We start from the raw sequence: 139,691 nt of genomic DNA, 5'->3' as shown, positions 1-139,691 counted from the left end.
CAGCAACAGGGGTGGGAGCATGGAGGTCATCCAGTGATGGGGATGTGCTGGGCATCGATGAGCTGACATGTGTGAAGAGCTTAGGACAGCACCCGGCAGAGAGCGCTGATATTATGTGTGCGTGCACATGCTTAAAAAACGTTTTATTATTAAAACCTCAAACATATGCACCAGTGAAGACTTCCTGCCCATCACCAGCACCTAAGTTATCAGTTCATGGCCCGTCTTGTTTCTTCTTTGTCCCTCTATTCGGCATCATTGGATGCAAATTCCAGACATCATATGACTTCACCAGGAAATAGTTTGTTGTGCATTTCTAAAAGAAAGGACCGCCTCTGCCTCTCTCTCCTTAACATAACCTACGATCAGTCTTGACCACAATTCCCGTAGCATTCAGAGCTACCATCAATAGGCGTGCTCGCGTCTCCAGCTGCCCCACGCATTCTACTTTCTGCAGCTGGTTTGTTTGAACTAGGATCCAAATGAGGCCGCTGTGCTGTGATAGATGGCTCTGATCCTTGTATGTGTCAGTGGCCCTGAGTCTACACATCACCCAGTGGGGGAGGGCACCTGATCACTCCCCGTTACGAATCAGGACACAGGTGGGTTACGCACTCCGAAGGGGGAGGGGGGAAGGGTGTCTGCAGGAGGTGAGGGCAGGCCCAACCCCACTCCCCACCAGAGGGGCTGTGGGGTCCAGCGCCCAGCCCGCCTCACACCTTCAAGCCTCACCCCAGGTGAGCCGTCAGGAGTCCGACACAACTGCTCACACCTGTCAGTTTCTAGGACACCAGCTTGCCAGTTCTCCCCAGGCCTTGGGGACAGCCTCCCTCCTCCATTACGGAGGAGCCCTGTGTCTGCACACGGGGGGACATCCCAGCTCCCTTACCGGAGCTGCAGATGCGCCCAGGCCAAGGTGCTGGCCCAATTCCGTCCTCCTTCGGTTTCCGCGGGGTCTCAAGGACCAGTCTGAAGCCCCACTCCCGAGCTCCTTAGCACTCAGCTACCCAGCCCTTCTGCACCTGGAGCGGGTCCTCCCTCCTCTCTGACAGCCAGACCCAACCCGCCGAGGGCTCTTGTCAGCTCTACTCACACACCTCGCCCCCGTCCGGCGCCTTCCAGCTGGCCTCTCAGAGGGGTCTCCTGGCCTTCACCATTGCCCCGAGCTGCTCCCCCCCACCCCCCTCAAAGCCTCTCCTCTGACTCTGGGTACAAGTCAAAGACCTTCCTGCGGCCAGAGGGCCTCACTCTCTCACCCTCCCCTGCTCACCCTGTGCTGGCCACACAGGTCCTTGCTTTTCCTGGCCCCGCGAGACCCCTCACCCGGAGCTCCGCGAGGTCACTGCTCAGACATCCTCCGTTCAGTGAGCCGTCGTGGGCCCTCCTCACCTAGGACTGCAGCCCCCTCCCCTACTCCGGCCACAGACACACACACACACACACACACACACACACACACACACACACACACACACACACACACACACACACAGCCTCCCTCCGCCTCTCCGCCACAGACACACACACACACACACACACACACACACACACACACACACACACACACACAGCCTCCCTCCGCCTCTCCGCCTCGGGTTCGGTCCGCGGCGCTCAGTGCTCCTCACCGTTGTTCCAGCTACCTGACGCCGTGTACCAAGCGGCCCCGGAGCTGAGTGGCTATAGCAGCGGTGATAATTCTCCATGTCGCATCAGCTAGAGTCCCATGTGCAATGGTGGTCAGCGGCAAGCCGGAGGCACACTCCATCCTCCGGTCCCCTGGCCTCTCGTCGCTCCAGGGCCAGCCCACCAGCCCATGATCCTCTCCATGGCAGCTGTCTTCCAAGCAGGAAGACATGGAAGCCACAAGCCGTCTTCAGACAAAACCCAGAGGTCCCACAGTATCACTCCTGCTGCATTCTGTTGGTCAGAGCAAGTCCCAGGGCAGCCCTGAATCAGAGGGGACTAGACCCTGCCTCCTGCCAGGGAGAGAGCTTCCAGGTCATGCTGGGAAAGGGCGAGCAGGTGGGAGGGCTCCATGCAGCCATGCTGCCGATCCCCACCGCACCATCTGGCATCTGGCCCAGTACCTGCCGTCACTTCATCGTTGTCCCTCTTGCTTCCACTCAAATGCAATGAAGGCAGAGATTTCTGTGTGTCTAGTACCCTGCGCCCTCCGTGCGCAGACCAGAGCATGGTGCACAGCATGATTCTGCTGAGACGATGTCTCAAAAGTCAAAGGCCAGCCCTCAGTCATAGCTCTGCCTCTGTGACCTTGGAAATAGCACCTCAGCTCCAAGCGTCAGTTTCTCCATCTGTAAGATGGGAACATGACAGTAGGACCAATTCCACACAACTGAGAACAGAAATACAATGTAACAAATAAGGAGCACAGCACTTGGCCTCCAGGAGCCTTCCGTAAATGTCAGCAGTGTGGTTATGAGAACACCAGGGCTGTGGCACCGAGACTCCACCCCTTTCCAGCCGCACGGGGCCCTGACCTGGACGCCCCCCGAGCTGCAACCCCACTGCCAGTCTTCTTCTGGCGAAAGATGGACTCTGACCTTGACCTGCCCCGCACCCTGGGGCAACCTGCTGCCTCCCTGTCTGACTTCTCAAGACCCTCCACCCTGTGGGCCACAATCCAGGGCCACCTTGGCCATTCGGCCAAACTTACCAGCCCAGGGCTGTCCCTGAAGCCAATAAACTGGAATTCCCCGTCATATCTGTTTTATTTCAAGGATAACAGTAGTAAATGGGAAAATACCTAAATAAAGGAAGCTGGGAGGGGGGGTGGCGGCTTCTTGGCGGTGGCGGAGCTGTGGCCCCAGACAAGGAAAGCGTCTGTCCCTCCTGCGGGGGCCACAGCCTCAGGCAAGGTCCTGTCCAGGTGAGGGCAGGGCAGGCTCTTCCTGTCCGGTCAGCGATGGACCTCGTGGGAGGGCTGCGAGCGCCCCCTGCCGGAGCTTCCAACCCCGGTACTGATGTGCAGTCACGTTCATTCAAGAACGTAGTGGGGTTATATTCTGTCGTGATACAAATGGGATAAATTGTGGTGGGAAGAGTAGACAATTTTGCCAATTTGGGATGGAGTTTGGGTCAGCGAACATCCCTCTTCTCATAGGCCTTGGGACCCCTTAGGTCCCCACTACTGGCAACCACACAGGGGTTGGCCAAATGAACCCAAAGAACTCAGGTGAATGACATGCCTCTACTCCATCGCTCTCAGGCCAAGCTCCCGTGGCGAGGGGAGTCAGGGGCTGTCCTTCACCCTCTGGCCCTGACTCCCCACTCCAGATCCTCACACGCACGCACCCCGCCCCCCCACTGGGGCCTCTTTCTTATACAGAACCTGTTTGTATAAACACCCAGGGTGCTGGATTTAGGAAGTGGGCTTTGAGATATAATTGGGTCATGAGAGTGGGGCCCTCCCGGAGGGGAGCAGGGCCCTTGTGAAAGAGGTGCCATATCTCACCCTTGCACCCCATGGGGACATGGTGAGCCATGTGCAACTCTCCCCAACACGGAATCTGCAGTTCCAGCCTCCTGAACTGTGAGAAGTAAATCTCTGTGGTTTAGCCACCGGCGCCTGTATTTATTGTAGCTGCCCAAACGGGCCAAGGCACCATCCAATCAGCAGCCCACCTCCTCCTCAAAAGGCAGTATGGTTTCCCAATAGTAGAGCAAGTCCGTGTTATATCACCTTCCAGGCCCTTGGCAAGCTGCAGCCCCTAACACCAGCACAACTATTCTTGTCAGAAACTAAATCCTGTGGCTCTGATAGATCTTTGCAGATCAGGGAAGGCTGGCCACAGAGCTCATCAGCAGAGTCCAGAGCTGCACACTAGGGTGGCAGGGTGAACGGCGGTGCCCCCAATTCATGTCCACCTGGAACTTCAGAATGTGACCTTATTTGGAATAAGGGTCTTTGCAGATGTCATCAAGATAGGAAATTTCAAGGGGCACCTGGGTGGCCCAGTGGGTTAAGTGTCTGCCTTCGGCCCAGGTCATGATCCCAGGGTCCTGGGATCGAGTCCCGCATCGGGCTCCCTGCCCTGTGCAGAGTCTGCTTCTCCCTCTGCCTCTGCTGCTCCCCCTGCTCGTGGTCTCTCACTCATTCTCTCCTTCTCTCTCTCAGATAAACAAATAAAAAATCTTAAAAAAAAAAGATCAGAAATTTCAAGATGAGGTCATCCTGGATTAGGGTGGCCCTTAAACCCAATGACTGGGGCCTTCGTAAGAAGAGAGGAAGGGATGGGGCGCCTGAGTGGCTTAGTCAATTAAGCGGCTGCCTTCGGCTCAGGTCATGATCCCAGGGTCCTGGGATCGAGCCCCACATTGGGCTCCCTGCTCGGCGGAGAGCCTGCTTCTCCTTCTCCCTCTGTCTGCCGCTCTGCCTACTTGTGCTCTCTATCTCTGTTAAATAAATAAATAAAAATCTTTAAAAAAAAGAAAAGAGGAAGGGACAGGGCGAGGCAGCCACCATCCTGGGCCTGCCAGGAGCCCCCCTGGAAGCTGGAAAAAGCAGGAAGTGCCCTCCCTGGAGCCTCCAGAGGAAGCATGGCCTTGCTCACCCCTTGATCTTAGAACTCTGGCCTCCAGAACTGGGAGAGAATAAATTCCTGTTGTGTTAAGCCACTCGGTTTGCTGGGGACCTGAAAATGCCAGGTGCTACGGGCTGAATTGTGTCTCCCGCCATCCCTCAAATTCATACATTGCAACCCTAACCCCCAATGTGACTGTATTTGGAGATAGGGCTTTTAGGAAGTAATACGGTTAAATGGGGTCGTAAGCGTAGAGTCCTGATTCAGTGGGATTAGTGGCAGGTGGTGAGGCAGAGATTTCTCTCTGTCTCTCTCCACAGATCACCAACAGGCTCTGGGAGCTAGGAGAGGAGGCCTCGGAACAAAGTCTACCTGCCTGCACCTTGACGCTGGCCTTCCGGCGTCCAGACTGTGAGAAGTGTCTGTCACTCAAGCTTCCGGGGTGGTATTTTGTGACGGCCTGAGCTGAGTGACGCAGCAGCTACCCCGCACCCACAGTGGCCTGGAGGGAAAGCTCAGGGAGGCCCAGGGCCAGCAGCATCAGCAGCCTGACCACGTGCCCTCCGGAATGTTGCTGGCAAGCAGCCCGAAAAGACAGGAACCCAGAGCAGGGGTGGACCCCAGAGCCAGGGCAGAGTCCTGGCCCCAGAGACCAAGGGCAGGTGCAAATAGCACCGAAGGGAACTTTTGAGAAGGTGGTCCGTAGGGAGGTTTTGTGCAGGTCACGAGGACTCTGAAAGATCACCCCCAAGGACCTCTCTGAGCCGGAAATGGAAACAGGAAATAGCCAGACGGGGTTCATCTTGGAAAAATGCAAACTCACATATCTGGGCAAGGCTAATCCACACCACAGTGTGAGACAGCTCCAGCGCAGAGCAGGGGGGAGGCCTGCAGCCCCCAGGGCAGCTGCAAGGGCCCAGGCAAGAGGCCATCGGTGTAGCCTCTCTGACTCTTTGCGGGGTGGTCTCAGCATGGGGACAGTCCCCGAGGCTGGGGACCGGGGTGTCTGGGAACCCCAAAGCAGGTTTAGTGGAAGAGGGCTAAGGCTTCTAATTCCCAGTGGGCCAGACGATGACCTACCTAATGGTCCAGGGAGTGGCAAAGAGAGCACCCTGCCCAGCAGTGCTGTGGCCTTGCCCACTGGTGCCCAGGCCTCCCCTCAGTGGGCACGGGGCTCCTCCTCCCCCTCACAGAACCTCCCTGGGCCTGAAGAAAGCCCCACGTTCCTCAGTTTTGCAAGCCGCCCAGCGTTTGAAGCATGCGGATGTGATGGGTCATTAGAAGTTGCCTCTGCCTCTTCATCAAGATAAAAAGCTTTTGCACAGCAAAAGAAACAGTCCACAAAACCAAAAGACAACCGACAGAATGGGAGAAAATATTTGCAAATGACCTGTCAGATAAAGGGCTAGTATCCAAAGTCTATAAAGAACTTATCAAACTCAACACCCAAAGAACAAATGATCCAATCAAGAAATGGGCAGAAGACATGAACAGACAGTTTTCCAAAGAAGACATCCAAATGGCCAACAGACACATGAAAAAGTGCTCAACATCGCTCGGCATCAGGGAAATCCAAATCAAAACCTCCATGAGATACCACCTCACACCCGTCAGAACGGCTAAAATTAACAAGTCAGGGAACGACAGATGTTGGCGGGGATGCGGAGAAAGGGGAACCCTCCTACGCTGTTGGTGGGAATGCAAGCTGGTGCAGCCACTCTGGAAAACAGTATGGAGGTTCCTCAAACAGTTGAAAATAGAGCTACCATAGGATCCAGCAATTGCACTTCTGGGTATTTACCCCAAAGATACAAATGTAGGGACCCGAAGGGGTACGTGCACCCCAATGTTTATAGCAGCAATGTCCACAATAGCCAAACTGTGGAAAGAGCCAAGATGTCCATCGACAGACGAATGGATAAAGAAGAAGTGGTATATATACACAATGGAATATTATGCAGCCATCAAAAGGAATGAGATCTTGCCATTTGCAAGGACGTGGATGGACCTGGAGGGTGTTATGCTGAGTGAAATAAGTCAATCAGAGAAAGACATGTATCATATGACCTCACTGATATGAGGAATTCTTAATCTCAGGAAACAAACTGAGGGTTGCTGGAGTGGTCGGGGGTGGGAGGGATGGGGTGGCTGGGTGATAGACATTGGGGAGGGTATGTGCTATGGTGAGCGCTGTGAATTGTGTAAGACTGTTGAATCACAGATCTGTACTTCTGAAACAAATAACGCAACATATTTTAAGTAAAAAGAAAAAGAAGAAGATAGCAGGAGAGGAAGAATGAAGGGGAGTAAGTCAGAGGGGGAGATGAACCAGGAGAGATGATGGACTCTGAAAAACTGAGGTTTCTGGAGGGGAGGAGGGTGGGGGGATGGGTTAGCCTGGTGATGGGTATTGAGGAGGGCACATTCTGCATGGAGCACTGGGTGTATGAACAAACAATGAATCATGGAACAGTACACCAAAACAAATTATGTAATATATGGTGATTAACATAACAATAAAAAAGTCTAAAAAAAAAAAAAAGAAGAAGTTGCCTCTGCCTCTGGGAGAGTACCCAGCTGCCCTGGCCAGAGACAGAGGGCATTAAAAGAGAAGCAAACGAGGCCTGGCTGAGGCACCTCCCTCCCTCAGCCCTGCACCCACCAGCTGTGACAGGAGGCCTCCTGGAAGAGAAGATCAAGGACAGGTGTGGGAACAGGGATACACCTGGCCTGTCGCACCTGTTCATCTGACCATGGGCTAAACCAGCTGCAGCAGAAGGAATCCAACATGCAGTGCCTGAAAATGAGAGGAACACTCCGTACTGCCAAGATGTCCACTTTCCCAAACTGATCTAGACAATCAAAACAATCCCGTGTTGGAAAAGGAATGGCTGGGTGTGATTTTTGTTTTCATTTTGTTGGATATGGTTACCAAATCGGCTTCCAAAAACTCCTTCCTACAGATTGCTGACTCCCTCACACCTGACAAGTGCGCAGGTCGGGCAATCTGGTTCAAGTTTACAGTAGGATTCTTCTGTGAAATTCCTACCGGTGTTCTTGACAATTTTTCATTAGACCGTTGACTTTTTCTTATTTATCTGTGGTAATTCACAATTACAGGAATTAGACAATTTCAAAATACATCAGACACACTTTCTCCTCTGGTCTGCCTTTTAATTTTAATTCTTGTCACATTTTCAATTTGAATATGGATCAAGTTTACTATTCTTTTTCTTCCCCTTCTCCAGGTTTATCGTGATAGACATTCGTCGACTTTTCAGGACCTTTTTTGTTTGCTTTTTAGATTTGGATGTTTTATGCATCTGGATTTCATTTTGGCGTTAAGGAGTGACAGAGAAAGCCAATTTCTACTTTTCCAAATGGCCGGCCAGTGGTACCAACGCCGCTGGACGGAAACGCCTTCCGGGCTTTGAAGCCCCTCGACCAGCACTTTCCAACCTCACGCGTCCGCCCCCTCCCCTCCCGCCCCCGTCCCTCCCCCGCGCTGCCGGTCCCCCCAGCTCCCCGCGTCCTGCCCCAGCCGCGCTCTCCACCCCGCCCCCCACCCCCCGCACCCTCGCCCCCGGACCCCCACCCCGCTCTCCCCGCCCCCAGGGCCCCCGCCCCGGGCTCTCCTGCTAGTCCCCCCGCACACCGCGGGTCCCGCCCGCGCCGCGCTCCCCGGCCCCGCCCCCGCCGGGCCCCCCACACCCCGTTCGTACCGGACCCTCCCGCCGGGCCCCCGCCCTGCGCGCGCCGCCCCGCCCCCAGCGCTCTCCCGCCCCGCCCCGCCCCCATTGCTCTCCCTCGCCCCGCCCCCAGCGCTCTCCCGCCCCGCCCCCAGCGCTCCCCCGCCCCGCCCCCATCACTCCGCCCCGCCTCCGCGCTCGCCCTGCGTTCACCGACCACCCCGCGCACGCCCCGCCCGCGCGCTCACTGGTCCCACCCCCGCCCCGCCCCCGTTCTCCCCGGCTTCGCCCCACACGCCCGCGCTGTTCCACTTAGCTCCGCGAGTTATTTACATAAAGGGCGTGTCCTCTGGTGCTATTTGCATGGAGAAGGGGCCGGAGGCGCGAACTCAATCCCGCGGGAGCCCCCGACCTCTCCGAGTGGCCCAATTTGCATGGGGCGGGGCCTGCTCGCACGTACCGCCAGGTGCCGCTTCCTCTTCCAGCCTGCTTCTGCCGCCTTTCCTCCGATTTCCGCGCTCCCTTTTCCGGCGCCGCCCGCGGCCAGAGACGGGATGCTCCCGAAGAGGCGACGAGCGCGGGTCCTGTCCCCCGGCGGCCCTGCCTCCTCCTCTCCGCCGCACTTCCCGGGCGTCGCCATCTACCTGGCCGAGCCGCGCATGGGCCGCAGCCGCCGGGCCTTCCTCACGCGCCTGGCGGTCTCCAAGGGCTTCAGGGTCCTGGACGCCTACAGGTGCGCGGTCGTGGAGAAGCTTGCGGCCCGGGGTGGGGCCCTTGCCCGCGGCGCTTTGGGGGGGTGGCACCTGTCCGGGGCTCCTGTCGGGCGCCTTGGCGGGGGGGGGCACCTGTCTGGGGCTCCTGCCGGGGCGCCTTGGTGGGGGCACCTGTGTGGGGGTTCCTGCCGGGGTGACTTCAGGGGGGTCACCTGCCCGGGGGCTCCGGCCCGGGGCGTGGTTTCTGCCTGGGACCCCTTCAGGGGGTCACCTGCCGGGGACTCCTGCCCGGGGCGCCTTCATGGTTGGGGGGGCGCCTGCACGAGGGGCGCGGGGCGGGTGCTGCGCCCACAGGGGACCAAGGGACGCCTGTGTGGGATCGCCATGCCGTCACGCCCCAACGACACTGCTGCGTGGTGTGAGCGCCTAAGCACAACATGCCGGTGCTCAGAACTTTGCAAGTGACCAGCCACACTCACAAGCGGTGTTTCTTTTCAGCTGAGGATATTGAGATCTAAAACGACTCACCTGGCAGTGGAGGGGCACCTGAGGTTTTGGATTCCAAGTTAACCCTGGCACTTCATGCTCATGTGGCTTTTCTCTCAATATCCTCTTGTATAAAAGGGTGCTTGCAGTTAGGGCCAGGAGTGTTCTGTAGGACAAGGAGAGAACTATACCAGAGGCTCTGTAAAGAGCTATAGGGCCCTGTGGGGTGGTTAAGGATATCACTGGCTAATGGCCTTGTGCCCTCCGTAAGTTCATCTTACCCCGTTAGCCAAAATGACGCCTCCCCTCTGGGCTGAGACAATGACTTGAGTGAGGCTCCAAGATCAGCAAAAATTATGGGCTACAGAGATCCTGCTGAGATTAAGGAAATGGGTTCCGGTAGGTTTAAAGTTGGAAGAGCAAGCAAACCAGGGGCCAGTCCCCCAGCAGATTTTTTGTTTGTTTGTTTGTTTGTTTAAGTGATTTAACCATTCCCAGTGGTTAGACCCGCTCAGAGAGGAGTTTAGTGTGCTGGGTGCTAAGCCTCTAAGCCTTTTGCTTATGAGTTTGTTTAATCTGTGTAACAACCCTACACAGTAGATAGGTTGTTACCTACTTTAAAGAGGAAGAAATCAGGGGACAGAGAAGTTAAGCGAGATGCCCAAGGCCACCCAGCAAGTATGTGCCAGAGCTGGGGTTCACACCCAAGCAGTCTGGGTGCAGCAGACGAAGAGCCTCTGGTTCTGCCCCCTAAGGACCTCCATTCTCAGAGACTGGGGGAGAGAAGGGCAGACGAGTTGACAGAGACGTGGGCTGGGCTGCAGCTCTGCAGGTGCTGGGGTGGCAGATGTGTTCCTCTTTGAGAAGGGGCTTTCTGAGGAGGTGGCATGGAAGAATGAATGGGTGCTCACCAGGCAGAGGGGACAGGAAGCAAAGGCCTGGAGGCACAGAGCGAGGCAGGAGGGACCTCTGGATGTGAGCTGTGCCCCCTCTCTCTACCCAGCTCCGAGGTGACGCATGTGGTGATGGAACAGACCTCAGTGGAGGAGGCCGGCTGCTGGCAGGGGCACAGGGCGGCAGCAGCCTCACCCCAAGGATGCACCCGCCCAGCACTGCTGGACATAAGTTGGTTCACAGAAAGCATGGCAGCTGGGCAGCCCGTGCCCGTGGAGAGCCGGCACCGCCTGGAGGTGAGCTGGGTGGCCTGGCGTGGGGCCCGCAGAGAATGCCCCAGTGCAGGCTGTGGCTCGGAGGGCACAGGTGGCCTGTCAGCAGCACCGCGGTGCCTACAGATGTGGGGGGGCAGTGGGGCTCAGCTCAGACCACCGGGGGCCCTGGGAGGCCAGGCCATCCTGGCTTCTGCTCTCATTGGTATGACCTCTTGAGGTCCACTTATTTCTAGCATCTTCAGGCCTTTCGTGCTCAAGTAGTGAGATAGCAACTCCTGCTGAGATGACCCAAGGACCAGCAGGAAGCTGTCCTCACGGTGCTGTGGGTGTGTGGCTTCTGCCCCCATTCAGTGCTTCCTGGGGGGATGCAGGTGTGGGCTCAGAGTCCCAAGGTCAGCTCTGCCTGTGGGCCACGAGCCGGTGTCCCTGTCTGCGAGGCGGGCATGACAGGCACTGCTAGCCCACGCGATTGAGACCGTTGCGGGAGGGAGAGCACACACGTCGTGTGCAGTGACAGGAACGGTCCTCCCTGAGAGTCCGCGGGTGCTGGGCCTGCTGATGCTCTGGGTGAGGAGACCCTCCTCCGCCTGCTTCGCCCCTCCTGTCCTTGTCAGGGGCAGGGCTCTGGGGGCTGCCGGGCCCTGCCAGCCTTCAGCCACCAGGTGGCCTCTGTATTGCCCGTCCCCAGGTGGCTATGCCGGGGAAGGAGCTGCCCAGCCCAGTGAGGATGCCGCCCTATGCTTGCCAGCGCCCCACGCCGCTCACACACCACAACACCGGCCTCTCGGTGAGCCTTGGGTTCCCAGCCTCCCTGGGGTGGGGCCGGGCCTGTTGCCAGCAGCCCTGCCACTCTGCCCTGTCCCAGCCTGGGGACAGGTGGGTGGGAGCTGGAGGGCGTGGAGTCAGGCACCGTCCCCCCTCACCAAGGGCCTCTCCTTGCAGGAGGCTCTAGAGGTGCTGGCGGAGGCCGCAGGCTTTGAGGGCAGCGAGGGCCGCTTCCTCTCCTTCCATAGAGCGGCCGCGGTGCTCAAGGCCCTTCCGAGCCGGGTCACAGCCCTGAGCCAGCTGCAGGGGCTGCCGCACTTTGGAGAACACTCCTGCAGGGTTGTCCAGGTAGGTGCTCCTGGGTGGAGTCGTGAGTGCAGGCAGGTGGATGAGGCGGCCTGGGGATCGTGAGCATGGGGGGGTCAGGGGCTCAGTGCAGCCATGGAGGCCGGCTTCAGGGCCAGGGCAAGCCACCCTCTGCTCGGATTCCTCAGCTGTAAATGGGGGCCACACCATGTGGCTGGGAGGGCCCGGGCAGGACTGGTACCTGGATCGTTGGCATCGGCCCCGCTGTCTGGGATGGTGGACGGGAACCCTGGACTTGGAGCACATCTTTTTCAAAATACAAAGTACGTAAGGACCCAAAATGTCAGGTGCTTCACATGCCATGTTGAGCGTACCATCTAAGGGGTTCCCTTGCCACTGGGAGACTGTGTAGGGGGACCAGACATACTTCTGAACTCCAGCTTTTAAGCAAAGTCCCATTGAATACATCACCCGTGTTTGGAAAAGCCACGGTTTCCATATTCTGGGACTTGTCATTCGTCTAAAAGGTGGCCCGTGTTCCCTGGGCCCAGGGCCGTGAGGCCAGAAGCGTTGGTGCCTCCCCAGGCATGGTCTCTATTTCTAAGCGCCCCTGGGTGCTGATCGGACGAAGCTGCCCTGCTGAGTGTGGGGGTTCCGCCTGGTCCTCAGGCCCCAGACCTTGTGTCCAGTCAGGCTGAGCCTTCTGCTTGGTCCCCTAGGAGCTGCTGGAACATGGGGTGTGTGAGGAGGTGGAGAGGATCCAGCTGTCAGAGCGGTACCAGACCATGAAGGTACGTGCAGGGCGGACCCCAGCAGGGGCTCGGAGCCTCCCCCGGATGGCAGCCCGGTTCCAGCCACGGACGGGAGGCAAGCAGGGCGCCCAGGAATCAGAGAAGGTCTCGCTGAGGAGGTAGCAGCGAGCTGACACCAGAGATGCATGAGGCAGCCAAACAGAGTGGGGCGAGGAGAAGCTGGCGTTTAGCACAGGGGGGTTTGCACATCCACTCAGCACCATCACTGGAATGTTCTCCACTGTGTTGTGTCCCCCAGCATCTTAAACAGAGCGTACTAGACAAAATGTAACTTCCTCCCTCTTTATGATCTCGAGCCCCGCTTGTCGCCCTTTGTCCACAGCGCACCTTCTCCTGTTCCTACTGCCCCTGATCTGACGCGCCAGAGCTCTGGTGGCCGCCTCTGTCCCGCGGCTCAGACACCTGTCCCATCAGCGACCTGTTGGGGGCGGGGGGCTTCCCTGGCAGGGTGGGCCGTCAGTGCTCTGGGAGGTGGCCCGGAATGTGGTGAGGGCCAGCGGGGGGCTTCGGAGAGGGAGAGGAGCCACGGGTGAAGGACAGAGGGTCCCAGGTGGGCGCCCAGGCCAGCAGAGAGGTGGGTCAATGATTAGAAGTTCATTGTTGAAGCAACATGGTTGGGCTGTTCTGAGCATTTTTTCTGTCAGGACCCAGGCTCTTGGTTCAGGGGATTGAGGGAAGGGCGGCCAGCATAGCCCAAGATGGGCAGGGCTGTAGCCAGAGGAAGCAGGGCCCAGGCTCTTGGTTCAGGGGATCGAGGGAAGGGCGGCCAGCATAGCCCAAGATGGGCAGGGCTGTAGCCAGAGGAAGCAGGGCTCGGGGAGCCGAGTGCCACAAGGGTCCTCCCCCTTTCTGTGCGTCGGCCCCCTCACCAGCTGAGACCCAGCCACGGGAGGCTCCCCGTCTGTGGGTTATGGCCTCCACCACCGCACAGGCCTGACATTCTGTTTCACTTCCAAAAATTGCTGGAGCGGATGCCTACCTTGGACCAACAAGCTGTGGTCGGGGAGGAAAGAGTGACTTGCTGGGGCTGGGGGCTGCCTATCCCCCGCCCCATGTGGGAGACCCGTGTGGGGCCGGCCGCCCCTGATGGGAGGTTGGCTCCCATGCTGCAGCTCCTCTAGAATGACCCTCTGGTTTGCTAAGGAGAAGAACCCTGGTGCGAAACCCCAGCTGCTACTAGGTGGGAGCGGCGTGGTTCCCAGTGGACAGGAGGCTGTGGGGGTGACTGGTGTGCGGTGCTGGACTCACAGGCTGGAGCTGCACAGGCTCTGGGGGAGAGACTTTTCCGGAGCAGGGGGTCGAGGCCCTCAGAGGGAGGTACACCGGGGTCTGTCCGGGCCGTCTTCCGCACAGGCTAGCCTTGGGGTTTGAATCCTGCCTGTGTGAGCCCCATGTGGCCTCGGGCGACCTGCTTGACCCAGACAGCCGTGAGCGGCCACGGGGCGGCCTGGGACAGCACCGCCCTCGCGGATGGTGGTGGCCATCTGCGTCTTCTGTCAGGACTTTATTCCTGATCACACTGTGCTCGTCCCCCAAACAGCTTTTCACCGGGATCTTTGGGGTTGGGGTCAAGACTGCTGACCGGTGGTACCGGGATGGGCTGCGGACCCTGGACAGCCTCCACGAGCAGCCCGAGAGGCTGACCCAGCAGCAGAGAGCAGGTGAGCCTCGGAGAAGGACGGGGCCCCGGGCCCCCCACACCACGGAGCCCTCAGCCCTGACACGCGGTGCGTGCTGGGGGGCTGCCTGGACGGGAGGGCGTGGGGTCAGTGCACAGAGGTCCCGGAGGCAGGCAGGCCTCTGTCTGGATCTGCTGGAGCCCTTCTGCAGTGAACAGTGATGGTGTGACGTTCACACCTCCCGGTTGGACCAGGAAGGGAAGGCCGTGTCTCAGCGGCCCGTGCCCCGCGCACGGCTTGGCAGCATGGGGCTGGTGTCCTGGCACACTGGCAGATGGCATGGGGACCTGTGTGGCAGGAGAGGCTCAGGACAGGGCCTGCTCATGGCAGGGGGCCCCATGCAGTGGAACGAACGGGAGCTTGAGAGTGTGTCAGGCCTGGGCTGGAGTCCTGTCTCGGCCACGTACTAGGTAGGTGACCACGGCCCTGAGACTTAACTTCTCTGAGCCTGCGTTCCGTTGTCTGTGAGCCGCTCCGTGTGAGGCCAGCAGGTAGCAGGTGTTAGATGGGCCTCCCCGCGTGGCCACGGTTGGGGTCCCCACCAGAGTGGTTCCGCAGCCCGGCACCCACCGCGTCTTTGAACATCTTCCCTCGGGCTGTGGGAGGGGAGGCCCTGTGGGGGTCTGCAGGCGGTGCGACCCATGGAGTCACGTGTCTGAGGGAACATGAGGTGCTGTCAGCCACATGTCCCCGTGACGCGGTCAGGAACCGCCTACCGAGAACCCGTGCCCCCAAGCGCCGTTGCTCCCCCTCTGAAACCTCTCCTGACTGTGCGGGAGGCAGCGGTCCCCCCGCAGGTGCGGAGCTGGGCCAGGGCTCCGGTGAAGGGGTTCCCGAGCGGCAGACCAATCTCCTTCATGTCCTTATCTTTTTCCGGCCCATTTTATGGAGGGGAGAATCGAGGCCTTCAAAGGGGTAGTCTGCGTCGTGACTGCATCCACACCAGCACCCTGATGGCACGGATGGTAGTTCTGCTAGACGTTGCCGTTGAGGGGACTGGGCAGGGGGGCACGGGGGGCTTCCGCCCTTCCATGCAGCTGCCCGCGGATCTACGGTTTCCTCTGCTTCAAAGGGAGGAGGGACAGTGGAGAGCGCGAGCTGGTGGGGCCGGGAAGGTCAGGAGACTGTGCTTCCGCAGGACTCCAGCACTACCGCGACCTGAGCGTCCCGGTCCAGCGGCCGGAGGCAGAGGCCCTGCAGCAGGTGGTGGAAGCCGCTGCGGCGCATGTCCTGCCCGGGGCCACCGTGACGCTGGTGGGTGGCTTCCGGAGGTGAGGGGGTCTGCCAGCCCTCCAGGGTAGGCCCCTGAGGTGGGCCCTCCCTCACTAGCGGGACCTGGGAGCGGCCACAGCCCCGTGTGGACCCCGGAGTCAGATGGCGCCCCCTCAGGGGGAAGTTGCAGGGCCACGACGTGGACTTGCTTGTCAGCCACTCCCAGGAGGGCCAGGAGGCCGGGCTGCTGCCCAGCATGATGCGCCGCCTGGAGAAGCAGGTGAGGGGCTCGGGCTGCCTGCCTGGGCCAGGCGGACGGCAGGGAGGACTGCCCGGACCTGGCTCCTGCCCCGGCCCCGCCCCGCTGTGGCCTGCCACGTCTGCTCTGCCCGCAGGGGCTTGTCCTATACCACCAGCACCACCGTGGCCGCCCTGAGGACGCCACCCACCCGACCCCGCGGAGCCACACCATGGATGCCTTCGAGATCATTTTCTGCATTTTCTGCCTACCACAACCCCCAGGGGCCGCGGTGGGGGGCGCCCAGAGGAGGGCCGTGCGGGTGGACCTGGTGGCTGTCCCCATCAGCCAGCTCCCTTTTGCCCTGCTAGGCTGGACTGGCTCTAAGGTAGGCGTGGGCTTTGGGGGCCGGGCCTGGGGCTGTTGGGGGGTAAGTGGCCCTGACACGACCCCGCTCTCCCCAGCATTTCCAGCGGGAGCTGCGCCGCTTCAGCTGGAAGGAGAGAGGGCTGCGGCTGAACAGCCATGGGCTGTTTGACCCGGAGCGGGTATGTTGCTGGGGGGGGGGGGTTGCCTGGGGGAAGAAACTGCTGCCCCTCCCCACGCCTCCACACGCCCTTCTCCAGGAAGCCAGCACCGTGGGGGGCAGCGCCCAGGCCTTAACACCCCCACTCCTGTTGCAGAAGATGCTTTTCCACGTGGCCTCCGAGGAAGACATATTCAGGCACCTGGGCCTTGAGTACCTTCCCCCAGAGCAGAGAAATGCCTGAGCCTGCCGGCCCCACCCCACTCTGGCGAGCCAGCCCTGTGGGCTCCAGGGAGAGGATGTGCTGTGGCCCCAGGTCCTCACCCCTCCTGACCCCCGACCCCCGACCCGGAGCCCCACCCACCCTTCAGTCCAGGATCTAATGAAATGTGCACCTGCACCAAACCAAGCTCTGTGTTCTGAATGCGCTGCTATGATGGGGAGTGCAGGGCACCTGGCCCCCATCAGCTATGGGGTGATAGTTGGGGGCACTGTGGCGGAGTGCTTCTGGGCCAGTGTGGATGTGAATGGCGCCGTCTCCGTGGTGGGGTGCTTGCAGAGCCTGAGGTGGCGGATGGCGGTGTCCCAGGGCTCTGAGCTGGGGGGTGGAGGCCTGGAGCCGCTTCCCACCAGGAGTACGCAGTTGGGGCGCTAAAGGGCGGCCAGCATCTGGAGAGGGACAGGGTGCAGAGGCAGGAGCTGGGGTTGGGGGAGAACTTCCGGTGCTGGCCCCCACCTTCCAACCAGGTTTGTGGTCTCCGGTCTCTGCCTTTGGTTTTCCAAGCTCTGTTCTCGGAAGGCCTTTAACAGTCACGTAGCGTCCCCCCCCCCCCCCGCTTGCTCCCTGTGCCCCGCAGCTCCCCACCCTGTTAAGTAATTCCAGAGTCCTCACCGTGGCCCCTAGGGGCCTGGCATTCCTATGTCCCCCTGACCCCCGGCCTCCTCTGCACTCCCACTGCGAGCCGCAGATGCCCGCAGGGCTGGTGGGGGTCCCAGCATCTCATGGAGGGGCACTGGCCACGCAGTGTCCTCTGCTCTGGCACCTTCGCTGCTGGACCGTCCACCTGGACACTGTCCGGACTCACAGGTCTCTGTCAGGTGAGGACCCCCCTGACCACCTTCTGCAATAAAAAATATTGTTCAAAGGAACTTGAAGTAACGTTGACTCTTTTTGGCGTAGTGTTTTACGAATTGTAACGTGTGTAGACGCGTCCACTTCCACTGGGCCAACCTTGAAAATAAAGCAGCCAGTTACTGTACCAGCAAAATGGGTTCGCTTGGGAACAGCGCAGGGACTGCGGTCAGGGTTAGGGCCAGGAGGAAGAGGCTGGGCGGGACTGCCCTGCAGGTCCGATGGAGGAAGCCAGGGGCTCGGGTGGTGCCCGGCGGCAGGGCAGGCTTCTTCCTGAGCTGGTGCTCCGTCCGAGCCCCTCTCCGGCCTCCAGACTCTTCCCAGGGAGGTTGTGTTCGCTCAGTGTGCCCGCTCCGCATCAGGACGCCCGCGCACTGGCCGGTCACGGCCACGTGCTCTCCTAGCGCTTCGGGTCTCTGCGGTTCTCCTGCGGCAGGGCCTGTGTGCGCGGGCGGACTCCGTGTAAGCTTCCGAGACTGGCCCCTCCGCATGGGGTCTCCGACAGTCCTCCGGGTGCCCGCGGGTCCTCCTTCCAGCGTGGGGCATCATCTGGCGTCGACGCGTCCACCTGTCAAGAACTTGTGTCCAGGCTCCGGTGACCACGAAGAGAACCGCTGCAGACCTGGACAGGTGTCTGTGTGAACACAGGTTCTCCTTTCTCGGGGCACACGGTGAGACCCGGGGTCTCCAGGGCTTACGGGGCGAGGGTGTGCCACTTTCCAAGACCGCCACACGGACAAGCGTCCCCGGAGCCCGGCGCTTGGTCTGCGCGCACCCTCGCTGTGGGTGTCCCGAGGGCGTGCCCCCGCCGTCTGCAAGGCTGAGCACTGTCACCGCTCTACCATCGCCGACTCCGCTCTGCGTGCGGGTCCCCTGTCCTCTGTAACCGTTCTGTGTGTAGGCTGTGTGTTCATTTCTTACAAGGGCGCCTCTCAGAGCAGAGGAAGTCTGGTTTTAGGAAGTCTGGTTTGCCAATCTATCAGTGTACCTTTTTTTTTTTCCTTGCTTCTGGGTCATGTCTCTGACTCCGAATTACAATAAACGTTTTCTCTGTTTTCTTGTGGAGCGTACAATTTACATGGAGATGTAGGATTCATTTTGAGTGAATTTTAAGTATGAGGCTGAGGATTCGGTATCTGCAGGAGGAGGCCGGTGGTTCCAGCACCATCTGTCAACAAAACCGTCTTTTCGCTCCTGGATTGTCCTCAAACCTTCCTGGGATGTCCGTTGGCCAATTTTGTGCGGGGCTATTTCTGGGTTCTCTTCTGTTCCATCTCTTTCTGTGCCCATCGCTTCAAAAACACCCTCCTAACTCAACTAACCTGAATTGGAGAGGACTGCCTAGTATCAGCTGGTGTGAGTCCTCTAATTTTGTTCTTTCCAGATTGTTTTGCCTGCTCTTCTTTTGACTTTCCATATAGATTTTAGAATCAGTTTGTCTGTCTACGAAGGAATACTTTGGGATTTGTGAACACAGGATGTCTCTGCCCGAGGTTGCTCGTCTTTGATTCCTTCTATCAATGTTTTATGGTGTTTCAACATAGAGACCCAGCCCCTGCTCTGTTAGGTTTATGCCTAATTCTCTCTCTCCCTTGGAGCTGTTACAGATTGTTTCAATTTCCAGTTGTTCTTTGCGAGCACTCAGAAACCCCCCGATTCTCATGCATAGGTGTATCCTGAAACCTGACAGAACTCACTGTTAGTTTAGATTCCCGGTGGTTCTGTCTGTCCGTCCACATAAACAGCCCTCCTGTCTGTGACTGGGAACAATTTCAGGTCCCCTGTTATTTGCTTGTGTGGCCTCACTGGTCTGGCTGGAGCTTCTGGGACTCCGCGGGTGGATGTGGGCCTCTTTGTCCTGCACCCGATCTTGGGTTCAGCGTTTCCCCATTAAGATGATGTTAGGGGTCCAGCGTCTGTAGGTGCCCTTTATCAGATGAAGGAAGTTCGGTTTTATTCCTAGTTTTCTGAGTGTTTTTATCAGGAAGGGGTGTTGGATTTTGTCAAATGCTTTTTTTTTTTCATTCATTGAGATGATCATGTGTCATTTTTGTCAAAAAACAAAACATTCTACTGATTGGGTATATTAATTGGCTTTCAGATTTAAACCTCCCCACATAAATTTCGTGGTGTAGAATCCATTTTATTTGTTGCTAGATTCTGTGCTGAAGTTTGTATGTAATAGATCCTCGGCAGCTGTCTCTGCTGTCTTTTTTTTTTTTTTTTTTAAAGATTTTATGTATTTATTTGAGAGAGACAGAATGAGAGACAGAGAGCACAAGATGGGGGAGGGTCAGAGGGAGAAGCAGACTCCCCGCTGAGCACGGAGCCCGATGTGGGACTCGATCCCAGGACTCCAGGATCATGACCTGAGCCGAAGGCAGTCGCTTCACCAACTGAGCCACCCAGGCGCCCGCTGTCTCTGCTGTCTTTGATGAGTGATGGTATCAGGGTGATTGATACCACGGAACGCAAGGTTACTGTTCACTTTAACCAACGTGCATTATTATATTCAGGGCGAGTTCCTCGAAGCCAGCATGGAATTGGGTGATTTTTAAAAGTCCAAACTATAAGTTGTCTTTAACTCAATGTGTTTGGCTGCGATATTATGATACAATAAGAAATGCGTAAAGGCATCTGGGTGGCTCAGTCAGTTAGGCGTCCGACTCTTGATTTCGGCTCAGGTCATGATCTCAGGGTCGTGGGACTGAGCCCTGTGTCAGGCTCCCTGCTCATTGGGGACCCTGCTTCTCCTTTTCCTCCCCGCTCATGCTCTCTCTCTCTCAAATAAATAAATAAAATCTTTTTAAAAAATAGAGAAATCCATATCTTGGTCTTCCCGTCCACCTCCTGGCCAGAGCTCCTAAATCCCACGAAATGTCTTGGGTGAAAGGAGTGTCTTTTTTCCAGTGAGGCACTCACTCGGTGGGCTCTGGGATGGCTTTGGGATGGGGCTGGGCACCAGAAAGATCAGGCTGTGATTAGAAGCCCAGCCCCATCCTTGAGGGAGGGGAGAGGCCCTGGAGATGGTTCATAATCAGTCACGCCATAAAAATCCCTAAAGTACAGGTTTGGGGAGCTTCTGGGTTGGTGAACACATCCTGCGTCGCAGAGTGATGCACCCCAGCTCCACAAGGTTGAAGAGCAGAAGCTGCTACACTCAGGAGCCTTCAAGACCACACCCTATGCACCTCGTCATCTGTTTGTACATATCTTTTATCATATTCTTTATTGTATAATAAACTGGTAGTGAAAGAGTTTCCCTGCGTTCTGGGGGGAGTTGTTCTAGTAAATTATCAAACGCAAAGAGGGGCTTGTGGGAAGCCCGATCGATAGCCGATCTGTCAGAAGTACAGGTGAGCACCTGGGGCTTGCGACTGGCTTCTGAAGCGGGGGCAGTTTTGGGGCACTGAGCCCTTCCGCTGTGGGGTTGATGCAGTCTCCAGGGAGATGGTGTTAGAGCTGAGTTAGATGGTAGGACGCCCAGTTCTCCTTCTCTGTGGGGAAAATTCACAGCGTGAGTGTTAGCGGTGGTGTGAGGAGTAGAGTCCAAGAGCAGAAACAGCCTCGTTTTCTTTAGTTGCTGGGCAGAGAGTGCCCGTGTCCAAGGCCAGGCCCTTCCTGTCTAATGAGACTATTGCATGGTTTGGGGTTAGGCAAACAGTTGTTCTATTTCTTCTTTCCTGCCCTGCTGCTCTCTTCCTGATTATATTTCTTTGTATATATAATATTGATGGGGGTGCCTGGGCTGCTCAGTCGGTGAAGCATCTGCCTTCGCCTCAGGTCATGGTCCCAGGGTCCTGGGATTGAGCCCCGCATCGGGCTCCCTGCTCAGTGAGGAGCCTGCTTCTCCCTCTGCCCCTCCCCCCTGCTTGTGCGTACTCTCTCTCTCAAATAAAATCTTTAAAGAAAAATATTTAGTGGTTCTAGAAATTATATACACACTTTTCATAGCCTGCTTAGAATTAATATTTTACCACTTCCTGTGGAATGGAGAACCCTACCACCCTACAGGTCCCTTTACCCTTCATGTTGTAGTTTGATTCCCTCTGCATATGTTGGAACCCCCAGCAGACAGTGTTAGAATGACAAATTCTAAATTTATAATGTATATGTAGCTATATATATTAAGTTTATATTTTATGTGTGTGTGTGTGTATATATCTTAAGGGTAGCTATATATACATATGTATATAGCTAAACTTAAGAATAAAAACTGCCAGTTATTTCACCAGGAACAGATGGATTTATTCAGGAATAAAAGGGAATTTCAGTCCCGGACAAACAAGCTGGGCAAGACCTTAGGCAAGTCTGGGGAACGAAGGAGAAAAGGGGTGAATTGGGAGGGGCTGTTATGAACTCAAAGTGCATTGGAGGAAGCTAGGAGGGGGGCGCGGTGGCTTTTCGGTGGCAGAGCTGTGGCCCTGGATGAGCGAAGCATCTGTCCCTCCTGCGGGGGGTCACAGCCTCGGGCAAGATCCCATCCAGGTGAGGGCAGGGAGGGCTCTCCCTGTTGGGTCAGCGATGGACCCCGTGGGAGGGCTGTGAGAGCCCCCTGCCAGAGCTTCCAACCCCATCTCTGGGAGGTTTCCCAGTACTGATTTTCACTATATATGGGGTATATCCTCCCCATTTTTAAAAAGATTTATTTACTTTAGAGAGAGAGGGAGAAAGCAAGAATGCAAGCAGGAGAGACAGAGGGAGAAGGAGAGAGAATCCCAAGCCTGATGTGGGGCTCGATCTCACGACCCCGAGATCACGACCTGAGTCGAAACCGAGAGTTGGGTGCTTAACCAACTGAGCCACCCAGGCGCCCCTATATATGTATTTTTACAATTTATGTTGCTCTTCCTGTATTCTTGATGTTCTCACTTTCCCTATGATACCATTTCTCTTCTGTCTGAAGAACTTCATTAATATTTTCTTCTAGAGCAGCTGCTCTACGTATGAATTCTCTTACTTTTTCTTCATCTGGGAATGTCTTTATTTCACCTTCGTGCCCCAGGGGCATTTTTGCTGGGTATAGAATTGTCAGGCTACAGTTCTTGCATTTCAACAGTTTAAAAATATTGTTCTGCTTTCTTCTGGCCTGCTTGGTTTCTGGTGAGAAACCCAGAGCCTTGCAAAGAATTGCTCCCTACATGAAGTGAATCATTTTCCTCTGGCTGATTTTAGAATTTTTTTTCTTGGTCTTTAGTTTTTGTACATCTATCTCATTATGATGTGTCTGTACAAATTTCAATTCTACAATCCAGGGTTATCATTTGTAATCACCATGCTTTACATTAGATCCTTAGGCTTTATTCATTTTACAGACCTCTCCCTATTTCCCCCACCCCCATCTCCTGACAATCACTTTTCTACTGTTTTTTATGGATTGGACCTTTATCGTTTTCTTTTTTTTAAAGATCCCCATATAGAACCCTCCTACACTGTTGCTGGGAATGCAAGCTGGTGCAGCCACTCTGGAGAACAGTATGGAAGTTCCTCAAAAAGTTGAAAATAGAGCTACTCTACAACCCAGCAATTGCACTGCTGGGTATTTACCCCAAAGATACAGATGTAGTAATCTGAAGGGGCTCCTGCACCCCAATGTTTATAGCAGCAATGTCCACAATAGCCAAACTATGGAAGGAGCCTAGATGTCCATCGACAGATGAATGGATAAAGAAGATGTGGTCCATATACACAATGGAATATTATGCAGCCATTGAAAAAATGAAATCTTGCCATTTGCAATGATGTGGATGGAAGTAGAGGGTATTATGCTGAGCAAAATAAGTCAATCAGAGAAGGACAAGTATGTCACTGATATGAGGAATTTGAGAAACAAGAGAGAGGATGATACGGGAAGGGGGGGAAAATGAAAGAAGATGTGACCAGAGACAGAGACAAACCATAAGAGACTCTTAGTCTCAGGAAACCAACTGAGGGTTGCTGGAGTGGGGGGTGGGAGGGATGGGGTGGCTGGGTGATGGACTTTGGGGAGGGTATGTGCTATGGTGAGCGCTGGGAATTGTGTAAGACTGATGAATCACAGACCTGTACCTCTGAAACAAATAGCACATTGTATGTTAATAAAAAAAGAAAAATGAATTCTTGAATTAACAACAACAAAAAGATCCCCATATAAGTCATACCATGCAGTATTCGTCTTTATCTGGCTAATTTCACCTAGCATGATGCCCTCAAAGTCCATCCATGTTGTGACAAGTGGCAGGATTTTCCTTCTCATGACTGAATATTTCATTGCGTGTGTGTATTAGACATGTATGTGTATATAGATGATGATATGTGTATCACATCTTTATCCCTTCATCCACTGATGGCTGCTCAGCTTAGCCTTCTACAACCTGGCTGTCAAGAATGCTGCAGGGAACATGGGGTGCTGATATCTCTTTGAGATTCTGTTCTCATTTCCTTCAGCCACATGCTCAGGAGTAAGATTGCTGGATCATATGGTAGTTCTGTATTTTTAGTTTTCTGAGGAAACTCCATACTGTTTTCCAGAGTGACTGCACCCGTTGGCATTCCCACCACAGTGCATGGGGATTGTGGATAATCTCAGCAACACTTGTCGTCTTTTGTCTTTTTGGTGATGGCCATTTTAACAGGTATGAAGTGACATCTCATTATGGTTTTGATTTTCAGTTCCCTGGTGATGACTGATGTGGAGCGTCTTTTCAGCACCTTCCAGGAATTCCTTCCCTACAGTCAGCACTGAGCCTTGGCTTCCACAGACTCGTGGCTGCAGCACCTTACAACTTCTAGGCCCTTCTGTGATACCCTTGGCATTTCCCAGGCCCAAGTTCAGGTCTAAACTAGTGATATGGGAGGCTCCCGAACTCACTTCCTTCTCTGGATACACCAAATCCACAGGTACAGAGAAACAATTCCTCTAAAAAGAAATCCAGAAACTAGGTGAACAATTCCTACATATCGGGCAAACGTGAAAATACCCACAGCAAACTGGGTCACCAGTGTCTCCCTGGAAGGAGTTTGTGCGTGTGTTGCTGCCCTGGCTTTGGCGGCTGCCATCCACAGGCCATGCCCCTTGATCACCTATTTCTGGTGGCCAGTGGGGCTTGCATTTGCAGGGCCCCCCAGGACTGTTCAAGGAAAGACACTGTTCTTAAACAGCTATCTGCCCAGGGCTCAGCACAGAGTATGCAGACTGAAATCCTATCTCCCGGGCTTTCCAAGAACGAGGACTTTGCTTACTTTAAAAGCTGCGGCCTGAGGGTCAGGCTTCTAATTTAGCACACATCTATGGCTGAGCCTCCCCTTTGGGACACTAATGGGCCTTGGCACACTTTCAACCACTGGGGGCCACTAAGAAGAAAGAAGGTGGCTTGGGCAATCACAAAGGTTTGAGAGAACCGAGAGTGTGGGCTGGGCTGGAGGATAAGGTTCATCCTTATCACCTTCATGAGAACACTCCATCAAGATTCAGAGAAGTGGCTGTTTTATCAAAGACACAAACCAACACAGAGAGTCCAGGAAAATGAACAGAGGAATATGTTCCAAACACAAGAGCAAAACTCCAGAAACAGACCTTCATGAAATGGAGATTAGTGACTTACCTGATAAAAAGTTCAAAATAATGGTCGTAAAGATGCCCACTGAGCTCAGGAGAATTATGCATGAACAAATGAAAATTTCAACAAAGACGTGGAAACTAAAAGAAAATACCAAACATAAACCACAGAGATGAAGAATACAGAAATGGAACTGAAATTCAGCAGAAGGGTTCAGCTCAGACTACACGAAGCGGACTTGAAGACAGTACAGTGGAACTCATCTGATCAGAGGAGCAAAAAGGAAAAATGAGAAAGAAGATAGCTTAAGGGGCTTACAGGACACTATCCAAGGAGAAAATGTGCATTATAGGATCCCAGAAGGAAAGAGAATGAAGCCTATTCAAAGAAATACCAGCTGAAAACTCCCCTAACCTGGGGAAAGAACTGGGTATCCAATCAGGAAGCCCATAGAGTTCCAAATAAGATGAATTCAAAGAGACCCACACCAAGACACATTTTAATTAAGTTGTCAAAAGTTAAAGACAAGGAGAGACTCTTAAAAGCAGTAAGAGAAAAACACCTTTTGACATGGGAACCCTCACCCCCATAAGACTAACAGCAGATTTTTTCAGCAGAATCTTTGCAGCCCACATGGGAATGTCATGATATTTTCAAAGTGCTAAAAAAAAAAAAAAAGCTGCCAGCCAAGAATATGCTACCTGGCAAGCTGTCCTTCAGGATTGAAGGAGAGATAAAGAATTTTCCAGAAAAGCAAAAGCTCATGGAGTTCATCACTAGACCAGCCTTATAAGAAATATTAAAGGGGGGGGTGTCTGGGTGGCTCAGTCAGTTAAGCACTTGCCTTCAGCTCAGGTCATGGTCTCAGGGTCCTGGGATCGAGTCCTGCATCAGGCTCCCTGCTCAGCAGGAAGCCTGCTTCTCCCTCTCCCACTCCCCCTGTTTGTGTTCCCCCTCTCTCTGTGTCTCTGTCTGTCAAATAAATAAATAAAATCTAAAAAAAAAGATTTTATTAGAATGAGCAGGGGGAGGGGCAGGCAGAGGGAGAAGTAGACCCCCCTGAGTAGGGAGCTTGATTCAGGACTCAATCCCAGGACCCTGAGACCATGACCTGAGCTGAAGGCAGATGCTTAACGACTGAGCCACCCAGGTTCCCCCAAGAGCTGGGTTTTTTGTTTTTTGTTTTTTTTTTAAGATAAACAAAATAGACATACCTTTCACTACTTTTACTAATAAAGAAGGGGACTCAAAATTTTAAATGAAATAAAAGACATTACAACTAATACCACACAAAGGATCATAAGGGACGACCAATGCCAGCAAATTGGATAATCCAGAAGAAACGGGTAAATTCTGAGAAATACACAACCTACCAAGACTGAGTCATGAAGGAACAGAAAATCTGAACTGCTCTGTAACTAATAAGGAGATTGAATAAATAATCAACAACCTCCCAACAAAGGAAAGTCCGGGACCAGATGGCTTCACTGGTGATCCTACCAAACATTTAAAGAAAAATTAGCACCAGTTCTTCTCCAGCTCTTCCAAAACATAGAAGAGGAGGGAACACTTCAAAACTTATAAAGTCAGCTTTACCCTGATACCAAAACCAGACAAAAACACCACAAGGAAAGAAAAATTACAGGTCACTATCCTTGATGAACACATATGCAAAAATCCTCAACAAAATACTAGCAAACTGAATTTAGCAATGCACTAAAAGGATCAATTGAGTGGGATTTATTGCAGGAATGCAAGGATGACTCAACATCTACAAATCAATATGATAACGCCACATTAACAAAATGAAGGATAAAAGTCATATGATCATCTCAATAAAGGCAGAAAAAGGATGTGACAAAATTCAACATCCACTTAGGATTAAAAAACCCTCAAAGTGGGTACAGAGGGACCATACCTCAACATAGTAAAGGCCATGTATGATAAGCCTACCTCTAATCATACTCAACAGTGAAAAGCTTTTCCTTTAAGGTCAGGAACAAGACAAGAATGCCCACTCTCACCGCTTCTACCTGACGTAGTACTGGAAGTCCCAGCCACAGCAGTAAGACAAGAAAAGGAATTAAAAGGCATCCAAATTGGAAAGGAAAAAGTAAAACTGTCTCTATTTGGAGATGACATGATCTTATATATGGAAAACATTAAAGGGTCCACAAAAAGCCTGTTAGAACCAATAAGTGAATTCAATAAAGTTGCAGGAGGCAAAATCAATATAAAAAAATCAGTTGTGTTGCTACGGGCTAACAATGAACTTTCAGAGAAATTAAGAAGACAATCCCATGTATAATGTCACCAAAAAATAATAGAATACCTAGGAATAAACTTAACCAAGGAGCTGAAAGATCTGTACACTGAAAACTAAGATATTGACGAAAGAAACTGAAGACACACATAAGTGGAAAGATATTCCATGCTCATGGCTTGGAAGAATTAATAGTGTTAAAATGTCTACATCATCAGGGGCGCCTGGGGGCTCAGTCAGTTAAGCGTCTGCCTTCAGCTCAGGTCATGATCTCAGGGTCCTCAGGATCGAGCCCCACGTCGGCCTCCTTGCTCAGTGGGGAGCCTGCTTCTCCTTCTCCCTCTGCCACGCTCATGCTCTCTCACTCTCTCTGTCAAATAAATAAATGAAATCTTAAAAAAAATAAGATAAAATTCTTGAAGCCATGCTTCAAGCTCTCCAGTGATCTGCATCAGGACGCAGAGCCCAGCCCCTCGTGCCCTGTGCCACCCACATATCTGCTCTCCTGTGGGGACTGGTTCTTTGTTGCCCCTCTGCCTGGAGTGCTCTCCCCCAGAACTCGTCCTGGTGAGTCCTTTGCTTTCTGCTGCACCTCCAAGGGGCTGTCTCTACCCCTCCTCCTGCTCTCTCATCTCTCCCTAACCCCTTTTACTTGTTCCTACCAGCTGGGATGAAGGAGAACAGCTGTTGGGTTGTCATCTTTGTCCCCCACTGAACACGAGCTTCCTGCCTGGCTGTCTGCTGGGCCCCCAGGGCCTGATTAGCGGTCAAGGGAACAAAAAGTAGACCTTATATAGGAGGTGTGGCTCTAACAAGGGCAGAGCTGGAGCAGCAAGGCCTGCGTGTGGTGCTGCTAGGAGGGTGGCCTTGGGGTGTGGAGCCTCCGCCTGAGGGGCCCAGAACTGGGAGGCTGTCCCCTGGGTGGATAGCAAGGCTGGAGGGAGAGAGGTCAGGGCTTCACACACTCATGTCCAGGTCTCAGTGTAGTAGCTGACCCCTCTGCTGGCCTCCCGCCCACCCTTTTCCATTCTCAGGAGCGTGAGACGGTAAGGGTGTGGTCGCTAGGGCAGTGGGGTGGGAGGAGCTGTAGGGACCCTGGGCAGCCCCCCTCGTGAGAGCGCAGCTTCTGCCCCAGTGGACTTCATCCCCCCAAATCTGAATGCAGAGGTCTGGTCCCCCAGAATCAACCTCGGCCCACTTGTGGGTGCTCCTGCTGAGCTGGGCACGAACCCAACAACCAGTCCCTCTGGGGGGGGGGGCACGACTCTTGGATTTCTCTTTCTCTGAAAGGTGGTTTCAGTGGGGAGGGGCAAGCCTGGCTTGGGTGAGGACGGGGCGGGTGGAGAGTGGCAGCACCCTGTGCTCTCCCCTTCGGCCCAACCCCTCCACCTCCCCCGGCTGTCTTGGAAACAGCTCTGCCCGCCTCAGCCCAGGCCCCGGCCCACCCTACTGCCTGGCGCCCTCTCCTGCGGGGCCGGACCCCCACCCCAGGGCTACGGCCCCCACCTGCCCCCTGGCCACAGCAAACTGACCTTTCACTCCTTTCTGTCCTTGTGGGGACTAGCGGAGATGACGTCACAGTCCCAGCCTGGCCATGGGCCACAGGCTCCCTCAAGACTCATCCTGCGGGCAGGGCAGAGGCAGCTGGGGAGGGAAGCCCCCATGCAGCCCCCACGGCCGGCTGAGCAGAGCAGAGCCCCCGGGGGAACCTCCTGGCAGCTCACAGGCATGCGCATATGCACGCGCAACAAGTGACAGACATGGACACGCGTGTATACACGTAACACACCAGACACGCACGCATGTGCCCGCACATGGGCGCACACATGCATGTGTACGTGGGCAGACACGGGTGCCTGCGCACACACATCCCCGGGCTCCCCTTCACATACGCCAGCTCCCTCAGGGGAATGCAGGCTCGCCCCCAGGTGTGTGGACAAGGACCCGCAGAAAGGCCCTGGGAATGTGCCTCTGGCCTGAGGCCGCAGCGGCAGCCCTCCCGCGCGGACAGAGGAGTCCCGCTCGAGATCCGCACTGCTCCTGGCAGCCCCACCTCTCAGGCGGGTCTCAGACTCCTGCGCTTCCTGCCCAGTCCCGCGCGCAGCCCCACCCGGCCCGGGCGCTGCTGGCTGCTGGGGCTATTTTAAGGCCGGCTCTGGGCCTGCCCTCCCCCAAGCTTTGCTACTGGCCACCTGCCGCCGCCCGTCCCGCCTGGAATGCTGACTGGCAGTTGGCCAGGGTGGGGGCTGGGGACAGACGGTTATAAAACTGGGCGCACCTGGGAGGCCGCCGTCCCCCTCTGCAGCCCGCCGCGGTCGCCAGTGCCACCATGTCCGCTCACCGCCTCGTGATGGTCCGGCATGGCGAGAGCACCTGGAACCAGGAGAACCGCTTCTGTGGCTGGTTCGACGCGGAGCTGAGCGAGAAGGGGGCCCAGGAGGCCAAGAGGGGCGCCCAGGCCATCAAGGACGCCAAGATGGAGTTTGACATCTGCTACACGTCGGTGCTGAAGCGAGCCATCCACACCCTCTGGACCATCCTGGATGGCACGGACCAGATGTGGCTGCCCGTGGTGCGCAGCTGGCGCCTCAACGAGAGGCACTACGGGGGCCTCACGGGCCTCAACAAGGCCGAGACAGCCGCCAAGCACGGGGAGGAGCAGGTGAAGATCTGGAGGCGCTCCTTCGACATCCCGCCGCCCCCCATGGATGAGAAGCACCCCTACTACAACTCCATCAGCAAGGTGGGCTGCTTGGCGCATCAGGGGAGGGTCTAGGGGCAGGGCCTTGGGGATGGCAGCCCGGGTGGGTTGGGGGGCTGGCTTCCTGGGCAGGGAACAGCAGTGTGGATGCCCCCAGGAGCGGCGGTATGCAGGTCTGAAGCCTGGGGAACTGCCCACTTGTGAGAGCCTCAAGGACACCATCGCCCGGGCCCTACCCTTCTGGAACGAGGAGATCGCCCCCCAGATCAAGGCTGGCAAGAGAGTGCTCATCGCGGCCCACGGGAACAGCCTGCGGGGCATCGTCAAGCACCTGGAAGGTGAGGCCCATCCTTGCAGGGGGTGTAGGCGGAGGCAGGTTGGGGGGCAGACGGGGCACATGCCCTTGAACCAGTTGGGCCCCAAATGATCATCTCAGCTACAAGCCCCCAGCCCAGGCAGCTCTGCACACATAAGCACTCGGGGTCGGGGTTCAAACTGTGAATTGGGAGGACTGAGAAACCACTTTAAAAAGCCACTTTGCAAAATTTTTGTTTCACTCGTTTATGTACTGGGACACTATATACGAGCTTCCTTCTGGAGGTTGTGGGTGGAAACCGCTGCTCCAACCCGGGGCCCAGAGGCCTGGGGCTGGCCTGGCCTTCTGGCCAGAAGCCTGGGAAAGATGGGAAGGCCGTGCCCAAGGCCGCCCGGGGCCAAGGCAGGGCCGCCTGGCTCCAGATCCATTTGCTATGTGGCCCTGGTCAAGTCACACCACTTGCTGGGTCTCAACCACCCTCTCCGGGGTCGGGGTCGGGGTCGGGGGCGGGCTCATGAGGCCCAGGGCAGGGGACCCCAGCTCACACCCACACAAGGAAAAGGTAAGCCCAGTTAAGAGGGTGCTGGGGTGGAGCAGTCCTCGACCCCAGCCTGTAGCTGGGTTCCCACTAAGGAGCTCGGGGCGTGCATCTCCACCGGGCTCCCTTAGACATACAGATCCTTGGGAGTCTGAGACTCGGAACGGCCTTCAAGCTTGCCGGGACTGTGGAAAGGGGAAGAAGGCTAGTAGGTGGGGAGCCCCAAACCCCCTGCTCGGGGGGTCAGTGGGTAGCCGGCCAGAGCACAGACAGGCTGGTCCCCGAGGCCTGCCCAGTTTCAGTCCACCCTCCCCAACATCACCTCGTGCCCCTCCCTTCCAGGGGCCGGGTCTGGGAGAGAAGCGCAGAGGCCACCGTCACTGCAGTCTCCCACTGCCTGGAGAACCGGGCGGGGGGGGGGGGGGGTGTCGGAGCTGCAAAGGTCAAGCTGCTATTCCAGGCCAGGGGCTGCGAAGGCCGGCAGGGTCAGGTTTCCCTGGGAAACCTTGCCCTTTCCACCCACAGGACCTCCCCTCCACCCTGGTCACAGGAGGCCCTTCTCGCTGTCCAAGCACCCCTGCTCCTGATGGCTAGAATTTAGAATGCTCTAGAAACCAAACAGAAAAGACCCAATGGCGTGGCCCCAGGTCCCAGTGGCTCCCGGTTGGGGGCACAGGGTCCCGGTTTGCCACGGCTATTTCTGCAGGCCACTCGGTCTCTCACTACTGGCTCGACCTCCAGGGGCATCTGTGCGGGGGGCTCGCTGTGGGGGGCGGGCGGGCTGCTGCCTGGCTGGCCCGGCTCTGTGGCCCATAAAGGTCACGGGGCCTGCTGAACAGGAGGGCGGGAAACTGCCTGGCGGACTGGCCAAGGCGACTAAGGGTCCTGTTCCCTCGGCCCAGGGATGTCGGACCAGGCCATCATGGAGCTGAACCTGCCCACGGGGATCCCCATCGTGTATGAGCTGGACCAGGCATTGAAGCCCATCAAGCCCATGCGGTTCCTGGGTGATGAAGAAACCGTACGGAAGGCCATGGAGGCTGTGGCCGCCCAGGGCAAGGCCAAGTGAAGGGTGGGCTTCTGGCAATAAAGGCACCTCCACCTACCACCTTGAGTCCAGTGTGGCCCCGGCATGCCCGGCTCCAAGTCCTTGAGCTAGGGGTTCCACAAACCCTGCCCCAGGGCATGTGGCCCCTGCTGCCCACCCCCATTAGGTGAGAGGACCCCAGGAACCAAGGGCAGGAGCCTGGTCCCCAAGCCAGGCTATCAGGTAACTTCTAACAGGCCCCCTATGGTGACACCAAGAACCGAACCACCACCTGGTAACCCCGCTCTACAATCGGGGTGCTATCCCCAGTGAGCAGGGACTGCAGTGAGGACACCACCTCACAGCTGCTTCCCTCAGATGGGCTGTCCTCTGCCGTCCCTGCAGCCCCAGGGTGGGCCGGGTGAGGTGGTACCAAGCCCCACACCCCGGGCATCCTCACATCTGAGGACAAGCCCACCACTGGCTTCAGAGCCTGCAGTAGGGGACTCCTGGATCCTCCGCAGCTCGGGGGTGGAGAATCAGGGCTGGCGGGGCCTGCCTTTGCAGCCTAGGGTACAAGAGGGGCCATCTGCCACCACCCGGGGCCAGCGGTCTCCTTGGTGCAGCCGCCACCCCAGGCTGCTACCTGGCACCTGCCAGAGCACAAGAGGAACAGTTACGTCCCAGCATACAGTGGGCTCCATGGGGCACCTCACTCGACACACGTGCACACGCCCTGCATGGGCAGGGCGGGCGGCCCAAGCCCCTCCCAGAACACGGACATGCAACAGGCTGACTCGAGTCACATCTTTATGTTTATGCCTCTCCCAGGGCCCACCGTCGGCCCGAGGTCTGAGGGTGCGTGCGTGTGCACACACACCTGCACACACACCCCACGCACACCCGGGAAGGGGCGGGTTTCCACACGGAGGCGTTCAGGCCACAACAGGGCAGTTCTCTCTGAAAGCAGACACGGGTGGGCCGGGACAAACAGGGTGAGACAGCAGGTAGTGGACGCTCCGGTCCCTCTTCCGGAACCAGGGTCCGGTGCGAGCACACACAGGGGCCGGCGGAACAGGGCGCACCACACGGAAGGACACGGGTTTGCTGATCATACGCTCAGACGGGGGCTCGGTCATCCCCGTGCCCACTGCCCACAGGCAGCCCAGGCAGAGGGACAGGGAACCGGGAGCACAGGGCGGGATCCAGAAAGGTGACCTACTGCTGCCCAAACTGTCACGACCCAGACTTTGGTCCTAAACGCTAAGGCCACTGTTCCTGAGGATCACTACCAGCTGGAGCCACCACCCTTTACAGCCAAGAGGAAAGGGGAAAAAAAGGCAAAGGCCCCGGCTCAGACTGCCCGGCGGGGCAGCACCACCCTCCTCAGGCAGAGGCCACGGAGGGCCCGGCCATGGGCAGGGCTTGGCTCCATGTCCTCTGTGGGGGTCAAAGGCCAGGCTGGCTGGGAGGGCCTGCAGCTGCCGGAGCACGTTTGGGAATCATGGGGTATTGCTGCATCTAGGGTGACAGGCTGCGCACCCCAGGCTGAGGGAGCCCAAGGGCTTGTCTTCTTTGGGGGGGTCCCATTCCTGGAGGAGTGCCGTGGGGCTCTTGCACCACGCACGCCACGTCCCCGGGAGTAAGGAAAGCACGTGTGGGAGGGGAGGGGAAGGACGGCCTCGGCGCAGCCAGCAGCGGAGGGTCCTCACTCGATGAGCTCCACGTAGTTGGCAGGAAACATGCCAAAGTGGCCGTCTGGCCCGTAGCCACGCCACCAGCCCTCGTCGATCACCTCGATGCCCGTGATGAGATTCTCGGGGTCGAAGGAGATCTCCGTGTCGTCAGCTGCGGGAGGCGGCACTGGGGCTGGGGGCCTATCCCGACGCCACTCCAGCGGCCAACCCCCCGCCCCAACCGACACACTTTCCAGCACAACCTGACCCTGGGCACCCCCCTCTGCACAGCAGCCTGCTTCCAGCGCCTCCAGCCAGGCCACTGGGGGCCCGGCGTGCAGGTCCGCCCACCCCTCTGGTCACACTTTCGGGCTCTAGCACAACGCTGGCAACTGGGGTTCCTGCCCACAGACGCTGCCCAGAGTGCATGGGAAGGCCTGGGCTGTGCAGGGCGTCCACCCCATCGTCCCCTCACCCTTCCGTCCCCCCACTGCCCCAAGGGAGCCCCCGAAGTCTGCCTCCTGACGTGGGGCCCCACAGCGTGAGTGGCCGGGCCACCGCACATTACCTGCCTGGTAGTCGTACAGGGCCCGGGCACAGAGCCCTTTACCGCTCAACTCCGGGTAGTGGTCAACGGGCTCAGAGCTGGCATCCTGCTGCTGCACCTGACCCGTGTGGAAAGTAGAGAAATCTGGGGTCCTTGTTATGGGCTCATACCAGGCTTGCGGGGAGGGGCACAGCACACAGAGGGCAAGGGCTGTGGCCATGCCACTGCCCCCACGATGTCCCTCCCCCAGACCTCCCGCGGAGCAGGGGAGTGCCAGACCACGTGTTCCACACGCCTGCTCCAACATTAAACGAGACTCCACATGTAGCGAGCTGTCGGGAGTCAGGCATCCCACGGATGGCGTGGTGAGGAGGGTGTTTCTGGGCCTGTGGCCCCTTCACAGCCGCACCCTGCTGCTGGGAACCCACCATCGGGGGCTCCTCGTAGAGCATCTCTTGCTCTGGGGGCTCCTCGTACACAGCCTCCTCTTCCGCCTGCACTGGACACGGTGGAGCGCTGGGCACTGGCTCCTCACGGACATCTGCACAGGAGGGTGCAGCCCACCCTGAGCCCCGGGAAGGGGAGCGGACACCCTCCTTCTCCCTCCCCCTCTACCCCCCTCTCCCCACCCCCGCGGGGTGGCCAAGAGCCTTGCCTGCCCTGGGCCTCGAGGAGGCCTGGGTCGGCTCTGTGCTGCGCTGGGTCTCCGGCTGGGCGAGCTGTTTCTGCAGGAAGGGGCTCCTCAGCTTGCCTGCAGACAAAGGTAAACACACAAGCACTGGACGAGGGAAGACGAGCCGTGTCCACCGTTTCTGTGCCCTGTGCTGTCTGGACGGTGGACCTGCCCCAGGGCAGGAGCTGTCACACGGCGGGTGGGGGGGGTACAGGGGACACAGGCACTGCAGAAACACATCACACACAGAATGCTTCAAGCAGCCGCCCAGCGTGGGAGAGCTGATGGCGGTGCCATCCTGGGTCCTTGGGGGCCACAGGGGTGAGTGACAGAGGCTCCGGGGCCCAGCCACCATGTGGAAGCTACACCACGGGTTAATGGGGCCGGGCTGGAGGGTCTCCCTTCTGAAGCCACACATGGCCCTTCTTTTCCAGGTCTCTGCAGGCTGAGGCCATGGGCAGGAAAGGGACACCTGCGGACCAGGCTCACCTCCCAGAAGCCACTCTCAAGAGCACAGGCTCTCCTTGCTCACTCACCTGTGTCACCTTCTGACGCATCTCTCGCTCCCTCTGGGGACCCCGCACTGGGACCCCAGACTCCCCCTCGGCCTGCCCCTGCCTCGTGGCTAGACCCAGCGGGAAGACTCACCCGGCTGGGGGCTAGAGATGGATGTGGTGGACACGGCCCTCTCCTTCTGCTTGAAAATCTCACGCGGATGTGCTGACTGGCTGATGGGCTCCTGGAGGGGTGCGCGTGGACCCAGCAGTGAGGAGGGGCTCACGGGCCTCGTCCAGGACTGGGCTAAGGTCCACGCTGGCTGCTTCTGCCCTTCACTGTCCTCTCCCCTGCCACCTCCAGCTGGCTACAGGACCCTCCCCCGGGCACAGCAGGGACACCCCCCCCCCCCCCCGGCATTACTGCAACAGACCCTCACAGGGGGGGGTGGGGTGGGGGAAGCACCCAAGTCTCACCTGCTCCTCTCTGCTCCTTGAAAGCACTTCCTGCTGCTCATTCTTCCTGCCGGGAGGGGCAGAGGGAGGAGAGAGCTGCAGCCCAGCCGCGGCCCACTTGGCACCCTCCCTCCACCTTAACTCTGGGGCCTCACCTCTGGGGTCCGGCCTCACCGCCCAGCTCCTCCCGATAGCGCTGCTCGCGGCGGGCGGCCTCCCGCAGCTCCCGCTCCCGGCGCTCCTCCTCCAGCCGCTGCCGCTCCTCCTCTGCCCGCCGTTTCTCCTCCAGCCTGCGGTTCTCCTCCTCCTTCTGCAGGGACAGCCGGGCCCGCCCGCCCGCCCGCCCCACTCAGCACCCGCCCAGCGGCCAGCTGGGCCTGCCCTTGGGCCCCTGTGCCCCCCAGGCATCCGTGCCGTGCTGCCGGGAGGGGCCGCCCACCAGCCTTGTGGCGCAACCCCGCTCGGCCTCCGCTCGAGCACAGGTGTGAACGAGAACACGCACCACCCGTCAGTTCACAGGGGGAAAAACCGAGCAATGGCGTGCAAGGCACCACGGCACCTGGCCCGCCCCGTCGCTGTGAGGGGCAGCTGTGCTCGATGTGCCGGGCAGCGCTCACCTCTGCTTTGGCCCAGAAGCTGTCTTTGCCAACCCTTTTGATCTCAGATATGGCGTTGGTCTTCTGGTACACAGAGCCCTGCGGAGGACAGAGGATCCGCTACGGGGCTGCCCTCGGGAGCGCAGGACACCAGCAACAACCGTGGGGATGGCGCCCAGCAGAGGCAGCGGCACCTGGCGACCAGCAAGCAGCAAGACGGCCCGAGGGCCCTGGAAACCGCCGGGCAACGCCGAGGGGGTCTCTGGCTGCACCAGGCCCCTGCGGATGGAAGCCGGTCCACCAGCCTCAGACAGCTGACCACTGTGGCAATGCCCAGAGAAATCTCCACAGACCCCAGCTGTGCCTCGGGGAACTGGGCTCCCCGTAACTGGGGTGTCTCGTGTCTGCCCCTGACTGGGAGGGGCCTGCCCATCCACCACCTCAAGTTCCTCCATGGAGCCCACCATCCGGGACTGTGCAGGACACGCTGGTGCCGTGGCCTCGTGACTGGACTGTCCCCAGGGTGTAAGAGGCTCCAGAACGGCCAGTGGAACCACCAGGCAGGATAGAGGCTGCTCCTCAGGCCCGCTAGTGCCTGCCCCACCAGGGGCCAGCTCCGGCTTCCGTCCGGCATGGGGTCACTGTCTGCACCATGATCTGGCTCAGGGACTGGGAGCCAGGCAGGCAAGAGCCCAGCCCCACGAGGGAGAAACCAGCCCGTCTGCTGGCTCCTGGCCTGCCACCCTCGGGCCCAGGCAGCACTCACCACTGGGGCCTGGGGGCCCATGTCCTGGAAACGGCTGCTCTCCTTGTGGAAGGCATAGTTGGCACCTGAGGCTCTGGCCACCTTCTGCATGATGCACTCGGGCTCCACATCCTCCTCGGCCCGCGCGTTGATGGTCACGTGGGCCCCCTGCGGTGGGACAGCACTTAGGCGGTGCAACTCCAGGAGAGGACACACACCTCAGTGTGCACAACGTGGACAACTGCTGCCCAGGGCTGAGGTCAGGAGACCCCACTGGGAACCGAGGCACACTCTCCTCAAGGCCGACAAACCGTCTTGAGGCAAACACGCTGCACTTGTCCCAGCACGGGCACGCGGTCTCTGTGCTCCGTGGCCCTGTTCCGAGGTGCTGGACCCCCCTTGCTGCAGGCCCAGGCACCGGAAAGCCCCTTTCTGATTCATGAAAGCGAACTTTACAAAGGATCTGGAAACATATTTTCTACAAAAAGCAAGCTACCGATTTCTTCTTCCTCTTCCTTTAAAATTTCTTAAGTTTTATTTATTCAAGTATCTCTACACCCAACCTGGGGCTTGAACTCACAACCCTGAGATAGAGAGTCAGTGCTCCTCTCACTGAGCCAGCCAGGCGCCCCAGCCACCAATTTCTTCTTGAGAAGTCAGACCCATGACCTCACTCACTGTCAGTTAACACCCAGTGAGCTTGGGATCCTCTTTCAGCTCCGAGGTGGAGAAACTGAGGCATATCTGCAGAAGTGTTGGCAGACTAGAAATCAAAGTCCCGAGTCTCTTTGCCAGTAACCAAAGACACACAAAGTTACCTGACAAGCAAACAGCAAATGCTTTTGGACCTAAACGAGGTTCCACTCTGAGGACTGACGTTAATACACACAAAGGTGGGCTGGAAAGGAATGCATAAGGGATTGGGCACGCTGAGGTGGCTGGGCACACGCAACTCTCCCTCTCCTCCAGATCCTGACAACACGGCCGAATAACCCTCACAAAACCGACGGAAGCCCAGGCCTAGCCTTGCCCCCAGGACTAGCTGCAGATGATCCTCCCTGGGCTCAAAATGGACACAGTCATCCATCCTTCCTCCCGCTGAGGTCAGCCTGCTGGTGGCTCTGGCCGCAGCGTGGCCTCCTGGGCAGCAGCCTCTGGTCACGCCCTTGCGTCCAGGGAGAGCATCGGGGTGTGGGCACACTTCAGCTCTGCAACTGCGCTCATGCATACCCAGGCACCTTGGGAGGCCCTCAGGGGGCAGCCTCACCTTCAGAAAGCCGGCCATGGTGCTGACGTGGTTGGCGCACGCTCCCTTCCGCACATCGTTCACACCCTCGCCCGTCTGCAACACAACACACCCAGCATGACCCTCCAACCCCCACAAAGCCGCTGTTCTCCCTGGGGGCCCAGCAGAGGGAAAACCGCAACCGCAAAGCAGAGGATAAAGCGAGCCCCGCACCTCCATTCTTGAGGCAGGACGACCACCAGCTTCCGCTGGGAGCGGCGGCAGGGGAGGGGGGGGGGCGCACGGGGGGCTCGGAACTTCCCAGTCCTACCCAGGGGTCCTATGCTCTCTGAGCCTTCTCCAGGCCCTCTGCTCCCTCAGCATGATTACTCTGAAGGGGACAAAAGCAAGGGTGTCCTGCGACTGTCCTCTATCCTTGATTTTGTAGGAACAATTTTGGGCTTGGGGGAAGGAGGGTGGGGTTCCGTGCTGGCAAGGCCCCCACTGTCCTTGGGGCCACAAGGACTTCTCCCACTCTTCTGTTCATTCACCACCTCTGAGCCGCCCTGAAGGCAAGTCCTCCTCCTCTCCAATCACAGAAGGCAAAGGACGAAAGAAGGAAAGGGAGTTTCCTGGGTCACACCTAGATGAGAACTCAGGGCCCCCCAGTTCCACGTACCCAGTTGATGAGGACAAACTTGGGCAGGCCGGAGTTGGGGTCCTTCACCCTGCAGAAGGCGTACATCACCTTCCCGCTGTTGAGCTCCTCCACCATCTCCTCCAGGCCCCCCTCTGCAGCAGGCATGGGGTGGGGGGATCAGCAGGCCCGGCACCTGTGGCCGGCCCCGCACGGCGCCCACCAGCAAGGGAAGCCCAACCTGCCTCTGAGCCAGGGTTGTCAGGGCCGCCTGCATCAGAATCAGACTCCTGGTCCTGCCCCCATTAAGTGGACTTACAGGACCTGGGGGGCAGACGGAGCCCCAGGATCTGCATCTGTGACAAGGACCTCAGGTGATGGTTTACACACCCCAGTTTAAAAGCCATTCCTATGAAACCCACTGGGAGTTCCAGAAATAAAAAAATGTCATTTCTGCTACAAATCAGGCACCAGGCTTCCAAATGGACCATGTCTGCAACAGCCTGCCTGGACCTCACAAAAGGCCCTGAACAGGTGGGAATGTCCCGCAGCCACCTTTGGGCTCAGCTCTCAGACCCTCCCCGTAAAGATGGGGCAGTGACGGGGGCACAGGAGCGGGCCCTCCTCAGCCACTGTCCCGACACGGAGGTTGTGCTTATCAGCACTCCCAAACCCTCCCAGGCTGCGAGGAGTGTGGGGGCAGCCCTGAGCATTCACAGCAGAGCCCTGTGAGCGGCGCTGGGGGTGGCGCCTGAGGCACTGCAGGGCACAGGACACCACGGCCACCTGCGCTCCTCCTAAAAAGATGAGGGAGCGGCTTTCTAGAACAGGCTGCCGGAACCACTCTGTGGCAAGCAGAGAGTGCACTGGTGAGTGTTTGCTGAGTAACAAGGCGGTGTGTGACTCCCCAACACTGACGCGACTGTGGGGAGGGTCACGGCAGGCTCGCTACACACAGGGGACACCTTCCGTTGGCCGTGATGGCTGAGATGCCGGCCGCCAGGGAGCAGTGACGGCTGCAAAGCTCTCCTCTCCCCCACACCTGCCTCCTGATGCCCCCCAACCCCCCGCCAGCCCACTCGTGGCCTCACTGGGTCGTACTCACCCCCAGTGCCGGCCACACGGATGTCATTGCTGTTACCCTCATAGGTAAAGAGAGCCCTGAAACAAAACACAAACGTGTTAGCTCTGTGACCAGCATTCTGGGGGTCAGATGCCCTCCTGCACTAACCACGAGTGGAGCATGGCGGCTGCGCGGGCCCCACTCTGACCCACGAGGCAGGAGCTCTGCAGGGCTCCCGGAGTCAGGCCCTTCTCAGTTCTTACGCACAGCGGCTTCTCCTGAGGGACAAACCTATGAAGGGGAGCCTCTGTCTACTTTGAGAAAACTAAGCTGTGAAGTTTGTTTGATTTTAAGTAGGCTCCACGTCCAAGTGGGGCTGGAACCCACCACCCCAAGATCAAGAGTCGCACGCTCTACTCACTGAGCCGGCCAGGCGCCCCAGAACTGGAAAGTTTCATAAAGGCAATTTTCTGCACGTTCCTGAACCCAAAGCACCCCAGGAGGAGTAGGAAGCCAAGTGTGCACATCAGGCATCTGGGAAGGCCGCCCAACGACCTCGTGCAGGTTGGCTCTGTCTTCTGAAAGCCTGAGGAGTTGGTGGAGCAGGTCTCTCTGGGCTTGGGACTCTTCTGGAAAACCCAGAAGCCACTCGGGCCATGACTCAGCATGAAGTCAGGCTTCTTACAGGACAGACTCCTTGGCTGCGCAAAATTCTCTTTCTGGAGGAGCCTTAACTCTCCACAGGTGATCCTGGGCTGCCCCTTTCTTTTCCTGTAAGACTAATTATTCCTAAGAACTCTGGGAAAGACTCGTGCTTATGAACTTGAACCCCAGAGAAGCTGAGGAAATATGGCAAATTTTATCACATCTGGGGCATGGGAAGTCCCTTGACCAGAACGGAGGTTAAGCATGGAGAACATTCTGGAAGATGTGGCTTATCCACAGTCCACATGGAGCCCAACCATCAACACCAACTCTGCCGCAGTTCAGCTCTGGGCAGTGCTGGCAGACCACAGGGTAGGGGTGCTGACCCAGCAGACAGCAAGTCAAAGGCAGAACCCGAACTAGCGGGCCATCCCCCATGCTCTGAGCACAGGCCTGCCGAGGAGGGCCAGCTAGGGGCTGCGGGGTAGGAGTGGGACAGGAACCAGGACGCCTGGCTGGTTCAGTCGGTGGAGCGTGCAACTCTTGATCTCGGGGTTGTGGGTTCGAGCCCCACACTGGGTGTAGAGATCACTTAAAAATAAAATCTGAAAAAACAAAAACCAAAAAAACCCAAATCTGACAGGAACCAAATCAGCCTCCACTCAGCTTCCCCACTGCCTTGCTAAAGCCACCGGGCAGAGCTGCCTAGCCTGAGAAAGTCCTTAGAAAGGAGACCCAGGCCCCGAGGGTCTGGTTGGCACAGGGGGCAGGCCTCTGACGAGGAGAGACACTAAAAGGAATACGCAAACAGGGAGTTGGTGGACGTCCAGATTCTGGTGGCCAGGGTCCTGGCCAGCCCTCCTCCCGGAGGAAAGAAGCCCATACATCTCGAAGCCACCAAGCCCTGGCTGCAGAAGACGGGGACACTAGACAAGCAGCGGGGAGCAGAGATTGCTTCCAAGAAGGGACCCGGCAGCTCGTAAGAGCCAAGCTCCACGCCTGCCACCTGCCCTCCAACTCTACTCCCCTCCACCCCCCGGGCTCCAGCCTAAGCCACCTTCTTGAATCCCAGCTCAGAGGCTGATTCCCACTTTCAACAGACTCCCATCCTTCTTTCAAATCGGGAAGACAGGAAGAGAGGTGTGCTGGCCTGGGCACAGCTCATGGAATGTAGCGCATGAGCGCCTTGTAACTCATTCATCCCTTCCAAAAACACGTACTGAGAACCTGCTCTTTGCTGCTCACAGGCATGAAGCTTCCAATAAACCCCAGAGGCCCTGACCATGGAACTTACTTTCTAATGGGAAACAAAAAAAGAAACACAGCGATACCAATGTCCTGTCAGGTAGTGAAGTGGGTGCAGGAGGGAAACAAACGTGCCTCAATCTAGAACAATCCAGGAACCAGGACAAAGACCGTGGGGGAAAGCTGATGTGCTTGCTCCCCGCCCCACCTGGCTTCAGGGCCCAGCCCGACACCACCCACTCTGCCTGGGAAACCTTTCATGACCCACCAAAGTGGAGACCACCTCCTCTTGCTGGTACCCTGTACCACATCATCTGTACCCTGCTCAGGTCACCGTGCATCCAGGCGCTGACTGCTGATTGTTCGGGGGACAGAGATAGGGCCCAGCCCTCTGGTGCAGACAACGGTGCCAGGAAAACCAGTGAAGGTGTCTGGCACGTGTCTGAGGAAAGTCACACAAGGAGCCAGGAGTCGGGGAAGGCTTCTCCAAGAAGGCAGTGTCCAAGCTGAGAAGTTTGGGGAGCCCCCCGGGACAATGTGGAAGGTGCTCTAGAATGGGGAAGCAGCAAGAGCAAGGGGTCTGAGGAGGAAGCAGCTCTAAAGTTTGAGGAAGAGAAAGAAGGCCACCGCGGTGGCAAACAGGTGTGGCCTCAGTGTGGTAAGTGGGAGGGGTGGCAGGAGGGGGTCCAGAGCTGGCCACGCAGGGCCTCGCGGCAGAGGTGAGATGTCCGGGCTTTATTTAATGTGAAACAGGAAGCTGCTGAAGTGTGAGCACAGGAGTAACATGGTCTAGATACTTGTTCAGCTAAGGAGTGGGGATCCGCCACACATTATCTGTTGAGATGCTTAGTGGCTGTGACAGTGAGAGCAGAAACCGGGGGTCGTGCCACTGAGCAGAACGACCTGGAGTGCTGCCAGACGGGTGGGCTCGGATGCAGGGAGGGGAAAGAGGCTCAGCACCCTCACGGGGGACAGAGAGAAGCTCGGCTGGGTAAGCTTCACACCAGGGTGGTAGCAGACAGCTCTGAGAAGAAGCCCGAGGAAAAGCTAGAAACACGGGAGGCCTGAGCTGCCAGCTGGGCTGTGGGACATGATCCCCAAACCAGTGGTGGTCCCTGAGAATGAAGAGACCTGAAGGAAGGCAGGAGGAGGCAGGCCCAGGAGTCTCACAGGTACGTCAGAAAGGGCTACAGCAGATATCAAGAGCGCATAAAACAGCAGCACCCTAACTGTGCAGGACTGGAGAGGGGCAGAGGTGCTGCCAGCTAAAAGGCAGGAGGCCGCGGGTGGATGTGAAATGGGGCGCTCAGTGTGCCGATCCGGTCAGCAGGGTTTGGAGTAACAGCAGCGGTGTCACGGCCCTCTGAGAACAGGAGAGAGGTGGGGTAGGGAGCTGACATCTAGAAACTCTTAGAAAAATAAGTGCCTGAAGTGTGAGTGAACTTCCTAAAGCATTACGAGAGACAGAAGGTAGGGAAATTCCACTGGTAACAGGTGTCTGTTACCAGACACCCTTCCCAACTACTCAGATGTGCTCCCAACAGAGGAGCTCCTCGGTTCCCCTGCAACACTGCGCACAAGTCCCCTCGGGGTCAACGGTGCCCCAGGCACGAGAGGAGTCTGCACACCCAGGCGGCAGGTGCTCTGAAGCTCTTCCCCAAAAGGCCCAGGGCACATCCTCAGTGCGCAACAGAACACGGCATGAAGGCCGCAGGGAAAACGGGGCGCAGCGACCACCAGCGTGTGGAGCCCAGCCAGGCACAGCAGCAGGCACCCTGCGAGGGGCCTGCCCCCGCCACAGGAAGAAGCTCCTCACAGCCGGTCACCTGAGCTCATCATACTCGGCGTATTTCTTAGGACTGGAGTGCTCAAGCCTGGCCAGCGCAAACATCAGAAGCAAGGGGAAAGTGCCCATGCACAGCAAGCAGAGGGCTGACCCTGCGCGTGGGCTGCCCAGGGCTATCCCTGAGACTCCAGACCCGGCTTCCAGTTACAAAGCCCCATCAGGGGCACGAAGAGAACTACCCACTGACGGCCTCGTGGAGGGCGTCATGGGGAGGTGGAGGGGTGATGGGGTCTTTCTCCAAATAGGTGGCCAGCACCGCTGTTTCACTCGTCTCACACAGGAAGGGGTATTCTTGGAGAGACGGAGACTCTGAAATCCACATTCCCAGAAACCCGGAGACCCAACCCCCTGACCTGACCTCCTGCTCCGCCGCCTGTGGGGCAGGGCTCCCGCTCCCGGGCGGGGTCCGGGGCGCTCAGAGGCCCCTCCCTGAGCGCAGCGCTGGGGAGACCCCAGGCACGGCTGCCGCCCGGTCAGGGACGGCTGCGGGGAGCCCCTTTGTGCAGGGAAGTCCCCGCGCAGGGAAGGAGAACCCGGCGGAGCCACCCAGCCCAGCCAGCCGCACAGTCCAACATGGAGGCCGGCGGAGAGGCGGAGCCGGGGCGGCGCGGGCCCCTCACGCTCGGCGGGGCGGCGGGGGACGGCGACGGGGACAGCAGCTCGCCGGGCGCGCGCGGCGCAGCTGAGGGGTGAGCGGGGAGCCCCCCGGGACCCCCCTCCAGCCCCGGCCCGCCCCCGGCCTGCCCGTCCCGGCGCCCACCAGTCAGTCGGGGACTTCTCGGTGACCACCCGCACGTAGGCTTCCTGCAGCGCCGGCCCGTTCCGGCTCAAGTTCGCAGCCATGACCAGCTCCTCAGTCCCCTCGCCGCCGCCGCCGCCGCCGCCGCCGCCGCCGCTTCCGGGCCCCGCCCACCCCCGCGGCCGGAAGCCCCACCCCCGCGGCCGGAAGCGGAAGCGGGGGCGGGCGGGCGGGCCCGAGCGGGGGGCGGGTTTTCACCGCCGGCGGCTGGAGAGGCGTGCGGGGTACGCGGAGCGGAGGAGCCCAAGCGAGGTCCCCGGTAGCTGCGTGCGTTTCTCTCCTCTCTTGTCGCAGTCAGCGCACTGATCTGAGAATCTTGGGCTCGTGACAGCCTCTGTGTGGACCTCCGACATGCGCCTGATGTGTGACCGAGGCGTGCACGAGAAGAGGAACGCTACGTGCGGGCGCAGCAGCCCCAGCCCGACTGGAGGCGCTGCCGAGCCTCCTCGGCCTCACCTGCGTTCCCCCCTCTCGTTCGTGGAGGACGGGGTGGCGCGGGGAGCCCCGCTCCCTGCCCTGCACACACGGCCCCAGCACAGGTGCACGAGTCTCTGGGACTTCAGAAAAGCGGCCCCGTGCTGATCCTGTGCGCTCCAGGGAGCCCTTCTGCAGGGTCCCATCCCGCAATCGCTCACATTTCTGCAGCGACGTCAGTGAAAAGTCCCCGAAGCGGGTTTTGGAAAAACTACATGGCCTCGTGGCAGTTCGGTCAGGACTTGCTGCCAAATGAGCTACCATAATCTTAAGGTGTTGGGGTCTGATTGTGCAGATAAAGGCTTGTCGACTCCATTTGGGCACAAACATTGTTCACAGGTTATGTCCCCTTGTACTTCTGTACCTCATTGATGTCGGTCTCAGGCAGAAGCCCCGACATCCCCTGATGGCAGAGCAGCTACCTTCTCCAACCTGGGGAAGTCTTAGGGCCTGAACAAACACTCCTTCCCTTCCGCAGCTTCTGCCTGCACACAGCGCCCCCCCCCCCCCCCCCCCCCCCGTCCTTCCTGGGTCTTCCCTTATGCAAGGTGCAGGTTTCCCGTTCTCCACTCTGACACTGACTTCGCTGCTGTGTTTGCATCAGAAAAGTGAGTTCCAGCAACTGGAGGCCTCCCAGCTCTCCAATTTCTTATCTTTTTTTTTCTTTTTGATTTAAATTCAATTAGCCAACATAGTACATTATCAGTTTCAGATGTAGCGTTCAGTCGTGTATAACACCCAGGGCTCATCACAGCAGGTGCCCTCCTTAATGCCCATCATGTCTTTTTTTTTCTTCAGTAACTTTTCCTCTGTCCTTGTTTCTCCCTCAGACCCCCTCAGGAGACTTTCTTCTTATTCAGGGAGGTTCAGCCCTCAGTCTTACTGTTCTTCAGCCTTCTTGCCACAGGCCATCTTTGTTTTTTCTTCTTTCTCTGGGAATGTTTTCTATTTAAACACCTCCTGGTTACCAGCCATTCACCTGGCTGCCAGGCCCCAGCCTCGGGTCCCTGGACCCCTAAGAGGTCTGGGAGCACTTTTCAACATTTCAGTAAACTTGGGGAGAACCCACCTTGCCTGAATCAGGCTATGCCCGAGAGGCAGGTCTCTTTGTTCTGGGAATAGATCAGCTCAGTGTGGTAACCAGGTGGAAAAGCAGGGATACCCGGTCTCCATTGAGAGAAGGCTCTTAAGTAGGGGTCCCTGGTGTGGGAAGGTGGGGGTGGCAGGATTCTGTTTTCTGCTCTAGGGTGTGGGAGTCTATTTCCACTTGACAGGCCAGGAAAGGCCTCTCTGGAGAGGCCAGCAGAGACTGGATATGGGGTGGGGAGCACAGCTGTGGAAGATATCTGGGAAGACATGCTCTGGGCAGAGGGAACAAGATGTGTTGGGGCTCTGAAGTGGGAGGCAGCCTAATGATGGGCTGATGATGGAGCACAGGGAAAAGGGGAGGGAGGGAAGCTGGGTCCTGGAGGACCCTGTAGGTCAGGGAAGGACTTTGCACTTTGTTCTAGGTGTAGCAAAATACGAGGCAAAAAGCAGAGCAGTGTGCTCTGGTGATATTTTAAAGAGGTCCCTCTGGTTGCTGTCTAGACGCTCCCATGCCTGTCCCTCCAACTGAGGCTTGTCTGTGTTCCTGTTTCCTCAGAGCCATCACCCTTTTTGGTCAGCTGCTCCTCAGTCTGAGAGCGTGAGATGTCCCCAGAGGTGACCTTAGGACTCCACTGTCTTCCCCTTAACTGACTTCCCTCTGTGGTCTTCTTGCACACAGAGCTGCTTGACTCCTGGGGGGTACAGATGACAGATGTAGGGCGCAAAACCAGACCCAGAGCCAGTGTCTTCCATGTTCTGAGGGTGGTTGACCATGTGCTAAAGGTATCCAGACCCAAGTATGGAGGGAAGATCTTGTCAGCTGACTCCCTCAGGCGCTACCACGTAGGAAGAACTAACAGCATTGAGAAAAAGACCACTACTACTCCGTCATAAAAAAGAAGGAAATCCTGCCATTTGCAACCACATGGATAGACCTAGAGGGTGCGGTGAGTCAGACAAAGACAAATACTGTATGATTTTGTTCATATGTGGAATCTAGAAGACAGTACGAATCAACCAACAAAACAAAACAGTAACAGAGAACTGGTGGTTGCCAGAGGGAAAGGGGTGGAGGAGTGGCCGAAATAGGTGAAGATTACCGGGCCCGTATTTCCAGTCATAAAATAAATAAGTCACAGGGATGAAAAGTACAGCAGAGGGAATGTAGCCAATACTATTGTATGTAGTCACCTTGCGTGGTGACGGGTGGTCAATACTCTTAGCGCGGTGAGCAGAGTCATGCATTGTCCAATCCCTCTGTTGTGCGCCTAAAAAGAGTATCACACTGTAGGTCACTTCAGTTAAAAAATACACATTATCTCCTTGTAAGACATATAGTAACACTGTGTAGACATACTTTTAAGAGAAACAATGTATTGAATTAAAAACAAAGAAAAGCAAGGACCTGACAAGCCCAGCCAGACAGTGTTTCTGTCCATGTGGGCTTCTGGAACAGACCACCACAGACTGGGGGGCTGATAAACAATGGAAATGTATTTTTCATTGTTCTGGAGGCTGGAAATCCAAGATGTAGGGGCCGGTAGATTAGGTGTCTGGGGAGAGTCTGCTCTCTAGCTGATAGATGCCTGTCTTTCGCTGTGTCCTCACCTGGAGAAAGGGGTGATGGAGCTTGTGGGGTCTCGCTCATAAGGGCACTAATCCCCTTCTGAGGGTTTCTCCACCCTGTGGGTGGTCTCCCTGGTGGGCTATCAGAAGACAGCCACTTCATGTTTTCTGTTTCTAATTCCCTTTCCCTCCCTTCCACAATTTGCACACTGTAAGTGTTCACTCAATGCTTGGATAAAGCCTCCTAATATCGTTAGAAAGTGATTAGGATGGCTAGCCAGCAGTAACAACCTTCTCCCATGAGCAGCCCCAGGTGCTGTTGTGATGGGGTGGAGGGGAGGCAGGGGAGTGCAGCAGGGGTGAGAGGCAGGCTCTGAGGGGGCAGGCCTATCATCACCTCCCAAAGTGGAGCCTGGCCCAGCCCCCGCGTCTGGAAGCAGCTCTGTGGCCGATAGCCGGTGGGCCTCTCTGAAGGGTGTTGAGTGGGGGTCTGGGAGAAGTGTGGAGGGCAGGGAAGGAAGGAGACATTTTTCAGGGAACTCGAGAGGTTGCTCTCTGGTCTGATAGGGTTTTTACAGATTCTCTATAGCCGTTTGATTTTTGTTACTAATAAAATCTGTCAGCAGGAAGAAACCTGTGTGATGGGCAGGACGGGGCCAGCAGGGCGGCAGGGAGAGCATTAGCTACTTCCTCCCCTTACCAGCAGACGGCACTGACAGGGCACCAGACTGCTGTCGTGGGGAATGGCAGCCACAGCCTCCGCGGCTCAGAGGACCTGCTGAGGGAGGAAGTGTGTGTCACAGTGAGAAGGGCCAGCGAAGAAGCAGAGGCACAGGAAGGGATGGGGGTGAGGGCCCATGGTGACCTTGAGGCTCTTTCTCAGCACCACTTCCCTCTGGGTACCAGGGAGAGACCTCAGGCTGAGAGATCTGCAGACAAGTCCCCCAAGCAGCTCCCTGGCCCTTAAAGAGGCTTGCTCTTGAATTGCAGAGACAGAAACCTGCCCGTCCTTGCACATTTGCAGTTAGGTGGTGTGGAATCCCAGAGCAGGGACATAACGCTCGGCAGTGAGCTGCTCGGACTGCTAGACATCTGCGTCCCAGCATTTTAATCCCTTATCAGAAGATTTTGACCCTGTGCCATATTCTTGGAACTCTCGGGTCTTCCCAGAGCCTGACAAAGGACCAAGATCTCAGCACCATCCAGCAAACCCAGCCGCCTCTGGCCAGAGTTAATAGTCATCTGTCCATGGTGGATCCATTGCTTAAGATCATGCATCTTCCCGAGCTCTCCGGTCCACAGAGAAGAATAACACATCACCCCTCGCAGTTAGGTTTTTGGATCTGCTCTCCCCTTGCTGACCTGGGACTTGCCTTGGAAACATGGCATCTGAACATGAGTGATACAGGAGTGGATGGCACCACGGTGTTCTTGGGGCTGACCTGAGCCCTGGAAGGCACAGCCAGCAGGTGAGTGTCTGGGGGAAAGGTCCAGGGGACATGCAGAGACAGGCCTGCGGGGCAGCACGACGGGGACCTGTCCGAGGGGTCTGGCAGGTACAGAGCAGAACTCAGGCTAGCACAGGGTGAGTGATAACGCACAGTGTGGGCCCTAAGGGCTGGCTTCACTCTCTGCTCCATCTCTCCAGCACAGAGCGCAGGCTTGTGGAAATTTTCCCTGGACTCAGAAAGGGGGTCATAAGCTGTAACGCTTGAAAGGCTTGGTGTGGCATCCACGGTCTCAACACCAACCTGGGCCTAGATTTTCCCTTTCTGAGCCTCTGATTTGTCTCTGAAATATGAATCTGCCCCACCTTCCTGGGCTTTGTGATTGATGCTTGGCTACAAGGTCCAAGGTGGCCACCATCTGGAGGGGCAGAGCTGCATGCTAATAAACTTCCCAGGGGATCTGGTGATGATGGCATTCTCCCCATCTGTTAGGATGTATCATCTTGTTTAGGCAAAGACCAAAAGGATAGCAAAAATACAAAAATGTCAATGGCAGTCCTCACCACGGTGAGGCAGGGAATGGGGCCCCCGGAATCCAAACAGTAGCCTTATGGTAATGGAGGGTCCTCACTAGGGACCCCCACGAAGGGATCAGACCAGGCGCAGACTGCTGTTTTGCTAAGGAAGTGGTGGCGTGACTGACCCCAGTAATCTCACCAGAAACTTTAGCGATGAACTTGTGCTATAATTTGGGAGTTTGTGGAGCAAACCAACCCCTGTGGTCACTTTTTGCTGATCCCCAGGTCCAAGGTCTGGAGGCTTCCTTCCAACCTCTGCAGGCCTGTAAAGGCCCCATCTGGCCTTTGGTTGCAGACTTTTACTGTTCCCAATTCCCAGGGGGCTCACGGTCTGAGCTGAGCCTTCTCAGGACAAGGTTTGCAGCAGATGGGCTGGGAGGCGAGCCTGCCCGGTCTGCCCTGGACACCCAGATAGCGCTGAGTTCTAAAAGTCGGTGAAGTGTCTGCCTTTGGCTCAGGTCACGATCCCGGGGTCCTGGGATCGAGTCCTGCATCCGGCTCCCAGCTCAGCGGGGAGTCTGCTTCTCCCTCTGCCTCTGCCCCCCACCCCCACTCGTGTTCTCACACACTCTGCTCTCAAATAAATAAATAAATAATCTTTTAAAAGATTTTATTTATTTATTTATTTGAGAGAGAGAGAATGAGGGATAGAGAGCATGGGGGGGGGGAGGGTCAGAGGGAAAAGCAGACTCCCTGCTGAGCAGGGAGCCTGATGTAGGACTCGATCCCGGGACTCCAGGATCATGACCTGAGCTGAGTGGGCAGTCGCTTAACCAACTGAGCCACCCAGGTGCCCCAATAAATAAAAAATCTTAAAAAAGGGAGGGTAGGCTGATGCTCCTGTGTGGCACAGTGGTAAGGGATGCCACCTTGAGCGAGGCTGGAAAGGGGACACACAAGGCACTGTCCCCCCCAGGAGATGGGTGGTGGGTCGGGTGGAGGAACTGATTCCTGCGAAGCCAGGAAGGCTGCAGATCATACCGTGTCTGCTGATTTGGCATCAGGAAGCAATACTGTCCAAGGCACAGTGGCTGAGAGTGGCTCAGCATCACACGGCATGGCCTCTGATGGCCAGCGTCTCTGTCTCTCTTTTTAAACAGACTTCATGCCCAACGTGGGGCTTGAACTCACGACCCCGAGATCAAGAGTCACATGCTCTACTGACTGAGTCAGCCAGGCACCCCGGTGGCCCGCTCCTCTTGAACAACGTCCTGGGAAAACCTTGGAGGCAAGTACATAGCATGTACCCGTGCTCCCACTAGTCCATTGTACCCAAAAGGAAAAGGCAGAGGGGGTGACACCCTCACTTAAAATGTTCACATCCTTCCCGTGCACAGTGGAGAACGTACCCAATGCAGAGGAGATGCAGCTGCTTCTTGTCGAACCCCTGGGGCAGATGAGCGAGGGAAATAAAGGACAGCAGGCCACAGTTCGGGTGACTCCGGGACCGGGGATTCCTGGTCGTTCCCTGTGACTCGCTGCCCTGGGAGGTGATTCCGCTACAGACCTCCCTTCCCCTCTCCTGCTTTCAGCATGGGTGCATGGGGTTGGGGAGAGAGGCTGAGACCACTCAGCCAGGTCCAGGCTGTCCGGTGCGCAGACTCCGGGGCACAGGCTTTGGAGCCTGGTGGATGGAATGTCCACGCCACCCAGGGCAGGGCCAGCGAGTGTGGACATTTACCCTCCTGATTGGAACAAGATCTGGTGCCGCGAGGGTGTTAAGTAAGAGATATGTGTAGTCAGAGGAGGCAGTGAAGAAAATCATTTTTGGTAGGTCTAAGATCTCATAATCAGTGTTGAATAAATACGTACAGTTTAAGATCTAGTCCATTAAAATCACTGTCATTCAGGAAAGCTCAGTGAGGGAAATAATCAGATCTATAAAGTTTTCAAGAAAAACGTAAGCTGGAAAAACCGCATTTCATTTTAAGCTCTCCAGACAGAAGAGAAGTTATAAACCAAGAGACTCCCTGGAGATGTTCTTTTGAAAGACCGAGTGATCCCCCCGGCCCCAGGCCCCACCCGCTGAGACGGGCGCCCCTGCCCCTGGTGCCTGCGCCTTTCTTGCCGCGCTGTCCACGCTAGAAGTGACCACACGGTGGAGGTGGGTCCCTCCCTGCACCTGCCTCACCAACCACAGACGTGCCCCCATGCTGCAGCGCACGGTGTTGTCCCTGGCCAGATGAGCTGTAATTCTTCAATCCTGGGTCTGGTGATTGGTGTTTAAACAAACAGAGTGTTGGCAGGAAGGGTCTGTTGGCAAAGCAACAGCACACGGCTGAGTTCTGAGCCTCCGTCCACGAACTGACCATGGCGGTATTTCCTGCCTCGACTGGCCTTGGCCTCAGCCTTGTGCATCTGAGCAAACACTGCCTTGTCTTACGCTATAAACCTGAGAATTTCATCCAGGATTGTCTTGCTGTCATTCTCCTGAGTTCATGCTTGGTTGACCACTGACTGCTGGCCTCCAAGCATGCTGGGCAGTCATAGTTTCGGGTTTAGTTGCCGTCGCTGATGAGCTGCCCAGGAGCGTGACCTGCTTCTACCACCTTCTCCCTCCTCAGAGTCAGAGGATACGTTGCTGAGAGGGACGGGAGTCCATGCCGAGAGGGCACGCTCTGTGGGAACCTGGTTCATCCAGAGGCAGCAGCTGGGGGTGGGGTCCCAGGGGCAACCCAAACAGGACAGCCACTTCTCTCTGCTGGCTGTCTCTGGCAGCGGAGGACTGTTGGGGCCGAGGTCACAGAGTGGGCGGCCGAGGATACGTGCGCTGGGGAAAAGAGACTAGGTGGGTTGGCTGCAGCCAGGAGACTGCCAGGTTGGCCTGGGTCTGGGGAGCCCCCTACTGGCAGAGCCAGTCTCCCCTTCAACACCCATCTGAATTGTCCTGCTTGATGTCCCAGCGCCAGACAGGTGGCTCTAGGGCCATGTTCTCTGCTCTGCTGGAAGCCACCATCTTCCCCCACTTTCCAGCACCTCTGCTGCCCGGTCCCGGGGGAACCCCCTCTCACTAAGAAGGACAGTAACTTGTCCCAGGTCACAGACAGAGTGCTCGCCTAAGGACAGGGCTGCCGTGTGTCAGTCTCTACCTCCCCACCGTGGGGTGTGCGGCATGTCCCGGGGCTCAGAGCGGGAGACTGAGGACATCTGAGTCAGTCTTCTGAGGGGAGGGTAGACCCCAGGGTGTGGGCCTCATGCACGAGTCTGGCTGATTCCATTCTTCCTTACCTGAATTCAGCCTGAAACTGAGCTCACCCACAAAGACCCTCCCGATCCCACCTCACGTCTCTGGGCGTGCTGACCATGCGAGTAACCCCAACCTTTCTGGCCACCCTAGGCTTCTCCCATGCCTCCCCCCAGATATAATTGGCCACAGTGAGTATTTGCACCACAGAAGCCAGCAAGCACGAAAGCCAGGGCCACGTCTCACCCCAGAGGATGGTTTATAAACACCCACCACGACTCCACTGGTCGGTTCTCAGTATCCCGTGGGTCTAGATGGGTTACTTGTGGCCAGCACTCAGGAAGCGGCACAGTCGTCACGGTAGTGGTGAACTTGGGGAACTAAGGTCATGTGAGGGGACCAGAGGACACGCTCAGAGGGGCAGTGTGGCTCCAGACACTTCTGCAGGGCAGTTTCTTTCCTGCTCACTGGGGCTCCCAGGGGCTTGCTTGCATCCTCTGCAATGCTGCGTGAATGAGTGAGCTCCTCGATGCAAGGTCCTTTAGGACAAGTCCTGGAGAGGCCGTGGCAACCATGAGGGTGGGAGAAGCTGGCTGTTGTACCCGCTGATTCCCTGACGCCCCCGGCCCACTGGGTGTCTCCACAGCACCGGCTGTTCCCTGCCCCGAGAACACACATCCCTCTTCAGCGGGGTGGTGAATGGACACTAAGACGGAACATTCCCTGAAAGGCCAGAAGTGGTCTCCGCTGGGACACTCCAGCCAACACCGAGGAGTTTCAAAGGCATTTCAAAGGGAGCGCAGAGTGATTTCAAAGAAACTAGTCTGCTCGTGTATCGCATTTCTGAGCTTATCGAAGGCGGTGGGAAGACCCAGGTCTGAGCCCCAGCTCTACGACTGGGAACATCACCGTGAGGGCTCTGGGCCTCCGCATAATTATCTGGTGCGTCGTTAAGGACAACGCTTGTCTGCCACCTGGCCAGCACTGTCGTGTGGCTGGGCATTCTGGGCTTTGGATGTACACAAGTGGGTCCAGTACAGAATCAAGGATGCTGTCATCAGGGCTGTAAAGGGAGGGCTGGGGAGTGTGGAGAAGGTATGCAGGACTGGCGGAGGAAGCCCCTAACGCAGGTCGCTGCATAGGAGACAGGCGTGGATGTGACTCTCCCTGGAGACCCCTTGGTACTTTCTGAATTTTGAACCCATGGGAATGTATTACTCAATATACATATACATACAAACACACATATATAGACTATTTGATTAATTGTAAAGGACCATACAGGGTGAAATTGTGTTGTAATTATTGTTATACATAACAAAGATAAAAACAGGCCCCCGGCAGGGAAGGGTTAAAGCACAGAGCATCACCCGAGGAAAACAGTCAAGCAAACCATCTGACACACTCAATCCTTGAGTGTGTGTTTCTCTAGGTCCAAGATGCCATCCCACGTAACATACAATTTTATCTTATGTGCAACTAAGAAAGAAAACATACTGGCAGTTAAATTAAGATCGAATGCTTTCTTTACACATGAGACTTTTAATTTTATTTTAAAATTATTATTTTTTTAGGAGCGCCTGGGTGGCTCAGTCATTGGGCGTCTACCTTTGGCTCAGGTTGTGATCTCAGGGTCCTGGGGTCGAGCCCCACATTGGGCTCCCTGCTCTGCAGGAGGCCTGCTTCTCCCTCTCCCACTGCCCCTGCTTGTGTTCCCTCTCTCACTGTCTCTCTCTGTCAAGTAAATAAATAAATAAATAAATCTTTTAAAAAAATTATTATTTTTGGGGGCGCCTGGTGGCTCAGTCGTTAAGCGTCTGCCTTCGGCTCAGGTCATGATCCCGGGGTCCTGGGATCGAGCCCCACATCGGGCTCCCTGCTCAGTGGGGAGCCTGCTTCTCCCTCTGCGTGCTGCTCCCCCTGCTTGTGCTTGCTCACTCTGTCAAATAAATGAATAAAATTTAAAAAAATTAAAATTGCATTTTCAGGAATTTTCTAAATTTTCTCTCAAGGACATGAATTGCCTAAAAAAGAAAAAAAAGAAAAAAACTGTCATTCATTATTAATAATTATCGTATAAACATCAACCTCATGCTGCTGGTACCCACTCCCCTTCCTCCTTCCTGCAGAGCTCCTGTTCAGTTTGGTCCCTCATGAGAAGCAAATTCACCCTCAGCAACAGGTCTAAGAGTAGCCAGACCCCTTGCTATTCACTGGTTCAAGAACGAGCAGGTGACTGAATTCATAACAAGGAGGTGAAGGAAAAAATATATTTGCTGGGCTTTCTGAGAATTTCTGGAAGCCACTGTGTCTCCAGTGGGCCATGGGGCCCAGAGCCGGACAGTCCAGAGAATCTCCCGGAAGCAGAGCAGGAGCCCAGAGTCACCCCCAAAGTCCTGTGGCCTCCACTTCTGTGAGCAAGGGCAGCGGGGTCTCTGTCACTAGTCATCCCGGCTTCCTGCTTTGTCCCAGAGGTGCCTTCTCAACATGCTTTTCAGGTTAGTATTTTCTACAGTTGTGCCGTTTCTTCCAGGACTTGCTACATGATTTGCTAAATGAAAATATAAGGTCTCTTGCCATTATTAAGAATTTCAAGGTGGTGACGGCACACCATTAAACCAGGGGCAGGACCCTTCATCACGAGCGCCCCTTACCTGTAGTGACTAAACGCATGGGTGTGGGTGTCACAGGGACCCGGGACAGAGCACGTCACTTACAGTGAGTGGGACTTCAGGCAAGGCCCTAACCATTCCCAGCCTTCGTGTCCCACACGTTTGTATAGAAAGTTAAATGAGATGATACATGTTTAGCAAGTACCTGGCATATACCAAGCACTCAATATGCCTTAACTGCCATTCATATTCTAAATTCCTCCTAAAGTAAATAATGCCTTAATGAGTGTCGCTTCGTTGTGCAGTGAGCTTGGGTTTGGTTGCCACAGACGGAATTACAGGGTCTCTAAGGGTATGACTCATGTTTTATAAATAGTTCTCCAAAAAGGAATGCCTTTGGCCAAGTATTCTCTAAGAGGGGTCATCTGTCAACCTAGGACTTGGAAGCAGGTGAATCACATGCTGCGATCTATTACAAAAAGACACGTGTGGCTGCAATGTGGCGGAAGTGGGAGGGGCATGGAGGGTGCTGTAATTTGGCACAAAGTTAGTGACTTTAGCAAAGACTTGGCTCAAGTTAGTGACTGTGGGACAGACACGGAGGCAGGAGCTGGACTTGGAGGACGGGACTTGAGGAAGGGCGTGGGGTGAAAGCAAGAGAGGCAGGGGCCCCAGGTGGGCACCTGGGTGGATGGCAGTGTCATTGCCTAAGTGTGGAAAGAGAGGTTTGGAGGGCAGGGAACAGGGTCAGGCGGATAAGCAGTGTCCTACAGTTTGGAACATGGAGGCCGATGAGATCTGTAAAGGCGCAACTGGGAGGAACCAATTTGGACCGTGAGGGTGAGGTAACTGAACTTGCCTGAAAGGAATCACTAAAGGGAGACACCCGAGCTGGCCTTGGGGGGATGCGTCGTGATGAAGGCCTCGTTTAGTTACGACAGGTAATGGTCAGGTATTTATGCAATGTTAACATTAAACATAAGTTATGAATACTATTTCACAATATGGAGAATGGCCACGTTTAATGCGGTGAGAAAAAGGGTACAAAATACAGTACAATTATTATTTTTTAAAGTAGAGGAAGGACTGGTAGCAGATATGCTAGACAACCGATGGTGCGGCGGGGGAACTGGGAATTCTGTTGTACACGTCCCGATTCCAGTCAATCCGCGAGGACTCCCGGTTAGCTGCGGGATAGGACAGCGATCCCACCATGGCCCCGAAGGCCTGTGAGGCCACCCCACGGCCATCCCGGCCACGGCCACCCGCTAGCCTCCCCCCAACCCCCGAACTCTCCCCGCCCCACGCCCAGCCACGCGGGCTCCCCGTGGCCGACAGCGTCCGTGTCCCTTTTTCCACCCGCAGAATTGCCACTTCTTAGGCCCCGGCTCCAATCTCGACTCCTCCGCCAGCCCTGCAGACACCCCGACCAGGGCAAGCGCCCCTTGCCCAGGGACTCCCGCCGTGTCGCGGTCCGGGGATCCCGGGCAGAAACGCAGGCAGGCTCCGCAAGGTGGCAGCCAGGGCCGCGGGCGAGAAGTCCCGCCCCGTTGCCCATCCGACCCCGCCCACCAGGACCCGCCCCTCCCCTGGGCTCCGCCCCTCCGCTCCTCGGACCCCGCCCTCAGGCCCCTCCCCGCGTGACGCAAGCCCCACGTGACGCCGGTGCCCCGCGGCGCCCTTTTAAGGCCGCGCGGTAGCTGTTCCGCCTGGGTTCCTTGCGGTTGTCAGTCGCCGCCCTCGCCGCCGCTCCCCTCGCCGCTTGCGGAGCGGCAGTCTGCGCGTGCGCGCCGCGGGGCACTGTGGGGCCGGCGCCGGCGAGCGGTGGCTGTGAGGGCGCGGGCGACGGTGGCCTGTGTCCGCCCGCTGGGCTCGCTCTCAGGCGGCGGGGCAGTCCCGAGGGGGCCGTGGTTCTGTAAGTACCGCCGCCCGCGCGTGTTCTGTGTGGGCGAAGATGCGCGCACGCCGGCGGCCGTGGGCCTCGGGGGACGTGGCTGTTCCGCCAGGGCTCGGAGCCGCGGCCTGAACCTCAGCCGTCCCAGACTTCGTCCTCCTTCCCGCCCCGAGTCCTGCGGGCCCCGGGGTCGGCGCCAGGAGCCCCGGTGCGGCGGGCGCGGTGTGAGGGCTGCAGCCCACACCTGAGGAGCGAGCGCGCGCAGTGTCAGGGCCTCCCGCGGCGGAGGCGCGAATTGTGCGGGTGCTAGTGCGTGCGCGGGCAGGGAGAGTACTTTCCCTCCACTCTCAGGCAGTTTGTGTGTGTTGCTGGGGTTTTCCTGTTTTAAGTCCTCTCCGCGCGCAGGGTGGGCTCGAGCTCCCCAAGCTCAGGAGTCGCGCGCTCTGCCCCTGCGCCAGCCAGGCGCCCTGAACTTAGTTTTGGGCGAAGGGACGTGCAGTGCGCTGACCCCAGGGCAAAGGCGTCGCCCTAGTCCAGCAGGACACGGGGTCACCCGTGTGTGCGTCCTCAGAATACAAAGGGTGTTGCTGACGTGGCCCCGGGCCCCCAGGCATGTCCGTGGCCCGCGCGTTCCTTCGTTCCTGAGCTGTCTCTCTAATAACGTGTAAATCGCATCAAGATGCGCCCTTGCCCAGCGCTCTGCAGGGGCGCCCCGCGGCCTGCGAGCAGTACGTCCATTGTCACCTGAGGTTCCTTCTGGTCCAGCCTGGCTCTCAGTCGAGAGTTTCCGCCAGTGCCCCCATCACCGCCCTCATCACCTTCCTTACTGCTCCTGGCTGCCCCCATCACCGCCCCCATCACCTTCCTTACTGCTCCTGGCTGCCCCCATCACCGCCCCCATCACCGCCCCCATCACCTTCCTTACTACTCCTGGCTGCCCCCATCACCGCCCCCATCACCTTCCTTACTGCTCCTGGCTGCCCCCATCACCGCCCCCATCACCTTCCTTACTGCTCCTGGCTGCCCCCATCACCGCCCCCATCACCTTCCTTACTGCTCCTGGCTGCCCCCATCACCGCCCCCATCACCTCCCCCATCACCTTCCTTACTACTCCTGGCTGCCCCCATCACCGCCCCCATCACCTTCCTTACTGCTCCTGGCTGCCCCCCTCACCGCCCCCATCACCGCCCCCATCACCTTCCTTACTACTCCTGGCTGCCCCCATCACCGCCCCCATCACCTTCCTTACTGCTCCTGGCTGCCCCCATCACCGCCCCCATCACCGCCCCCATCACCTTCCTTACTACTCCTGGCTGCCCCCATCACCGCCCCCATCACCTTCCTTACTGCTCCTGGCTGCCCCCATCACCGCCCCCATCACCTTCCTTACTGCTCCTGGCTGCCCCTATCACCTTCCTTACTGCTCCTGGCTGCCCCCATCACCGCCCCCATCACCTTCCTTACTGCTCCTGGCTGCCCCCATCACCGCCCCCATCACCTTCCTTACTGCTCCTGGCTGCCCCCATCACCTTCCTTACTGCTCCTGGCTGCCCCCATCACCGCCCCCATCACCGCCCCCATCACCTTCCTTACTGCTCCTGGCTGCCCCCATCACCGCCCCCATCACCGCCCCCATCACCTTCCTTACTGCTCCTGGCTGCCCCCATCACCGCCCCCATCACCTTCCTTACTGCTCCTGGCTGCCCCCATCACCGCCCCCATCACCGCCCCCATCACCTTCCTTACTGCTCCTGGCTGCCCCCATCACCGCCCCCATCACCTTCCTTACTGCTCCTGGCTGCCCCCATCACTGCCCCCATTACCTTCCTTACTGCTCCTGGCTGCCCCCATCACCGCCCCCATCACCTTCCTTACTACTCCTGGCTGCCCCCATCACCGCCCCATCACCTTCCTTACTGCTCCTGGCTGCCCCCATCACTGCCCCCATTACCTTCCTTACTGCTCCTGGCTGCCCCCATCACCGCCCCCATTACCTTCTTTACTACTCCTGGCTGCCCCCATCACCGCCCCCATCACCTTCCTTACTGCTCCTGGCTGCCCCCATCACTGCCCCCATTACCTTCCTTACTGCTCCTGGCTGCCCCCATCACTGCCCCCATTACCTTCCTTACTGCTCCTGGCTGCCCCCATCACCGCCCCCATCACCGCCCCCATTACCTTCCTTACTGCTCCTGGCTGCCCCCATCACTGCCCCCATTACCTTCCTTACTGCTCCTGGCTGCCCCCATCACCGCCCCCATTACCTTCCTTACTACTCCTGGCTGCCCCCATCACCGCCCCCATCACCGCCCCCATCACCTTCCTTACTGCTCCTGGCTGCCCCCATCACCGCCCCCATCACCTTCCTTACTACTCCTGGCTGCCCCCATCACCGCCCCCATCACCTTCCTTACTGCTCCTGGCTGCCCCCATCACTGCCCCCATTACCTTCCTTACTGCTCCTGGCTGCCCCCATCACCGCCCCCATTACCTTCCTTACTACTCCTGGCTGCCCCCATCACCGCCCCCATCACCGCCCCCATCACCTTCCTTACTGCTCCTGGCTGCCCCCATCACCGCCCCCATCACCTTCCTTACTGCTCCTGGCTGCCCCCATCACCGCCCCCATCACCTTCCTTACTGCTCCTGGCTGCCCCCATCACCTTCCTTACTGCTCCTGGCTGCCCCCATCACCGCCCCCATCACCGCCCCCATCACCTTCCTTACTGCTCCTGGCTGCCCCCATCACCGCCCCCATCACCGCCCCCATCACCTTCCTTACTGCTCCTGGCTGCCCCCATCACCGCCCCCATCACCTTCCTTACTGCTCCTGGCTGCCCCCATCACCGCCCCCATCACCGCCCCCATCACCTTCCTTACTGCTCCTGGCTGCCCCCATCACCGCCCCCATCACCTTCCTTACTGCTCCTGGCTGCCCCCATCACCGCCCCCATCACCTTCCTTACTGCTCCTGGCTGCCCCCATCACCGCCCCCATCACCTTCCTTACTGCTCCTGGCTGCCCCCATCACCGCCCCCATCACCTTCCTTACTGCTCCTGGCTGCCCCCATCACCGCCCCCATCACCGCCCCCATCACCTTCCTTACTGCTCCTGGCTGCCCCCATCACCGCCCCCATCACCGTCCCCATCACCTTCCTTACTGCTCCTGGCTGCCCCCATCACTGCCCCCATCACCTTCCTTACTGCTCCTGGCTGCCCCCATCACCGCCCCCATCACCTTCCTTACTGCTCCTGGCTGCCCCCATCACCGCCCCCATCACCTTCCTTACTACTCCTGGCTGCCCCCATCACCGCCCCCATCACCTTCCTTACTGCTCCTGGCTGCCCCCATCACCGCCCCCATCACCTTCCTTACTGCTCCTGGCTGCCCCCATCACCGCCCCCATCACCTTCCTTACTGCTCCTGGCTGCCCCCATCACCGCCCCCATCACCTTCCTTACTGCTCCTGGCTGCCCCCATCACCGCCCCCATCACCTTCCTTACTGCTCCTGGCTGCCCCCATCACCGCCCCCATCACCTTCCTTACTGCTCCTGGCTGCCCCCATCACCGCCCCCATCACCTTCCTTACTGCTCCTGGCTGCCCCCATCACCGCCCCCATCACCTTCCTTACTGCTCCTGGCTGCCCCCATCACCGCCCCCATCACCTTCCTTACTGCTCCTGGCTGCCCCCATCACCGCCCCCATCACCTTCCTTACTACTCCTGGCTGCCCCCATCACCGCCCCCATCACCGCCCCCATCACCTTCCTTACTGCTCCTGGCTGCCCCCATCACCGCCCCCATCACCTTCCTTACTGCTCCTGGCTGCCCCCATCACCGCCCCCATCACCTTCCTTACTGCTCCTGGCTGCCCCCATCACCGCCCCATCACCTTCCTTACTGCTCCTGGCTGCCCCCATCACTGCCCCCATTACCTTCCTTACTGCTCCTGGCTGCCCCCATCACCGCCCCCATTACCTTCCTTACTACTCCTGGCTGCCCCCATCACCGCCCCCATCACCTTCCTTACTGCTCCTGGCTGCCCCCATCACCGCCCCCATTACCTTCCTTACTGCTCCTGGCTGCCCCCATCACCGCCCCCATCACCTTCCTTACTGCTCCTGGCTGCCCCCATCACCTTCCCTACTCCAGGCCGCCTTCTGCCCGGAGAGCTCCCTCCCTCCCCTGAAGCAGAGCCATCACTCCCCTTCCAAAGCCAGTGAGCAGCCCTGCTTGAGCACCTCTCCTTGCTGTCTCTGCATACAGATTTCTTAGTCCGTAAGTTGTTACATGGCTCTCCTCCTATGACACAAATGACCCCAAGTGTTTATAAATAGTTATATATTTGTGTAAGAATAGAAACCTCCCTGACAGCGATGGCTCTCTGGATGGTGAGTTTCCTAAGGATCTCAATTCCGAAATTTCCATAGAGGACTTGCATCAGTTGTATAATTGGAAAAAAGAAAGACTTGTGTTGAAGAGCAAATAAAAACAATCCATTTCTACTTCCTGTTGGTAATTTAGTGCATAGTAGTTTAGACTTTTACATAAATTTTGTACATAGTTTTTTATTTTGATCACTGTCTATTTTGTACATCTTTTTCTTTTGATCTTTGTTTATTTGGTACCCAGTCTTCCGTATAATTTTCGATGTACAGAAGTGTTGCAAATATAGTAAAAGATTTAAAATTTAAATTTGATAAATTGGGCTTCATAAAAATTTAAAACTTTGGGGTTGCGACTAGCACCATCAGGAAGCAAAAAGACAACCCGCAGAATGAGAAAATATTTGCAAATCATATATTTGGAAAGGGTCTGGTATTCAACTCAATAAAAAAGGCAGACTAATTAAAAACTGGGCAAAGATTTGAATACGCATTTCCACAAAGAAGATAAAGAAATGGCCAATAAGCACATACAGCAGAAAAGCTCCGTGTCCTTAGCCATGAGAGAAATGCAGAACTGCAGCCACAATGAGATGGCGCTTCTCACCCTCTAGGTCGGCTCCAATCAGAAGGACAGACAGTAACAAATGTTGGAGAGGATGTGGAGAAGTTGGAACCCTCATATAATCCTGGCAGGAATGTCAGCTGGTGCTACTGCTTTGGAAAACGGTTTGGCAGTTCCTTAAGAAGTTAAACATAGAATTATATGGCTTAGCAATTCCATTCTTAGGTGTATACCCAGGAGGAATTAAAGGAAAACAATTAATGCCCACACAGAAACTTGTACACAAATGTTTAGAGTAGCATTATTCATACTAGCCAGAGGGGTAAACAAAATGTGATATATCCACTCGATGGAATACTTTGGGCAGTAAAAAGGAATGAAGGCCTGATGTATGCTACAACGTGGATATATTAGGTGCTGGGGTTGCTGTGACAAAGCACCACAAACTGGGCAGCTGAGCAGAACTCACTGGCTCACAGTTTTGGAGGCTAGAAGTCTAACATCAAGGTCTCGGCAGGGTTGGTTCCTCCTTAGGGCTGCAAGGGCTGTGCCTCTCATCTAACTTCTGGTAACCTCAGGCGTTCTCGGCTTGCAGACAGTGTTCTCCCTGCGTCTTGACATTGTACCTGTGTGTGTCTGTGTGTCCAAATTTCTCCTTTTTATAAGGATTCCAAGAGTTTGGGGCCCACCGTAATGACCTCATCATACCTTGCCATCTGCAGACACCCAATTTTCAAATAAGTCCCATTCAGAAGGACTGGGGGTTAGGACTTCCATCTTTTGGGGGGGACACAATTCAAGACACAACAATGGATGAAGCTTGGAAACATGGTAAATGAGAGACCACTCACAAGAGGCTGCATACTGTATGATGCCACTTATATCAATTGTCCAGAATAGGCAGCTCTGTAGAGACAGAAAGTGGATTAGTGGTTGCCTAGGGCTGAGGGGGGAATAGAGAGTGATTGCTAAAATGTGTGCAAATTATATGTATATAGGTGATAAATTGTATGCCTGTAAAACTGTTTAAAATATAATAACAACAATACGTAGTTCTTGTTTACTCACCCAGCTTACCCTAATGTCAGCATATTATGTAACTAATACAGTTAGCTTATCCAGAAAATTAACACCTATACGAAACTATTAACTAATTTACAGACTTCATTCAAATTTCATCAATTGTCCAATTATTGTGTGATAGGATAAAAAAATGCCATGTTGCATTTGTTTATCCTCTTAGCCTTCTGCAGAAATTCTAGTCTTTTTTTGTCTTTGATGACCTTGTCATTTTTGAAAAGTATGGGAAAGTTATTTATTTTTTTTAAAGATTTTTTTTTTTTTATTTCACAGAGAGAGACACAGCGAGAGAGGGAACACAAGCAGGGGGAGTGGGAGAGGGAGAAGCAGGCTTCCCGCGGAGCAGGGAGCCCGATGTGGGGCTCGATCCCAGGACCCTGGGATCATGACCTGAGCCGAAGGCAGATGCTTAACAACTGAGCCACCCAGGTGCCCCAAAAAAGTATGGGAAAGTTATTTTGTTGAATGTCCTTCGATTTGGACTTTTTTTTTTCAAGATTTTATTTATTTATTTGCCAGAGCGAGACACAGTGAGAGAAGGAACAGCAGGGGGAGTGGGAGAGGGAGAAGCAGGCTTCCCGTGGAGCAGGGAGCCCGATGCGGGGCTCGATCCAAGGACCCTGGGATCATGACCTGAGCCAAAGGCAGACGTTTAACCAACTGAGCTACCCAGGCGCCCCTCAATTTGGATTTTCTGATTGATGAGATTCAGGTTATGCATTTTTGGCAAGACTATTACAGAAGTGATGCTGTGTCCTCAGTGCATCATATCAGAGGGTACATGACATTGATAAGTTTTATTACTAATTAAGTCTGATCAGTTTGTTAGGTTGATATTTTAATTGTAAAGTTAATTTTTTTTTTCTTTTTAAATTAACAAATAGCTTGTGGGGAGAAATGCTGAGACTATGTGGAAGTTTATTTACCACACTTTCATCCACTAATTTTAGGTTACAGTCTTGCCTACAGCAATTATCACTGTGGTGTTTACCTATGCTTTTATTTCTAGTTCTCTTTCTACATTTATTTTTATTTTTATTTATATATATATTTTTAGATTTTATTTATTTGAGAGAGAGAGTGTGTGTGCAAGAGAGCACAAATGGGGTGAAGGGCAGAGGGAGAAGCAGGGAGCCTGATGTGGGGCTTGATCCCAGGACTCCAGGATCATGACCTGAGCCAAAGGCAGATGCTCAACTGACTGAGCCACCCAGGCACCACTCTTTCTACATTTATTAAATGGAATTCTGTTGTAAGGAAGAGCTATCTTTTCTCCCCCATTTTATTATTTGTTTATTTATTTATTATTTTTATGTTTTATTTTTTTAAGTAATCTTTACACCCAGCATGGGGCTCAAACTCACCACCCCGAGATCAAGAGTCGTATGCTCCACTGACTGAGCCAGCCAGGCACCCCTCCTCTCCCCAGTTTTTAAATTTATTTTTTCAGTTGTTTTGTTTATATCAGTAGAGGCTCATGGATTTTTATTCTGTTGGTTTTAATCCATTAGTGGCTCAAATTGTCCCCGATTTGGCCATTGAGAACTTGTTGTAGGGAGCCTCTAAGATGGCCCCCTTGTGTAATTCCCACCTCCTGGTATTCAGGCCGCCTTATGTAATCTCCTTTCCTTGAGTGTGGGCTGGATTTAGTGATGTTTCTAATGAATAAAAAAGGTGATGGGGTGTCACTTCTGAGATTAGGGTAAGAAAAAGACTGGCTTCCACCTTGGGCAATCTTTTTTGCTGTCTCCTTCTCTTGCTTCCTTGCTCCCTCACTTCCTTGCTCTGATGGAAGCCAGCTACCATATTGTGAGCTGTCCTATGGACCAGCCCCTGTGCCAAGGAACTGAGAGAGGCCTTTTGGCAACAGCTAATGAAAAACTAAGGCCCTCAGTCCAGTACTCCCCAAGATTATCCTACAACCTCACTACTATCCAATGTTGTATTGGATGTTCTAGCCATATCTATAAAGCAAGGGAAAGAAATAAAATGCAGACAGTGGAAAGAAGTAAAAATGTTTTTATTCACAGACGACATGCTTGTCTGTACAGAAAATCTGAGGGAGATTACAAAAAGCTTCTGGAACTATTAACACTTTAGCTGTTACAAATGCAAAATCATCTACAGACATTAATTATATTTCTATGTGCTAACAACAATCAGAAATTGAAAAAACATTTATTTATTTTTAGATTTTATTTATTTATTTGAGAAAGCGAGAATGAGGGAGAGAGAGAGCACATGAGAGGGGGGAGGGTCAGGGAGAAGCGGACTCCCTGCTGAGCAGGGAGCCCGATGCGGGACTCGATCCCAGGACTCCAGGATCATGACCTGAGCCGAAGGCAGTTGCCGAACCAACTGAGCCACCCAGGTGCCCGAAGAAACATTTTAATGCCATATACGGTACTATGAAAAATATTAAATGCTTCTGAATGAACTTGAGAAAGGATATGGAACACCTTTACACTGAAAACTACCAAACATTGCTCAGAGAAATTAAAGATCAAAGTAATGGCAAGAGAGGCTGTGTTTGTGGATTGGAAGAATCAATGTTGTTAAGATATCTGTTCTTCCTGAATTAGTATTTCAATGTAATCAAAATCAAAATCCCAGCTGGGGCTCCTGGGTGGCTCAGTCATGATCCCAGGGTCCTGGGATAGAGCCCACATCAGGCTCTCTGCTCAGCGGGGAGTCTGCTTCTTCCCCTCCTTCTCCCCCTGCTCATGCTCTCTCTCAAATAAGTAAATAAAATCTTTAAAAAATCCTAGCAGGCTTTTTTGGTAGAAATTTGCAGATTGATTCTAACGTTTATATGGATACGCCCAAGACTCAGAATGGGCAGACCAGCTTTGAAGAAAAACAAAGTGGGAGGACTCAAGCTACACGACTGTAAGATATATTGTAAAGCTATACAACGAAGAAGGTATGTTGGCATAAAGATAGCCAGGTTATCTTGAAATAATGAAAGAATAGAAAATGAAATATGAAAAACAGACAGTACAGAAATAAACCCACATGTTGATTTTCCAAAAGGTGCTGCCTAAACTGAATGTGTGCACCTAAATGTCCTATGTTAAATCCTAATCTCTAAGGTGATGGCATTAGGAGGTGGGGTACTTTCAATTAATTAGGTCATGAGAGCAGAGCCCTCATGAGTGGGATTAGTGTCCTTGTAAAAAAGAAACCCTAGGGAGTTCCTTTGTCCCTTCTATCATGTGAGGACACAGGAAAAAAAGTCATCTATAAATTAGGAAGTGGGCCCTGTGAGATACTAAATCTGCTTGTGCCTTGATCTGGGACTTCCCAGCCTCTTTGTTGTTTGTAAGCTCCCCAGTCTATGGTATTCTGTTATAGCAACCTGAGTGGACTAAGATGGACACCAGAGCAATTCTATGGAGAATGGCTCTGGAACAATTAGATAGATGCAGAAAAAATAACCTCAACTTTACCTCACATAAAAATGGATCATAGACCTAATTGTTAAACTAAATTAGAACTATAAAACTTCTAGAAAGAAAAAACAGAAAATCTTTGTAACCTTGGGTTTAACGAAGATATTTTAACTATAACTTAGGCATGAGCTATACCGGAAAAAAATCAGTCAATTGGGCTTTATCAAGCCATGAGGAAACTCTAAGTGTGGAGAAAAGATGGGAGACTTGGGAAGGAATCTTGGGATCTGAAAATGACATGACAGTGAGTTCTCTTTTTGCTTAATATATCCTGGATTTGGTGCTGGAGAAGCCAACAACCTGGAAATACCAATGGGAGTTGGGAGGGGGGAGCCCCAACAGAAGCCTGATCTCTTTCACCCAAGGACCAGGAAAGGGGCAGCTTAGCAAGACAGAAAAATTATAGGCAATAACTGCTTTACTATATCCAAACACCATGGAACAAAATGGGGCCCCATCTGCATTAGCAAAGGTTAAGTGGGGAGCCTAGACTTTTATGATAGCCATGTTGTAAAGAGGCAATCCTCCGTCCTTGCTGGGGTGATGTCAGAGAAGGCCCAGAGGAGATGGGATTGTCATGCCCCCCACAGTGATCATACCTTTTCTCACTCACAGTGAAGGCCACATGGGGAGCAGTTACAAGGTATTCCTTACCCACTGTATTGGCGTTCTCTAGGGAAACTAGGGGTTGGGGTGGGAAAAGGGAGATACATTTATTATAAAATACTGGCTTATGGGATTATGGAGCCTGAGAAATCCTATGATTGGCTCTGTACAAACTGGAGACCCAGGAGAGCTGGTGGTGTGGTTTGAAGGCTGAGTACTGGAGAACTAATGCTGTGGATTCCAGTCTGTGTCTGAAGGCCTGAGAACCAGGAGCACTGAGTACGGAAGATTGATGTCTTAGTTCAAGCATTTAGGCGGAGAACCAATTTAACTTTCCTCCACTTTTTTTGTTCTGTTTAGGCCCTCAACAGATTGGATATTACCATCCACATTGGGGAGGATCATCTGTTTTATTCAGTCCCATCAATTCAAAGGCTAATCTCTTCTGGAAACACCCTTACAGATGCATTCAGAAATAATCTTTAACCAGCTACCTGGGCATTTTGTGGCCCAGTCAAGTTGACATAAAAATTAACCATCACATTCTTGCAGCCAGGGTGGTGGACTTTCATCTTCACTTGGCTGTAATAAGGTGGGGGGTCTTCCTTCTTGTGCTTGTGTGATGTCAGAGGAGGCCAACAACCTGGAACTGTGAGAAATAAATATCTGTTGTTTATAACTGTAACTCAGAATTCTCTATACAGTGACAATATTCTTCTGGAATAGAGTGGAAATCAAGACATTCTCTGATGAAGGAAAACTAAGAGGATTTGTCACCAGAAGATCTGCCCATTCGAAAAAAAAAAAAAAAGCTAAAGGAGTTTCTTCAGTTTTAAAGGAAATGATAAAAGAAGGAATCTTGAAACATCAGAAAGGGATATAGAACAGTAGAAAGAGTAAATATGTAAGTTAACACGATGGGATTTTTTTTTTTCTCTTGTTGAGTTTTCTAAATTAAATTTAATGGTTGAGGCAAAAGTTGTAACATTGTCTGATATGGATCTCAAAGCATGCAGGGGGAATCTTTAGGACAACTGTATTATAAAAGACACAGGATAAAGGAACTTTAAGGATTGCAGTGTTTTTACATTTCACTTGAACTGGTAAAATGCTGACACCAGAGTGCTGTGAAAAGTTATGTATGTGTAATAAAAAACCTAGAGAGCAATCGCTAAATATCTATTCAAAGAGATAAATTCAAAAGGACTATTGATAGAACAAAAGGGAATTCTGACAAAAGGTACAAGGAAGGCAGAAAAAGAAAACAGACTGATGAAGAACAGAGGAAAGAAACAAAACAAAATGAAACAAAAACCCCACTGAAGTCCTAGTATATCAAAAATTACATTAAATGTAAATATCAGAATATGCCTATTACAAGAGAGGGACAGAGTGGATAAAAATATATAGTCCCCACAAGAAAACTCAGTTCAAAAGTAATGGTATAGGTAGGCTGAAAATAAAAAGTTGGAAAAAGATATGCAATGCAGACAGTAATCAAAAGAAAGCAATAGTATTGTCAGGTAGATTCCAGAGCAAAGAAAATTACAGAGAGAGGAGCATTTCATAATGATAAAAAGGGTCAGGCTATCAAGACATAGCAATCCTAAATTTGTATGCACTAAACAACAGAGCTGCAAAATATGTAAAGCAAATATAGAACTGGGAGGAGAAATAGACTAATCCATGATTATAGTGGAGACATCAATACCCCTCTTCCAGCAATTGATTAAAGTACCCAGAAAATCAGCAACGATATATAACAACTCAATGGTACTATCAATCAGCAGGGTCCAACACACACAATACAGCAATAGCAGAATAGGCATTCATTTCAAGTTTTCATGGACAGTTTACCAAGATAGACCATTTATCACAATAGGGCCATAAAAAGAGCTTCAACGTATTTAAAATAATTGAAATCATACTGTGTGTATTCTCACTACAATGGAATCAACTAGATATCAGGAACAGAAAGATAACAGGAGAATCTTGGAACAGTTGGAAAATAAACAACAATTTGCTAAATAATTTATGAGTTAAAGAATTCTCAAAGGATAATAAAGCACATTGGACTGAATGAAAATGAAAGCAAAATATACCAAAATATGTGGGATGTAGTGAATGTAGTACTAACAGGAAATTTTATAGCTCCAAATTCTTACATTAGAAAGAGGGAAAGTCTCAGGAAAATAATCTAACCTTTCAACTTAAGATCCTATAAAAAGAAGAGCAAAATTAACCTGGAGGTGCAGAAGGAAGGAGACAAGAGAATCAATCAATGAAATTGAAAAGATAAAAACAGTGGAGAAAATAAGATAGTTCTTTGAAAAAAAATCGATAATATTGACAAATTGTTGAAAACAAAAACAGAATCTTGAAAGCAGCAAGAGAGAAGTGACTCATTACATAAAAAGGATGTTCGATAAGACTATTACCAGATTCCTCACCTGAAACTTTGGAGGCGAGAATCAGTGGGTTAGCATATTCAAAGTGGTGAAAGGAAAAAAACAACAACAAAAAACTTGTAAGTCAAGAATCCTGTATCCACCAAAACTGTCCTTCAGAAGTGGAGAAATTAAACCCAAAGCCAGCAGAAGGAAAGAAATAGTAAAGATCAGAGATGAACAAAATATAGAATAGAAAAACAAGTTTTTGGAATTGTTTCTTGAAAACACCACCACCACCACCAACAAAAGACTAAGGAGGATTCTAGGAAGATGGTGGAGTCAAAAGCATCAGGAATCTGTTTCTCTGCCTGGACAACAATTGTACAGGCAGAATCATCTGATGTAACTGTTTTTGGAACTCTGGAACCTGTTGAAGGCTTGCAACTTTCAGGGGAAGGTTTGGATAGGAAATTTTACTTGATTTCAGTTCTAGGATGGTAATAGCTACACATTGCCAACCCCCAGCCACTTGGCAGGCAGCCATTCCTGGACCAACTTGCACACAGCTTGTGGGAGCCAAGCAAACAAGGATTCTGCCCTCCAAATATCAGGGATCTTTCATCTGATCACTGATTGCTGCTTCTGAACATAGAGGTACAAAGAGGCAGGGAGCCATTATTATCGCACCTTCCCCATCTGGCTCAAGTGTCTTACAGGATATTTACTCATTCAAAGGAAAAAAAATACAACAGAATCTGTTCCTGAAAAAGACTTATTGGCAGATATATTAGGCAAAGACCTTAAAATAATGTTCTTAAAGATGCTAAAAGAACTAAAGGAAGATGTAGAGGAAGTCAAGGAAACAATGTGAGAACAAAAGGCAAGTATCAATTAAGAGATGGAAAATCTAAAAAGAAACCAAAATGAAATTCTGGAGCTGAAATGTACAACTGAAATAAAAAAAATCACAAGGGGGCACCTGGGTGGCTCAGTCATTAAGTGTCTGCCTTCGGCTCAGGTCATGATCCCAGGGTCCTGGGATCGAGTCCCACATTGGGCTCCCTGCTCAGCGGGAAGCCTGCTTCTCCCTCTCCCACTCCCCCTGCTTGTGTTCCCTCTCTCGCTGTGTCTCTGTCAAATAAATAAATAAAATCTTTAAAAAAAATCACAAGGAATCAAAGCAGATTTGAGCTGGCAGAACATAAATCAGTACTTTAAGAAAAGACAATGGAAATTATTGAGGTTCAGTAATAGAGAAAGATGAAAAATAGCAAACACAACCTGGATGTCTATGGGAAACCTCCAAAAGCACCAACATTTGCATTATGGGACTCTCAGAGAAGAAGAAGGAAGAGGCAGAGAGAATATTTAAGGAAATGATGGCTGAAAGCTTCCCAAATTTGAAGAAAGACATGAATATAAGCATCCAAGAAGCTCAACAAACTCCAACTAAGATGAACTCAAAAAGACCCGCTCTAAGACACATTATAATCAGATTTTAAAAAGCCAAAGAAAAAGGGCAAACCTTGGAAGCAGCGAGAAGACAATTGTCACAAACAAGTGATCATCAGAGATCATCTGCAGATGAGTAATGCTTTTCCTGTCTCTTTGCCTTGTGATATTTTGTCGAACACTGGACATTTGAATCTAATAATGTGATAACTCTGAAAATCAGATTCTTTCCCTTCCCCAGGGTTTGCTGTTTTTTGTTATTTTTGTTTATTTTTTATTGTTATACTCATTCTGTGCCCAGGATCAGCCCAGGATGTAGATTTAAATCTTAAATCTTGTCTTTTTTCCTTGGGCATGCACAATCATTTTGTAATTTTCCCTGTATATGCAGGTGTTTTTGAATACCTTAATCTTTAATGCCTGGTTCCCCGACAGACAGACAGGCAGACAGACATACACACAGCAAAAAAAATGAAGGGATGAACGGGGTAGGGAAGGGCAATATAAAACACACTTTTAGGGATGCCTGGGTGGCTCAGTCCGTTGAGCACCTGCCTTCGGCTCAGGTCATGATCCCGGGGTCCTGGGATTGAGTCCTGCATCCAGCTCCTTGCTCAGTGGGGAGCCTGCTTCTCCCTCTGCCTGCCACTCCCCCTGTTTGTGCTCTCTTGCTTTCTCTCAAACAAAATTTTAACAACAACAACAACAAAAACCCCACACTTTTAAACAACCAAAAGATTGAAGAGGAAATCACAAGGGAAATTTGAAAATACTTAGACAAATGAAAACAAAACAACATACAAAACTCATGAGTTGCATTGAAAGTGGTGCTAAGGGGGAAATTTATAGCTATAAATGTCTACATTAGAAACAAGAAAGATCTCAAAACAACAAAGTTTTACAACTTGAACTAGAAAAAGAATATGCTAAAGCCACAGCTAGCAAAAGGAAAAAATAAAGATTAGAGCAGAGATCAATGAAATAAGAGTGTAGAAAAATGGCAGAGAAAATCAATGAAACCAAAAGTTAGTTCTTTGAAATGATCAACATAATTGACAAATCTTTAGCTGGATGGACTAAGAGAAAAGGAAGTCTCAAATTACTAAAATCAGAAATGAAAGTGGGGACATTACTATTCTACAGAAATAAATAAGAGAATACATGAACAATTGTATGCTGAAAAATTGAATAGTCTAGATGAAATGGACAAATTTCTAGAAGCACAAAATCTACCAAGACTGAATCAAGAAATAGACAATCTGAATAGACTTCTTATTAGTAAGGAGATTGAGTCAGCAATAAAAAAAAAAAAAAATCTCCCAACAAGGAAAAGTGCTGGTCCTGATGGTTTCACTGGTGAATTCTACCAAACATTTAAAGAAGAATACCTTTTCAAACATTTTCAAAAAAATTGAGGAGTACACTTTGTAACTCATTCTATGAGGCTGGCTTACGCCAGGCAAAAACTACAAGAAAAGAAAACAACAGACCAATGTACATGAACAACACAGTAAACTTAACACTCAATGGTAAAAGACTGAAAACTTTTCCTCTAAGATCAGGAATAAGGCAAGGATGCCCACTTTCACTACTTCTATACAACATAGTAATAGAAGTTCTAGCTAGAGCAGCTAGGCAAGAAAAAGAAATAAAAGGCATCCGAAGTGGAAAGGAAAAAGTAAAATCTCTGTTTCCAGATGATATGATCTTATATGAAGATCCTAAAGATGCTACCAAACTATTTATTTATTTATTTATTTATTTAAGAAATCTTTTTTTTTTTAAAGATTTTATTCATTTATTTGAGAGAGAATGAGAGATAGAGAGCACGAGAGGGAAGAGGGTCAGAGGGAGAAGGAGACTCCCCGCTGAGCAGGGAGCCCGATGTGGGACTCGATCCTGGGACTCCAGGATCATGACCTGAGCCGAAGGCAGTTGCCCAACCAACTGAGCCACCCAGGCGCCCCTCTACCAAACTATTTAATAAATGAATTCAGCGAAGTAGCAGGATACAAAGTTAATACAGAATACAGTTAATACAGAAACCAGTTGCAATTCCATACACTAACAATGAGCAAACTGAAAAGGAAATTATGAAAGCAATTCTTGGGGTGCCTGTGGCTCAGTCAGTTAAGCATCCATCTCTTGATTTGGGCTCAGGTCATGATCTCAGGGGTCATGAGATGGAGCCCCTTGTCGGGATCTGTCCTGAGTGTGGAGCCTGCTTGGGATACTTTCTCTTTCTCTCCCTCTGTCCCTCCACTTGTGCACTCTCTCTCTATAAATAAATAAATAATACATAAATAAATAAAAGCAATCTATTTATAATAGTATAATAAAAGAATGAAATATTTAAGAATTAACCAAGGAGATGAAAGACTTACACAATGAAAATTTCAGAACATTGCTGAAAGAAATAAAAGAAGACATCAATAAATGAAAACCTGTCCCATGTTTGTGGACTGGAAGACAGTATCGTTAAGATGTATTACCCAAATTGATCTACATATTCAGTGCACTCCCTATCAAAATCCCAGTGACTTTTATTTTTCAGTCCATTCTAAAATTTATATGGAATCTCAAGGGCTAGTGAATAGCTGAGGCAATCTTGAAAAGATCAAACCTGGAGGCCTCATAGTTCCTGATTTCAAAACCTACTACAAAGCTACAGTAGTCAAAATAGTGTGGTGTTGGTATATGATAGACATATAAACCAATGGAATCGAGTAGCTCAGAAATAAACCTGTACATCTTTGATAAGTGATGATGAGCATCATTGCATGTGTCTGTTGGCCATCGGTCTATTTTCTTTGAAGAAATGTCTGTTTGTGTCTTCTGCCCATTTTAAAAATTGGATTATTTGTTTTTTGGGTGTTGAATTGTGTAAGTTCTTTGTATATTTTGGATACTCACCCTTTATTGAAATAAGTCAGTCAGAGAAAGACAAATACCATATGATTTCACTCATGTGGAATTTGAGAAACAAAAAAGGAAAAAAATAGAGAAATCAAGAAATAGACTTTTTTATTGTTATGTTAATCACCATACATTATATCATTAGTGTTCCATGATTCATTGTTTGCGTATAACACCCAGTGCTCCATGCAGTACGCGCCCTCCTCAATACCCATCACCAGGCCAACCCATCCCTCCACCCCCTCCCCTCTAGAACCCGGTTTTTTTCTCAGAGTCCATAGTCTCTCATGGTTCGTCTCCCCCTCCAATTTCCTCCCTTTCATTCTTCCCCTCCTGCTGTCTTCTTCTTCTTTCTAACATAAAATGCATTATTTGTTTCAGAGGTACAGGTCTGTGATTCAACAGTCTTACACAATTCACAGCATCCGCTATAGCACATCCCCTCCCCAATGTCTATCAGCCAGCCACCCCATCCCTCCCACCCCCCTCCACTCCAGGAACCCTGTTTGTTTCCTGAAATTAAGAATTCCTCATATCAGTGAGGTCATATGATACATGTCTTTCTCTGATTGACATTTCACTCAGCATAACACCCTCCAGTTCCATCCACGTTGTTGCAGATGGCAAGATCTCATTCCTTTTGATGGCTGCATAATATTCCATTGTGTATATATACCACATCTTCTTTATCCATTCATCTGTCAGTGGACATCTTGGCTCTTTCCATAGTTTGGCTATTGTGGACATTGCTGCTATAAACATCGGGGTGTACATACCCCTTTGGATCCCTACATTTGTATCTTTGGGGTAAATACCCAGTAGTGCAATTGCTGGATCGTATGGTAGCTCTACTTTCAACTTTTTGAGGAACCTCCGTACTGTTTTCCAGAGTGGCTGCACCAGCTTGCATTCCCACCAACAGTGTAGGAGGGTTCCCCTTTCTCCGGATCCCCGCCAACATCTGTCCTTTCCTGACTTGTTAATTTTAGCCATTCTGACTGGTGTGAGATGGTATCTCATTGAGGTTTTGATTTGGATTTCCCTGATGCTGAGCGATGTTGAGCACTTTTTCATGTGTCTGTTGGCCATTTGGATGTCTTCTTTGGAAAAATGTCTGTTTGTGTCTTCTGCCCATTTCTTGATTGGATCATTTGTTCTTTGGGTGTTGAGCTTAAGAAGTTCTTTATAGATTTTGGGAACTAGCCCTTTATCTCATATGTCATTTGCAAATATCTTCTCCCATTCTGTCGGTTGTCTTTTGGTTTTGTGGACTGTTTCTTTTGCTGTGCAAAAGCTTTTTATCTTGATGAAGTCCCAATAGTTCATTTTTGCCCTTGCTTCCCTTGCCTTTGGCAATGTTTCTAGAAGTTGCTGTGGCTGAGGTCAAAGAGGTTGCTGCCTGTGTTGTCCTTTAGGATTTTGATGGACTTCTATCTCACATTTAGGTCTTTCAACCATTTTGAGTCTATTTTTGTGTGTGGTGTAGGGAAATGGTCCAGTTTCATTCTTCTGCATGTGGCTGTCCAATTTTCCCAACACCATTTGTTGAAGAGACTGTCTTTTTTCCATTGGACATTCTTTCCTGCTTTTTCGAAGATTAGTTGACCCTAGAGTTGAGCGTCCATTTCTGGGCTCTCTATTCTGTTCTGTTGATCTCTGTGTCTGTTTTTGTGCCAGTACCATACTGTCTTGATGATGACAGCTTTTTAATAGAGCTGGAAGTCCGGAATTGTGATGCCACCAGCTTTGCTTTTCTTTTTCAACATTCCTCTGGCTATTTGGGGTCTTTTCTGGTTCCATACAAATTTTAGGATTATTTGTTCCATTTCTTTGAAAAATGTGGGTGGTATTTTGATAGGGATTGCATTGAATGTGTAGATTGCTGTACGTAGCGTTGACATCTTCACAATATTTGTTCTTCCAATCCATGAGCATGGAACGTTTTTCCATTTCTTTGTGTCTTCCTCAATTTCTTTCATGAGTATTTTATAGTTTTCTGAGTACAGATCCTTTGCCTCTTTGGTTAGATTTATTCCTAGGTATCTTATGGTTTTGGGTGCAATTGTAAATGGGATCGACTCCTTGATTTGTCTCTCTTCTGTCTTGTTGTTGGTGTATAGGAATGGCACTGATTTCTGTGCATTGATTTTATATGCTGCCACTTTACTGAATTCCTGTATGAGTTCTAGCAGTTTTGGGGTGGAGTCTTTTGGGTTTTCCACATAAAGTATCATATCATCTGCAAACAGTGAGAGTTTGACTTCTTCTTTGCCGATTTGGATGCCTTTTATTTCTTTTTGTTGTCTGATTGCTGAGGCTAGGACTTCTAGTACTATGTTGAATAGCAATAGTGATAGTGGACATCCCTGCCATTTTCCTGACCTTAGGGGGAAAGCTCTCAGGTTTTCCCCATTGATAATGATATTCGCTGTGGGTTTTTCATAGATGGTTTTTATGATATTGAGGTATGTGCCCTCTATCCCTATACTCTGAAGAGTTTTGATCAAGAAAGGATGCTTTACTTTGTCAAATGCTTTTTCTGCATCTATTGCGAGGATCATATGGTTCTTGTTCTTTCTTTTATTAATGTATTGTATCACATTGATTTGCGGATGCTGAACCAACCTTGCAGCCCAGGGATAAATCCCACTCTGGTCATGGTGAATAATCCTTTTAATGTACTGTTGGGTCCTATTGGCTAGTATTTTGGTGAGAATTTTTGCATCCATGTTCATCAAGGATATTGGTCTGTAATTCTTTTTGATGGGGTCTTTGTCTGGTTTTGGGATCAAGGTAATGGTGGCCTCATAAAACAAGTTTGGAAGTTTTCCATCCATTTCTATTTTTTGGAACAGTTTCAGAAGAATAGGTATTAATTCTTCTTTAAATGTTTGTTAGAATTCCCCTGGGAAGCCATCTGGCCCTGGGCTTTTGTTTGTTGGGAGATTTTTGATGACTGCTTCAATTTCCTTAGTGGTTATAGGCCTGTTCAGGTTTTCTATTTCTTCCTGGTTCAGTTTTGGTAGTTGATATATCTCTGGGAATGCATCCCTTTCTTCCAGATTATCTAATTTGCTGGCACAGGGTTGCTCATAATATGTTCTTATAATTGTTTGTATTTCTTTGGTGTTGGTTGTGATCTCTCCTCTTTCATTCATGATTTTGTTGATTTGGGTCATTTCTCTTTTCTTTTTGATAAGTCTGGCTAGGGGTTTATCAATCTTGTTAATTCTTTCAGAGAACCAGCTCCTAGTTTCATTGATCTGTTCTACTGTTCTTTTGGTTTCTATTTCGTTGATTTCTGCTCTGATCTTTATTATTTCTCTTCTCCTGCTGGGTTTAGGCTTTATTTGCTGTTCTTTCTCCAGCTCCCTTAGGTGTAGGGTTAGGTTGTGTATTTGAGACCTTGTTTCTTGAGAAAGGCTTGTATTGCTATATACTTTCCTCTTACAACTGCCTTTGCTGCATCCCAAAGATTTTGAACAGTTGTGTTTTCATTTTCTTATGTTTCCATGAATTTTTAAAATTCTTTAATTTCCTGTTTGACCCATTCATTCTCTAGTATGATGCTCTTTAGCCTCCATGTATTTTAGTTCTTTTGGAAGGAAATAGACTTTTATATAGAGAACAACCTGATGGTTATCAGAGGGGAAGGGGTGGGGGATGGGTGTTACATGAGCACTTGAAAAAATGTATATTCTATAGATATTGAGTGTAATATTCTCTATATATGTATATGTTAGGTCAAGTTCTTTTTTTGCATTTATTCTTTATGCTTATTGGTTTTTTTGTGTATGTTTCTCGTACTGGATGATGGCAAAGAAAAATTAAAGTTGCAGATGGAATTAAGGTTGGTAATCAGCTGACTTTAATATGAAACAATTATCTGGATTAGGGGAAGGGGCAATGTCATTACCAGGGTCCATGAATGTAGACAGGAGGCAGAATAAAAGATCAGGAGATGCAACGTTGCTGGATTTGAAGAATGAGGAGGGGGCCGTGAGATGAGATCAACAGGCCACCTCTAGAGACTGGGAAAGATAAGGGAACAGAATTTTCCCCAGGGGCCTTTGGCAAGAAACACAGCCTTGCCAACACCTTCTAACCTACAGAACTGGAACATGATGAATTTGTGCTGTTTTGCCATGTGACATGACGTATTCATAGGCAGTGGGGCTTAGGATGTGGGCATCTTTGGGAGCCCATTACTTTTCCTACAACTCTTGCTATAAATTTTTTAAAAATTTAACCCACAATACACTATTATTGTTTCTAAAACCAATTTTTTAAAAAATATTTATTTATTTGACAGAGACAGAGACAGCGAGAGAGGGAACACAAGCAGGGGGAGTGGGAGAGGGAGAAGCAGGCTTCCCGCTGAGCAGGGAGCCGGATGCAGGACTTGATCCCAGGACCCTGGGATCACGACCTGAGCCAAAGGCAGACGCTTAACGACTGAGCCACCCAGGCGCCCCTCTAAAGCCAATTTTTATTTAAATTTCTATTTTCTATGCTCTGTATTACTTCATGCAGCCCAGATCTTCCATCTGCCAATTTCCTCTTGCCTAAAGTACATCCTCTTAATTTTATATATTTCACTCTTAATGTAACCAGGTGTTACATAACTAATTTGTTTAGGGCTAATTTGTTTAGCCCTTTGAAGCTGTAAGGTGGTATCTTTCACCAGTTTGGGAAAATTCTTAGTAACTATCTTCTCAGATACTGCTTCTCCATTTTCCCTCTTTTCCCATCTGGGTCCATAATTATATACAGGTTAGACCTTCTGACTTTTTCTGCTGTGTTTCTTAACCCTTCTTCATATTTTCCTTCTCTTTGACTTTTTGCTCCATTACTGATAATCTTTTCAGTTCTATTTTCCATTTAACTAGTTTCAGTGTGTCTAATTTGCTATTAAGCCCATCCATTACACTTATAATTTCAATTCTATTTTAAATTTTGATTGTTTTTCAAATCTCATCCTCTTCTGTATATATTTCAAGGTTATTTTTTATCTGTTTGAAAGTATTAAACATAGTTACTGTAAAGCCTGTGTCTAATAATTCCATTTATCTGAAATTCTTAAAGGTCTGTTCCGATTTTTTTTTCCTCATTCATGGTGCCTTGTTTGTGTTATTTTTGACTCTCAAAATTTATTTAGAATTTTTCTTTGGCATTTCATTTTTCTTGGTATTTTATTTCATAAATTCTCTGATACCCAGGATAAATGTGGGTTCTTCCAGAGGAAATTTGTGTTTGTGTCTGCCAGGCTCTGGAAGCACTCCTAACCCAGGATCACTCTAAAGTTGCTTCTCAATTTTCAGATTACCCAGGTGATGTTAATTCAGGTTGCACAGCCATGTAAGGGCCACTCGTGGTTTCCATATTCTCAGAGGTAATCCTCTCCTGAACCAAATTGGAGACACTCAGCTCTTCTCTGGGGCGGAGGCCAGTTATTTCTATTTCACTGTAAAAACCATGGGTATGACCCTCTGGAGTCCCTGCCCCAGGGATGGAGGCTGTTCTTTTATAGCCCTGGCCTTGGATGGGTCCAGAGGGTTGTTTTCTGTTCCTCAAACACCTGCAGCTGTGAAATCCCAAATGCATGTTGTCTGGTCTGAAGAAGGCCCCCAAGACAGGGAAGCGGTAGTCACTCTCTAGGCTCACCTCTTTGCTTCTATGACGTGACCAGAGGATCCTCAGCTTCCTTACTAATTGATTAGATAATTTTAGTTTTAAAATAATTATCCAGAGTTTTTAATTATTTTTAGGATTAAGGTCCAATTAGGTATATAGCCTGCATTTTCTGATAATTAAAATCCACTCTTTCAGATCTTTCATTTCAACAATATATTTTTAAAATTTCTGAGATTTCTAAATAGATTCTCTTCAAAATTTTTTTTGTCTTGGCAAAATATATACATATAAAACTTACCATTGTAATCATTTTAAGTGTACAAATCTGTGGCATTCATTACATTCCCATGTTGTCCAACCATGACATCACTATTTCTAAAACTTTATCGTTCCAGAGACTCTAACTACTAAGCAGTAACTCCCCATTCCCCCATCTCCGGCCCCTGGTAACCCCTAATTCACTTTCTGTATCTGTTTCTTAGTTTGCCTCTCTAGGTTCCTCATATAAGTGGAGTCCCAGAATATTCTTTTGTGTCTGGCTTATTTCACATAGCATGTTTTCTAGGCTTATCGTGTTGTAGTATGTGCCAGAATTCCACTTCTTATGAATGAATAATGTTCCATTTTATGTTTATACCATATTTTGTTTATCCATTCAGTTGTTGATGGGCATTTGGATTGTTTCCATCTTTTCACCATTGTGAATACCTACTACTGTGAACCTTGGTGTACAAGTATCTGTTTGAGTTCCTGCTTTCACTTCTTTGGGATATATACCCAGAAGCAGAATTGCTGGATCATATGGTATTTCTATGTTTAGCATTTTTAGCAACTGTGAAACTGTTTTCCCCAGTGGTTGAACCATCTTACATTCCCACCAACAATGTACTAGGGTCCCAATTTCTCCAAATCATCAGCAACACTTGATATTTTCTGTTTGGTGATTGTCGTTTTAGCATGTGGGAAGTGGTACCTCACTGTGGTTTTTTTATTTGCATTTCTTTAATGACTAATGATGTTGAGCATATTTTCATTGGCATAAGTATATCTTCCTTGGAGAAATGTCTATTCAAGCCCTTTGCCCATTTTTGAATTGGGTTGTTTGGATATTTTTGTGGTTGAGTTGTAGGGGTTCCTTATGTATTTTGGATATTAATCCCTTTATCAGGTATATGATTTGCAAATATCTTCTCCCATTCTGTGGGTTGTGTTTTCATTCTTTTGATAATGTCCTTTGATACAAAAGAAATTTTAAATTTTGATGAAGTCCAATTGATCAAGTTTTTTCTTTGTTGCCTTTGCTTTTGGTATCATATCCAAAAGAATCATTGCCAAATACAGTGTCATGAAGCTTTTCCCCCGATTTTTTTCTTCCAAGAATTTTATTGTTTTAATGTTTAGGTCTTTGACCAATTTTGAGTAATTTTTTTAAAAAAATTATTTATTTATTTTAGAGAGAGAGAGCACACATGCAGGGGAGAGGGGCAGAGGAAGAGGAGAAGAGAGTCTCAAGCATACTTCATGCTGAGTACAAAGCTTGAGGTGGGGCTCGATCCTGCCACCCTGAGATCATGACCTGAGCTAAAACTGAGAGTCGGATACTTAACTGTGCCACCCAGGCACCCCAAGTAATTTTTTTTTTGAAGACCTTATTTATTTGACAGAGATAGAGCACAAGTAGGCAGAGCGGCAGGCAGAGGAAGAGGGAGAAGCAGGCTCCACACTGAGCAGAGAACCTGATGTGGGGCTCGATTCCAGGACCCTGGGATCATGACCTGAGCCAAAGTCAGACACTTAACCAACTGAGCCACCCAGGCATCCCCGAGTAATTTTTGTATATGATGTATGAGTCCAACTTCACTCTTATGTATGTGGATATCCGGTTTTCTCAGCACCATTTTTTGAAAAGACTATCCTTTCCACATAGACTGGTGTTAGCAATTGAGTTGAAAATATGTTGGACCACGTATGTGAGAATTTATTTCTGGGCTCAATATTCTATTCCATCGGTCTATATGTCTGTCTTTATGTACTACACTATTTTGATCACTATAGTTTTTTTTAAAGATTTTATTTATTTATTTGACAGAGAGAGAGAGAGGGAGAGAGGGAATACAAGCAGGGAGGGTGGGAGAGGGAGAAGCAGGCTCCCCGCTGAGCAGAGAGCCTGATGCAGGACTCAGTCCCAGGTCCCTGGGATCATGATCTGAGCCGTAGGCAGACGCTTAATGACTGAGCCACTCAGGTGCCCTGATTACTATAGTTTTATAGTTAGTTTTGAAATTGGGAGGTATGAGTCCTCCAACTTTGTTCTTTATTTTTAAGAGTATTTTGGTTATTCATTGTTCTTGAGATTCCATATGAATTTTAGGATGACTTCTTCTGTAAAAAAATGTCGAGATTTTGATCGTGATTCCATTGAAACTAAATTGCTTTGGGTTGCATTGACAACAATATTAAGATTTCCAATCTGTGAATATGGAATATCTTTCCACTTATTTATATCTTCATTAATTTCTTTCAACATTGTTTTATAGTTTCCAGTGTCACATCTTCTCTAAGTTCGTATAAATTTTTTTTAAATTTATTTATTCATTTTAGAGAGAGATCACATGAGCAGGGGGAGGGGCAGAAGGAGATGGAGAGGATCTCAAGCAGACTCCCCACTGAGTGTGGAGCCCGATTGTGGGGCTCAGTCTCACCACCCTGAGGTCACGACCTAAGGTGAAATCAAGAGCTCGCTGCTTTACTGACTGAGCCACCCAGGTGCCCATTATTTCTAAATATTCTTCTTTTTGATGATAATGTAAGTAGAATTGGTTCCTTAATTTCTTTTTAATATTGTTTATTGTTAGTGAATGGAAATACAACTGATTTTCCTTATTCTCTTTATTGAGTATGGCTGAAATTCAAAAAGCTCCACGTTTCTAATGTATACAGTTTGATGAGCTTGAAGATCAGAATATCCCTGTGAAGACATCACCACAATGAAGGCCATAAACCCATCTATCACCTCCAAAAGTTTCTTGTCACTCCCTTTATGTATTATTATTTTTGTTTATTTGTTTATTATATGTATTTTTTCTTTTGGGTTTAAGAGCACTTAACATAAGATCTACCTTCTTAGCATATTTTTAAGTATACCATACAGTGTTGTTAACTATAGGCCCTGTGTTGTACATTAGATCTCCAGAACTTACTCATTTTGCATAACTAGAACTTTGTACCCTTTGACTAACCAACACCTCTCTGTTTTTCCCTCCTCCCAGCCCCTGGTAACCATTATTCCATGCTGTGGTTTTGAATTTTACTACTTTAGATTCCTCCTAAAAGAGGGATCATGTAGAATTTGTCCTTTGTCTGGTTTATTTCACTTAGCATAAGGGTCTCTAGGTACATCCATGTTGTTGCAAATGTCAGGATTTTCTGCTTTTTGAAGGCTGACCAATATTCTATTGTATTTATACACCGCATTTTTCTCTATCCATTCATTCCTTGATGGACGATTAGGCTGTTTCCCTATCTTGATTATTGTGAATAATGCTTCAACGAACAGCAGAGTACACATATCTCTTTGAGGTCCCGACTTCAATACTTTTGGGTATATATTCAGATGTGTGATTTTGGATCACATGGTATTTCTATGTTTAGCTTTTTGAGGACCTTCCATACTGTTTTCCACAGTGGCTGCACCAGTTTCCATCCCCACCATCAGTGTACAAGGCATTCTGTTTCTCAACATCCTCACCAACACGTATCTTGTCTTTTTGATAATGGCCGTTCTCACAGGTGTGAGGTAATATCTGATTGTGGTTTGCATTTACATTTCCCTGATGATTAGTTATGTTGAGCACCTTTTCATATACCCGTTGGCCATTTTTATGTCTTCTTTTGAGAAATGTCTCTTGAGGTCCTTTGCCCATTTCTAAATCAGTTTTTCTTTTATTTTTTAAATTTTTTTATTGTTGTGTTAATCACCATATATTACATCATTAGTTTTTGATGTAGTGTTCCACGATTCATTGTTTGTGCATAACACCCAGTGCTCCACGCAGAATGTGCCCTCTTTAATACCCATCACCAGGCTAACCCATCCCCCCACCCGCCTCCCCTCCAGAACCCTCAGTTTGTTTTTCAGAGTCCATCATCTCTCATGGTTCGTCTCCCCCTCTGACTTACTCCCCTTCATTCTTCCTCTCCTGCTATCTTCTTCTTTTTCTTTTTTCTTAAAATATGTTGCGTTGTTTCAGAAGTACAGATCTGTGATTTAACAGTCTTGCATAATTCACAGCGCTCACCGTAGCACATACCCTCCCCAATGTCTATCACCCAGCCACCCCATCCCTCCCACCCCCAACCACTCCAGTAACCCTCAGTTTGTTTCCTGAGATTAAGAATTCCTCATATCAGTGAGGTCATATGATACATGTCTTTCTCTGATTGACTTATTTCACTGAGCATAACACCCTCCAGTTCCATCCACGTCGTTGCAAATGGCAAGATCTCATTCCTTTTGATGGCTGCATCATATTCCATTGTGTATATATACCACTTCTTCTTTATCCATTCATTTGTCGATGGACATCTTGGCTCTTTCCACAGTTTGGCTATTGTGGACATTGCTGCTATAAACATTGGGGTGCATGTACCCCTTCGGGTCCCTACATTTGTATCTTTGGGGTAAATACCCAGTAGTGCAATTGCTGGATCGAATGGTAGCTCTAATTTCAACTGTTTGAGGAACCTCCATACTGTTTTCCAGAGTGGTTGCACCAGCTTGCATTCCCACCAACAGTGTAGGAGGATTCCCCTTTCTCCACATCCCCGCCAACATCTGCCGTTCCCTGACTTGTTAATTTTAGCCATCTAAATCAGTTTTTCTTAAAAGAAATTATTATTGAGTTGAAGGAGTTTCTTCTGTATTTTAAATATTCACCTCTTATCAGATTTATGGTTTGCAAATAATGTCTTCCATTCCATAGGTTGTCTTTTCATTTAGTTGATTGTTTCCTTTGCTAGACAGTAGTTTTTCAGTTTGATATAACCCCACTTGTGTATTTTTTGCTTTTGTTGTCTGTGCTTTTGGTGTCTTACCCAAGAATTAATTGCAGAGTGCAATATTTAGCTTTTCCCCTATGTTTTCTTCTAAGAGTTTTATAGTTTCAGGTTTTAGGATTATGTCTTTTATCCATTTTGAGTTGATGTTTGTGTGTGATGTGAGATAAGTATCCAATTTCATGTGGATATCATGTGGATATCCAGTTTTCCCATCAACATTGGTTGAGAGACTGTCCTTTCCCCATTTAGTGTTCTTGGCACGCTTCTCTAAGATTGGTTGACTGTAGATGCATGGACTTACTCCTGGGCTCTCCATTCTGTTCCATTGGTAGTCCCCCCTTGTCAGTGGGGGCTATGTTCCAAGACCCCCAGTGGATGCCTGAAACGGGAATAATACTGAACCCTATACATACTCTGTTGTTTTCTCTATGTGCATACCTATGATAAAGTTTAATTTTTAAATTAAGCACAATAAAAGGCTAATATCAGTAACCAAAAAAAAATAGAAAAATTATGACAATATACTATAATAAAAATTATGTGACTTTGGTCTTTATTTTTCTCAAAATATCTTTTTTTAAAAATATTTTATTTATTTGAGAGAGAGAGAATGAGATAGAGAGAGAGAGCATGAGAGGGGGGAGGGTCAGAGGGAGAAGCAGACTCCCTGCTGAGCAGGGAGCCCGATGCGGAACTCTATCCTGGACTCCAGGAACATGACCTGAGCCGAAGGCAGTTGCTTAACCAACTGAGCCACCCAGGTGCCCTCAAAATATCTTCTTGTACTGCACTCACCCTTCCTCTTGTGATGATGTGAGGTGAGAGGAAGTGAGGTGAATAGTGTAGGCATTACATGTAGCGTTAGGCTACTATTGACCTGATTGTCAGAAGGAGGATCATCTGGTTTTGGACTGCAGTTGACCATAAGTAACTGAAACCATGGCTAAGAGGGGACTACTGTATATTTGTTTTTTGTTTTTATTTTTTTAAAGATTTGATTTATTTATTTGTGAGAGAGAGACAGATAGTGACAGAGATCGTGAGAGAGAGCCCAAGCAGGGGGGAGAGGGAGAAGCAGGCTCCCGCTGAGCAGGGAGCCTGATGCAGGACTCAATCCCAGGAACCTGAGATCATGACCTGAGCCAAAGGCAGACACTTAACCAACTGAGCCACCCAGGTGCCCTGTATATTTGTTTTTATGCCAGTATCATGCAGTTTTGATTACTGTAGCTGTCTAATATATTTTGAAATCAGGAAGTGTGATGCCCCCAGTATGTTCTTGCTCAAAATTGCTTGGACATTCAAGGTCTGTGGTGGTTCCAAATGAATTCTAGGATTATTTTTTTCTACTTCCATAAAGAATGCCATTAGTATTTTTGGGGGATTGTATTGAAAATGTAGATCACTTTGAATAATTGATTTTAAAACAATATTCTTTCAGTCAATGAACATGAAATGTGTCTTCTTTAATCTCTTTCCTCACTGTTTTGTAGATTTCTATGTACAGGTCTCTTAACTCCCTAGTTTTTTCCTAAGTATTTTATTGTTTTTTTTTTTTTTTAGATTTTATTTATTTATTTGACAGAGAGAGATAGTGAGAGGAAGCAGGGAGCCCGATGCGGGGCTCGATCCCAGGACCCTGGGATCACGACCTGAGCCGAAGGCAGACGCTTAACGACTGAGCCACCCAGGTGCCGCTTTTATTGTTTTTGATGATATTGTAAATGAGACTGTTTTCTTAATTTCCTCTTTGGATATACTGTTTGTGTATAGAAATGCAACTGATTTTTGTACATGGATTTTTGTATCCTGCAACTTTACTGAATCCATTTATTTTAACAGGTGTGTGTGTGTAGTCTTTAGGCTTTCTATATAGAAGATCATGTCTTCTGTAAACAGAGATGATTTTACTTCTTTCTTTCTGATTTGGATGTCTTTTATTTATTTATTTTTTCTTATTTAATTATCCTGTCTAGGACTTATAGTACAATGTTGAATAGGAGAAGCAAGAGTGGGCATTCTTGCCTTGTTTAGTACTTTAGAGGGTAAACTTTTAGCTTTTCATCGTTGAGTATAATGTTAACTATGGGCTTCTTGTAAACAGCCTCTGTTGTATTAAGGTAAATTCCTACTGTACCTATTTTGTTGAGAGTTTTTATCATGAAAGGGTGTTGAGTTTTGTAAACTGCTTTTCTGAATCTATTTCAATGATCATGTGATTTTTATCCTTTATTCTGCTAATGTGGTGTATCACAATGATTGATTTGCATAATTTGAGCCATCCTTGCACCCCAGGGGTAAATTCTACCTAGTCATGGTGTACTTTTAATGTGCTGTTTAATCCAGCTTGCTAGAATTTTGTTGAGGATTTATCATCTATGTTCATCAGGGGTAATTTTTTTTTCTCTCATTTATTTAAGAAAATTATTTTGTGTTCTTTGTCAAATAGTTTATGGGTTTCTGTTTCTTTAGCTTTATTAGGTTTGTGATGTCATTATTCATGATCTTTCTAGCCTAGTGTTGGTATTTGTACATTTGAAGAAGCAGTTACCTCTTCTAATTCTTACTGGCTGGTTCAGTAGGGAAGGACCTCTCCAAAGAGTGTGGTCAGAGATTCTGGGTGTGCTGGCTGATGTGACTATGGCTGCTGAGGTCTTTGGGCAGGCCTGCTGCAGGTGTCTGCAGGTGCATGGCCTGCTGCCATCATCACAGCTGATTTTTGCATGTTGATTTTTTTACTTGCAACTTTGCTGAATTCACCTATTAAGTATTACAGGGTTTTTATTGTTGATTTTTTTTTTTTTTTTTGGTGTGGAATTTTTGGGACTTTGTACATATATGATCATGTCATCTACAGAGATAATTTTACTTTTTCTTTTCCAGTTTGGATGCCTTTTCTTTTCTTTGCCTAATTGATCTGACTAGGACTTCTGGTACTGTGTTGAATAGAAGTGGCAAAAGCGAGCATCCTTTTCTTGTTTCTAATTTTAGGGAAAAACTTGCAGGCTTTCACCATTGAGTATGGTGTTAACTCTCGGGTTTTATATGTGGCCTTTATTGTGTTGAAAAGGTTTCCATCCACTTCTGGTTTGAGTGTTTTTGTCAAGAAAGCTGTTGAATTTTGTCAAATGCTTTTTCTGCATACATTGAGATAATCATGTACTTTTCCTTTCTCCTTTGTATTAATGTAATATATTATACTGATCAGTTTTCATATGTGGCACCATCCTTGCATTCCAGGAATAAATCCCACTTGGTCATTGTATATAGTCTTTTTCTGGATTCTGTTTGCTAGTATCTTGTCAAGAATTTTTGTATCAATATTCATAAGGGAAATTGGTCTGTAGCTTTCTTGTCTGGTCTTTGGCTTTAGTATCAGGTGTAATGTTGATCTCATGCTCTTTAATTTTTTTCAAAGAGTTAGAGGATTAATGTTACTATTTAAATATTTTGTAGAATTCACCATTGAAGCCACGCTTTTCCTTGTTGTGAGGTTTTTTTGATTACTACTTCAATGTCTAGTTATAGATCTGTTCAGATTTTCTGTTTCTTCATTATTCAGTCAATTGTGTTTCCAGGAAATCAGTGTTTTCATTTAGGTGATTGCAATTTGTTGGTATACAGTCATTTGTAGTATTCTCTTATAATTCTTTTTTTTCCTGTAAAACCAGTAGTAATGTCCCTACTTGGATTTCTGGTTTTAGTGATTTATGTCTTCTGTCCTTTTGTGAGTTTAGCTAAAAGTTTGTTAATTTTGATCTTTTCAAAGAATCAGCTTTTTATTTCATTGATTTTTCTATTCTTTATTTTTCTCTTTTCTAGTCTTTATTATTTACTTCCTTTTGCTAGCTTTGGGTTGGTGGGCTCTTCACTTTTTTTTCCCTTGAGGCATAGAGTTAGGTTACTGATTTGAGATTTTCCTTCTTTTACAAGATATATATATATACAATTCCCTCTTAGCACTGTTTTTGCTATATCCCATGTGTTGCTATGTTTTTATTGTTGAGGTATTTCCCAGTTTTCCTTGTGATTTATTCTTTAATTTATCAGTTGTTTATGGTGTGCTGCTTAATTTCCACATATTTGTGAATTTTCCTGCTTTATATTTTTGATGTCTAGTTTCATTCTACTGTGATAAGAAAAGATATTTTGAATGATTGGAAATCTTTTTTAAATTTATTAAGACTTGTTTTGTGGCCTGACATGTGGTCTCTTCTGGAGGATGGTCCACGTGCACTTGAGAAGAATGTGTGTTATGCTGCTATTGCGTGCAGTGTTCTATATGTGTCTTTTGGACACAACCAATTCATAGTATGGTTCAGGTTCTCTGTTTCCTTCTTGATCTTCTTCCTGGTTTTCCTATATACTGTAGGAAATGACTATTGAAGTATCCAAGTATTATTATAGAACTAGTTTTCCCTTCAATTCTGTGAATATTTGCTTCATTTATTTTGGGGCTTTTTATTTGGTGCATATATGTTTATAATTGCTATGTCTTGGTGAATTGACTATTTTTAAATATATATAATGTCTTTCTTTATCTCTTATAACAGTTCTAACCTAAAGTCTATTTTATCTAAATAGCTTACCCAGCTTTCTTGGTTACTGTTTGCACGGAACATCTTTTACCATCCTTTCACTTCCAATCTTTTTCCGTCTTTAGACTCAAGGTGAGTCTCTTGTAAACAGTATATATTTGGATTATTTTTTAAAACCCATTCTGCCAATCTCTGCCTTTTGATTGGACAATTTAATCCATTCACATATGAAATAATTACTGATAAGGAGGAATTTACTACTGCCACTTTGCCTTTTTAAAAAATTATTATTATTATTGCCTTAGAGCTTTGTCTCTCTTCTATTACTGCCTTATTTCTGGTCAGCTGATTTTTTTGTAATGACATGTTTTGATTCCCTTCAAGTATATACTCTTCTATATATTCTATAGAGACTTTCTTTGTGGATACCATGGGGATTACATATAATACCCTAAAGTTACAAAAGTCTAATTTTAATGATTTGAACACCTCAACTTCATACAAAAACTCTACACTTTACAGTCATTTCTCCTTCAAGTTATTAATATCACAAATTACATTTTTTATACCCTGTGCGCAGTAACATTTATTTTAAAGATTTTATTTGTCAGAGAGAGAGAGAGAGGGAGCACACAAGCAGGGGAGCAGCAGAGGGAGAGGGAGAAGCAGACTCCCTGCTGAGCAGGGGGCCTGATGTGGAACTTGATCCCAGGACCCCTAGATCATGACCTGAGCCAAAGGCAGATGCTCAACCAACTGAGCTTCCCAGGTGCCCCCCAGTAATATATATTTATAACATAATTATTTGTATGCATTTGTCTTTTAAGTCCTATTGAAAATAAAAAGTGGAGTTACTACCAAAATTAAAATTTTGGTTTTTGTATTTGCCCATATATTTATCTTTATGATAGATCTTTACAATTTCATCCTGCTGTGAGTTCTGGTCTAGCATTCTGTTGTTTCAATCTGATGGACTCCCTTTACCACTTCTTCTAAGGTTGTATGCAAATAAGGCCTGTCCAAGACAGTAAGTATGTGGGGACTGGGAAACAGGATCCTACCTGCTCAAGGCCAAGACCACTGCTACCCTGGAGAAGGGGTGGGGCAACGCAAGTAAAAACGCCAGAAAACTTACCTGCAATTTTAAATATGTGTTTTTCTTGCTTGAGTGTTTGCTTGGTTGCTGTAAGTCTTTGGTGTTTAGAGCCCCAACAAAATTAGTTCAGGCAGTTTCAGGTTGTTTTGTTCACTTTTCTGTGAGGAAATTAGAGCTTGGAACTTCCTAGTCTACCATTTTGCAAAAATACTGGTTTTTAACCTACCAAATTGGCAACAAAAGAAATTGTTAAATTTATAGAACAAGTTTTGGGAAACTGGCACTATCATCAGTGTTGGTAAGTGTGCTGGGAGAGTAATCTGTGTGAGTCTATATGTATGTATAGCATATGTAAGTGTATGTATATGTGTGTGTGTGTGTATGTTATATATGTATCTGAAAAGACTTAAAATGCTTATATCATCTGACCTAGAAATTCAACTCCTAGAAACTTGGCTTAAGGAAATAATCATGGGGTGGGGGGGGCACCTGGGTGGCGCAGTTGTTAAGCGTCTGCCTTTGGCTCAGGTTATGATCCCAGGGTCCTGGGATCGAACCCCACCTCGGGCTCCCTGCTCAGCGGGAAGCCTGCTTCTCCCTCTCCCGCTCCCCCTGCTTGTGTTCCTGCCTTCACTATCTCTCTGTCAAATAAATGAAATCTTAAAAAAAAAAAAAAAAGGAAATAATCATGGATGAATACTGGATGAAATAATCATGGATGGGGATATTTTTTGTCCATATTTCTTATAATAATGAATACTGGCAGCAATATTTATGTCCAACAGTAGGGGTTGGTTAAAACATAATCATCCACTAGGCAGTGAAATGGCACATACGCACTAAAATTCATGTTGAGGAAGAATATTTCAGTGAACTTATATTTAGTTATTATTTTAAAATATATTTTAAAGTCAACTAAGTTGATTTGTAAAAAATTATCTGCCCTCCCTCACTCCAGTAGCAATCATTACTTCCTTGAACCAGGCCATTTAGCAGTTGCCCCCTCCCCAAACTCTTCCTAACCCTGGTCTTGGATTTATTCCCAATCTGGGTCTCACAGCCCCTGTAGCTTTACTTAGCTAACTTTATGGAGCATTAATTACCTTCTGAACTTAAGGCAGCAATTTCTTGACCTTGCATTTTACCCAAGGGAACAAAGATGCTCAAAACATTGGATGGATTCTCAGCAAGGAAAAGAGACCATGCACCAGCCTATGTATCACCCACTTTACAAATATTAACTCGTTCAACACCCAAACAGAGGAAGGGACCTATTTTTACCCCGTTTTTCCGGTGAGGAGAGGACAGCCCTGATGAGGCTCTCTCTTGCCGAGATCGCAGAGTTCCTGATGGGTGGAGCCCAGAATTCAACCCAGGTCTTCTGGCTCCTGTCTTGGCTTTGCTCTTACTCTTATCAGCAAGTAAAAACAGAATAATTATCAGTAATGTCTAACATAAGACAGAAATATGATCGACAGTGGTTTACATTTTCCAAAGCTTTTTGTTAAGCGTTTTCACTTACAAGAGCTCATTTATTTTTGAAAACTCATTGTGCTGAACCAGGAACTGAGGCTCAAGCACTCATAGGCGGTGCCTGTGAAACCCCCTGTAGGAACCCCAGATTCCTTATTATTGCTGAATAACACAATGTAAGGGATGGTCAAAGTGCTCCACAGTCCTTACGGCTGAACAGTGTAATACTGTTCAATAAATGTCAAATACACATTTGACAAGGGGTAACTGGGCTCAGAGAGGCCAGCAACTCGTGCAAGACAGCACAGCAAGTAATAGCATAATTACCACTTGCTTAATAGTAGTGACGGTGCCTTGCTCTCCTGGGCTGAAGAAAAGGCTTTTCTTAGGGAAATCAAACTCTTGTGGTAGGGAGGCGTCGATTTTACCCGGTCCCGCAGCTGCTTCGTGGCCCCGGGGCAGGTTTTCCGCTGGTTTGGCCCCGTAGACACCTCTCCCGGAGTCCTGGCCTGCGGGCACCTGGGCAGGTGGGCCGGTGGGCGGGTCAGGGTTGCGGCCGCCCCCACTCCTGATGCCAGCCCTACACTGCCTGCCGCCCCGCATCCCCTCCTTTGGCCGCTCGGGGGCGATACCGGGACCCTCCCCGCGGCCCCCAGCTGTCCCGGGACCCCTCCCCGGGCGCCCCCCCCCCCCGCTCCTTCCCCGAGCGCCCCCCAGGGCCCCGTCCCCTCTCCGCCGCCCGGGGCCCCCTTCCCGAGCGCGGCCCCCTCCCCGCGCCCCCGCCGCCTGGAGCTGCCCGGGCGGGCGGCCGTGGCCGGCGCGAGGCCCCTCCCCAGCGGAGGCGCTCAGCGCGGAGGAAGCGGAGGCGGCGGCAGCGCGGAGACCTCGCCGCGCTGATGGCGTCGCCCGGGTGAGTGCGGCGCTCAGGCCGAGCCGGAGAGGGGGCTGCGGGCCGCGGGGTGGGGGTCCTTGGGGGCAGGTGCGGACGCGGGCCGCCAGTCCCTGGACCCCCCGCCCCCGGCGACCGCCCGGACCCCCGCCCGCCGGGCCCCGCGGCCCTCCCGCCGACCTTGGGCGGGCGCGGCCGGGCCGGGGGGCGCGAGGGGGCGCGGGCGGGGCAGGGGCGGGGGCTGGGGCGGGGGTCGGGTCGGGTCGGGCAGGCGCGGCCCTGGGCCTGGGAGGCGCTGGGCCCCGAGCGCCCGGTGCTCGGCGCGCCGGCCCTGCCCTGCGCAGCTGTTTTCCACTTGCTCGCGTAGGAGCGGATGCTGGGCTCTCCCCCGCGGGGCGCAGCCCGGGGGTCCCCGAAGGTCGCGTGCGAGGGCAGGGGAGGCCGCGCGCCCGCGGGGCGGGGGCTGCGGGTCGGGTCTCCGGGCCGGGCCGGGCCGGGCCGCGGGCCCTGCTGGGTGGCAGCCCCGTTCTGACATCACCGCCTTCCACTGCCTCGGTGCGAAAATGTTCTTTCTTTAGGGAAACATGGTGACACACGCCGAGTTTGTCATTTTTGAAACAATCCTTCCTTGCAAAAGAAAACCTCAGCCATTAATTATAATTAGTTTTTGCTTCCATAATCTAACTAGTCGTGCAAGCTGGAAATGACAGTCCAGTACCTTCCCAGAGGAGGAGAATGAGTCTCAAGGTCATTGCTTTAATTGGCGAAATTCTTAGTTTGAAGACCGTGCACACTCAGAGGGTCTTAGACGTGGTGGCTGTGGTACCCGCTCCTGTGGGGTGGAGAGGACAGGTACCAGGCCTCTCACGGGGGGAGGCCCTGCCATGCATGGGGTGAGCTGGCTCTGCCCACGGCCCTAATGACGCTGGCCCAGTCGTGGGCATTCCCATCTTCCTGCTGGCTTTCCAGGTTTGGGGAGCTCTGGTCACAAAGTACCCAGTACTTTGAGCTCATAAATAGAATAAACACCTGGCCCATCCCTCAGAAGGCCAGACTGAACGGGAGTTCAAGGTCCCACCCCGTTCCTGCGCCTCTTGTCAGGAAAGGGGGAGGCGGGGTGGCCTGGCAGCCGCGAGATGTCTGAGGTTGTGTGCGGCGGCCCTCAGGCCTCTCAGATGTGATGGTGCATTTGGTGTCCAGACACACTACTTTGTAGACCCGGGTCGGAGGTGGGCTTAGGGGTGCTCTGCTGGGAGCCAGCAGGCCCTCCATGGTGTCCCTGTGGTAGGTGGCATTGGTGTGGACTGGTATCGTCCTGTTTTTGGTGACCCCATGAGTCTGCAGGTGGTACTCATCTGTAATGAATGCTCTGACGTGTACTCACTGGAAAGCTGAGGTCACGGAACTGTCAGTGTCCTTTACTTCATTTTACAGAGAGAACTGGGCACTGTGGCATATGACTATGGCATGCATGCATCTGTGGACAGTCCTCATGTCCACATGTAACCCTGACCTGTCTACCCTGCAGGTTTCACTGGTAGGGCAGAGTCTGGCCAGGAAGACCCGACTTCCTGAGATTTTCTGGCCCGTCTCAGTCAGCTGACCTGCAGATGCTCAGCCTCCTGGACTCGGTCCTGGGGGAGAAAGGCAGGGTTCGGGGCAGGGCTGGGAAGGGATCTGCGATTTCTGCCGGGCTGTGCACGGAGGAGCCTCTGACTCTGGTGTTCTTTCCCCCGTGAATCACTGTAGGGGAGCTGGGAAGGACAGAGGAGGCCCTTACTGATGTGCTGGGCATTAGGCACAAGGGCCTGGCCAGGAGCAAGGCCTCAAAGGAAAAGATATGTTGGAGGTGACCCACAGTCCAGTGAGTTTGGGGCTACGTAGAGACAAGGATGCTGGGCTGGACTGTGGGACCGGCCTCATGTGTGAGCTCCCTGCATGCCACTCATGGAGGGGGAGTCCCCGTGACAGCAGCGTAGAGGGGACAGGAGAGATGGAGCTCGGGGACCTGCTGCCATCAGCCCCGTCCTGCGGGCCTCCTGGCTTGTCTCCTGTACTCTGTGCCTTGGTGTTAGGGCTCCTCGGGTTCTGTGGCCCATCTGTGCTAATCCCAGCGCGTGTTTTCTGCCACATGGCTTCTGTTTTCTGTGGCTTGAAATGTTGTCTAAGTCAGAGGTTCTTAACCCCGGGGGCCATCACTCGCTGGTGGGTTTCTGGGGTTCCTGCCTTCCCTCAAATGGTGCGCAGTGTCGGGGGTCGGTGTGTTTTATTTAAATGCTCTCATACAGCTTCTGCGGCTTGCTTTGTTCACCCCGTGGTATGGTTCCTGTTGTCCCCATGTCAGAACAAGGATCAGATCTACCCAACTTTTGACATCTATAGAATATCGTGCAGCACGGTCCTGTTATGCAGTCAGAGGGTTTCCAGTTTTCTCCATAAAATAATGCTGCATGTTGTCTCTCCCTGTGGACCTGCGCAAGAATTGGACATTGGGGTCAGGGGGCCTGTCTATTTTAGTTGATCCTATTGAAGTGTCCTCATGGGTGGTCGAACTGCCTTCCTCTCCCCCCACCAGACTTTAAGGCCTCTCTGCACCTCCCAACACCTGACATTAGACTTGAAAAGTCTTGCCTGTCCGATGGAGTTATTGGGGTAAGAACGAGGACTCTTCGCTCCCCGAGTCTTTAAAGATGGAAACTTTCTACCTGACCTCTTTTAGTCCCTCAGCAACAGCCGGTCCCAGGGTCTTTGATCCCATTGTTAACACGGAGTTCTCGCCACCCGCATCCCCTCAGGTTTTTGTTTCCAGAAGAAACCCAGTGAGGGCTGCCCTCTGAGGAAAGAGCAGGAGGTGAATGAGTGCCCTGGAGGCCCCGTCCACTTTCCTGGCAGCTGAGATGCTCCCCTTCTCATCCACCAGACACTTACAAGTACCTAGGACTTTATTTTGCCATTCCTGTCCACAAAGATGCTCTCCTAACACCATCATGTGGTGGGGAAGGAAAGGATCCGGGCCTTTGCCTTCTGGGAAGGGTTCAACTTCCCCGCCAGAGCCTGGCCTGGTCCGGATGGCTCTTCATGCTGGGTGGAGGCCCAGGGGAGGGGAGGGGAGGGGTGGAGACACTGGGGGACCCAGACAAGGTGTGTGTCTGCTCCAGGACAAGTCCAGTGGGAGCCCTTGGCCTGCCCAGTGGCTGCTGTGGCTTCTGAAGAAGGGACGTGCTCTTGCCAGCAGGACACAGACTTTGGCCACCCTCCCAACTCCCCGTGGATCTGTGATTGCCCCACGACCACGCCAGCGACCCAGTGTGTTCCCTCAGCAGAAAACAGGAGTGCTGGGATGGGTGCTGTGGGCAGGGCCGTGCCGCCAGCCTCCATCCAGCTCAGGGAAGGGCCTCTTCCCCAGAACCATCGGGTCAGGGAATGTTCTCTGAAACATACATTCTGCTTGCTTCTCAGAAGAGCGTTGTCAGGCCCCCCTCCAGGTACCTCTGCCCCATCAGACAGATGAGGGAACCAAGGCCCAGGGACGCCGTTTAAGTTCAAACTTGAGGCAGACTCACCCCATTAATGATGACTGCAGTTGTGTAAGAAGTACTTACTGAGGCACAAACAAAAATCTTGGTTCTGTGTTTTGTCCTGACCACAGAGCGCGCGTCGTGTCTCCATGGTGCGCTCTGGGTGGAGCTCACAGAAGGATGCGCTCACACGGTTTGTTGGAGGAAGAAGCTGTATTCGCAGAGCATCTGAGGCTCAGATTATGGTTTGACAGAGAAGCTTGGAGATGGACTTAGCGCAAATGCGGCTCTCGTTGGAAGAAGGGTTCCCACTTGGGGTTCGCAGACCCACCTGCCTGGTTCACGTGGGCTACTTCTGTTAGGCTGTCTGTGTTGAGACGTTTTATGAAATTGTTAGTTGCCTTATTCTTCCTTTTTAAGATTTTATGTATTTATTTGAGAGATAGAGGAGTGAGAGAGAGAGAGCATGACAGGGGTGGAGGGAGAGGGAGAAGCAGGCCTCCTGCCGAGCAGGGACCCTGATGTGGGGCTCGATCCCAGGACCCCAGGATCATAACCTGAGCCTAAGGCAGACGCTTAACCCACTGAGCCCCCAGGCGCCCCTGTTTTTCCAGGTTCCCCATGCCTGAATAAGCCCAGACACTCTGAGCTCCTAGGGCCAGAGACGAGGTTCCTGGCTGATTGGGAACCGTGTTTCCCTGTGACCGAGCTGTATCTCGAGAGCCAGGCCTGCAGCTTTAATTTCTGGCCGCTGGTCCTGTGTTTTCCTCTCTGTAGGCTTTGTCCTCTTTCATTACTGTTCTTTTTCAGAATTTTCCCGATTGTTATTATACACATATTTCTCCACAGAATCATCTTACCTGTTTTTCAAGTCAGATGAGTTGGTAAGAGTTTTCCCTGACGTCTCTAACCTGCTTGTCTACAGGGTGGCAGCTGGATTTTGATTATTTTATTTGCAAATAGATCTGGAAAACTGCTGGCCACAGTGAGAGAATTTAGGAAGCTGGAGACACACAAATAGTTTCTTTGCAACTGCTGCCAGGCCAGCAGCCCCAGCCGCTCGGGGTCCCGGCAGCCCTGCCCTCCCACAGCCTTCCCATCTGTCTGTTCTGTCGTCCAGCCCAAGCCCATGTCAGCGTCTCTGGTACTGCCACCACCTGGGGCTGACCTTTGTCACCCCTCTGCTGTCTGCAGCACCAGGCAGGCATGTCACCTGCGCTCAGAGCCCCCTCCAGAGTGGAAGCAAGTCTTGCCTGTGGCCAGGAAAGCTCAGTGTTTCCCGTCCCGTCTCTGCTCGCTCGGCGCCCCTCCCACCAGCGTGGGGCTGATGCTCTTGTGCACCCTTCTCCGGGAGGTTTCCCCATCCCGCAGCAGTCTTTCCCCTGCTCCCCAGTCCAGCTCTGTTTAAAACTTGGGTAGTTGTGTCCTTCACTAAGCTGTCCCCAACTCCTAGGGAAGTTGCTAGCACTGAATAAATGTGCGAGTAAATCTGGGAGAACATTGACCGCCTTATATGATACGGCCTCACTCCTGCACATCCCTCTGGACCCTCACAGCAACCTGAGGAGGTGTGTGGGGTGGGGATGGCCAGCCTTGGCTCAGAGATGAGCACGTGTGTGTTCCGCGGGTGTGACCAGCTCTAGTGTAAGCTCCCGGAGGATCCGGCTGTGTTTTAGTGCCGTTTCCCCTTGCTCAGTGACCTACACAGCAGGAGCCCAGGACAAAGCCTGGTTGCAGGACACGCCATTCCTGTCCTGGGAGGATGCTCAGCTTGGGATGTTGTATTGACGTTGCCCCGGGGCCCGCTGAGGGGACACTGGTGCCTGATGTGGGGGCTGTCACGGGGGCTGTGCGTCTTTCTCAGGGTGCAGGCTCCCCTGCCCTCAGTGGGGGGTTCCAGGTGCAGAAAAGCAGGAGGGCAGCAGGGGGCCCTCCCTGCACACTTCAGCACATTTGGGGGCGCCGCTGCCAGGCTGCAGAGTCCTTGCATGCTACTTGTGCTATAACGTCCAACCTCCTCTTGTGTCCCCCACCGCCGCCCCCATGCCGTGCGAGGGAGCCCTGTGGTCGGTGTTGTCTCAGCCAGGCCCGCCGCTGCACAGCGAGATGTAGACTTCAACGTGTGTGGTCACCCCGCAGCGGTAGGATGGCCTCTGGTTGGGCTTGGATATTGTTACCGGTTGAATCGCGTCCCCTCCCAAACGTGCATTGCAGTCCTAACCCCTGGCACCTGTAAATGTGACCGTCTTTGGAAGTAGGCTCTTTGCAGATGTGATTAGTTAAAATGAGGCCATACTGGGTTCCGTGGGCCCTCATCCGGTGACTGGTGTCCTTACAAGACGTAGAGAAGAGACTGTGTGTCTCTTACGGAGGCTGGGGAGATTCCCGCCGTCAGGAGCCACACACAGGCTGCATTGGCGGCTAGAGATGCAGTTACACAGTGGCATGAAGACTCCTGCTGCAGTTCTTGGCAGCTAGGAGTTGGAAGCGGAGGTGTGGGCCAATGGGTGCCTCTTGGAGGCCCTGAGGGCCAGTGGGCCCCTGCCTCTCTGCTGGCTTCTGGTGGCCGCTGACGATCCCAGGCGATCCCGGGACTGGGGACACGGCAACTCCACTGTCCTGTGTTTCTCTCCCTGCGTATCTGTCCACGCTTTCCTCTTCCCACGATACCAGCTCTTGGATCAGAGACCCACCCCACCTGGTACGACCTGATCTTAATTTAACTAATCACATCTGCAAAGACCCTGTTTCTAAGTAAGGCCACGTTCGCTCTACCGGGGTTAGGACTTGAACATATATTTTCAGGGGACACGTTTCAACCCACAGCACACACCTGGTTGGTTTAAAAAGGTCTAGTACTAATTCAGTGAGGCTTTCTGAGCAGTTGGCTTCAGGTTTTGTTTTGTTTCAGGGTGGTCATGGGATGAGGGGTCCAGCCACTGCCGGGGGAGGGAGTCCCCAGGCTTTCTTGTCAGCTGGCCTCAGCGTGGGGCAGGAGGGGAAGTGGCAGGTCTTAAAAGCTGTCAGCATCAACCAGCAGAAATCGGGTCAGACTTTTTATTATCCAAAGCGGTTAACAATACGTTGCTGGCCGCATGACGGTAAGCAAAATTGCCCCGGTTTGTCTAGCATCCTCCTGTTTGGGATGGTTTTCTATCTTCTTGTTTTCGAAGGCACCACCTGCTAAAGGAGCTGGGTTTGTCGCTGGGCATTAGCCCTGCTCATGAGGTTTGGACAGTTCGTTCTGGGCACTGAAGGACACTGTCCAAGGAGGGGGCAACTCTGAGGTGGGCAGGTGTCTCTGTTGTCAGAGGGCGGTCAAACACCCTGGTCTCTGGAATCAGAATCTCCAGGTCTAAGTAGAAAAGTTCTGCAGGTCGATCTGCTGGGCAATTGGAAAAAGAGAGGAAAAAGCATGGACGAGGGCAGTATGCTTGGCCGCATCACCTAGGAGAGACGGCTGGTGAGGCCGCTGAGTTATCAGGGTCCTCATTTCTCTTGCAGACTCCAGGGGAGCCTTCGGAGGGTGCAAGCCAGAATGTCTGCTTACTGACTTAGCGAGGAAGAACTGCTAGACACACGGGGCCCTCAGGGCTGTGGGCAGGTCACCCCTCGTCTGTGTGTGGAGACCCCCCAGGTTTGGTCAGCACGGAGGCCAGGGGCCCACGCCCACCCTGGGTCTCTGTGCCCCTGGCCCCGGGCAGGACCGGAGCTGGGCTCCGACTTTGGCTTCCACACCCCGCATGGGCCTCACGAGAAGACTGACCCCTCGGTGGGGTTCACTTCACCCTAAGGGAGTGACACGGCCTCACGGAAGCCGGAAGCTGATCCTCTAGAGTCGGTGGCCAGAAGGAGCGACAGCAGTGTGACTGGATGAAAGGGGGAGAGGATTGGTTAATATGTTGAGTCATTTTCAAAAGGGCAAAGGCATTTTCTTGGTACTTTCCTGTATTTTATATTTGTTTTATTTGGAGATCAGAAGCAGACACTAATGATATTAGTAGTTTTCCAAGCCTGCTTTGCAGAAAGCCCCCTGGGCTGCGTCTGGGGCCCCGGTGAGCACACTTGGTTCCCACTGTCTTGGCCACAGGCCGCTTAGCAGGGCTGTTACTCACAACGGTGCTGGTTGGGAGTTGGCAGATGGTCTGATTTTTATGATTCCTGTAATTACTAGCTATAATTGTAAGTTACCTAAAATCTATGCGAGTCTTAGAAGTAATGAACCCAAAGGGAACCAGAAAACTCATGTTTGGGTCTGGCTGTGTTTGCTCGCTGGGTGGTATTGGGCAGATCTTTATGCCCTGTGTCCACCTTGCAGGATGGTTTGGGGTCTTATGCTCATCTGCTCAGGGCATCATCACGAGGCCCACAGGCCAGGCGACTTCAGCAACTGATGCTTGTTTCTCACTGTCCCGGAAGCTGGATGCCCCGATGGCCGTGTGGTCAGCTTTGGGGTCTCCTGAGGCCTCCGTCTCAGGCTCCTTGCTGTGTATTCACGTGGCCGTTTCTGTGCAGATGTGGAGACAGCCAGCTCTCCACCCTGTCATCTTGTAGGATGTCGGAGCAGGGCCCAAGCCTTGAGACCTCATTTACCTGGGATCACCCCCTGAAATGGTATTCTCGCCCCGGTTCTAATGTTGTGTGTGGAGGGGTTCCCTCCACACCAAGAATTTGGAGACACCAGCAGGGTGTCTGACCCTGTCCACCTGGAGACAGCCTCAGATCCCATGGGGTCAAGGTTCAGTCCTGCAGAACCCCCCCTCCTGCCTGCTCCCACCCCCACTTCAGATGCTGCCATGCTTGTGGCTGATGGGCGACAGACTGGGGGTCCCGTGAGCAGCGCCAGCCTAGGATCCCAGTGGCAAGAGTCCAGGTCATCACCTATACGTGGGGCTGACTGGCTGTAAATCAGAGGTTTCTGGGACCCCTCCTTGGGTTCCATGAATTTGCTGGCGTGACTCACAGAACTCAAGGAAATATTTTCCTTACTAGTTGACCCATCTATTATAACAGGATGTAATTCAGGAATGGCCAGAGGGGAGCTGGGCACAGGGTGAGGTCTGTAGGAAGGGGCAAGGAGCTTCCGAGCCCTTCCAGAGCCTGCTGTTCTCCCCAGATCTCACATTCACTGACCTGGAAGCTTCGGAACCCTGTCCTCTTGGGGTTTTATGGGGGCTTCACGACACAGGCATGCGTGGTTAACTCATTGGCCATTGGTGATTGGTTCAACCTCCAGCCCCTCTCCCCTGCCGGGACGTGGTGCGGGGGGGGGGGGGGGGGGGGGGGGGGGCGGACTGAAAGTTCCAACCACACGATTGGTTCCCCGGGCAACCTGCCCCCTGCCCCCATCCTTAGGTGCTTTCCAAAACTCACCTGTAGGAGCTTTGTGCCAGAAAGGGAGACGAAGACCAGATGTCACAGGTCCCTCTCCAAGTACGGTGATGCTGGAGGTTAGGGTTTCAGCATTGGGGTCTGGGCGCAGTTCAGGCCACGCGAGCGTTCTGGGTGGAGCTTTCAAGTGGACAGCACGGGACTTAGTTGAGCTTCTGCTGCCTCCTGCCAGGCTGGGCCCTGCCCGTGGCTCACGGCACCGGGATGCGATCACGTGGTGTTTGTTGACAAGGGTGACGGGCCGATTTCTCTGTACGTGTCTATACACTAGCACAAGCTCAGGTCATCCCTGCGATAATGTCACTTACGTGCTTTGCTGTGTGGGAAGGAACGGGTTGAGGTTCAGGCCCTGTCCTGGGAGCGGCCCGAGCGCGTGTCCAGGGAGCCCATGTGCTGTGAGTGGAGGCCTGGCGACCCCCCGGGATTTTGGGTGTTGTGTGCGCGGCCAGCAGGCCAGGCTGCTTTTCTGGGGACTAGTTTTAACCTGTTGTGTTGTTGTCTATTTTAAGGGTTTTTTTCCTTACTACAAAAGCAATGAATATTTCTTATTTTTTATCAGCGTCAGAGTCCGAGTGTTGCTTAGCACTCTGCACTGGACAGGGGCTCAAAGCCACGAACACAGTGACCGCAGCGGGCAGAGGACGAGGCCCCCAAAGAACATGCTGGAAGACCCACCGGGGGGTCCGGAGTTTCCTCTGGGAGGGTGGATTTGATGTGTTTTTCTGGAGAATTAAGGGGAGCTGGATCGCTGTGTCTGCGCAGGTCTTGCACAGAGTTCAGGGTCAGTGCAGTGTTGGAAGAGGCCGTGGAGAATCTGGTCTCCTCAGGGCACCCGCATGTCTTACTCTGACCCACTCTGACCCTGCTCACTGCATCACTTTGCTCTTTCAGTCTTAATTAATACATACTTCTGCTTAAAGAAACTCAAATAGGACAAAATAAACACATGTCCCTGCTACCCAGTGAGAAGTAACCACTAGTACATTTTTTATTAAAATAATTTGTACCTAGAGCTCCTTATCCAGAGTCTGCTCTTTTTAATATTTTCACTCACATTCTCATTTCTCATCTCCCCCTGCCTCGCTGTTTGTGTTTCTGTACCCACACAGACACTCAGTCGCCATGTTTTTCTTTTCTTTTTTTTTTAAATGTTTTATTTATTTATTCATGAGAGTCAGAGAGAGAGAGAGAGAGAGGCAGAGGCAGAGGCAGAGGGAGAAGCAGGCTTCCTGCGGAGCAGGGAGCCCGATGCGGGACTCGATCGCAGGACCCCGGGATCATGACCTGAGCCGAAGGCACACACTTAACGACTGAGCCACCCAGGCGCCCCATGCCCTAGCGTTCTTTGAGCACGTCCTTATTTTCTGAAATCAGGCGCTCAGACTCCTCTTGTTCTCTCCCGGCCCTGGCATCCGCCATTTCTCCAAGGAGACTTGGTGTCTTTTAGTGTGCCGTGGTGTTAAAGGGTCTTGGTGTGCTCGTCAGTACTGTGTAGTGTCTTTGGTTTTTAGCCCATTCAGTGGACGGAGCTAGGGAAGGCATGTGTGTAGATACCAGTGCACATATACGTGAGCACACAAGCATGTGTGTAGAACTCGTGTGTTCACGCTATGCCTCTAGCTCCAGTGTACCTCTGGGGGTTCTTTCTCTAACTTCCTTCTTTCCATATTTTTTTGTTTTTGTTTTTTTTAAAGATTTTATTTATTTATTTATTTGAGAGAGAGAGCGAGCACAAGCAGGAGGAGTGGGAGAGGGAGAAGCAGGCTCCCCGCTGAGCAGGGAGCCTGATGCGGGGCTCGATCCCAGGACCCTGGGACCATGACCTGAGCCAAAGGCAGCCGCTTAACGACGGAGCCCCCCAGGCACCCCACCTTCTTTCCATATTTGTATGTCCCTTCTTCAACAGTAGAACTCTGGCTCCTGACAAAATCAACACATTTACTCATTCCTATAATAAACCTAAAATAGTGTATTCTTAAATGGACTACATTTACCAAATCCACTTAAAAGAACTCAGGATCACCCCTCCCTGCCCACACTATTAACTTTGGATGAGCATCCTTCTAGATCTCCTTATATACCTATAGGTGAACACATAAATACACACGATTTCATTAAAACATCACCATACTGTGCATATTCCTACCGTAAATGTTCACATATTTCCTCCCACTAATATACACGTCATTAACTTCATTCTGTAACATCATCCAGCATCTTTTTGTCCACAAAATGAGATCTACACACTATTTTCTAATGACTGCAGAGTAAGACTGTGCCATACCTCTCTGTAATTGGACTTTGATTTTAAAAGGCAGCCAAAAATAAATAAATAAATAAATGGCATCCAGTTTTTCGCTATTATATGTAAAGCTGGTATCAACATCTTTGTAACTAAATCTTAATTATTTCCTTAGGGTAGAAGTGGAATTACTGGTCAAAGGGTATGTATATTTTTATGTCTTTTTGGATGGCGATCTGTGCTCTGGCCCGCAGTGGTGGAGGGTGCTGCCGGTTTGTCCAGACCGGCGCTTCTCCGTGGTGGCTGCACATGGGAATCATCGAGGGCAGTGATCTTGAGAGCAGTGATACCCAGGCCCAACCCCCAGGTCTGGTTTCGGTGGTCCGGGGTGTGGCCAGGATTTGTAGTTTTTAAAGGTTCCCCGAGAGATTCTGATATGCAGCCAACTTGATAGGTAGATTCACATTGTAGTATTACTTCATTATTTTAATTAGAATTTTCTTTTGCAATTATTTCAGACGTTCAGAGTTGGGAGAAGTGGCTCCAGAAATAAAAGCATCTGAGAGACGAACAGCGGTGGCCATTGCAGGTAATGTGGGGCTTGCACCCGCCCTGCAGCTCGTGTGGTGGGTTCTGGATTCCAGAACGTCCGGGGCAGGCGAGCACAGGCCTCAAACATACAGAGGCTTAAGGCTGATGTTTTTCCTTTCATGAAAAGATTCCATTGCAGGGTGTTTTAAACTTCCTTCATCTATTCCAAAGAGGATTCAGTTTCACACCGATGATTATCCCGCAGTTTACCAGGAACATATCGTCCCAATCTGACCACGTCATATCTGCTACCCTGGGTCTGGCGTAGGGTGACTGTGTAGTTTCTGACCTGGACACTCCTGAGTGTTTGGTTGGGACAATAGGTATAAGCTGGAGCTGTCCCAGGCAGACTGGGGCTTGTGGTCTTACTGGCCGTGGTTCCTGTGGGCTCGGTCTCTCTCCGTGGATCTGAGGGCCAGGTCTGTGGCTGCCCCTCATGACTTCAGCTTTAAGGGGTGGTGGCCATACTCCAGACATCTTTTCTCTTAGAAACTCATTTTGAATTTATCATTAATTCGGCATTTCTCAAAATAAATATGTCCTATTTGGATTTAATAGGGTTCTGCAAAGATAACCCCACAAAAATAGGCAAAGAAGTTGGGATTAACCAGATTTTGTTTTATTTTGTTCATTTAAACAAATATTTACTGAACACTTAACGTGCGGGCTTCGCAGTAGGGCACTGTGAATATAGTAAACAGTAGTGAACAAAATGGCCCTGATCCCTCGTCTCCGTGGAACTCATGTTCTAGAAGGTAGGCCCTGGGGGGCATCAATGACCAGGTCAAGCCTCGCAGCAAAATTGGGATCCAGCAGTAATTGGCCAAAGCCCTTCTGTTTCTCAGGATCTAGAACTGTGCTGTTGAGTACGGTAGCCACTAGGCACACAATGCAAACTTAAACAATATTAAAAATTGCATTGCTGAGTCACCCTGACCGTATTTCAGGTGCTGAGGAGCCACACAGCCAAGGGGTGCTCGTTGGATGGTGCAGATGGAGACCATTTCCTTTCTCACAGGCAGTTCTGTTGGAACTAGAGTGTTGCTCTAGAGAGACTGGGAAGACAGCTTGGGTGGGCTCAGGGGAGGGAATCACCTCCCTGGGTGCCTGCTGTGAGCCAGGGGGTTAGTTATCAGTGGTCCTTTGTTCCATTTGGGGAAACTGAGGCTCAGAGACACTCTGGTACTTCCCCAGAGTTCCATCTTTATTATCTCTCCAGTGAGGAAGCCGCCCATAATTATTTTTTAAAAATTTCCTCCTTGAGCTATGTGACTTCCTCTTCAGCATGATTATTAAGACTGAAAGTAAACTCTTCAACATACAGGATTAAAAAAAAAATTGTATTGAAGCTTGATATACCTGTGAAAAAGTGCCCATTTTACAGTGTGTAGCTTGATATATTTTCACAAGGAGGAACAGACCTATTTTGAGCAGCATCCGGATGAAGGAGCTGAACTCGTCTTTCCCCCCAGTAGCCCTCTCCCCACCTTCCTCTGCCAGTGATAACCATGCTCCCCTTTGTGAAAGCATAGATTCGTTGTGCTATATACAGTCCTCCTACAGAGTTCATTTACCTTATCTCAAGTCTGCGGATGCTAATTACTTCAGAGCTCATTCTTTTATTTTTTTAAAGATTTTATTTATTTATTTGACAGAGAGAGACACAGCGAGAGAGCGGACACAAGCAGGGGGTGTGGGAGAGGGAGAAGCAGGCTCCCTGCTGAGCAGGGAGCCCGACGCTGGGCTCGATCCCAGGACCCTGGGATCATGACCTGAGCCGAAGGCAGATGCTTCACCAACTGAGCCACCCAGGTGCCCCTTTCATAGCTCATTCTTTAAAAGAAATTTTAGAAAACTATTTAAAGAGGATTCTGGGAAGATGGCAGAGTGGAAAGCACCAGGAATCTGTCTCCCAGCTTGGACAGTTGCACTGGCCGGATCTTTCCATGAACTGTCCTGTACCTCTGGAGTCGGTTGGAGGTTTGCAACTTCCAGGGGAAGACTTGCAGAATAAATTTCTAGCTAACTTGGTCAGTTTCATCTGTTAGCACAGTAGCAGCTCCCTGTCTCCCGTTCCCAGATGAGCGTCAGGCACCAGCCAGAGGGGGCAGAAGGAATCCTGTCCGAGTACCAGGGTCTCTGCTGTGCCAATTACCGCTTCTGATCACAGAGGTGCGGACACAGAGGCGGGTGGCCACTGCTGTTGCCATTGTCACCCTTTACTCATTGTTGCCAGCCCCTCCCCCTCCAGCTGAAGTGACTTCCAGGGGATTTCAAGGCCAGCATCCTTCCTCCCATTAACTTTTTGCTCTTTCCCCTTTTGGGAGGCAGACATTAAAGACTGGGACATTCAAAACAACTGCATATATGGGAAAATTAGAAAGTAATTGTGTGTTCCCAAAGATAATCTCAGAAAAGACCTCAGAGGACGTAAACTGTACACCTTGGTTTGATCCTGGCCACAGAGATAGCCTACAGCAAAACATACAACAAACAAAAAACATAACAAAAAGCAGCAAACCCTGGGAAGGGTGGGAGGAATCTGATTTCCAGAGTGACCACATCATTAGATTCAAATATCCAGTGTGCGACAAAGAAAATTACAGGGTATACACTGTAGGAATAGGGAAGTATGACCTGTTCAAGGAAAAAAAATAATGGAACGAAAGCTGTCTCTGAAAAGATGTGGTAGCAGATGTATTAGACGAGGACTTTAAGACAATAAAGATGCTGAAAAATCTAAAGGAAGATGCAGAGAAAGTCAAGAACGTGATGTGTGAGCAAAACAGTGATATCAATAAAGAGCTAGAAAGCCTAAGGAACCAAAGGAAAAGTACAGGAACCAGAATGAAAACTTCACTCGGGTTCAAAGGCAGACTGAGGAGGTGGAAGAAAGAATTGGTGAACTTAAAGACAGGACAATGGAATATATGGAGGCTGAGGACCAGAAAGAGGAAAGATGGAAGAAAAGCGAACAGAGCCTAGGACACCTGTGGGATGCCATCAGTAGGTACTTGTTGTGGGTGTCCCAGAAAGAGGAGAGAGAGAGAGAGATAAAGGAGCAAGAGAAGATTTGAAGAAATAATGGCTGAGAACTTCTTAAAGAGACATGAATATAAAGTCCAAGAAGCTCAACAGACCCCAAGTAAGATGAATTTGAAGAGGCCCACATGGAGACATGTTGTAATTAAACTTCCAAAAGACAAAGAACGAGTCTTGAAAGCAGCAGCGAAGCAGATCATCCGTACATGGGGTCCTCCAAGATCATCTCTCGATTCCTCATCAGAAACTTCAGAGGCCAGAGGACAGTGGACAGATGATTTAAAGTGCTAAAAGAAACAAGAAATTGTGAGCTAAGAATCCTATATCCAGCAAATCTGTCCTTCCAAAGTGAGGGAGAAACAAACATTCCCGGGGAATAAAAGCTGAGTTGATGACCACTACACCTGCAGGAGATGCTCCAGGGAATCCTGTGGGTGGAAAGAAAGGGCACTAGACAGGGACTTGAAACTGTATCGAGAAGTAACAATCTCAGTAAAGGTAGATACCTGGGCAGTTCTGACAGCTAATTTAGCAATTTTAATGATGGCCCGTAACTGTACTTTCTGATTTTTTCATGATTTAAGAGACTAATACATTTAAAGAAAAAACAAAAAATGTAAATCTAGTGTCACTGTAACTTTGGTTTGTAACTCCAAATCTTGTTTTCTGTAACTTCTAAGACTTAATGCATTTGAAAGAATTGTTAGTTTATGTTCTGGGGCACTCAGTGTATGAAGATGTGATTTTGTGGTATCAACACCCAGAGAGGTGGGGATAGAATGTAAAGGGACAGAGTTTTTGTATGTAAATAGGGCATACAGAAAACAAATAGCACAATGACAGAAGTAAGTGCCTCCTTATCAGTGATTACTTTAAATGTAAAGGGATTAAAATGTCTAGTGAAAAGACAGAGATGGGCAGAATGGATAAAAACAGGACCCAATTATATGCTGTCTACATGAGACTCACTCGAGATCCAAAGATACAAACAGGTTGAGAGTGGAAGGATGGAGAAAATCCTCTATGTGGACAGTAACCAGTGGATAGTAGGAGTGGCTATACTAATATCAGACAGAATAGAGTCCACATAAAAAAGGTTACAAGAGACAGACAAGGACATTATATATTAATAGAGGTCTCAGTACAGTGAGAAGGTGTAATTAAACATTCACACATCCAATGAGAGACCATCAAAATATTTGAAACAAAAACTGATAGAATTGAGGGAAGAAATAGACAGCTCTACAGCATTAGTTGGGAACATTAATACCCCACTCACAATAATGGATAGAACAACCAGACGGAATACAAGAAAAGAAACAGAGGATTTAAACAACACAGTAAACCGTCCTCATCTAAGAGACACACAGAGCACTTCACCCAGGCACACACATTCTTCTCAAGCGTACACAGGACATTTTCCAGCATAGATATATGCAGGTCCACAAATGAAGTCTACATAGATTTTACAAGATAGATACCATACAAAGTGAGCACAATGGGATGTAGTTGGAATTCAATTAACATAAAACTGAAATTTTTTTAAAATTGTGGACACTAAACACACACTTCTAACCAGTGTATCAAAGGAAGAAATCTCAAGGAAGTTAGAAAATACTTAGAGACAAAGGAAAACAACAACACAGTTTTACAACTTGAGGAACTAGAAGAAGAAGAACAAATGAAACCCACAGCTAGCAAACAGAAGGAAATAATAAAGACCAGAGCAGAGATCAATGAGACAGAGTAGAACAGTGGTACACAGAACATCAGTGAAACCAGAAGTGGGTTCTTGGACAAGATCAACAACACTGACAAACTTTTAGCTATATTGACTGAGAAGAAAGGAGAGAAGACTCAAATCACTAAAATCAGATGTGGACATGGGACATTACTACCGATTCTACAGAAATAAAAGGGATTATAAGAGAGTGCTGTGAACAATTGCATGCCAAAAAATCGCTTAGCCTGGATGAAAAGGACAAATTCCTAGGAACACAAAATCTACCAAGACTGAATCACAAAGAAATGAACAATCTGAATAAACCTGTACATAGGAAGGAGATTGAATTTGTAATAAAAAGTCTCCAGACAAGGAAGAACCCTGGTCCTGAAGGCTTCACTGGTGAATTTGACAAATATTTCAAGAACTACTTTTCAAACTTTTTCAAACAACTGAAGGGAGGGAAAACTTCCTAACTCGTTCTTGGGGCCAGCACAACCCTGATAACCAAAGTCAGACAAAGAAAAGGAAACTATAGACCGGTATCCTTTAGGATAATTGATGTAAAAATCCTCAGTGGTGTCAACAAAATGAAGGGGAAAATGATGATCTCAGTCGACGGAGAAAAAGCATTTGACAAAATTCCCTACCATTTCTTGATAAAAACGCTCTACAAAGTAGGAGTAGATGGAAACCACCTCCACATGATAAAAACCATACATGGACAACCCACAGCAAACATCATACTCAGTGGTGCGAGACTGAGCTTCTCCTCTAAGATCAGGAACAAGACGGGGAGGCTCACGTCACCACTCGCATCCAGCCCCGCACTGGAAGTCCCAGCCAGAGCTGCTGGGGGAGAGGAAGAAGTAAAAGCCATCCAAACTGGAAAAAGGGAGAGGTAGAATGATCTGTTTGCAGATGACGTCATCTTGTGTGTAGAAAACCCTAAAGATTTCACAAAAAAAGTGTTAGAACTAATAAATAAATTCAGCCAAGCAGGAGGATACAAAGCCAACACTGAAAAATCAGTTACATTTCTATACATGAGTAGTGAGCACATGGAAGAGGAAATCACAAAAACCTTTCCATTTACATTAGCATTGAAAAGAATAAAATACTTAGGAATTAACCAAGGAGGTGAAAGAATTATACAATAAAACTACAAAAGATTGCTGCAGAAATTAAAGAAGACATAAATAAATGGAAACACATCTCATGTCCATGGATGGAAAGACTTAATATTAAAATGTATCACCCAAAGTGATGTGCAGGTTGATTGCAGTCCCCATCAAAAAGCCAATGACATTTTGCAGAATAGGAAAAACCCATCCTTCATATGGAATCTTAAGGGCCAGTGAGTAGCCGAGACAGTCTTGAGGAAGAATAGAACTACTGCAGACAACAGTCAAGACAGTGTGGTCCTGGCATCAAGACGCACATCTAGACCAGAGAAATAGCCCAGAAATAAGCCCTCCTGTGTGTGGTCAGGTGATTTTGTCAAGGGTGCCAAGAACACTCGCTGGGTACAGGACAGTCTTTTCAGCACATGGTGTTGGGAAAGCTGGACATTCACATGCAAAATAACGAAGTCAGACCCTTACCCAACACTGTATACAAAAGTTAGTTCAAAATGGATCAGTGTCATCCTAAATGCAAGACCTAAAACAAAATGCTTGGAAGAAAACATGGGGCAAAAGGGTCCCGCATTTGGGTGTGGCAGCGATTTCCTGGAGGTGACACCGCAGACGAAGTCGACAAGAACAAAATGAGACAAATGGGGCCACGTGAAAAGTTCAACGTTTTGGGCCTCGGAGGACACTCTCCACGGGGCATAAAGGGCAGCCACAGAATGGGAGGCAGTATTTACAAACCATGCGTCTGACGAGGGATGAATATCCAGAATATCTGGAGAGCTCCTAAAACTCCACAGCCAAACCAACACACTTTGCAAATGGGCAAAGGACTTGAGTGGACATTTCTCCAAAGAGAGGGTATGAAGGGCAGTGAGCACTTGCAAAGGTGCTCAGCATCACTGGCCACTAGGGACATGCAAACACAAACCACAGTCCCACCAGCACTCAGCCCTGCTGCATGGCCACTGCCACACAGAGAGAGACCGAGAGCAAGTGCTGGTGGACCCTTCTGCCGCGTCCCTGCCTGAAAGCCTGCTGCCTTCTCCGCTGCCCACCGGTGCCAGCCTGGGCTCCCAGCCGTCTCCGCCTGTGGACCACTAGGCTCTCCTGCCCCTCAGTGGCTCCCGCAGGTTGAGAGGTGGGCCCTCCGGTCACGGTGGGCCTCCTTGTTGTCATCTGTAATCTGTAGGCTCTCCTGCCCCTCGGTGGCTCCCACAGGTCGAGAGGGGGGGCCCTCTGGCCACGGTGGGCCTCCTTGTTGTCATCTGTAATCTGTCCAGTCCAATCAGAGCCATGTCCCATCCCTAACAAAGGGAGGCCCCAGCCTCTGTGGGTCTGAGGTTTACTCCTTGATCCCTGCTCACAGCTGCTCTGAGTCACCTCCAGCCCATTCCAGGCTTTTCTCCATGTCTTGTCCCCTCCTTTAACTGCTGTATTTTCTCAGAGGGCATTTTGAATTCCTTGGAAAAATTCTTCTGATGTCTTTTATCCACTTTGGATAAAATAATCTTTTGATTGCTCAACGCTGTGGTTTGATGTGTGTGAATCATCTTTCATGATTTCCTGTTTCTCTGCTCTTCATATCTGTCTCCAGAGACATGTCAAAGATGACTGAAAGGCCACATTTATCTACTTGACTATATGGAAATCATGAGAGGAGTTAATCTGAAAATATCAGAATCTTTTTTTGATTCATAAGCTTTAAAAAATGTAATTTTAATTTTGGATTAGATGATAGTCTTACTTGGATCAGAGCACAGAACAATAAAAAAGTGCACAATGGGGCAGCTGGGTGGCTTGGTCGGTTGAGCATCCAACTCTTGATTTTTGGCTCAGGTCATGATCTCAGGGTCCTGGGATCGAGCCCCACGTCGGGCTCCACGCTCAGTGCAGAGCCTTGCTTGTCCCTCTCCCTCTGCTCCTCCCCTGCTCTCTCTCTCTGTGTCCCTCAAATAAATAAATAAGTAATCTTTAAAAAAAATAAAAATGATGTTTGTAGAAGGTAATCTTGAAATTGAGCCAAGGAATTTACAATTGATTTATGTTTTAAATAGTTTCTAAAATCAAAGATTAATCTATATAAATGTCATGGACTTATTTGTATTTTATTCTCAGAAACTTCAGTAAATTCTTACAAGAATATATCCTAGAGCAAATCGCTATCTTGTATGTAGCTACCACTACTCTGTGTCATATTTGGGGTTGGAAAACAGAAATTTACATAGGAAGAACCGAAGCCAATCCCAGCACTAAAAGTAAACACGAAACTTTTGGTAGAAGAGTCCAAGCTTACTGATGAAAGTCAACATGTGTGTGCTTTCTTCCAGATTTGGAATGGAGAGACATGGACCCAGATGACTGTGAGTTTGGTTGTGGAGGTGGAGACAGCAGGGTTGGGATTGGCCTGGGGACGGGCGCGTGAAGTGGGGCATGACTGGGATTTCATATTGTGAGCAGTTAGGAGAAGTTACTGTCTTAGTGAGAGGAAGGAGGTTCCCAGTGTAGCCTAACTTGTGTTGATCTAAGGTGCTGATTTGACTGACGCCTCATTTTCCTTTGCTTTTGTAGATGGTACAAATGAGGCCCAGGACAGTGACTTCCCAGCAGGTACACATTTTCCCCCGCTCCGACTCCCTGTCCCATTGCAGGAGGACCGGGCTGTGTGAGAGCCCCTCTTGCCCCTGGCCCTGGATGGTGACCGAGACGGAGACTAGCAGGGGCAAGCGCAGGACTCTTATTTTTGACGAGTTCCCAAAGTAATTCTAAAAGCTCAGGCAGGTTTGGGAAGCCCTCAGCTGTTCCCGTGGTCGCATTCCTGCCGCAGGCCCCACACCGGGTGGGGGTGCATGGGGGGCTTCTTGCTCTTGCTTTTCCCCAGCGCATTTCACTGCCTGCTGCTTAAAGGGCGAAACCAGTTGTTCATGTCTGGGTAAGAGAATCCACATCCCTGTTCGTTCAGGCAACACCCAGACACCTGAGCCGCAGTGTGAAGGGTTTCTGCCCCCTGTGTCCCCCTGCAGCTCTTTTGTTTCTGCAGTAAGTTCCGCAGCCCTGTGCCCAGCGGAATGCGCTACCTGCAGGGCCCTCAGGGGAGGAGACACCTGTGCCCCAGGGTTGGGTCCCCCTGGGGGGCCGTCCCCCAACTGCTCGGGCACCTGTGACTCAGGGCTGGGTCCCCCTGGGGGGCCATCCCCCGACTGCTCGGGCACCTGTGACTCGGGGCTGGGTCCTGCTGGGGGGCCATCCCCCGACTGCTCGGGCACCTGTGACTCGGGGCTGGGTCCCGCTGGGGGGCCATCCCCCGACTGCTCGGGCACCTGTGACTCAGGGCTGGGTCCCACTGGGGGGCCGTCCCCTGACTGTTCTCTGGTTTATATGAACATGCAGCTTCATGATGGAGAAGATCCTGGAGCTCAGTGGGATTTGCATTGTTCATGTAGTTAACACTGAAATCGTACTAATTATATACAGTAGGACAATTGGTGACACCTCACGGCCAAGGACAGGGATAGTGGGCAAAACCTAGGGCTCGTAAGAACTCATATTGCATCGGACGATGGTGGAAGGCCTGAACAAGTGCAGGCTTCTGATCATCGCTACCAAATATGTTGCCAGGGTAACACTGAAAACCACGTGATTGGCTTCAGATTTGCAAAATGGTTGTGTAGCTATGATTTCTGTGACTGGATTTAGTCACAACTTCCTGTTTCCTTTAAAAATCCTCCCCATTTATTTGTAAAAAAGAAGAGAACATTACCTAGAAAGTCTGAGTGACTCGGGGATTGTGTCCCCTGTGGGAAATTCCTGCTGCGCCCAGGATGTGGGACAGGCCATGGGGTCACGTGCGGGCTCATGGCTGTGCACGCTACACAGTTACGGTGGGCCCAGCATAGCTGGGTCTCATGGGTTTCAAGAGAACCCAGACATGTGGACCTTTTCACAGCATCTGCCAATCCTTAAATGTGGCCTCTGGGTGTCCTCTTCTTTCTAACATTGCACGTGTCTCGCTATGTTTGCCCCTGTTGGTCTCAGGAGGAGTAGGGCACGCACACCCCGCTTTCTGAAGGATCGAGGCCATCTCCCTCCCCATCTCCTGCTGGGGCCCCTGACTCACAGGGTGAGCACTGATGTCTTCTTTTCCCCCTGCAGTGGAGAGGAGCAGGCTGCAGGAAATGCTGTCTCTTCTGGGCCTGGAGACCTACCAGGCCCAGAAGCTCAGCCTCCAGGACTCCCTGCAGATCAGCAGTGACAGCATGAAGAACTGGGCCCCTCAGGCTCCCAAGGACTTGCCCTGGAATTTCCTCAGGAAGCTGCAGGCCCTCAACGCTGAAGCCAGGAACACCACCATGGTGCTGGACGTGCCCCCGGACGCCAGGCCCGCGGAGAAGGAGAGCCAGATGGAAGAGGAGATCATCTACTGGGACGCGGCCGACGACATCTCCGCGGACATCTATTCCTTCTCTGAGCTGCCAACGCCTGACACACCTGTGAACCCCTTGGACCTCCTCTGTGCCCTTCTGCTGTCCTCGGACAGTTTCCTACAACAAGAAATCGTGCACAGAATGTCCCTCTGCCAGTTTGCACTCCCCCTCGTCCTACCCGACTCGGAGAACCACTACCACACGTTTCTGCTATGGGCCCTGAGGGGCGTTGTGCGGACGTGGTGGGCGCAGCCCCCACGGGGGGTGGGTAGCCTCCGAGAAGACAGCGCGGTGCTGTCGCGGGCGCCCGCCTTCGCCTTCGTGCGCATGGAGGTCAGCAGCAACTCCAAGTCCCAGCTCCTCAACGCCGTGCTCAGCCCAGGCCACAGGCCGCGGGACTGCTTCTGGCACCGCGATCTGAACGTGGGCACCAACCCTCGGGAGATTGCAGACGGGCTGGTGGAAGTCTCCTGGTTTCTTCCCAGCGGCAGGGAGGACCTGGACGTTTTCCCGGAGCCTGTGGCCTTTCTGAACCTGAGGGGCGACATCGGGTCTCACTGGCTGCAGTTTAAGCTGTTGACCGAAGTGTCGTCTGCCGTGTTCATCTTGACTGACAACATCAGCAAGAAGGAGTACAAGCTTCTGTACCCCATGAAGGGGTCGGCCACGAAATACTACTTCATCCTGAGCCCGTACCGCGGGAAGCGGAACACGAACCTGCGCTTCCTCAACAGGCTCATCCCAGTGCTGAAGATGGACCACTCGCACGTCCTGGTGAAGGTCAGCAGCACGGACAGCGCGGGCTTCGTGCGCAGGGTCCGCTCCATTGTGGCTCACGTGGCCCGGTCCCCCTGCAGGAGGCTGTCTCTGGAGGAAATGGCCCACGCGGCGCGCAAGCTGGGGCTGCGGGTGGACGAGGACTGTGCCGAGTGTCAGCGGGCCAAGGACCGGATGGAGCGCATCACCAGGAAAATCAAAGACTCGGATGCCTACCGCAGGGACGAGCTGAGGCTGCAGGGGGACCCGTGGAGGAAGGTGGCCCAGGTGGAGAAGGAGCTGTGCCAGGCCCAGTGGGCCGGGGACCCTCCAGACAAGGGCAGGGCCGAGCTGAGGCTCCGGCTGCTGGAACTGCGGGCACAGCAGAATGGACACGAGCCCACCGGGGGCGTGCAGGAGTTCATCGCGGGCATCAGCGGCCCCTCCCTGGGCGAGAAGCAGTACTTCCTGAGGTGGATGGAGTGGGGGCTGGCCCGGGTGGCCCCGCCGAGGCCGAGACAGCCTCCGGAGAGCATTCTCACGCTGAGACCGAAACACTGTGGGGTCATGGACTTCAGCGAGCTGCTCTGGCCAGAGCCCCTGGGGGTGGAGCACTTCCTGCGGGAGATGGGGCAGTTTTATGAGGCAGAGAGCTGCCTCGTGGAGGCAGGGAAGCTGCCGGCCAGCCAGAGGCGCTTTGCCCACTTCCCAGGCTTGGCCTTGGAGCTGCTACTGAAGGGGCTCCCCTTGGAGCTGATCGACGGGAGCACGCTGAGCACCCCCCTGCGCTGGGTCACGGGGCTCCTCAAGGAGCTGCACGTGCGCCTGGAGCGGAGGTCGAGACTGGTGGTCCTGTCGGCGCTGGGTGTGCCGGGCACAGGCAAGTCCACGCTTCTCAACACCATGTTTGGGCTGCGCTTTGCCACAGGGCGTGGATGTGGGCCTCGAGGGGCCTTCATGCAGCTTGTCACGGTGGCCGAGAGCTTCAGCCAGGACCTGGGCTGTGACCACATCCTGGTGATAGACTCTGGGAGCCTCATAGGCGGGGCCCTGGCCTCGGCCGGGGAGAGGTTTGAGCTGGAGGCCTCCCTGGCCACGTTGCTCATGGGGCTGAGCAACGTCACCGTGGTCAGTTTAGCCGAGACCAGGGACATACCACCGGCCATTCTGCACGCGTTTCTGAGGTTGGAAAAAACGGGGCACATGCCCAACTATCAGTTTGTGTACCAGAACCTTCATGACACGTGTGCCCCCGGCCCCAGGCCGAGAGAGAGGAGGCCGCTCCTGGAGCCGCCCGGTGATGTGAGCAGAGCCGTGGCGCAAATGGAGAAACAGGGCGGCGGCATCCGGACGCTGGCGGACCTGGCCTTCTGTGACCCCGAGAAGCAGCATATCTGGCACATCCCTGGCCTGTGGCACGGGGTGCCTCCCATGGCCGCGGTGAGCTTGGGGTACAGCGAGGCCATTTTTGAGTTAAAGAGATGCCTGTTGGAAAACATCAGGAATGGCCTGTCCAACCAGAACAAAAACATCCAGCAGCTCATTGAGCTGGTCAGACGGCTCTGAGTGTCCAGAGAGTGGCCTGTTCCAGAGGCGGTGTCCTCCCGGGGCCGAGCCCGGCACCTGAGCGGGGCTGGCGGCTGACCGGTGTGAGAAGGGAGAAAAACGAAAGCCAGGGGGCCTGGGGTTTCCTGCCCAGTGTTGAGAAAGGAGGTGACCTTGCAGACCAGGTCAGAGATGCTCTCAGGAGCAGAGAGGCTCTGGGGGGCGGCGCGGGGACTCCGCAGTGATTCACTCTGTGTCCAGGCTCCCTCTCTGTGCCCCCCCGAGCGCAGCCAGGACGCTGCCCTGAGGAAGCGGGGGACAGGCCTTCGGCGACTCCGTCCTGCCGGTTCAACTGCCCCGTCCCCTGCACAGCCTTCTGTTTACACCGTCCCCCCACAGCCATCTGTTTACACCTCCGCCACACTCAGCCCAGCGCATCCCTCTTGCTCTGCTCCCGCGTCTGCCCCGCCCCAGACTGTGACCTCCTTGAAGGGAGGGTTGTGTGTGACCTGACTGTCCCCTGGGGCCTGGCTCAGGGCCTGGCACACTGTAGACACTTAATAAATGTTTGTTAAAAGACTGGAATGAATGAATGTGCAAATGACGGTGACAGGCAGGTTCCTCTCTGCCTTGATTTTCCTGTTTCCTCAGAGAGCATCAGTGTCTGAGGAGGGGTGCAGGACAGGTCAGGAATGGCGGACGCCCAAGAGAAGCATCTCACAAATGCCCCGCTGTCCCCCGTCTTTAAGCAGAGCTCTGCCCTGCAGGCTGCTCCTGGGAGCGGGACTCGGTGTCTTCACGGTCATGTGGGGCATGGCCGTGGCCATCCCACTGCCACCAGAAGGGAGGCCTAGAGCAGTGAAGCCCCCGCCCACACAGCTCAGTGGGGTGGGGGCTGATAGGCTCTGCCTGGCCCACGGCTCATCCCCAGACCCCCACAGCTGCCAGGCCAACCCCAGCCGGCCCCTGGCATGCCCTGCATCTCACTTCAGGCCTGTGGGGCCAGGCTCCCGCCCTGACGGCATCTGTGGCCACTGGCCACGTGTGAGCTCCCCCACTGTGGGTGCTGTGACTGAATCCTGGCCTGCGCTGGTCCTCCACCGAGGCCGGAGGCACCCCAGGGTCCCTGGAACCCAACCCCAGCTCTTTGAGCTCTGGGAACCTGCTGCTTAGGCCTTGGGGGCTCCTTCCCTCTGTATGTTGTGACTTTGGGGAAACCGGGCCCTCCCCGCCCTCCGTGGTGACTAGAAGCCCCTCGGTGTTCCTTGTCCCCCTCTTGCCAGACCCGGCCAGGCAGCCCTCTGGATGGGAACCCTTTCTTGAACCGCAAGCCCCCAGGCCCCTTTCCTGGAGCCCCAGGCCGCTATGGCTGAGGCGCCCCTGATATTCAGCATTGCTCCTGCATCCTGGGAGCCTGGCTCTGGACGCACAAGACGGGGGCTGAAAGCAGTGCTGGCACTCAGAAAACCTGACCTCTAGCTGATAAATTTAGGAAAACCTTTTCCCTCCTGAGGCGCAGAAAGAATATCTAACCCTCAGGCACTAGAAACTCATCTCTTCGGGATCCTTAACACAAATCTCAAGATGTTGGTTCACCTGGAAATACCGAAGCCTCTCCTTCCTTCCTTCCCCCAGCGCCGTGGGGCTACCCAGTTGCTTCTCCAGCACTGTAGGAACATCACCCGGGTACTCATGGGTCCAGAGCTCAGGGAAAGCTCCCTTAGAATTGTTGAATATCGATTCCCTTACAAACTGATTCGAGCTCTTCTTGAATCTGAACCACGGAAGTTACCCTCGTGGCTCTGACAGTCGCCCAAAGAGAAGGTTTAATCATTGAATTCCAGAAAATTAGGTGCGTGCTTCCCCCCCCGCCCCGGGGGAAAGAGTTTGACAGACTTTCAAAAGGATGCAGGATCCAAAATAGATGATTAACTGCTTAGTAATCAGGAAAATCACTGTATGTGAAATTTCATCCAACAGTTGCCGAAAGCGTTTAAACTTTCGCAAACAGACCAGTCTAAAGACGGTGTAACAGAATCTGAGCAGGAGGGTGCCCTGGGCAGGACCCCGGTGGTGGTGGGGGGACTCGCCGTCTAACCGAGCCCCGAGCTGTCTGGGCAATGTGAGACCAGTGCCCCCTAGGAGCGGGGACTGGAGACATGGCGCTGGAGCCTCGGAGAGTGTCCGTCACGGCGTTCCCCTCATCCTGTTTTGGATGATGTTAGGTCCCACCAGGGCTTCTCCTTCAGACCCCGAAGTCAGTGCTGCTCTTGCAATTCCAACTTCCAGAAACCTGTGTCTTGCCTGGGGCCAGACCCTGGGCTCCAAACGCTAAGCATGAGTTTGTCCTGCCCGGTCCTGGGCTCCCCACAGCCTGAGGGCCCTGCCTCGGGCCTGAAGACATCAGGGGCCCTGGGGCCCTGGTGCTACTGGGCCCTCGTGCCCATGGGGCTGAGCTTAGTGAGGCGGAGAGCTACCCGGAGACCGAAGGTGGACATGCTGCTCACGGGGGACCCAGGTACTTTGGTGAGTGTGAACCCTGTCAGTGATGGAGTAAATGTGCCCGGGAGTCTGAGCCCAGGTACAGGAGAGCCTGCCCCTGTCCCAGGACAGCAGAAGTTGTTCTTGGCTGGTGGGACACCCGGCCTGGACCTTGCTTCCTGCTAATGATGTTGCCCTTGGGCAAAGTCACTCAACTTCCCTGTGCCTTGCCCCGCCCCCATGCGCACCTGCTCAGTGGTGGGTGCACCAGCTAGGTTTGTGCGCACAAGCAAGGCGCCGTGTCTGCACCAGTCTGCACACGCAGGAGGCTCAAGCGAAGGGAAGTGCCTGCTTTCTGCATCAGTCTCAAACATTTCAGCATGCCAAACAGCATTCATCTTGTCATCAGTGCTATCTTAAAATTAATTGGCAGCCCTTTCTCTTAACGGTACACAAAGCAATGTCTTCTAATCAATGTTATCTTAGATTTATTTATTGATTTAAGTTTTTTTTTAAAATTTATTTGAGAGAGAGAGAGAGCCCGAGCAGGGTGAGGGGCAGAGGGAGAGGCGGACTTCCCGCTGAGCAGGGAGCCCGATGCGGGGCTCGATCTCGGGACTCCGGGACCATGACCTGAGCCGAAGGCAGACACTTCACCGACTGAGCCACCCCAGCGCCCCTTATCTTATATTTACTGACACACAGGCTGGTTTTGAGAATTCTGTACCAATGTCAGCCTGATATGGCTGCTCTCCCCAGCTCCTCAGTTGTAATTCGCCCAATTTAAAAAAAAAAGAAAACAAAAAACTATTTTTTTTTGAGTCAGTAATAAAAAAATGATTTTGGTTATAAACTTATCCTGAGTTCCTAAGACTTCAGCCAAATTACATCAGAGTGTGGCTTTACGGGCCCGGATGAGTCAGGACCACAGAAGTGAGCCAGCTGATGTCGATCCTGGTTTTGCCGACTTTCCGCCCCTCACCCCACAGCACCCACCCTGCAGAGGTGGCTTCACTCATGCTGTTGTCCGCCTGGGGCTCCGACTCGTCCCTGGTCCTGGCCGACTCTGGCAGTCACCTCTCTCAGGATGGCCTCCGGTGGCAGCCCCCCTCTAGTCCACCCCCTGTCTGTGTCCTACCTCCTTTTACTTGTCAGCTTTTCCGCCCTCCCCATCTGGGCTTCCTGTGGAAGGCAGAGCCTCGCGCCCATTTTTGTGTCCAGATCTAGCATGGGGTGTGAGAACCAGGAGCTCCAGTGGCCTGCACACAGGAGGCCCAGTCCGCTATTCATCCTCTCCACGCCCCGGATAGCTCTGCCATCAGTGGACTGGGCCTCTTCCCTCAGTGCCCCTATGCAGGAGCATCATTAACCCACTGAACTTCCCCCTTCTTCCTGTGCCTCAGCAGAGGGAGAGCAGGGGTAGGGGAATGCGGGATTGGCCCCCCTCTGGCTACCTGTGCAAAAACAAGAGGACAGACAATTCAAGACTCAGTTTTAACTGGACTTCATTGGTGGTTTGGCTTAGTTCCCAGAACAGAGCTGAGAGCCTCTGGGATTCTTCTTTGGTGAATGGTTGGTCATTAGGAGAAAATGAATTACCAGGAGTACGAAGTACCAGATTTAGCAGAGGTTTACAAAATGCGAAACGTCAGCAGTTCTGAGTTAGGGTAAGTCCGCACGAATAGGGGTGTCTTGGCTAACCCTGCATCCAACAGGAAGGCAGACGTCTCCAGCTAAGGCATCCCTCCCTGAGGCTAGATTCTGGTGACTTCCAAGGAAAGAAGACCACGTTCCAGGCTGGACTGCTTTCCGCAAGTTCAGCTGGGCCCACAGTCTCTGTCTCACCCACTGTCCTGCAGCCTGGCCAGCACCGCATCCTCCGGGACAGGTGCGCCCTTGAGCTGTGCCGGAACGCACTGGACCGTCTCAGAGAAGTCCAGACGAGCCAGCGGGCCCCCTCCTATGCCTTGTGGCCCAAGAGCGGCAGGACTGGATGAAGGCCAGGCCTCTCGGAGGGAGACCTGCCCCAGTCTTGCAGGACCAGTGGTACAAAAGAGGTGTGAGGAGCAGCCAACAGCCCTCTCCCTGAGAAGGATCTCTCCAAATCAGGTTCTGGGAGTCTCCTGCATAAACTTGGAGTTTGGGACACTAGTTCTAGCCTGGCTGTACATCAGCATCCTCTAAGCAGCATTGAAAAGGCATGGGTGTCGCCCCCTCCATTCCGTCAGTCCCATCCTGGGGGGGGGCAGTGGACTCCAGACGAGCAGCCGTGAAAGCATAAAGGCGACCCTAGCTCTTCCCGGTTACCATGGAGAGCAAAGAGGCTCACGTCTGCGAAGAGACAGGTGCGCATCCTTGCCTTCCCAGGGTTCTGGTGTGGGAACCCAGGTGGGCCATTCATGTGGGTCTCTTGTTCCTAAATGTGGTTGCTCTATTTCCAAGAAGTCCTCCAGAGCCAAGTCCTGAGCTTTCTGCACCCACCTCCAAAGACCCAGGCCATTCCCCCAACGCACATGGTTCTGAATGCTCACCCCATGATGCAGGGGGACCCCGGATAAGGAACATACTTTGGAACAAGGAGCTTGCTACCACTTGCTAGTTCTGTGACCCCAGGTGACTCTCTGAGCCTCCATTTTCTGTTCTGCAAGACTACTGCCTCCTTTATAGGGCTGATGGGAGAAGCAAAATACATCAAAACACTAACAGGGGCGCCTGGGGGGCTCAGTTGGTGAAGGGTCTGCCTTGGGCTCAGGTCACGATCTCAGAGTCCTGGGATGGAGTCCGGCGTCGGGCTCCCTGATCAGTGGGGAGTCTGCTTCTCCCTCTGTCTCTCCCTCTGTGCCCCCCACCCCGGCTTGTGCTCTGTCTCTGTCTCTCTCTCTCTGACAAAATAAATAAAGAAAATAAGAAAACCACTAACAAATGGAAATGGCAGAAAAATAAAAACATCCCCTTAAACTGTTTCCACTGGCAATTTAAAACAATGTAATGATTCATACTAATGTTTAAGAAAAATTGTTTTCGGTTATTTTAATCATGCAAACACACCCCCAGCCCCACCCCCAGCAAGGAACCAGCTGGAACCCTTTTTGTAACAAGGCATGGCAGAAAGATATGAAAAGGTAGGTGTGCAGGATGTTAGCAACTTGAAAGACATAGGGCTGTTTGGACTTCCCAGGAGACACCTCAGGCCTAAGGGAGAGTGACCGGAATGAAGACAAACACAAATCTGCTGATGTAATTGCCTGATGCCTTGAGGGTAGAACGAGCCACCGAAGCCTCTGCTCAATGCCTCCCACAGCCTCCAACAGAAGTCAGGAGTCCCCTTTGCTGGAACACCAGCCTCTTCCTTCCTCTGGTGAGGGTGGTGGTCCTGTGAGTTCTCATGAATTCCCAATAGTCTGTTCATCTCCCCAAGAGGAGGTGCATGTCAGAGGCATGACAGGTGGGGCTTTTGTTGTTTTTTGTTTTTTTAACTCTACACCAAACGTGGGACTCAAACTCACGACCCCGAGATCAAGAGTGGCATGGTCCACCGGCTGAGCCAGCCAGGCGCCCCCGGCTTTATTCTTTTTTAAAGGCACATTTATTAGCTGCTCACTCTGCTAGGCATTTTACAGTGTAATATTCACAACAACTATCTTCATTCCCATTTTACAGATGAGAGAAACTGAAGCCCAGGAAGGTCCAGTCATGTGCCAGGAACTGTAATTCATATACCAGCTCCCATATTCCTCACCATTCTGGGCAGATTTAGAAAACTTATCACATTATGAAATTATCAAACTTTAGGGAAACTTTAAAAAGAAAAAATACTATCAGATTAAAAGGGTCCTTTGGGAAAAGTTAAGAGTTCTTATATTTGGAAAGTATTGTGATCTCATTCTCCTTCTGCCCCCTTACCCAATATGCAGAACAGTTGGAGGCCATAGTTCAAACATTTGGAAGTAAAATGTTCTTAGTGTTAGGAATATGTCCCATGGCAAGAAAGATGTCCCTCTACTACGGTTTTTTTGAGGACCTAGCTTTCAGTGGTCAGAGGAATCTTGACCGTTGAGAATACAGTGGCCTGAAGCCAGGATGCATGTCTTGGTCTCTCTCTGCCCCTCCCTTGTGTGACTTTGGGCAACTCACCATCTCCCCCCCCCCCCATTTCCCCTCCACATAGATGATAATCCAGTCCTCCCTACCAGGGCAAGCGCAGACTTTGCAAGCAGCATTAGGGTAAATGATGTACGTCAAAACCAGCCCAATGTTGGCAGTTCCATATCATTCAGCGGAACATAACCAATATCAGCTATTTATCCTAACAGCTCTATGAGCTAGTACTGCTAATAAAACCCATCTTATAGATTATGGAGCTGAGGCTCAACTGTCCAAAGATTGTCACACCTGGGTCCCACTCCAAAGTCCATGCTTTTTCCATTTCTGTGATGAGTTGTGAAGATACCCAGTATTGGTATTTTCTGACAATAATTACTGGATACCAGTTACCGCGACAATGCTCGGTTTGAGTATGAATTTCCTTACCCATCCAGCCCTTTCTCTTACTTAGAATTTCCTTCCTCAACGACCAGACACAACGGTATGGTCCCATAGTAAACTACGTATTTCTCCGCATAAGTCATCCTTGAAGAACTGGGTGAAATTTTAACCAAAACGAATTTCTTCTTTGTGGATAAAAGCCAAGTTTGTTCGTTTTCTTTCCTTTTTAAAGACTTATTTGGAGGTAGAACTCAGCAGCCTGATTTCTAGAAGGTGGCGACCCGCTCCGCTCGCAGCCTTGCCCCGAGGGCCCCAGGCCGGGGCGCAGGGGGCCCAGCAGACACCACGCTGACCCGGAGGCCCTGTCTCTGCCGCTCCGAGCACCCAGAGGGCGGGACCTCACCTCTGCACCGTCCGCGTTCCGGACCTGAACCACCACACACACTCCGACCGTGGCAGGCGGAGAGGTGCACGGCTAGGCGTCGCTGGGTTGCTGGGTTGCGGGGCGGCGGGAAGGATCCGCTGCCTGCACCGCGGGGCCGCGCACAGAACCTCTCCCACCCGCGGAGCCGCTAGACCCTCACCGGCAGACATGCCCCACCCCGGCCGAGACTCCGCCCACCGCTGACCCGCCCGGCAGGGAGGCCACGCCCCGACCGAGACTCCGCCCACCGCGGCCAAACCCGACAGGCCGCGCCCCGACCGAGACTCCGCCCACCACGGGTCCTCCCCGACCGTGACCCCTCCCACCGTGGCCCCGCCCCGGCTGAGACTCCGCCCACCTCGGCCCGCGCGCGACCTCACCCCGACAGAGAGGCTCCGCCCTGGCCGGGAGGCCCCGCCCCTCCTCGGCCCCGTCCCCGCAAGCGCCTAGCACGCCCGCGCAAGTTCCGATTTGGCCTCGTCCGCCGTCGCGGCCTGCTGGGGGTTGACCTTTGCCCTGCGGTCGCCCCGCCTCGTCTCCCCTCGCGGCGCTGTAGTAAGCCCGCGCGCTGCGCCGGGGCCAAGATGGCGGCGCACGGGTGCTGCCGGGGCCTCGGGCTGCCGGTGAGTGGGCGCCGCTGGCGGGGTCCCCGGCCTGTGGCGGGGGCCTTAGTCTCCGTCTCACGTCCCCCCCTTCTCACAGGTGCTCTCCTGGAGCCGAGGGCTGCCGTGCTCCTGGCGCGCTCTACATACGTCCGCGGCCTGCGCCAAGGTGAGCGCGGCTGGGCCTGGGGGTGCGAGGGTCCCGGGGCCGGGGGCCCGGGGGCGGAGGGGCCGGGGGGCGGAGGGGCGGGGCACCCGAGGGCCGGGGGGCGCGGGGGTGGGGCGCCGCAGCTCGGGCCGGTGGGAGCGCAGAGTCACGGCGCATCTCCGCTCCTAGAACCGGGCGGCCCGAGTCAGAGTGGGCAAGGGGGACAAGCCGGTGACGTACGAGGAGGCGCACGCCCCGCACTACATCGCGCACCGCAAGGGCTGGCTGTCGCTGCACACAGGTGAGGGGCCGCGGTGCTGGGGGCCCCGCGGATGAAGTTCCCGGTCGTGGCTGTCACGCGGAGACCAGAGGAACACGTGCGGAGGCTTGATTCAACGCCGCATTCCGAGGCGTTCATGCTCAGATCTCGTATTCCCGAATCACGGTGGGCCGTGGGCCGAGCTGGGTCCCCGCACCCACCTTCCCTGCCGGGGGCGCTGCCCTCTTGATTCCGCTCGTGCTGTAAACAAGTGTTCTTTTCGAGGTCCATTAGTGCCCCATGTTTACAGTTCTGTGCTTTTTGTGGGTTATTTCAGTGCCTTAAAATAGCCCTAATGCTGAAGTGTGAAGCACCAGGAGGGTGTGAGGTACACTGGGGAGAAAATAGGCATGTTTGGTAAGCTTCTTCAGGCACGAGTTATACTGCTGTTGGCGGAGAGTTCGGTGTTAATCGGTCGCGTGTATGAAACAAGGGGTCTTTAAGCAGAAACGTACACGAAACAAGGTTATATATTGGTGTGTCTTAACCAAGGACACGCAGAGACCAAACCCCTTATAACCCCTAGGAGCGAGGGTTCAGTGTTCCCTAACTCATTGCTCGTGGTGACTTTATAGAACGTAACTACCGGGAACTAAGGAGAATCAGCTGTGTTTTGTTCGGTATGAGGCTTCTCAACTTGGGTGTTTTGAGATCCATCTGTCTAGAGAACTTAAAATACAGATTCCTGTCCCCCACCCTTTTCAAGTTCTGGTTTTAAGGTCTGGGGCTGGGTGTGGAGACTCTTTGTTTTTGTTTTTTAAAGACTTTTATTTATTTGAGAGAGAATAAAGGAGAAAGAGAGCATGAGAGGGGGGCATCCGGAGGGAGAAGCAGACTCACCAAGAGCAGGGATCCCGATGTGGACTCGATCCCAGGACTCTAAGATCATGACCTGAGCTGAAAGCGGTCACTTAACCACCTGAGCCGCCCAGGCGCCCAGGTGTGGAGACTCTTGAGGCACACTGTACGAGGTGTAGGAGTCTCAGGATCTACACTGAGAGTCCACTGGTTGAGGCCATGGCCCTGGAAGGTGAGAGAGCTCATGTCCCCAGTCTCAGAAGTAGCTGCTGGCCTCATCTCTCTGGGCCAAGGGATGGCCAGTGCTTCTATAAATGTCCAGAAAGAGTGGGAAAAGGCTAGACAGGAAAGGATCATCTGAGTTTTGTGCCCTGCTAAGGGCTCAGTCTTCCCTTTTGTAAAACCAGGATAACCAATAAAACTTACTTCACAGGATTTATTTGTGAATGTTATGAAATAATGTACTTTGAACTTTAAAGTGTTATTATTTTTATTCCACTTGTAGAAGAAGAGAGAAGAAGCCGGGGTGGGGGTGGAATTGAGTGCCCAGTGCTCTTGGATGTTACCTCTGGAGTTTCTGCTGGGACTTCGAGGTGCCCTTCTCCTTTCAGGTAACCTGGATGGGGAGAACCATGCTGCAGAGCGAACAGTGGAGGATGTTTTCCTCCGGAAGTTCATGCTGGGCACCTTCCCAGGGTGTCTGGCCGACCAGCTGATCCTAAAGCGCCGGGCTAACCAGTTGGAGATCTGTGCCCTGGTCCTGAGGCAGCTGCCTGCACACAAGTTCTACTTCCTGGTGGGCTACAGTGAGACTCTGCTGTCCCACTTTTACAAATGTCCCGTCCGTCTGCACCTCCAGACTGTGCCCTCCAAGGTCGTGTATAAGTACATCTAAGGCAGTCACCTTTTCTGCATCAGGCTCTAGCCTGTGAAGGACAGAACCATACGGGAAAGGAGTGAGGTAGAAATGGGGAAATACATCCCCTCACTGTCTCAAGGATTCCTTTTCAAAGCTGCTGTTGAATAAATGGACCTTCTGTGTTGTCTTCCCTCTTGGTTTGTCTTTCCTCCTTAGAGAAGAGAACTAGAATAGGGTTTCTTCGAAGATGTTCCAAGGCTCCCCAAAAGGCTGCCAGTTGTTTGAGGCTTGGGTAATAGCTACAGTGCGAGTCTCTTGTCACTTTACCAGGAACTTTACCTGGAGTTCTTTGTTTTCTCTCAAAGTGGAAGAATCCATTTTTGGTCATTATAAAAGAACATTAATTTTTTAAAATTTTGAGCAGTGTGGACATGTGTCAAGTCAACCATGAAAGTTTCTTGTTATTCTTCCACCGAGAGAACAACTAAACAGTTTTATTTCCAGATGTACTTTTTCCCTCTAGAAATACCTTAATGGATACTCGTTGCTTATTAAATAAGCTTTCAATTGAGCACCTCCTGTAGGCCACAGATTCTTCTGAGTGCTTGGAATCCATCAATGGACAAAACATTCTGTTCCAAGATCCCTGCCTTCGTGACACCTGTATCCCTCTGGAGGTCTGCAGGGAGGGTTAGGCAGCACTGAGGACTCCAAGCAGGTGAGCTCAGTGCAGGAGAGCGTTTCAGGAGGTGGCATCTGCAAAAGCTGCACGTGGTGCTGGGTGGTGGGGAAGGGATTGCTGACCAGGTTCACTGTGACACTGACCTTGACCCTCACCTTGACCATGACCCTGTTACTTTTTTTTTTTTTAAAGATTTTTATTTATTCAAGAGAGAGAGAATGAGAGATAGAGAACATGAGAGGGAAGAGGGTCAAGAGGGAGAAGCAGACTCCCTGCCGAGCAGGGAGCCTGATGTGGGACTCGATCCGGTGACTCCAGGATCATGACCTGAGCCGAAGGCAGTCGCTTAACCAACTGAGCCACCCAGGCGCCCGACCCTGTTACTCTTAACCCTGAACCTCAACCTCACACACCCTAATTCCAACCCTGACCTTGACTTATTACCCTGACTGTGATTCTACCTTAAGCTCTACCCTTACTCTTAACAGTAATGCTCTCCCTAATCCTACCCACAACTTGACCTTCACTCAACCTCACTCTTACCTGAGGGTCTCACCTGGACCCTCCCCTGATCATGTCTGACTCTGACACTGACATTGACTACATCCCTCACATAACCCTGCTTTTCAGTCAGAACTTCACTCTGAAAAGATCCAAATGCTATCTGACCCTTATCACCACCCTGACGGTGACCTTATCCTAACTCTAACCCTGAGGCTTGCTTTCACTCTGACCATAATCCTCACCCAGACTCTTATCATGACCTTGACCATAAAACTCAGAGTCATCTAAATTTGACCCTTGCCCTGATCTTCCCTTATTGATAAACTGGACTCTGACCCTGACTCCAAAACCCAACCATCACCCAGACTGTCCCTCACACAGATCAGAGCCTACTCTTAACCCTGGTTTTGGCCCTGATTCTAACACTCGACAACCCTGGATTGATGGGACTGATTGTTATTCAGGCCCCGAGACACCCTCACACCTTGCTGACAAAACTCAACCTTAACCTGACCCTGACCCTTCCGACCTTCACTCTGACACTGACCCTGACCCAGGACTTCATGTGAATTTGACCCTCACCGTCTTCTTGATTCTCACCCTAACACTGACCTTGACCCTTCCATTAACAGTAATCTAACTGAACCTCTGCTGGACTTGATCATGTTCCTGATGCTCAAGATCCTGATCCAGCCACATAACTGATTATGAAACTTCCCTGAACCCTGATCTCGACCCTGAACCTTATTCAAATCTTTAACTGACACAGGCCCTTAGCCTATCCTTGACTGTGACCTGATGCATAGCCTTGCTTTGGTATTCACCCTATAGACTTACCCAGATCTTGACCCTGATCCATTTTTTCATTGAAATCTATTTGACATATAACATTGTATAAATTTAAGGAGTCCATGTTGATACATTTATGTATCTTAATACATTATATATCATAATATGATTGCATCAATTAGCACCTCTATCATATTACATAATTATTCTTTTTAGTCATTAGAATGATTAAGTTCTGGGTTCCTAGCAAGTTTGTTGATGATAATACAGTATTGTTGCCTGTGCTCACTATTTGTTATAAATCTGTACCCTTAGGCAACATCTGCCCTGTCCCCTCCACTTCCCACCCCTGGTAACCACCATTTTGCTCTCTATTTTTGTGAGTTTGGCTTTTTTAGATCACACATGTAGGTGGTGTCCTACAGGATTTGTCTTTCTCTGTCTGACTTATTTCACTTAAATAATTTCCACAAGGTTCAGCATGTTGTTGCAAATGGCAGGATGACCTCTTTTCTCATGGCTGTGTGATATTCCATTGTATTTATATACCACATCTTTATCCATCCATTTGTTGATGGGCACTGTTCAATATTGTGAACAACTCTGCAGAAAACATAGGAGTGCATATCTCTCTTCAAAATCCTCTTAATTTCCTTTGTGTGTATACCCAGCAATGGAATCACACTGGATCATTGTTGGGTCTATTTTTAATTCTTGAGAAGCCTTCGTATTGTTTTCCATTGTGGTTGAATCAATGTACATGCACACCAGCAGTGTGAAAGAGTTCCCATTGCCCCAGACCCTTGCCAGCAATTTTTATCTCTTCTTGATAATAGGCCTTCTGACAGGTGCGAGGTGATATCTCATTGTGGTTTTGATTTGCATTTCCCTGATGATGAGTGATGATGAGCATCTTTTCATGTGTCTGTTGGCTGTTGGGATGTGTTCTTTGGAGAAAGATCTCGTTCTACCCATTTTTCAATCAGATTGTTTGTTTTTGATTTTGACTTGTATGAGTTCTTTATATATTTTCAGCATTAACTCCTTATCCAAAGTATGGCTTGCAAAAATTTTCTTCCATTCTGTAGAGTGCTTTTTCGTCTTGTTAATGGTCCCTTTTGCTGTGCAGAGGTTTTAAGTTTCCTGGAGCCCTATTTGTTCATTTTCTCTTTTGTCTTTGGTGCTGCTGGTGTCATATTCAAGGAATCATTGCCAAAACCAATGTTAAGGCGTTTCTTCCCTACACTTACTTCTATGAGTTTATAGTACCAGGTCCTTCTGCTTCAGTCTTTAATCTGTTTGAGTGAATTTTTGTGACTGGTGTAAGATAGGGGGCTAATTTCATTGCATGTACTCATCCAGTTTTCCCCACCTCACTTGTAGACCAGACTGTTCTTTCCCCATTGTGTGTTCTTGGCTTCCTTGTTGAATGTTTTTTTCGCCGTATAAGCAGGGATTCACTTCTGTGCCTTCTATTCTGTTCCATTGGTCTAAGTGTCTATTTCTGTCTGTCTAAGCAGTAACATACTGTTTTTATTCCTGAAGCTTTGTAGTATAGTTTGAAGTCAGGAAGTGTGATGTCCCTGGCTTTGTTCTTTTTTCCTCAAGAAGGACACTTTAACAATATAAATTCTTCTGATCCATGAAACAGAGGATGTCTTCCCATTTGTTTGTCTTTCCATTTCTTTGATTTCTTTCAGCAAAGTCTTGTAGTTCACTGTACAGACTTTCACATCCTTGGTTAAATTTATTCCTAATATTTTATTGTTTTTGATGCTATTGCGAATGGGGTAGTTTTCTTTATTTCTTTTTCGGATGTTTCATTCTTAGTGTATAGGGATGCCAGTGATTTCTGTAAGTTGATTCTGTATCCTGCAACTTAACTGAACTCTAACAGCCTTTCAGATTTTCTATATACCCAGTCATATTATCTGCAAACAGTGACAGATTCACTTCTTCCTTCCTGATTTGGATGCCTGTTATTTCTTTGTCCTGCCTAGTTGCTTCAGCAAGGACTTCTAATACCAAACTGAATAAGAGCGGTGTGTGTGGGCATCCACATCTTGTTCCTGCTTCTTGAGGAAAAGCTTTCAATTTTTCACCAGCGAGTATACCGTTAGCCATGGGCTCATAACATATGGCCTCTAATGTATTGAGGTTCATTCCTTCTATACCCGATCTGCTGAGAGTTTTTATGAAATGATGTATTTTGTCGAGTGCTTTTTCAGCATCTATTCAGATGGTCATGTGATTTTTTCCTTTCATTTTATTAATGTGATGTATCACATTTATTGATTTGTGTATGTTTAATGATCCTTGCATTCCAGGGATAAATCCTACTTGCTCATGATGTATAATTTTTATGTGTTCTTGAATTCAGTTTGCTAATATGTTGTTGAGAGTTTTTGCATCTGGATTCATCAGAGATACTGGTCTGTAGGTTTCTTTTCTTGTGGAGTCCTTCTCTGGCTTTGGTATCAGGGCAATGACAGCCTCACAAGGTTATTTTGGAAGTATTCCTTCCTCCTCAATTTTTTAGAAGAGTTTGAGAAGAATTGGTTTTAATTCTTCTTTGACTGTCTGGTAGAATCTCCAGTGAAGCTGTCTGGTCCTGGGGGAGGTTTCTGTTTGGGAAGTTTTTCATTACTGATTCAATCTCTTTAGTGTCTATTGGTCTGTTCAGATTTTTTATTTCTTCCTGATTCAGTTTGGTAGGTTGCTTGTTTCTAGGAATGGATCTGTTTCTTCTAAGTTATCTGAGTTTTTTGCTTGTAATTGTTTAGTCTCACAATCCTGTTTTTCTGCAGTCTCAGTTGTAATGTCTTTTTCTTTTCTATTCTTTTTAAAAATATTTTATTTATTTATTTGAGAGAGAGAGGGAGAGCACAAGCAGGGGAGGAACAGGAGCAGAGGGAGAGAGACAAGCAGACTCCATGCTGAGCAGGGAACCTGACGTGGGACTCGATCCCAGGACCCCGAGATCAGGACCTGAGCTGAAGGCAGACGCTTAACTGACTGAGCCACCCAGGTGCCCCTAATGTCTCCTTTTTCACTCTTAATTGTACTTGAGTCTTTTCATTTTTTTTCTTAGTCTAGCTAAAAGTTTGTTGATTTTGTTTATCTTATTCATAGAACCAGTTCTCAGTTTCATCAACCCTTTCTGTTGTTTTTATCATTCCCATTTCATTTATTTCTGCTCTGGGTTTTATTGTTTCCTTCCTTCTGCTAAATTGGGCTTAAATTGTTGTTGTTGCTGTTTTTTCTGGTTCCTTGAGGTGTAAAGAGAGGTTGCTTATTTGAGGTTGTTCCAATTAATATATGCACTTATCAGTTTAAACTTTCAGAGCTGCTTTTGCTGCCTTCTGTAAGTTTTTTTTTAATTTTTAAAAAAAGATTTTATTTATTTTTTTGAGAGAGAGAATGAGAGACAGAGAGCATGAGAGCGGGGAGGGTCAGAGGGAGAAGCAGACTTCCCGCCGAGCAGGGAGCCTGACCCAGGACTCGATCCTGGGACTCCAGGATCATGACCTGAGCTGAAGGCAGTCGCTTAACCAACTGAGCCACTCAGGTGCCCTTTCTGTAAGTTTTGATATGTTGTCTTTCCATTTTCATTTCTTTTGAGATAATTTTTTATTTTTCTTTTGATTTCTTCACTGATCCATTGATTGTTGAAGCATGTTGTTTAGTTTCCACATATTAGTGGATTTTCTAGCTTTCCTTTTACTGATTTCTCGTTCCAGACCATCGTGGTTAGAAAAGACACTGGGTATGATTTCAGTCTTGTTAAATGAGCTAAGAGTTGTTGCGTGTCCTATGGTGCAGTCCTTTCTGGAGAAAGTCCCACGTGCACTTGAGGAGAATGCGTGTTCTGCTGCCATTGGTTCTCATGTTTTAATCCATGGAACCACTCTGCCTGTTGATTGGTGAATTCAATTTTTAATATTTAGAGTGATTATTGATAGGAAAGAAGTCAATCCTGCTACCTTATGTCTTGCCTTCTGATTGTTTTGTAGCTCCTTTGTTATCCCCCCGCCTCTGTTTCTGTCTACCTTTGTGAAGTGCTGGTTTTCCACAGTGCATTTGGTCTCCCCCTTTTCTTGTTTTGGGACTCTAGAGTTGTGCTTTGTTGTTACCATGTGGATTACAAACAACATCTGTTATATAAGATAGTCCTTTTTATGCTGATAGCACCTTATTTTCATTCCCTGTAAAGTTTCCACACTTTTACTCTTCCCCTTTAGTTTTGATGTTAAAATGTACCTCTTATGCTGCGAATTCCCTGGGAAGTGATCGTGACTTCGGTTATTTTTCATGCTCTTTTTCTTTAGCCTCCAAACTGTAATTACGTGGTTAACACACCCTTCTACTACAGAGTTGCCATTTGTAATTGTGCTAATTGTTTGCCTTTGCTAGTGTTTTATATACTTCCATTTGCATTTATGTCACTAATTAGTGCCTTTTCATTTCAGCTGAAGAACCCATTTGAGCATTTCCTTCAAGGCTGGTCTAGTGGTGGTGAGCTCCCTCAGCTTTGGTGTGTCCAGCAAAGCCTCTATTCTTCCTTTCTATCTGAAGGGTAACTTTGCTTCATGAAGTATTCTTGGCTTGCAGTTTTTATCATTTAACACTGAATAGGTCCTTCCCCTCTCTCTTGGCCTGTGGAGTTTCTGTGAGAAATCTGCTGATAGCCAAATGGGGAGTCCATTGTAGGTTATTTTCTTTTGTTCCCTGGCTACCTTTAAGATGCTTTCTTTATGATTGGCTTTTGACAGTTTCATTACAATGTCAAATATGATGAATGACCTTCCTTGGAGAAGGTCTTTCTGCTTTGGGGGTGCCCACGCCCCAGTAGGGGCATCCTGCAGTGGGTGGACTCCCGGACATCCACAGGCACATCTCTTGCTGAAACGAGGAAGCAGACAGCAGGGAACACGTTCTTCCAGTGCCTTTGGTTTTTGTCTGCCTCTTTCCCTTCCTCCGACTCCCCTGGTCACTGACTCACTCACTCACCGCTTTGGCTTTCCACCTGCACTGAGGGGCGGGCTGTCACCAGTGTTGCCCTGGGGAGGGGCCGACTCTAATTCTTTCTCCTCTGACTCCAAGCCCATCTCTACTCTGCTTCAGGGGTGTGCCTGGATTTCCCCTCAGCTGGCTGGGCTTCCACAAATACTCCATCTTCAGTGAGTGTTGCCCTGTTTTTTACTTTCGAGTTGTGCTTCCCCCAGTCATAGCAAGTCAGGGTGGGGCAGACCTATCAGCTTCCTTGGATCTGCAACCCCCTTCACGGTCCTGTCCAGCTACTTTCTGATGCACAGGTGCAGAGAAATCTGGGTGTCCTGGAGTGATGAGCAGAGGCACTTTTGTTTGATTATGAATGTCAAAGTAGTTGTAAATAAAAGGGGAGAGGAAAACAGGGAAGACTCTTGCAGCCACCATGCTGATGTCACATTTGGCCCTGATCCTGACCCTACGCTCACTCTATCCTTGGTCCTGAACATGACCCTCACCTTGTTTGACCTTCACCCTGTTACTGACCTTGCAGTGTACCCTTAACCTGATTCTGAATATGGCATTCACCATGATACTGACCCAGAACTGACCCTTACCTTCACTCTGACTCTGATCTTGACTTTGACCTGGAGCCCTCTCTCACCCTGAACCTGAATTGGACCCAACTCTCACAGTAATCCGGACCCTAATGTTCAAAGTGAGTCATAATTTGACATTCATTCTGTCTGACCATTTCCCTAAAACTGACCCTGACATTAACCCTGCAGCACTGATTATGATCCTGACCCTGCTCAACCTGATGCTTACCTTTACACTAACCTTGACCTTCGGAGTGACCTTGGCCCTCACCCCTGCCCCGACTCTGCACCTAACCTCAACAAGATTCTGACCCTAACCCTCACCTCCATGCTGAATTCATCCCTGCATTTGACCCTCACCTTCACTCATGCATGGGTTTTTTACGGCTGGCATGATGAACTACCATCAACGTAGCGGCTTAAAGTAGCTCAGGTGTATTTGTCACAGTTTTGTAGGCCATAAGTCGAAACTAGGTCTTGCTGAGTTAAAACCAAGGTTTCAGCAGAGCCACATTCCTTTCTAGCAGGAAGGGATTGTGAGCCATGGAATGCGGGAGTCATCCATAAGGTGGAAAAGGCCTAGAGAGGGATTCTCCCCTGGAGCCTCCAGACACAGCCCTGCCCAGCCACACTGGACTTCTCGGTGGCACAGCTGTAAGATAATAAGTTTCTGTTGTATTAAGCCACTAAGTTTGTGGAAATTTGTTCAGACTTCAGTAGAAAACTAATACAGTACTCAACCTCTAGGTTAGGGTTAGGGGTTAAGGGTTAGGGTTAGGGGTTAGCTTGGGTTAATTTATTTGCCTTTTAATAAAAGATGTCAGTGCTTAAATAAGACATTTTTTCTTAGACCACTTTACAGTGAGGAAAAGTAAGCATGTATCCCAAAACGGTAGGGAGAAGAACCGAAGGTCCCAAAGCAACACCTGAGTCAAAACCTCTTGACATGTATGTTTTATCTTTGAAGTTAATAAGAAATGTACTTGCTCTGTTGTTCTTCTCACAGATGGATGTGCTCTCCCTTTCATTCTGGTCTCGGCTTAAATGCCACCTTCTCAGAGGGGCTTCCTAATGGGCCTCTCTGAATACGATGGCCCCCTTAGCCCACACTGTTCTCTTTTTAGCCAGCATTCCTTCCTACTGTTGATCCGTTTATTATATCCCGTGCTGTTTACAAGCTCCCAGGTAGAACTAGAGCTATACATTTGCACAAAGTAGATACTCAATAAATATTTATTAATTGAACCAGTTTTACTCTGTGATATGTATGGCTTTCTTTTTCATTAAAAATACCAATGTTTTATCCGTGACTTTTTTACCTTTTTCAGAATGTATTTGGAGAAATCCATTGCTCCATGAATATATGTCTGTCAGTGCTGTGGCTTTATTTTTATTATTATTATTATTTTTAATTTTATTATGTTAGTCACCATACAATACATCATTAGTTTTTGATGTGGTGATCCACGATCCATTGTTTTCATATAACACCCAGTGCTCCATGCAGTACGTGCCCTCCTTAGTACCCATCACCGGGCTAACCCATCCCCCCACCCCCCTCCCCTCCAAAACGCTGTTTGTTTCTCAGAGTCCATAGTCTCTCATGGTTCATCTCTCCCTCCGATTCCCCCCCCTTCATTTTTCCCTTCCTTCTCCTAATGTCCTCCATGTTATTCCTTATGTTCCACAAATAAGTGAAACCATATGATAATTGACTTTTTCTGCTTGACTTATTTCATGTAGCATGATCTCCTCCAGTCCCATCCATGTTGATGTAAAAGTGGGGTATTCATCCTTTCTGATGGCTGAGTACTATTCCATTGTATATATGGACCACATCTTTTTTTTTTTTTTTTTAAAGATTTTATTTATTTATTTGAGAGAGAGAGAGAATGAGAGATAGAAAGCATGGGAGGGAAGAGGGTCAGAGGGAGAAGCAGACTCCCTGCTGAGCAGGAAGCCCGATGTGGGACTCGATCCCGGGATTCCAGGATCATGACCTGAGCTGAAGGCAGTTGTTTAACCAACTGAGCCACCCAGGCGCCCTGGACCACATCTTCTTTATCCATTCATCTGTTGAAGGGCATCTTGGCTCTTTCCACAGTTTAGCTATTGCAGACACTGCTGCTATGAACGTTGGGGTGCATATGGCCCTTCTTTTCACTACATCTGTGTCTTTGGGGTAAATACCCAGAAGTGCAATTGCTGGGTCATAGGGTAGCTCTATTTTTAATTTTTTGAGGAAACGCCATACTGTTTTCCAAAGTGGCTGTACCAACTTGCATTCCCACCAACAGTGTAAGAGGGTTCCCCTTTCTCCACAACCTCTCCAACATTTGTTGTTTCTTGCCCCGTCCATTTTTGCCATTCTAACTGGCATAAGGTGGTATCTCAATGTGGTTTTGATTTGAATTTCCCTGATGGCTAATGATGATGAACATTTTTTCATGTGTCTGTTAGCCATTTGTATGTCTTCTTCAGAGAAGTGTCTTTTCATATCTTCTGCCCATTTTTTGACTTGATTATTTGTTTTTTGAGTGTGGAGTTTGAGAAGTTCTTTATAGATCTTGGATACCAGCCCTTTATCTGTAGTGTCATTTGCAAATATCTTCTCCCATTTTGTGGGTTGCCTCTTTGTTTTGTTGACTGTTTCCTTTGCTGTGCAGAAGCTTTTTATCTTGATGAAGTCCCAAAAGTTCATTTTTGCTTTTGTTTCACTAGCCTTTGGAGATGTATCTTGAAAGACGTTGCTATGGCCGATGTCGAAGAGGTTACTGCCTATGTTCTCCTCTAGGATTTGATGGATTCCTGTCTCACATTGAGGTCTTTCATCCATTTTGAGTTTATATTTGTGTATGTTGTTAGGGAATGGTTGAGTTTCATTCTTCTGCATGTGACTCTCCAATTTTCCCAGCACCATTTGTTGAAGAGACTGTCTTTTTTCCATTGCATATTTTTTCCTGCTTTGTCAAAGATTATTTGACCATAGAGTTGAAGGTCCATATCTGGGCTCTCTATTCTGTTCCATTGGTCTATAGGTGTGTTTTTGTGCCAGTACCATGCTGTCTTGGTGATCACTGCTTTGTAATATATCTTGAAATCAGCTTTGTTTTTCCTTTTCAGCATTTGCTTGGCGATTTGGGGTCTTTTCTGATTCCATACAAATTTTAGGATTGTTTGTTCCAGCACTTTGAAAAATGTCATTGGAACTTTGATCGGGTTGGCGATGAAGGTATAGATTGCTCTGGGCAGCATAGACTTTTAACAGTGTTTATTCTTCCGATCCATGAGCATGGAATATTTTTCCATCTCTTTGTGTCTTCTTCAGTTTCTTTAATGAGTGTTCTGTAGTTCCTAGAGTATAGATCCTTTACCTCTTTGGTTAGGTTTATTCCGAGGTATCTTATGGTTTTGGGTGCTATTGTAAATGGAATCATTTCTCTAATTTCTCTTTCTACAGTTGCATTGTTAGTGTATAAGAAAGCAACTGATTTCTGTGCATTGATTTTGTATCCTGCCACATTACTGAATTGCTGTATGAGTTCTAGTAATTTGGGGGTGGAGTCTTTTGGGTTTTCCACATAAAGTATCATGTCGTCTGCGAAAAGAGGGAGTTTGACTACTTCTTTGCAAGTCTGAATACCTTTTATTTCTTTTTGTTGTCTGATTGTTGTTGCTAGGACTTCTAGTACCATGTTGAACAACAGTGGCGAGAGTGGGCATCCTTGTCGTGTTCCTGATCTTAAGGGAAAGATTCTCAGCTTTTCCCCACTGAGGACGATATTCACTGTGGGTTTTTCATAGATGGATTTTTATGAACTTGAGGAATGTTCCCTCTATCCCTACACTCTGAAGAGTTTTAGTCAGGAAAGGATGCTGTATTTTGTTAAATGATTTTCTGCATCTTTTGAGAGGAACATGTGGTTCTTCTCTCTCCTCTTAATGTGTTCTTTCACATTGATTGATTTGCGCATGTTGAACCACCCTTGCATCCCAGGGATAAATCCCACTTGGTTGTGGTGGATGACCTTTTTAATGTATTGTTGGATCCTATTAGCTAGGATTTTGTTGAGGATTTTGGAATCCAAATTCATCAGGGATATTGGTCTGAAATTCTCCTTTTTGATGGGATCTTTGCCTTGTTTGGGGATTAAGGTAATGCTGGCCTCATAGAATGAATTTGGAAGTTTTCCATCTGTTTCTATTTTTTGAAACAGCCTCAGTAGAAGAGGTATTATTTCTTCTTTGAATGTTTGATAGAATTCCCCAGGGAATCCATCAGGCCCTGGACTCTTGTTTTTTGGGAGGTTTTTGATCACTGCTTCAATCTCGTTACTGGTTATTGGCCTATTCAGGTTGTCAGTTTCTTCCTGTTTCAGTCTTGGCAGCTTCTAGGTTTCCAGGAAGGCCTCCATGGCGGCGCTCCCCATTCTGCCTCCAGGTCGGGGCACGTCTCTGCCCTTTGTGCTTCTAAAACCACCAGCCACTCCCAGTTTGCACCCGTGACCCCCGCCGCTCTGGGTTTCTGCCCCAGGGGCTGCCCTAGAGTCCTTTCCCCACCACTACCAGTCTGCGAGTCTGTGCCCGTCCCCAGCGCGCGAGGCTGTCGCTCACCGGCGGTGTAGGATCCCCACGGCCAGGCTCCCTCCCGCTGCCGTTTATCCTCCGATATCTGCCCGCGGAATCACGGCTGCCCGCTTCGCACCTGGCTCCCCGCTTCGCACCTCGAAACCAACCGCCTGCGATGTTCTGTTTGTAGAGATCCAGATCTTCTTACATCTCAGGCTGGTTTCGTGGGTGCTCAGAGTGGTCTGGTAGATTCCAGCTCAATTCCGGGGACCAGTTGAAATGGGGTGCCCTGCTCCTCTGCCATCTTCCCTCTCCTCAATACACAACTTCAATGCTGTGGCTTTATTATGTCGTGTGTCATCCTATCCCGAGCTGCCAGGAGTGCTCATGACCCATG

The 139,691-nt window shown here is 50.8% G+C and overlaps 5 protein-coding genes across 13 annotated transcripts; 4 read left to right on the top strand and 1 right to left on the bottom strand.

Moving 5' to 3' along the window:
• The first annotated feature begins 8,541 nt into the window (after nt 1-8,541).
• POLM (DNA polymerase mu) lies at nt 8,542-17,256 on the top strand. 3 transcript variants are annotated; one of them, XM_027572980.2, is made up of 11 exons: nt 8,542-8,963; nt 10,433-10,619; nt 11,287-11,385; nt 11,541-11,711; nt 12,389-12,460; nt 14,022-14,142; nt 15,299-15,431; nt 15,550-15,652; nt 15,789-15,998; nt 16,075-16,158; nt 16,294-17,256. In XM_027572980.2, exons 1-11 carry the CDS (start codon nt 8,665-8,667, stop codon nt 16,378-16,380), a joined length of 1,566 nt encoding a protein of 521 aa, XP_027428781.2. In that variant the 5' UTR covers nt 8,542-8,664; the 3' UTR covers nt 16,381-17,256. The 3 variants fall into 3 exon arrangements, with proteins under 3 accessions (XP_027428781.2, XP_027428780.2, XP_027428782.2); XM_027572979.2 differs by having other exon boundaries at nt 15,768-15,998; XM_027572981.2 differs by lacking the exon at nt 15,550-15,652 and having other exon boundaries at nt 15,307-15,431; nt 15,768-15,998.
• Nucleotides 17,257-29,229: 11,973 nt separating this feature from the next.
• On the top strand, nt 29,230-31,732 carry PGAM2 (phosphoglycerate mutase 2). The gene is made up of 3 exons (XM_027573831.2): nt 29,230-29,812; nt 29,928-30,108; nt 31,527-31,732. Exons 1-3 carry the CDS (start codon nt 29,399-29,401, stop codon nt 31,691-31,693), a joined length of 762 nt encoding a protein of 253 aa, XP_027429632.1. The 5' UTR covers nt 29,230-29,398; the 3' UTR covers nt 31,694-31,732.
• Nucleotides 31,733-32,440: 708 nt separating this feature from the next.
• On the bottom strand, nt 32,441-44,398 carry DBNL (drebrin like). 2 transcript variants are annotated; one of them, XM_035723399.1, is made up of 13 exons: nt 44,260-44,398; nt 39,806-39,861; nt 38,743-38,855; nt 38,106-38,180; nt 36,860-37,006; nt 36,115-36,192; nt 35,653-35,807; nt 35,519-35,564; nt 35,196-35,286; nt 34,530-34,625; nt 34,303-34,415; nt 33,896-33,992; nt 32,441-33,499 (listed from the first exon to the last, which is right to left on the bottom strand). In XM_035723399.1, exons 1-13 carry the CDS (start codon nt 44,340-44,342, stop codon nt 33,360-33,362), a joined length of 1,290 nt encoding a protein of 429 aa, XP_035579292.1. In that variant the 5' UTR covers nt 44,343-44,398; the 3' UTR covers nt 32,441-33,359. The 2 variants fall into 2 exon arrangements, with proteins under 2 accessions (XP_035579292.1, XP_035579293.1); XM_035723400.1 differs by lacking the exon at nt 38,743-38,855 and having other exon boundaries at nt 44,260-44,345.
• Nucleotides 44,399-57,070: 12,672 nt separating this feature from the next.
• LOC113911825 (up-regulator of cell proliferation) lies at nt 57,071-117,648 on the top strand. Of its 6 annotated transcripts, none has more exons than XM_027574694.2 (6): nt 57,071-57,164; nt 104,008-104,034; nt 104,351-104,421; nt 112,652-112,684; nt 112,893-112,931; nt 114,474-117,648. In XM_027574694.2, the coding sequence occupies exons 4-6, from the start codon at nt 112,669-112,671 to the stop codon at nt 117,065-117,067; spliced, it is 2,649 nt and encodes an 882-aa protein (XP_027430495.1). In that variant the 5' UTR covers nt 57,071-57,164; nt 104,008-104,034; nt 104,351-104,421; nt 112,652-112,668; the 3' UTR covers nt 117,068-117,648. The 6 variants fall into 6 exon arrangements, with proteins under 6 accessions (XP_027430495.1, XP_027430492.1, XP_027430496.1 ...); XM_027574691.2 differs by lacking the exon at nt 57,071-57,164 and adding an exon at nt 86,351-86,376; XM_027574695.2 differs by lacking the exon at nt 57,071-57,164 and adding an exon at nt 89,273-89,355.
• Nucleotides 117,649-124,824: 7,176 nt separating this feature from the next.
• Nucleotides 124,825-127,349, top strand: MRPS24 (mitochondrial ribosomal protein S24). The gene is made up of 4 exons (XM_027574696.1): nt 124,825-125,059; nt 125,139-125,207; nt 125,376-125,487; nt 126,915-127,349. Exons 1-4 carry the CDS (start codon nt 125,021-125,023, stop codon nt 127,196-127,198), a joined length of 504 nt encoding a protein of 167 aa, XP_027430497.1. The 5' UTR covers nt 124,825-125,020; the 3' UTR covers nt 127,199-127,349.
• Nucleotides 127,350-139,691: the final 12,342 nt, after the last annotated feature.

The sequence above is a fragment of the Zalophus californianus genome, chromosome 12 (assembly GCF_009762305.2).
Source record: "Zalophus californianus isolate mZalCal1 chromosome 12, mZalCal1.pri.v2, whole genome shotgun sequence".
NCBI lineage: Eukaryota > Metazoa > Chordata > Mammalia > Carnivora > Otariidae > Zalophus > Zalophus californianus.
This window is presented reverse-complemented; position numbering and strand designations above follow the sequence as displayed.

What these genes read in the sequence shown, in the direction of transcription:
- POLM (XM_027572979.2), top strand. Translation starts at nt 8,665, where the DNA reads ATGGGGCGGGGCCTGCTCGCACGTACCGCCAGGTGCCGCTTCCTCTTC. An exon ending in AGCGGTACCAGACCATGAAG is followed by an intron (nt 12,461 to 14,021) that starts GTACGTGCAGGG and finishes TCCCCCAAACAG; the next exon opens with CTTTTCACCGGGATCTTTGG. An exon ending in GGCTGTTTGACCCGGAGCGG is followed by an intron (nt 16,159 to 16,293) that starts GTATGTTGCTGG and finishes CTCCTGTTGCAG; the next exon opens with AAGATGCTTTTCCACGTGGC.
- PGAM2 (XM_027573831.2), top strand. Translation starts at nt 29,399, where the DNA reads ATGTCCGCTCACCGCCTCGTGATGGTCCGGCATGGCGAGAGCACCTGG. An exon ending in ACTACAACTCCATCAGCAAG is followed by an intron (nt 29,813 to 29,927) that starts GTGGGCTGCTTG and finishes GGATGCCCCCAG; the next exon opens with GAGCGGCGGTATGCAGGTCT. An exon ending in CATCGTCAAGCACCTGGAAG is followed by an intron (nt 30,109 to 31,526) that starts GTGAGGCCCATC and finishes CCCTCGGCCCAG; the next exon opens with GGATGTCGGACCAGGCCATC.
- DBNL (XM_035723399.1), bottom strand. Translation starts at nt 44,342, where the DNA reads ATGGCTGCGAACTTGAGCCGGAACGGGCCGGCGCTGCAGGAAGCCTAC. An exon ending in CCGTGTGGCCGGCACTGGGG is followed by an intron (nt 38,856 to 39,805) that starts GTGAGTACGACC and finishes TGCCTGCTGCAG; the next exon opens with AGGGGGGCCTGGAGGAGATG. An exon ending in AGTTTGTCCTCATCAACTGG is followed by an intron (nt 38,181 to 38,742) that starts GTACGTGGAACT and finishes GTTGTGTTGCAG; the next exon opens with ACGGGCGAGGGTGTGAACGA.
- LOC113911825 (XM_027574690.2), top strand. An exon ending in AGACATGGACCCAGATGACT is followed by an intron (nt 112,685 to 112,892) that starts GTGAGTTTGGTT and finishes TTGCTTTTGTAG; the next exon opens with ATGGTACAAATGAGGCCCAG. An exon ending in GGACAGTGACTTCCCAGCAG is followed by an intron (nt 112,932 to 114,473) that starts GTACACATTTTC and finishes TTCCCCCTGCAG; the next exon opens with TGGAGAGGAGCAGGCTGCAG.
- MRPS24 (XM_027574696.1), top strand. Translation starts at nt 125,021, where the DNA reads ATGGCGGCGCACGGGTGCTGCCGGGGCCTCGGGCTGCCG. An exon ending in CGTCCGCGGCCTGCGCCAAG is followed by an intron (nt 125,208 to 125,375) that starts GTGAGCGCGGCT and finishes CTCCGCTCCTAG; the next exon opens with AACCGGGCGGCCCGAGTCAG. An exon ending in CTGGCTGTCGCTGCACACAG is followed by an intron (nt 125,488 to 126,914) that starts GTGAGGGGCCGC and finishes TTCTCCTTTCAG; the next exon opens with GTAACCTGGATGGGGAGAAC.